This window comes from Argentina silus (genome assembly GCF_951799395.1).
Source record: "Argentina silus genome assembly, chromosome: 2".
Lineage (NCBI taxonomy): Eukaryota > Metazoa > Chordata > Actinopteri > Argentiniformes > Argentinidae > Argentina > Argentina silus.
The window spans coordinates 15,758,623-15,901,989 of record NC_139656.1 but is presented as its reverse complement, the minus strand read 5'-3'; the positions used below and the strand labels follow the sequence as shown (position 1 = coordinate 15,901,989).

Sequence of the window (143,367 nt, the reverse complement as noted above, 5' to 3'; positions counted from 1 at the left end):
AGGGAACCATGAATTCTGAGGTATACCAGGAGATTCTTGAACAGAACGTCAAGCCATCAGTCAAGGAGCTAAAGCTGGGCATTCCAACAAGACACCGACCCAAAGCATTCTAGCAAAGAAAAAAATCTATAATTGCACAAGGAGTTCACACACACACACACACACACACACATATATATATATATATATATATATATATATATATATATATATATATATATATATATGTATATATATATGTGTGTGTGTAACAAATGGGTTATATGTTATAAATATATATACGAAGTAAACATAACTGTTTCAAAGACTATCAATAGGTTAATAGTTGTCTTACTAATTCAAAATTTCTGATAAACCCACAAAAGTATACCTTAATGTAGTGTGTTACCACCAGCTAGCCTTTGACACATGAATAAGGGCATTTACTGCAATGGTTTAGGCTGAAGAAGCATGTTCACCCTACTTTTTTGTCAAATCTTTTCCACCTTTGTAGGTGCTGCTGGTCGGTGGAGAAGAATTCACACTTATTGGGAGGCCCCTTCTTGGGTAATTTTTCTAGTCCTAAAAACCCACCATAACAATACAATTCTGACTATTAATAATCGAGATTATGTCTACTCTCAAAGTTTTATTGTATGCAATTTGGATAATATATATTAATATTTTTAAATGTTTTTGAAAGGAAAGCCGTGTACACTAACAGCCTATTTCCCCCTTTTCTTTTTTTTTTCTTCTTTTTTTAACATGTAGTCGGGATTTGGTCAGAGTTGAAGCAACTGTCATTGAGAAGACAGACTCCTGGCCAAAAGTTCATATGCGCTTCTGGAAAAGACACAGATTCCAGAGGAAAAGAAGTAGGCTCTTTTTAACATTGCAGATTTCATCTCAGAACATCATGGTTACATAAACATTTAGTTTTTGTAACTAAATGTTTGTAACTAAACTAAAGTGTAGAGGACTTAAAGTTGTCATTGTGAAACTGAAGTAGGAGCCTATACAAATGCAAGAGGACCACAATAATCCTTTATACTTTTTTATAATCTTAAAACAATTAATTGACACATCAACAACAATATTGAATAATATTCTCAAGTAGACATGAACATAACTCAGTATGAGCAAGGGAATGATTTCTGTATGAGGTTTTTGTATGAGAAACTGACACATGCCAAGGTGGTGAAGATGACTGGGTACACTGTTTTAATTAAGGGATACAAAGTTGGGTGATCACTGTATTATTATTTGTAAGACACATTTTAGACTCAATGAATGACCTAAATTCCTCTGTCCACACATGCCAATTACTGGTCAAGTATAATTTGATATTGTTGTCTTGGAGTAAACAGGAACAGTAACTTTGCTCAGAGAGCGGAAATTCCCTTCAATACAACAACAGAAAAGAGGCACATGTTAACATACTGTTGGCTATACATTATAATGGCTGTTTCCACTTGAATATTTTTTTATTGTAATTATTATATATTTGTGTATTTTGCACAAAAAGCTGTCAAAAACTCAAAAAAACAAATATCCAATATACAGTATACAGGTAATATCAAGTGGTGCACATACATTTCCCACCCCCCTTTTTTCTCCTCCCCACGTGTTAGAAGTCCTCATTGTATTTCATTTGGATATACTATGAAAATAGTAAGAAAACATTTTTTTTTCTTACAAAGTAAGGACAAGACAATGCCATTTCACTTTCATAATGACACATTCCCATATATTCAACTAAATGTAGTAAACTCTCCTGTGTTGTGACGCTGATGTTCAGTCACAAATCCCTGAATGAGCTCTTGGAGGCTCAACCAATAAGTGGTCACACCTGATTGAATGTTAAGACATATACTTTGGCTCGGTGGCTTCTACAAAACTAACTATTGTTATTTTTCTTTTTCAGTTGTTGTACAACCACAGACAGTGCTTCGGATAAACATCATCGAAGTAGCACCCAGATTGTCATGATATTATGGGTATTACATTGACCAACAGTTTATTTACAGTACAATGTATTTGGAGTATGAAAATAAAAACAAATTACCTGATTCTGTTCATAATTTTTGTCTTTGTAACAATTATTTGTGATCATAGGTGTTAGAGGTACACCAGATAATTAAGCAATAGTTGATGTGTTTACATTGATATTTCTGAAGCTGTGGAAATGACTCATTTTGTACTGATAGCTCGATAATAATACATTTCATACCAGATGGCGTCATTCGAGGAGAGTATTTTTACATAAAATGACACCAATATCATGTTTCTGCAGTCATTATATGATACTGACTAGTGGAGAAATGCCCCTGTAGCCAGCGAAGAAGAAATGAACTTGAGGTATGCTGACAAACGCTGGAGCTGGCACAAACGCTGGAATTGTCCGGGGACTGAACTTCGGGACGTCAAATATGAGAAGGAAACTTTTTGTTTCAAAATATAGAGTTCTATTAATTATTTGATCAGTTACATCCAATGGACAAAGAAACTATGTCCTCGAATTTCGGAATATCAAGAACTTTGAGAAGGACTGGCAGCCTGCCTTCGAAAACGGTCAGGATTGTAATAATGGGCCAAGCGGCTGTTGGCAAAACTGGTAAGCGCAGTTTACTCCTGTCATGTCTTTTAAACATGTAGAGAAGATAATAACTCGTATAATGTGCACATATCAATTTAAATAACATGTTTTAATCACATTGAAATTATGTCATGTCTTGCAGCACTGGCAGTGCGATTTATCACAAAAAGATTCATTGGCGAGTATGACCCGACGCTCGGTAGGTGACCAGGGAGAGGGTCGACTTTTGAATTGTGCCGAATGTTTACTTATTAATAATTAACAAACGAATAGATTTGCACCAATCCAACACATTGCAATCACTGTCATTTGTAATGTAAGGCTATGGCTTATACTTCTGCAGAGACCATATACAGACATGAGATGTCAATTGGTGGAGACATGGTGCACTTTGAAATACTTGATACCGCAGGACAGGTGAGACGTTTTTTGTACATGAACTGCAGGAATAAAAGTGCTCAGAGCCATTGGTTTGAAAAAGCACAATGTAAAAGCATTTTGTTTCTTTTATTTGATGCTTATACTAATTCGAAACAAGTTATGCAGTCATACTGTGAAACATCCTAAATGGTTATGACAAAGTCTATCTCATAACTCTGGCCATGCAAGCTCTGCACATTTGTCCAGATTGACAGTTGAATCAACTATCAATTGGTCGCCAAGTCCATTGGAAAAATTACCTGTCAAATAGCTTATTTCTATTATTGTAAATGCATTCTGACAGCATATCATTATAGGTTATTATTGACCCACAAACATTTTTGCTGTTCTGTTATAACTAAACCATTTATGAATAGGAGGAAGATGCCCTGCTGATCGAGGAGAAGATAAAGTGGGGTGATGGATTTGTCATTGTGTACTCTGTGACAGACAGGTGCAGCTTTGATGAGGTCATGCGCCTCTGTTTCCTGGTCAATCATATTCACTCCTCAAACACTCGCAAGTGCAGCCCTGAACCACCGCCCATAGTCATTGTGGCCAACAAGAAAGACCTGGAGTTTGACCGAATGGTGAGCACTGAGGATGGAGAGGGCTTGTCACGGGGCCTAAAGTTGCCTTTCCATGAGATTTCAGCGCGTGACGGGTGGGAAGAGACAGCAGGTGTATTTCATGCTCTTTATGGGGACGTGATCCAGCAACTTGACTCCTCTCCAGCCTCATTCCGCAAGAGAGGGGTCTCCAAGCTGATGGAGAAGATCCCAAAGATCAACTCCAGCTCCTCTGGCACCCCTGGCCGTAGCTTCAGCTTCAGCTCCTTCAGGGACTTCCTGCCTGACTGAGCCGGATGGGTGGGGACTCTGAACGAGGGCTGTGATTTGGGGATTCACAGGGGAAATGTGAAACAAGTTGTTTTGGAAGCATGGTGCTTCTCCAGAAAGGCAATACTAGTGCTCTTTTGAAAGTTAATATGAGATGTGAAAGACTTGGACCTATGTGAAAATTGATTTAGCAATAGATATCATTCTTACATCTGAGATATTTTAGTTTGGTAATAAGATCTAAATGAAGTAGTCATGAAGGTATTTTTATTTTTAGACTTGTACATTGTAGGCAGTAGAAATCATTTTTTACACATGGATTTTGTTTAAGTAAATTCTCTGACAGCCACAAACTACTTACTAGAATATATGAACAAATACTATTGAGCTCTAATTGGCCACATGAAATATATTGCTGTTGTACACTTCTGAAGTATAGGAGGTTTCTTGATGAGGAAGATTTAAGGGCTTTTGAGTAGAAGGGCCCTTTAATAGGATCCTGCAGAAAATATTAATTTATTTCTGAAACCTGATATGACCCTTTACAATTAGGGGCACCCTCAACAGAAAAGGTTTCTTGTATAGTGGCGTTTGATGTAGGGGGTGCAAGGAATGTATCATATGTTGGCTATTCTGATTTGATGTTAAGGGATGCATATTGTGCCCTGCGTAGTAATTGGACAGTGAAGCATTTTTTCTTCTTTTGGCTCTATACAATGTAGATTGTCAGCTTTTATGTAAGGGTATTTTTGTTTATCCATTCCGAAATTACAGCACTTTTTATACATAATACCCCTATTCAGGACACCAAAAGTAATGGGACAGATTAATATAAGGTACAAGCACTCATTAGGTATTTGGTCGACAATCCTTTGCAAGCAATAACCTGAAGTCTGCGGTCACCCTGTATGGTGAGGCGTCATCCAACGAATTTGGAGCCATTTGGTTGTATTTGAGCAGACAAGATGTGTCTGTACACTTCAGAATACATTCTGCTGCTGCCACCAGCAGTTACATCATCAATTAAGACAAGTTTGACAGTTCTAGTGGCAGCAAACTATACATGCCCAAACCATAACACTATGTACAGTATGCTGTAAATCTTGGGAAGATCCTATTTACTCCAAACTTTACTCAATCACTCTGGTACATATTGTTTTATCTGTCCACAAGACCCTTTTCCAGACTTCAGTTACTTTTTAACAAACTAACCTGACTATCCTTTTTGAGGATAAGTAGTGGTTTTCACCTTGCAGTGAAGCCTCTGTAGTTCAGCTGTTGACGTATTCTGCGGATGGTAGTCTCTGACACTACCTCCTGGACAGGGCTGATGATCTATGAGACAGATGTTTGGGGGTTTTCTTAATTATGGTGAGCATTCTTCGGTCATCCACTGTAGAAGTCTTCTTTGGCCTACCAGCCCGTTTGTGATTGCTGAGCTCACCAGTGCTTTCTTTTCATGTTCCAAACTGTTGATTTTGGCAAGTCTTAGCTTTTGGCTATGTTTCGGGGGATTTTCTAGCCTAATAATGGCTTCCTTGACTTTCATTGACACCTTTTTCGTCCTCATATTGACAGACATCATTAGTAGACTCCAAAGGCAAACGCAATTGTCCCATTACTAGGCGGACTATATATAAAAATTGTTGTCATTTACAAATAGTGAAACCAATATGTACACAAACACCATCAAATAAAATCTGAGAATCTCTATTTTAACTTCATAGTAATTGTTTGATTTCAAATCCAAACTTTTGGAGTATAGAGCCAAAAGAAGAGCAACTGCTTCACTGTCCCCGTACTTACGCAGGGCACTGTACTTCTGGAAAGTAGGGTAGTTGTTAAAACTAAGGTTAAGATGACCAAACAAAGTATTTTGTGGTAGTTGAATGATAAATCTATCATGTAAAGTGATCCAAAGGTGGTTGAGGGTAACTTAAAATGAAAAAAAAAATAAAGAACCATTAAAGTTGCAACTTGGGGTCTTGAATGAGTCTAATGAGTCTCATTCTCTAAGGACTTTGTGCTGAGCCCAAGATAACGTTGTTGGAGGAAGAAATGCAAGGCCAATTGATATAGGGCAAGGCCCTAACATTTGCATTTGGTTTAGAAATGTGTGTTAGTGGTTGACATTTTGCAAACCCCCAGTTTATTTTCCATGTTGATGCTATGTAATCAACCTGACATGTTTTGTTTGCTTTCTGTTGCTGAAATGCATTGTTGGTCCAACCCGTTTTTTGACAGAGGCTTGAGTTACACAACTAGTTTTAGGGAATGATAGGTGCTTTAAATTATCAATTAAATTATACACTCACCGGCCACTTTATTAGGTACACCTTGCTAGTACTGGGTTGGACCCCCTTTTGTAGCCCATCTGCTTCAAGGTTTGACGTGTTGTGCGTTCAGAGATGGTCTTCTGCATACCTTGGTTGTAACGCGTGGTTATTTGAGTTACTGTTGCCTTTCTATCATCTCGAACCAGTCTGGCTATTCTCCTCTGACCATTGGCATCAACAAGGCATTTTCGCCCAGAGAACTGCCGCTCACTGGATATTTTCTCTTTTTCGGACCATTCTCTGTAAACCCTAGAGATGGTTGTGCGTGAAAATCCCAGTAGATCAGCAGTTTCTGAAATACTCAGACCAGCCCGTCTGGCACCAACAACCATGCCACGTTCAAAGTCACTTAATTCACCTTTCTTCTCCATTCTGATTTTCGGTTTGAACTTCAGCAGGTCATCTTGACCATGTCTACATGCCTAAATGCATTGAGTTGCTGCCATGTGATTGGCTGAGGTGTACCTAATAAAGTGGCCAGTGAGTGTACATTATGTATTAAATAATGAAAAGCCTTACAAACCCCAAAACAGATATCTTTATGTAAATTGTTACCAATGATATTATAAAGAAGCCAGATCTGAATAGGATTCAGAATAAATAATCAGACAATTACTCTTTGTTGTAAGTCATATTCTTCAAAATAAAGAAAAAGGCTATATGCCATTGGTTGAAATGACAGAAAATCTTTCAGTCTACCCTAAAATATATGTTATATATGGCCATGACAACTTTCATTAATTAGGTTGGAATTGAAGGAGCAGGTGGGAGAGGTGCTTACATGACTATGGACTTTGGGGAAGAGGGACAGAGAAGGAAGGTTAATTAACACAAATTACCTCTAGTAGCTTGTCAGAAGAAGTTTTCTGCATGAGATGAAATGGTAAGGGGCCCGGTTTTACTCAGCAGGCACAAAATATGGATTCATGCAAGTCCAACTGCAATTGTCCATTCTTCTTTTTCTTTTTTTAATTATATCATTCAGAATTTAAGAATTTAAATTAAACATTTTTCCCAAAAGAACTTGCACCCTCCTCATAGCCTTTTTTGTATGGAATATTCTTTAATGTATTTTTTTAATGTATTTTTTTACTATGGATAGGAACATTGAATTGTGCCCACTGTCTATCTACACTCACTGAACACTTTATTAGGAACACTATACTAATATTGGGTAGGGCCTCCCTTTGCTCTCACAACAGCCTCAATTCTTTGTGTTATTGATTCCACAAGATCTTTGAGACTCTGGTCCATGATGACATGATTGCATTACGCAATTCCTGCAGATTTTTCAGGTGCACTTTCAAGCTGTGAATCTCCCGTTCTACCACATCCCAAAGGTGTTCTATTGGATTCAGATCCGGTGACTGGGAAGGCCACTGAAGAACACTGAACTCATTGTCATGTTCATGAAACCAATTTGAGACGATTTTTGCTTTGTGACATGGTGCATTATCATGCTGGAAGTAACCATTAGAAAATGGTTAAATTGTGGCCATGAAGGGATGCATATGGTCAGCAACAATACTCAAATAGGCTGTGGCATTCAAGCGATGATTGATTGGTATTAACGGGCCCAAAGTATGCCAAGAAAACATTCCCCACACCATTACACCACCTCCACCATGAGAAGGTGTACAGGTGTTCCGGTGAGTGTATGTGTTGAGTAGTAATAAACACGTTTATTGATTTGATCACAAGTAGCGCACATCGCTGCTTCAAGCAACCTCATAAATAGACGCCCTGGAACGCACCCCAAAGCGGAGACAATTGTCAGATATGTGTTCTTTGAGCTCGAATAGGCTCCATTTAGCAACATTAAGACTTCCGGTTTCGCTTTTCTCCGGTTCCGTTTTTCGCCCTTTTCGCGGCTTCAAAATAAAGGCGCGAGTTGATATGAATAGAAAGTTAAGAGATCACAATATGTTATCTTATTTTTGATAAGCGCAAATTAGCCAACAGAAAGTATATACATTTTTGATGTATATCAAGATATTTTGATCTTTAAAATGTACATATTTGTCCAATTACATGTGATTTTACACATGCCTATTATATTTGTATAAATTGGATTGTACAAAGACTTCAATTAATCTCGAGTACCACTCTACTCAGGACACTTCTAGAATGCATATCAGGTGAGTTTGAATCTAAAGCTATGTCTTAGCAAATGTTGTTGGCTATTTACTTGCGCCATACAGTGCCCTATCTGCACTGTGTAGGACACATATAATGGACTGTACAGAACTATTTTTCATAGATTTCAATTAATCTCTGGTACCACTCTACTCAGGAACACTTCTAGAATGCATATCAGGTGGTCTGTGGTTCCTTAATACCTATTTACCATGTTTAAATGCAAAATAAAGTTTAACTTGAGAGCACTTATTTTGAAGAAATACTCATTTAGATATATTTACATTGACCGGAAGTAGGTGGGCGGAGTTCCATTTGAGCTCAGAGAACACAGATAAGTGTCAGCTGATCTTTGAAGCCAGCCAGGATTGTTGGCGTAACACTATTGGATAATATCTTGCCTGTACCAGCTGCTTGCTTGCCAGTTCAGTTGTTTACATTTTTATCAGTTCAATTTTTAATTGCATTTGATTCAAACAGTAAACAATTAAAGTAGGCGTTCTGGTGACATTTAGACAAAGAAATGGCAACTACCATTAGCACCCAACGGGGACAGGTATAACAGTTCACTACTATCTAACGCTAGCTAGCTATCTAACAAGTAAACACGAGTAGCTAGCTAGCCACTTCCAGTTTGCACATATTTGCACGCATTGCGATCTATTTGGCTAGCTAGCTAACATTTCGAACAATAACTTAATGGTACAGCATTTGATTTGATTCATTGTGGTTTTGAAGCCATGCTAGAGTCAGAAAATGGGTAGCTACCTGGCTAACGTTAGCTAACTTGGGCGGATTATTAGCGAGTCCAAATTTAGTAGGCAGTGATGAAGTTGCTGGACGTCCTAAGGCTAGTGTATTAGTCCTGACAATTTTTCGAGATGGCTAAACGATTACTCTTAATGTCAGTGGGAAGACTTCACGTCACTTTCTCACATCATTTCATCATAGCCAATGCATTTGAGGATGCTTGATCATATTACGGCCTCGACTTGAGACCTCTTCATTTCTAGCCTGGCACCAGACAAAGTTTTGCTCCATTTCACTTTGTTTAATTTCACCGAAAATAATACATTACAGAATGTAATTGTGTTTAGTTCAAGGCTACCTAGTAAGTGACTAAGAAGGGTAAATGCGTACCCTTACTCATTTGGCTAGCTGGAGACCTATCTCCTCTGTGGTCTGCAAGCTAAGCTGTAGTGATGAAAATCACTATGCCAGTGATAGATGTGGCCTAAGCGAGCCAGATACATGTTTGTGTTTGAGTCCTTGGGCTTGACCAAAGCCAGATCGGGTGAAGACCCAGAGATGCTGGTCACATGATTACTGCTCCCTTCAGTAGTTAATTATCCTGTCACATCTAAGCTTCACTGTGTTCTGTACTCATCCCGTGGGCTTCTTGTGTGTCTGTCCAGGTATACATTGGAGAGTTGCCTCAGGACTTCTTGCGTATTACTCCCACCCAACAGCAGCAGCAGGTTCAGTTGGATGCCCAAGCAGCTCAGCAGTTGCAGTATGGGGGATCACTGGGCACTGTGGGACGGCTTAGCATCACTGTGGTTCAGGTAGGGTGTTTCTAACTGTCTGTACATATGCTTGATCTTTGTCCACTGTCTAAGTTGTTGGATCAACATTTCCATGTCTTAGTGAATCACAGGTTACAGTAGGCACAGCTACATGCACATTTTCAGAAATCTCCATATTGCCTTTAGCACAGTAGCTTGATTTGTCTAGCAAGATGAACTGCTCAGATGTAGCGAATTGAGTGGAATAAACCAATTACATTTCGGTGGTAGATTCCCCCTGCTGTTGCTAGGCTACTTTTGAGCAATTGTTATACCAGACACTTTAAGCAAGGAGTGAGATATCAATGTAAGAAAGGAAGATCATGGCTGTAAATTACATTTTCTGAAACCACCCTTATATATCTTTCCACAGGCCAAGCTTGCAAAAAACTATGGAATGACACGCATGGACCCTTACTGCAGGATCAGACTAGGGTATGCTGTTTATGAAACACCGACAGCGCATAATGGTGCCAAGAACCCCCGATGGAACAAAGTTATCCAATGCACTATCCCACCTGGAGTGGACTCCTTCTACCTGGAGATCTTTGATGAGGTAAGTCGGAACAGACTAGATGATGATGGGCAAAGAAGAGATCTCAACAATTATTATTATTATAAAAAAAAAATATATATATATATTGGCCTAAAATGCTGGATCAGGAATCGAAGATAGTTATTATCCGATCTGATACCATGACACAAACAAATCTTGCCAAACTAAGCGTTGCATTTATTTGTCAGTATGTCAATCCCAACTCATCCTATCATGCGCTACAATCTACAGTAGCAGGCGCCTACTGTATGTCACCGCGCACCACCTCGCATTTTGGCTATTTGTCCCGATTCCACTACCCCACAGCGCTTACAAAGCAAAGACCGTTTAACACTAACGTTAACACTTACTCATTCCCACTCTGCTCAAATACTTGGCCCCCATTTTGTTGTCCCAGTTCGTCCGTGTCTGTAATAGAAATAACACCATGCTCACAAAAAATAAATAATCGTCCTCCCTAATCTTGAACAGCACCAGCTGTCAATAACCATCCTCCATAATATGCATATTCCATTCAACCATTCTCCTATCAAAGGTCAGAAGAATTGCTTGTTTAACATGTGATATGCAACCCCACCTTCACCCCCTCGCAACATTTCAGGCTTCCCATAAATTCATCGGATATGCAATCCTATCTACTCTCATACCGTCTTCAAGCATTCTCTCAGCTCAGAGAAGCGGGGGGAAATGTTTAGCGCAGTCTGACATGAATAAGTTGACTTTAATAATGCAGCAAATTTTCATGCGAGACAGGAGTAAGGATTTTGGGTTTCAGTGGGATGATAATAATGCATTTACTTTGTATAGCACTTTTCGTTGGATCGTTTGAAGGGGGAGAGCGTGCTAGATAAATTGTCAAGCCTTTGTTTGTTAATCAGAAAGAGAAAGATTACCCTCCCCCGTCAACTATACAGTATATCACTATAAACGTTCAACTCCTGGCTGGCTTGGGAACATCTTGCTCCAGTCACACTGGATTTTAGGTTTTAATCTGTGAAGAGAAACGTGCCAAAAGCCAAATTTGCTACAGTTGTCATACAGAACAACTACTAGTCGGCTAAATCTTGATTTTCGTTAAAACGTAGAACAAATAAAATAATGTAATCTTGAGTTGAATCTTGTTTTGTTCACACATTATTTATCATAATGCCATTGCCTATTTGGGAGGAGCGCACCGGCATACAAAAAAATGGTTTTGGACATGCTCTGCTGTATCTCTCTCTCCTGCTCTCTTGCTTGATCTTGACTCTGTGAGCGAGTCCTCTCTTCCTCCCCCTCCCATTATAACTATACCTCAACTGCTCTGCTTTGATTGTTAATCTGAAACGATCAAGCAAGCGATTGTGAAAGGCTATCTTATTATGGTGAGTACTACCTTCAAAAAAGTATTTTACACACATCATGTGTCCAATACAATGTATGCATGAATCGGAAAAAATGTTTGTCGTAAATAAAAAAAAAAAATGTATCACCACACCAACCTGTCAGTTTATTGATGCAAGTGGTGACTGCTGGTGTCTTGGGCTGAATACATATGTCAGATATCCAATACAGGCAATATTGAAGATAAAGTTAAGCTATACAAGCTACACTAAATATGTCTCAAAATGCAGTGCACAGTGCATACGCATATGGCGCAACAACCATTCTCTTTTCAAACATCCTTCACAGGTCTTATCACCACCTTAAAGTTAAGCTACTGTACACAAGCTAGACCAACCTTTTTAGCCTACCGAGGCTATGATACTGTACAAAACGCAGTGCATCTAAAACAACTCGTACAGCAGGCTACAGTACTCTTGCAATGTAAACATATCCATTATGCTCAACAATGCCTCCTGGTGGTTGTTTTGTGAGGTGAACAACCTGAAAAAAAACCCTCATGTGGGACTCCTGCGCCATCGTTACACCAGTGGGGACTTTCTAAACTTCTACCTACTTTATACCTCCCCTCTATGATGTATCCATCCCCTCTTCCTTCTAACCAACCATTCACCCATCCATCTATCCAACCAACCCACCCACCAATCTTTAAATTGTATCCGCTACCATAAGACTCTCACTAACTTCCAACTACCCAACATATCCATCTATCGTCCAAATCTTTTTCCAATACCAAAATAAGACTTTGCAAGACCACAAAGTTTCTTCTGGAAACTTCTTTACTAGTTATAATTTTTATTCTGCCAATCCAACTTTACAACATACTAATGCATGTCTAACTTGAGTTCCTTGTATTCAACTTTTTGAAACTATTTTTTAAATATTCTGCTTTTTGTAACTTAAAAACATGAACTTCAAATCAACTTTTAAATGCCCATACTTGTGCACAAGCTTCAGTTGCATGAAAAAATATTGTTCATACCACTTATACTTTATACTTATACTTTTTGAGTTGTACTCGAATTTGCCTGAAATCTTTGTCCATTCCTATGGCCCTTCGCTCTGAATGGGGACATTTCAAAATGTATCTACTTCTTCATATTTTAAGCTTGACACCTCAATTCAACTTTAAAATGTCTAGACTGACTCCACTTAAATAAGTTGCATGAATTAACATGGGGGACCATGCGGGTTCCTATGATGCATTTTAAAAGGTAAAAATCTTTCATTAACTCAATCCAACTTTTAAAATGTGTTCTGACTGACCCTACTTAAATAACTTCTATCCAGATGGTTGATACTATTTAGACCTTTTAAACAATAAGCACATTTACACTATCTGTCTATTAATCTATCCATCTGTCAGAGTAACTATAGTCCAAACCATCTTTTAACTTCAACTACCAAAATATATAAGTCCACAAAGTTTCTTCAGGAACTTCCTCTTCTAGTTCAGTCATGTATGGATTTTTTCTTATACAAAGTTATAAAATGGGGTCTTTAATCAAAAGTTAACATTTCCAGCTTGAGCATGGTGTTAACTGTTTTTAGATGGACAAGAATGATGCTAAGCATAGCACCTCCACTCACAGCTGTTTAAAAAAAGAGAGCCTTTTATTGGATCGGTGCTCTGTATCGGCAGGTGCTCAGAATCCACAATGAAAAAGTGGTGTTGGTGCATCCCTAACTTGGAGTATATCTTCTTGATGAAGAGTCATGGTTTATGGAAGATTTGATCTTACTGATTGTAGGTGTTTTAAAATTACATTTTCTGTTCCTTCCAGAGAGCATTCTCCATGGATGACAGGATTGCATGGACACATGTTACCATCCCTGAAGGCCTGAGGGAGGGCAGTGTGGTTGATGAGTGGTACAGCCTGAGTGGCAGACAAGGCGACGACAAGGAGGGCATGATCAACCTTGTCATGTCCTTTGCAGTGAGTTCACAAAGCACACGTACACATTGTACAGGGGTGAGTTTCTCGATGGCTTTGAAGCGCAGAACACCGTATGGATGATGATCTTGGTGCTAAAAGGCTTTTTTGGAAACTCACCCTAGAACAGTAATGGTCTTTGTTAGACTGTTCACAGATTAAACAGGTTAGGATTTTTTTGTGTTTGGTATATTTGCTTTAGTAGCAGTTTTCTGTTGAGTAATGAATGCCTTGATCCATTTGGACTAAAATGTAATGAGATCCTCTAGAACCTCTCAGTTTTGACACTCACCTGAGCAAAATATATTTTGAAGGTTAACAACTTACACCTTCTCTCCATCTCTTGCTCTTATGCCTTCAGTCAATGCCAGCGGGTATGATGTCTCAGCCAGTTGTCCTCATGCCCACAGTCTACCAGCAAGGGGTGGGATATGTACCAATCGCAGGTGAGTGGAACCATATAGCCCACACACTCCACTATGACAAAGGCAGTATGACTGAACAGACACCAATGCAAACTTAGACACTGACATTGCAGCCATGGCCCATTGACCTGTACAAGAAATTACCAATGAAAAGGTAAATTGCTTGCCTCTTTCTCTTCTCAGGAGTACCCACCGTGTACAACCAGGGAATGGTGCCCATGGGACTGCCTGCTGCACCCTCAGCTTCCCCTCAGGGGGCTCCCTGTAGTGAGGAAGATCTGAAAGCACTGCAGGACATGTTCCCCAATCTGGACAGGGAAGTCATCCGCACAGTGATGGAAGCTCAGCAAGGCAACAAGGATGCTGCCATCAACTCTCTACTGCAGATGACTGAGGAGCTGTAACGGCCAAGCCACATTAATGGCGGCCAGAACATTGCCCACTTCACAGCTACCGCACCCTGCACAGTTTGTAAATATGCACTCAGGCCTGCAAGCTCTCAACTGTCATTTCACACAAAAGAAAATACAATAGTATATATTTTTTTTTTTAATCATAAACATGTTCATATCTGAGCTGTCATACATCTGGTTAAAGTACATTACCATCCATATTATACATAGCTTCGTTCTTGGTACACACCTGGGATTGGAACATTTTGATCTACCTACTGATAAGTGTTGTGATGGCTGGTTGACTTTTCAGTTTCACATTCCAGTTAACCCAGAATGGGTTAATGTACAATTGATGTTGATGCAATGCTTTGTCAGGCATTTGAAAGGAATTTAATTTGCAGATCTCCACTGATATTTGATTCTAAGTAGTTGGTGTGAAAGACATTTGTTGAGAGCTTCCTAGCCAGTCTTCTCTGTATATGTGTATTGACAAGTTTTTTCGCTTCTCTGTGTTTGATTTATATATATCTGTATAAATATAGTTCTATATATTCAAAAGATTATAAATTATGAAGAAAGGAGATTTAGGTATGCAGCGATATGGAGTGTAAAGAGAATTTTCCACAATGTCACAAACACATGATTTGGGACAGTTTCAAATCACCTCATAGCCACACAGCCACTGCCTAAAGGAGGTTGAGCAGCCTCACTCAAATATGTTAAGATTTATTTAGCTATTATACCACTCTACTTTTATGGATAATGCCATGTGATTTTGCACGACTTCAACCAAAAATGCCCCTTGGAATGTTAGTGTTTAGATAATTGTGAACTAGGGGTGGAACAAAGTAGTGATATAATGCAATATCAAATAATGTTATGGTAATAGCATTATCTTAACTGTATATAATTATGCTGATGACTTGACAACATAGCCTTGTTATGTCAGAAAGGTATAGTGCTGTAACAGAGAAATGATATTCAAAGCAGCAGAGGTGAACATATAAGCCTAGTTATAACACCATCCTTTCCCATGCACCTCTGTGAATTCAGGGTTTTCAACTTGTGACCTGTCCCAGCTGGATTTATATATTCAGAAATACATTTTGGTACTGCATAATGATAGTTGTGGCATGATTTTCATTCAGAGGAAATGTTATACTGCCCTTACCATGAACGCATTAAGAAGAGACTTATGTAGAGATCCATTGATATGAGATATTGAATGTTGCCGTCCGCCAAAGGTCTGATTTTAACATAATAATTAATTAATTATTATAATGACTTAATCTGCAAAGATGTGCATATATTTTTCCAAGGAAAGATCCTGTGCTGTTTTTGGTGTGATTCATCAAAATGTGAGTTCCATTTCTCTCTGCTTAGGCCATACTCCACAAGTGTCATGTGCATAAAATGTGTACGTTTAAATTCTTCATTGCTGTACTGTGACTTGCACCCACTTGATGTAAAATATTTCACCTAGCAAATGCGTGTTAGAACCCCACTTCTCCCAAGACAGCAAGCACATTGACTGGAAATTGGCATCTTATCTGTTTTCAACAGATGTGACATTTCACATTCTTTTTCACACTCTTTCAACATGTATACTCTTGAGTCATGTTTAGCCTGGCATGTCCATTAAACAATGTTAAATGTGGTAATAAACCAGATTGGACAGAGTAGAACCCTTTCTCTGTAATGTTTAGCCATTTGGCTTTCTTGGTTGCTTTTCCTGTAATGGGTTCCCGATTATATTACAGCCTCTGAATGAGAAGGTGTTCACTTGGGTTCATATGATCCTGATTCTCATGACATATACAGTAGCTAGATGTTGAAAGACCATAAATAAAGCTACCTACCTACTTAAGGTGAGGGCATAACATTTCTCTAATTTGTTAAGTTCTTTAATATCAATAAGGATGAGGAAGTAGGATGTTTTAAAAGGTTTGTTGAGTTAATATTAACCCATCAAGAGAAACATTGAGTTTTTTTTTTTTTTTTTTGTGATTGCTGTCAATGGAATGGCAAATGCTATGTGCTAAATCAGTCGGATGGGTTATTTGGTTTGAATGTACACAAATTCTTTGATGTTGACCTATGTTTGCATTATGACCTCTGCTTTTGTTTCCTTTACTAATGACAGTTTGTGGAAATAAAATGGTTATCTGTGTTTGTTTGGTCTTTTATACAAATGTACACCTCAACCTGCTGGTTTGTTTGTCATTTCTTAAACTCCACCACCCTGGGAGAGTACCACACTACATATTTTATGTATCATAGAAATGAATACAAAGCAAAAGGAAGATGCAGAAGCACATGGTAGTAAAGTTGCTGTTGTTTAATAAACTACAGGGAAGAAAGGGGATTCTCTAGACTAAATTTACACAAAAATATCTCCAATGTACTTCCACAATAACAGTATATGAGATGTTATACTTATACCACGAAGAAAGTGGTGAGATTGTTGAAATACGCAGGAATTATTAATTTAAATACATTTAAACAAGAGTACACATTTTAGACTAAGACATTACCTAATGTGAATAATTACAATTTAAATCTTTGTCAGTCCAGATTGTGTGTCATGCCGTCAAATCGCATCTTTAACGCCTCCTCCTGCGTTGCACTGATGTCTTTTGGGTGGGGGTGACACCTGCATCACAGTCTGTGACATGACAAGCACATGTCTCAATGTGGATGTAAGAGTGTTTGACCTTGGTGCCATCTGGGCAGGACAGCTCCAGCTCTCTCTTGCTAGTGAGTGCCTCCTGACAGCAGGAGCAGTAGTGCATCACGCTGTTGGCCTCAACTGAGTAGCTGCTCACACACACACACACACAAGAGAAGAGGAAATAGTATATGTTACAGCTTGAATCAATCATGATGACACAAGATAACATTTTTAAATACATGTTAATGGTCCTTAAATGAGCATTTACAATGAAAAAAATAAGACCACAGCACTCTACATGAACACTAGGTAGCCAATGGGTTCTCATTGACTGTGAGCTGAGATCAAGCTGGGGGACATACATGGAGGAGGTTCCACAGGAGCCTGCACAGGAGGTGAGCTCCACAGGTTGGGAGGTGGAACAGCCATTGATGACAATGTTGCTGCTGTTCTTCTGGATGTTACACACACTACGGACTGTGCCTGATCAGGGAAGATGTGTCAAGAGTTAGGTCACTGTTACTACATGTATGACACAACTAGCAGATTAATCAGAAACATGCAGCATACTGTACAGGCATATCACTTTTAACTTTTGATCCAATACTTTTGTTTATGAGGCATTGCAGAGAGCACGTTATTGACTATTGAGGCAAGACTGTGATATATTAAACTAGTAATGAGGTGATTATCAAGAATGCTTTGACTGGGCTTGCTACTTACAGGTTCTGCAGCATCCATCAGAGTCAGTCGTTTCTGTGCCCTGTGATGAAAAAGCAGATTAAGTAATGTACATAAAATACAATGTGACCTCACATTCTAGATGTTGCTAAAATATGGGCATGCAGTTGAAATCAAATATATCTATTGCTATGACCCAATGGTGCTAGTATGTAAATGTAGTAAATGTATGTTCCCATGAGGGATGTGAGAGAGAACAGAAACTCACTGGGACACAGTTCTCCGGGAGGAAAGTAGGGCACACTTTCTTTGTCTCCACAGGTACATGTTGGCCATTAATTCTCTCACAAGTGTACTTCACACATTTGTCGGCCGGTGGTGACCATGTCTGGTTCACCTGTTCGACAAGGAGACAATGATGAAGACATCTGGAGGAGGCTCAGATCATTTATAGTACACACTCATGTACTCACCTGAATAGTTTGTGTGGTGTTATCTGGCAGCATAACCACACAGCTTGTCTGTACGCACTTCCCGCAGCACTGACCAGGTATGGCCTGATACTCATAGCCCTGTGACCAGGATGGAGTGTACATAAATGAATCATTCCTTGCCAGACCGCTAACAGTTTTCAAAATAACAGAAAAGGTTTTAAGGAGGACTGTCTCCTGAGTTCGGCTTAACTCATTCTCTATAGATACTGTACAGACATTATTACCTGTGAACATGTAGTGTCACATGACATTGGTTTACACTCGATGGTGTGTAGTTTGCTGACAGGGTCCACGGTTGAGCTGCACTGGCAATCTTCACATGTACCTTTGGGAACTTCAGAGCCAGGCTGGAGTGGAAGAGAAAACTGTTAGAATCCACTATGAAAGAGGGTTGGAATAGAGCAAGATTCCAAGGGGGCTGTTTTATTACAGCATTATAGTCAAATGTGACCAAATATGATGAAACTTGCATTTTAGTGCAGAAAATGCACAATTGCTATTATGTTTACTGTTTTACTATCCATCTTTCAGTCTTGAATAAGACTCCTTGAATTATATATATGTCTACAATTCTTTATTCTTACCTGGTACTCATTGTTGTTGTAGACACAGACACCTTTAGGAACTGTAATGACAGTGTTGAGGAAGAATCTGTTTCAAAGCTTTACTTACACAATATCAATGGTACAATGCTTTTGTAATATCAAAGGGGCTCACCACACTGATAAGTGGGACAGCAGCTCCCGTTGGCCATGGAAATCATCGGTTTGAACCCTGCAGGGCAGCTTAGCTTGGGAAGGGGACACAGCTTCACATCACACTCTGTTAGGAAGGTAACCAATGGTAAGCAATTAAAACATAAGCTTTTAGAAGGCTAAATAATCTCACTGTCCCCCCTACAGGGCACTCTTTTAATAATCTCAACCGAGTGCATTATGAGCAGCTATAACAGAGTTGATGAGTCACTGTTCTATCACTCACCACATGAATAGGTCTGACAGCAGCCATCTGTCTTATTCACCACTTTCTCATACTCATTGCAGGTGGTGTTGACTGGTGGGGGGGGGCAGGTGATGGGCTGGCACTGGACTCCCATGGAGTCCTTGTCACATATGCACTGCTGGCACCCACTCTTCCATGTATCGCCAGGCTTAACGGAAAAAACAAAGTCAGGCTAAGGTCAGGTTGTGCTCTACACTGTACATGGTGGTTCAGGTTTATTATTCAAGGCAGTTAGTTGTATAGACAGTCAACTGACAATCAGATGATTTGATCAGCACTAATTTGTATTGGCACTGAGTTATATTGCTTTGTTTCATAGAAATGTGTTCAGACTCTGTTGTTTGGAAGTTGATGTGATTCATAAATCAGATGATCGTTGCAGTGCCTAACTAAGGTAACCAGTTGGTTCCTGCGAGTAACCAGTTGGTTCCTGCCTATTAGCTACATGTTGCTCAATTATGTCTAATTGTCCCTCTTGGTGTAGGCTATGTCAATGGAAGTGAGTTCCCCTGACTGAAATAATATGTGTCTCATTACTTAGTATTTGAGACAATGAATATCTGGGTGTTTAAGGAATTTCTAACCATTTTGGGTTTGCCATCAGGTCCAGCACAGTCTGAAAAACAAACAGAGGGTGTACTGTGTTTAAGTTTTGTCTTAAATGGTTGTAATTACAAATATATCCAGAAAACCATTCAATTGAAGTTGAATAAAAAATGAAAACCCAATTCCAACTTAATGTTATGCACAATAAATTCAAATTGCAATTTACTAGGGCAATTTACTACAAATTACTAGAACTGACTGAGAACATACTCTAATATTGATTATACTCCCTGCCATACTCCCAACAGTAAATTGTCCAAAATCAATTCTTACCACAAGAGATAACACAAGTATCAGAGTAGGTGCTGAATAAAATAGTTCCAGCTTGACAGAAGCAACCCTCCTTAGTCTTTGTGTTGTTGGTCACATCCATAAACTTCTCATTATATCTGCATGAGAATGCAGAGTGAGGATTGGCAATATGCAACATTTTATGAAACATGACTCAAAACATTGACGAAAAGTGTAGATGCTAAATGAGAAATTATGTAAATTGTTTCTCAAAAAGGATCCTAGGATAGGAATGTATAGGAAATGCAAGTAGATTCATTTTTACCGGGCATTGCATGTTGGTTCAGTGACTGGACCGCATGGCATGTACACTTTAGTTTTGGGGCATATATGGTCTGTAGGATTGAAAGAAGATGTAATGTTAACACAAACCAATTGCATGCTAATACATTACCTGATAGATTTGTGACATGACATTTACGCCTATTGTGAGATTACCGCATTGTCCATTAGTGGAATTCCTCCAGTCAATACAGATCCCTGCACTAGAACATTCAGATGCGTACGCCTCCAGACTAGAGCAGCTGGAATTCCCATTGTTGCAGACATCTGATTTACAGGCCTCAATGAAGGCATCAGGAGAAACTGTTGAATGGCACCCCTCAAAGACCCTTTGACAGAAAAACAAAGGCTGTTTTAAAGATGAGATGTTGTGTACTTCACATTTTGTGCATTTCAAACATTACTTATGCATACCAGTCAAACTGAGTGTCACCTTTGTTTTAACACATTTTGGCATTTGAATGGTTTACTTGCAAGTACTTTCCAAGTTCAAATAGAAGCCAGTAGCACACAGTACACATCATAAAAACTCAAGATTTACAATAAAGCATTCATTTGCAGCTGCTCACATTCTAACCATATTATTTCAGACACATTTGTAATCCTTACTTGCTGTTCATGATTTCACAAATGGTTGGCTTGCAGGGGACAGGGGTTGAGGTTGGGGCCACTGTGGTGACACTGGGTGGGGATGTTGGGGGAGTTGCACAGCCCTTGTTTGGGACCAGCCACTGGCCAGCTGTATCAGAGCAGGCCTGTACCTGACCATTGGGTAACCGGCAGTCATTCGTCTTGGAATTATCACAGGTACCTTGACAATTGAGGAGGTGAGGGTAAAACCAAGTTAGCAACGCCAGCCCACACACACTATAACAAACAAACAACTTGTGGAAGCGGTTGATTTTGCTATTCTATAATAGCACTGGGAACATCCATACCATTTCCCTTTTTTGCAAATATTTGTGCTGATGTTCAGCCCTTTTGTTGTACACACTTATTATAGGGTACACTGTATAGGGGCATGTTCCTATTCCTACCGTGAAATGTCACTGTTGATTCCCTTGAATATAACAAATACTCACCGCATTGGCCCTCTGTGTTGTCATGGAAAAGGGAATAGGGAAGGTTGATGCTAAAAGATGAGCCCTTGTAGATCACCTGAGCCTTAATCGCAGGGATGTCCAGCATGATCTCAATACCAGTACTAGTTAGAATGAGGCCACCCTGGGTGAAGGCTGGGTAGATTCGTTTTTGGTTGACATATACCTGAATTTTGGAAGAAAGTAGTAACAATGGATGAGTCATGGTACATCTTACAAGTGGTTATATGTCTATGTCAATACCATTATTGTGTTCATTTATAAATTATACATATATGTAAAAACAATGTTATGTTTATCTAACAATCAAATTGATGAATAACATGTTATAATACAACATACAACAATTTGAATATGAATATAAATCAATCTTTATATGTTGTTAAAATAGTTACCACATTAGTTGCTACTTCTGTAGTTTTCAGCTGGGTAAGAACAATTTGATAGGATTCATACAGAATGATAAGGGACTGTGGACAGAAAACACTGCCAGTTGTCCCACAGTAGTGATTATCAACAATAATGGTCAAGTTGTTTTTAGGGTTGATTTCTTTGACTAAATAGTATGAGCAGTTCTCCTGGAAACTGTAAGATTTGCCATCAAATGTCAGGTAGTGAGCTCCTCCCCATCCATTGCATAAACCTGTATAAGAATAATAGATATGTTAACAGCACCATCTGAAGACAGATGCAATAATAGAAACGGAAGGAATTTAGGAATACCTCGAACTTAAAATTGCTGGACTGTCAATATTGGAAGCTATAATTTGACTTACATTCACATTGATATTGAAAGCAGCATCCGGTTGAATCATAGACCTTGACAGGCAAACGTCCATTCTCACAACGCAATGGCTCCACAGGTTTGCACCAAAGCGTTTTTTCGATAACTTCACCATTGCTGCATGATGCTGTGGTGCACGGATTCATTTGCCAAGATTCTCCATTCTATCATTGAATTCATGAAGGAGAGTAATTACTGGATATCACACATGCAATTATAGAGACTTGCAAATACACCTGCAGAGAAATACTTGAATTTTGCAAATAATTGATATCAAATAAAATATATATATTTTTTCAGCATTGATTACCTTTCTTGGTGGCTGAAGGCGAGTGCAGTCTGGACTAGATGTTGATGTAGGATTGGAAGTCAATACTGTAGACTTCTTTGTGCTAGATGGTGTTGTGGTCTTGACAATGGTAGTGGACGATGAAGTGGGTTGTGGGGTGGTAGGACATGGCTTTGATTGCTTTTCGACTTGGCATGTTGCTTTGCAGTAGGCAGTGAAACACCACCCTTCATCATCAGTCACATTATAAACCAAGTCCCCTGATTGTTGAAAGGGCAATCATTAAAAACTGTCAGTTTGCAGAGAATGGATTTTTTTTTAATGAAAAATACAATAAATTGTATGAAGAAAATTCAATGACTTTTACCTGGTAAATAATTTCTACCATTAACAGTGCAAAAGCACTGGCTAGTGGTTGGAATTGAAGATGAAGTAGTTGAGCCAGTTGAGGAAATTGTAGGAGCTGCAGTCGTTGATGACTGGGTTGATTTAGTTAAGAAAGTTGGACTGGTCGTGGCTTCTTTGGGGGGCTTTGTTGTAGAACCAGTGGTCTCTGGTGTTGTTTCTTCTTTTGTTGACGTTTCAGCTGTTGATGATTTCACAGTTGTTGAGGGTACCTGTGTTGTTGTAGTTAGTGTTGTTGGTTTGGAGGTTTTTACGACTTGCTCCGTTGTTAATGTGCTTGCTGTTGAGGGTTGTGCTGTTGAGGTTGGTGTTTCAACAATTACAGTGGTAGATGATGTTGTTGGGCCTGTGGTGGCTTCTTTTGGAGGCTTGGTTGTTGTTGAACCAATGGTCGCTGTTGTTGTTTCTTCCTTTGTTGAAGTTTCAGCAGTAGTTGCCTTTGCAGTTGTTGAGGGTACCTGTGTTATTGTGGTTACTGTAGTGGGTTTGGATGTTTTGACTGCTTGCTCTGTTGTTACAGTACTTGCTGTTGAGGGTTGTGCTGTTGAGGTTGGTGTTTCAACAATTACAGTGGTAGATGATGTTGTTGGGCGTGTGGTGGCTTCTTTTGGAGGCTTGGTTGTTGTTGAACCAATGGTCGCTGTTGTTGTTTCTTCCTTTGTTGAAGTTTCAGCTGTTGTTGCTTTCACAGTTGTTGAGGGTACCTGTGTTATTGTGGTTACTGTAGTGGGTTTGGATGTTTTGACTGCTTGCTCTGTTGTTACAGTACTTGCTGATGAGGGTTGTGCTGTTGAGGTTGGTGTTTCAACAATTACAGTGGTAGATGATGTTGTTGGACCTGTGGTGGCTTCTTTTGGAGGCTTGGTTGTTGTAGATCCAATGGTCGTGGTTGTTTCTTCCTTTGTTGAAGTTTCAGCAGTAGTTGCCTTTGCAGTTGTTGAGGGTACCTGTGTTGTTGTGGTTACTGTAGTGGGTTTGGATGTTTTGACTACTTGCTCTGTTGTTACAGTACTTGCTGTTGAGGGTTGTGCTGTTGAGGTTGGTGTTTCAACAATTACAGTGGTAGATGATGTTGTTGGGCCTGTGGTGGCTTCTTTTGGAGGCTTGGTTGTTGTTGAACCAATGGTCGCTGTTGTTGTTTCTTCCTTTGTTGAAGTTTCAGCAGTAGTTGCCTTTGCAGTTGTTGAGGGTACCTGTGTTGTTGTGGTTACTGTAGTGGGTTTGGATGTTTTGACTGCTTGCTCTGTTGTTACAGTACTTGCTGTTGAGGGTTGTGCTGTTGAGGTTGATGTTTCAACAATTACAGTGGTAGATGATGTTGTTGGGCCTGTGGTGGCTTCTTTTGGAGGCTTGGTTGTTGTAGATCCAATGGTCGTGGTTGTTTCTTCCTTTGTTGAAGTTTCAGCAGTAGTTGCCTTTGCAGTTGTTGAGGGTACCTGTGTTGTTGTAGTTAGTGTCGTTGGTTTGGAAGTTTTTACGAATTGCTCCGTTGTTAATGTGCTTGCTGTTGAGGGTTGTGCTGTTGAGGTTGGTGTTTCAACAATTACAGTGGTAGATGATGTTGTTGGGCCTGTGGTGGCTTCTTTTGGAGGCTTGGTTGTTGTTGAACCAATGGTCGCTGTTGTTGTTTCTTCCTTTGTTGAAGTTTCAGCTGTTGTTGCTTTCACAGTTGTTGAGGGTACCTGTGTTATTGTGGTTACTGTAGTGGGTTTGGATGTTTTGACTGCTTGCTCTGTTGTTACAGTACTTGCTGTTGAGGGTTGTGCTGTTGAGGTTGGTGTTTCAACAATTACAGTGGTAGATGATGTTGTTGGACCTGTGGTGGCTTCTTTTGGAGGCTTGGTTGTTGTAGATCCAATGGTCGTGGTTGTTTCTTCCTTTGTTGAAGTTTCAGCAGTAGTTGCCTTTGCAGTTGTTGAGGGTACCTGTGTTGTTGTGGTTACTGTAGTGGGTTTGGATGTTTTGACTACTTGCTCTGTTGTTACAGTACTTGCTGTTGAGGGTTGTGCTGTTGAGGTTGGTGTTTCAACAATTACAGTGGTAGATGATGTTGTTGGGCCTGTGGTGGCTTCTTTTGGAGGCTTGGTTGTTGTAGATCCAATGGTCGTGGTTGTTTCTTCCTTTGTTGAAGTTTCAGCAGTAGTTGCCTTTGCAGTTGTTGATGGTACCTGTGTTGTTGTAGTTAGTGTCGTTGGTTTGGAGGTTTTTACGACTTGCTCCGTTGTTAATGTGCTTGCTGTTGAGGGTTGTGCTGTTGAGGTTGGTGTTTCAACAATTACAGTGGTAGATGATGTTGTTGGGCCTGTGGTGGCTTCTTTTGGAGGCTTGGTTGTTGTTGAACCAATGGTCGCTGTTGTTGTTTCTTCCTTTGTTGAAGTTTCAGCAGTAGTTGCCTTTGCAGTTGTTGAGGGTACCTGTGTTGTTGTAGTTAGTGTCGTTGGTTTGGAGGTTTTTACGACTTGCTCCGTTGTTAATGTGCTTGCTGATGAGGGTTGTGCTGTTGAGGTTGGTGTTTCAACAATTACAGTGGTAGATGATGTTGTTGGGCCTGTGGTGGCTTCTTTTGGAGGCTTGGTTGTTGTAGATCCAATGGTCGTGGTTGTTTCTTCCTTTGTTGAAGTTTCAGCAGTAGTTGCCTTTGCAGTTGTTGAGGGTCCCTGTGTTGTTGTAGTTAGTGTCGTTGGTTTGGAAGTTTTTACGACTTGCTCCGTTGTTAATGTGCTTGCTGTTGAGGGTTGTGCTGTTGAGGTTGGTGTTTCAACAATTACAGTGGTAGATGATGTTGTTGGGCCTGTGGTGGCTTCTTTTGGAGGCTTGGTTGTTGTTGAACCAATGGTCGCTGTAGTTGTTTCTTCCTTTGTTGAAGTTTCAGCTGTTGTTGCTGTCACAGTTGTTGAGGGTACCTGTGTTGTTGTAATTAGTGTCGTTGGTTTGGAGGTTTTTACGACTTGCTCCGTTGTTAATGTGCTTGCTGTTGAGGGTTGTGCTGTTGAGGTTGGTGTTTCAACAATTACAGTGGTAGATGATGTTGTTGGGCCTGTGGTGGCTTCTTTTGGAGGCTTGGTTGTTGTTGAACCAATGGTCGCTGTTGTTGTTTCTTCCTTTGTTGAAGTTTCAGCAGTAGTTGCCTTTGCAGTTGTTGAGGGTACCTGTGTTGTTGTAGTTAGTGTCGTTGGTTTGGAGGTTATTACGACTTGCTCCGTTGTTAATGTGCTTGCTGATGAGGGTTGTGCTGTTGAGGTTGGTGTTTCAACAATTACAGTGGTAGATGATGTTGTTGGGCCTGTGGTGGCTTCTTTTGGAGGCTTGGTTGTTGTTGAACCAATGGTCGCTGTAGTTGTTTCTTCCTTTGTTGAAGTTTCAGCTGTTGTTGCTTTCACAGTTGTTGAGGGTACCTGTGTTGTTGTGGTTACTGTAGTGGGTTTGGATGTTTTGACTGCTTGCTCTGTTGTTACAGTACTTGCTGTTGAGGGTTGTGCTGTTGAGGTTGATGTTTCAACAATTACAGTGGTAGATGATGTTGTTGGGCCTGTGGTGGCTTCTTTTGGAGGCTTGGTTGTTGTAGATCCAATGGTCGTGGTTGTTTCTTCCTTTGTTGAAGTTTCAGCAGTAGTTGCCTTTGCAGTTGTTGAGGGTTCCTGTGTTGTTGTAGTTAGTGTTGTTGGTTTGGAGGTTTTTACGACTTGCTCCGTTGTTAATGTGCTTGCTGTTGAGGGTTGTGCTTTTGAGGTTGGTGTTTCAACAATTACAGTGGTAGATGATGTTGTTGGGCCTGTGGTGGCTTCTTTTGAAGGCCTGGTTGTTGTTGAACCAATGGTCGCTGTAGTTGTTTCTTCCTTTGTTGAAGTTTCAGCAGTAGTTGCCTTTGCAGTTGTTGAGGGTACCTGTGTTGTTGTAGTTAGTGTCGTTGGTTTGGAGGTTTTTACGACTTGCTCCGTTGTTAATGTGCTTGCTGATGAGGGTTGTGCTGTTATGGTTGGTGTTTCAACAACTATAGTGGTAGATGATGTTTGTGGACCGGTTGTGACCGATAGTGATGTAGTTACAACTTGGGGCAATGTTGAAGACTTTGTCGTTGTTGGTAATGTTCCTGTTATGACAGGTACCGTCTTTGTAATTGCTGCAATGGCGGTAGTTATTTTGGAAGTTGTGACCTCTGGCCCTGTTGTCACTGTGCTTGTTGAGGGTTGTGCTGTTGAGGTTGGTGTTTCAACAATTACAGTGGTAGATGATGTTGTTGGGCCTGTGGTGGCTTCTTTTGGAGGCTTGGTTGTTGTTGAACCTATGGTCGCTGTAGTTGTTTCTTCCTTTGTTGAAGTTTCAGCTGTTGTTGCTTTCACAGTTGTTGAGGGTACCTGTGTTGTGGTAGTTAGTGTCGTTGGTTTGGAAGTTTTTACGACTTGCTCCGTTGTTAATGTGCTTGCTGTTGAGGGTTGTGCTGTTGAGGTTGGTGTTTCAACAATTACAGTGGTCGATGATGTTGTTGGGCCTGTGGTGGCTTCTTTTGGAGGCTTGGTTGTTGTTGAACCAATGGTCGCTGTTGATGTTTCTTCCTTTGTTGAAGTTTCAGCTGTTGTTGCTTTCACAGTTGTTGAGGGTACCTGTGTTGTTGTGGTTACTGTAGTGGGTTTGGATGTTTTGACTGCTTGCTCTGTGGTTACAGCACTTGCTGTTGAGGGTTGTGCTGTTGAGGTTGGTGTTTCAACAATTACAGTGGTAGATGATGTTGTTGGGCCTGTGGTGGCTTCTTTTGGAGGCTTGGTTGTTGTAGATCCAATGGTCGTGGTTGTTTCTTCCTTTGTTGAAGTTTCAGCAGTAGTTGCCTTTGCAGTTGTTGAGGGTTCCTGTGTTGTTGTAGTTAGTGTCGTTGGTTTGGAAGTTTTTACGACTTGCTCCGTTGTTAATGTGCTTGCTGATGAGGGTTGTGCTGTTGAGGTTGGTGTTTCAACAATTACAGTGGTAGATGATGTTGTTGGGCCTGTGGTGGCTTCTTTTGAAGGCCTGGTTGTTGTTGAACCAATGGTCGCTGTAGTTGTTTCTTCCTTTGTTGAAGTTTCAGCTGTTGTTGCTTTCACAGTTGTTGATGGTACCTGTGTTGTTGTAGTTAGTGTCGTTGGTTTGGAAGTTTTTACGACTTGCTCCGTTGTTAATGTGCTTGCTGTTGAGGGTTGTGCTGTTGAGGTTGGTGTTTCAACAATTACAGTGGTAGATGATGTTGTTGGGCCTGTGGTGGCTTCTTTTGGAGGCTTGGTTGTTGTTGAACCAATGGTCGCTGTTGATGTTTCTTCCTTTGTTGAAGTTTCAGCTGTTGTTGCTTTCACAGTTGTTGAGGGTACCTGTGTTGTTGTGGTTACTGTAGTGGGTTTGGATGTTTTGACTGCTTGCTCTGTGGTTACAGTACTTGCTGTTGAGGGTTGTGCTGTTGAGGTTGGTGTTTCAACAATTACAGTGGTAGATGATGTTGTTGGGCCTGTGGTGGCTTCTTTTGGAGGCTTGGTTGTTGTAGATCCAATGGTCGTGGTTGTTTCTTCCTTTGTTGAAGTTTCAGCAGTAGTTGCCTTTGCAGTTGTTGAGGGTTCCTGTGTTGTTGTAGTTAGTGTCGTTGGTTTGGAAGTTTTTACGACTTGCTCCGTTGTTAATGTGCTTGCTGATGAGGGTTGTGCTGTTGAGGTTGGTGTTTCAACAATTACAGTGGTAGATGATGTTGTTGGGCCTGTGGTGGCTTCTTTTGGAGGCTTGGTTGTTGTTGAACCAATGGTTGCTGTTGTTGTTTCTTCCTTTGTTGAAGTTTCAGCAGTAGTTGCCTTTGCAGTTGTTGAGGGTACCTGTGTTGTTGTAGTTAGTGTTGTTGGTTTGGAGGTTTTTACGACTTGCTCCGTTGTTAATGTGCTTGCTGATGAGGGTTGTGCTGTTGAGGTTGGTGTTTCAACAATTACAGTGGTAGATGATGTTGTTGGGCCTGTGGTGGCTTCTTTTGAAGGCCTGGTTGTTGTTGAACCAATGGTCGCTGTAGTTGTTTCTTCCTTTGTTGAAGTTTCAGCTGTTGTTGCTTTCACAGTTGTTGATGGTACCTGTGTTGTTGTGGTTACTGTAGTGGGTTTGGATGTTTTGACTGCTTGCTCTGTTGTTACAGTACTTGCTGTTGAGGGTTGTGCTGTTGAGGTTGATGTTTCAACAATTACAGTGGTAGATGATGTTGTTGGGCCTGTGGTGGCTTCTTTTGGAGGCTTGGTTGTTGTTGAACCAATGGTCGCTGTAGTTGTTTCTTCCTTTGTTGAAGTTTCAGCTGTTGTTGCTTTCACAGTTGTTGAGGGTACCTGTGTTGTTGTAGTTAGTGTCGTTGGTTTGGAAGTTTTTATGACTTGCTCTGTTGTTAATGTGCTTGCTGATGAGGGTTGTGCTGTTGAGGTTGGTGTTTCAACAATTACAGTGGTAGACGATGTTGTTGGGCCTGTGGTGGCTTCTTTTGGAGGCTTGGTTGTTGTTGAACCAATGGTCGCTGTTGTTGTTTCTTCCTTTGTTGAAGTTTCAGCAGTAGTTGCCTTTGCAGTTGTTGAGGGTACCTGTGTTGTTGTAGTTAGTGTTGTTGGTTTGGAGGTTTTTACAACTTGCTCCGTTGTTAATGTGCTTGCTGATGAGGGTTGTGCTGTTGAGGTTGGTGTTTCAACAATTACAGTGGTAGATGATGTTGTTGGGCCTGTGGTGGCTTCTTTTGGAGGCTTGGTTGTTGTAGATCCAATGGTCGTGGTTGTTTCTTCCTTTGTTGAAGTTTCAGCAGTAGTTGCCTTTGCAGTTGTTGAGGGTACCTGTGTTGTTGTAGTTAGTGTCGTTGGTTTGGAAGTTTTTACGACTTGCTCCGTTGTTAATGTGCTTGCTGTTGAGGGTTGTGCTGTTGAGGTTGGTGTTTCAACAATTACAGTGGTCGATGATGTTGTTGGGCCTGTGGTGGCTTCTTTTGGAGGCTTGGTTGTTGTTGAACCAATGGTCGCTGTTGATGTTTCTTCCTTTGTTGAAGTTTCAGCTGTTGTTGCTTTCACAGTTGTTGAGGGTACCTGTGTTGTTGTGGTTACTGTAGTGGGTTTGGATGTTTTGACTGCTTGCTCTGTGGTTACAGTACTTGCTGTTGAGGGTTGTGCTGTTGAGGTTGGTGTTTCAACAATTACAGTGGTAGATGATGTTGTTGGGCCTGTGGTGGCTTCTTTTGGAGGCTTGGTTGTTGTAGATCCAATGGTCGTGGTTGTTTCTTCCTTTGTTGAAGTTTCAGCAGTAGTTGCCTTTGCAGTTGTTGAGGGTTCCTGTGTTGTTGTAGTTAGTGTCGTTGGTTTGGAAGTTTTTACGACTTGCTCCGTTGTTAATGTGCTTGCTGATGAGGGTTGTGCTGTTGAGGTTGGTGTTTCAACAATTACAGTGGTAGATGATGTTGTTGGGCCTGTGGTGGCTTCTTTTGAAGGCCTGGTTGTTGTTGAACCAATGGTCGCTGTAGTTGTTTCTTCCTTTGTTGAAGTTTCAGCAGTAGTTGCCTTTGCAGTTGTTGAGGGTACCTGTGTTGTTGTGGTTACTGTAGTGGTTTTGGATGTTTTGACTGCTTGCTCTGTTGTTACAGTACTTGCTGTTGAGGGTTGTGCTGTTGAGGTTGATGTTTCAACAATTACAGTGGTAGATGATGTTGTTGGGCCTGTGGTGGCTTCTTTTGGAGGCTTGGTTGTTGTTGAACCAATGGTCGCTGTAGTTGTTTCTTCCTTTGTTGAAGTTTCAGCTGTTGTTGCTTTCACAGTTGTTGAGGGTACCTGTGTTGTTGTAGTTAGTGTCGTTGGTTTGGAAGTTTTTACGACTTGCTCTGTTGTTAATGTGCTTGCTGATGAGGGTTGTGCTGTTGAGGTTGGTGTTTCAACAATTACAGTGGTAGACGATGTTGTTGGGCCTGTGGTGGCTTCTTTTGGAGGCTTGGTTGTTGTTGAACCAATGGTCGCTGTTGTTGTTTCTTCCTTTGTTGAAGTTTCAGCAGTAGTTGCCTTTGCAGTTGTTGAGGGTACCTGTGTTGTTGTAGTTAGTGTTGTTGGTTTGGAGGTTTTTACGACTTGCTCCGTTGTTAATGTGCTTGCTGATGAGGGTTGTGCTGTTGAGGTTGGTGTTTCAACAATTACAGTGGTAGATGATGTTGTTGGGCCTGTGGTGGCTTCTTTTGGAGGCTTGGTTGTTGTAGATCCAATGGTCGTGGTTGTTTCTTCCTTTGTTGAAGTTTCAGCAGTAGTTGCCTTTGCAGTTGTTGAGGGTACCTGTGTTGTTGCGGTTACTGTAGTGGGTTTGGATGTTTTGACTGCTTGCTCTGTGGTTACAGTACTTGCTGTTGAGGGTTGTGCTGTTGAGGTTGGTGTTTCAACAATTACAGTGGTAGATGATGTTGTTGGGCCTGTGGTGGCTTCTTTTGGAGGCTTGGTTGTTGTAGATCCAATGGTCGTGGTTGTTTCTTCCTTTGTTGAAGTTTCAGCAGTAGTTGCCTTTGCAGTTGTTGAGGGTTCCTGTGTTGTTGTAGTTAGTGTCGTTGGTTTGGAAGTTTTTACGACTTGCTCCGTTGTTAATGTGCTTGCTGATGAGGGTTGTGCTGTTGAGGTTGGTGTTTCAACAATTACAGTGGTAGATGATGTTGTTGGGCCTGTGGTGGCTTCTTTTGGAGGCTTGGTTGTTGTTGAACCAATGGTCGCTGTTGTTGTTTCTTCCTTTGTTGAAGTTTCAGCAGTAGTTGCCTTTGCAGTTGTTGAGGGTACCTGTGTTGTTGTAGTTAGTGTTGTTGGTTTGGAGGTTTTTACGACTTGCTCCGTTGTTAATGTGCTTGCTGATGAGGGTTGTGCTGTTGAGGTTGGTGTTTCAACAATTACAGTGGTAGATGATGTTGTTGGGCCTGTGGTGGCTTCTTTTGAAGGCCTGGTTGTTGTTGAACCAATGGTCGCTGTAGTTGTTTCTTCCTTTGTTGAAGTTTCAGCTGTTGTTGCTTTCACAGTTGTTGATGGTACCTGTGTTGTTGTAGTTAGTGTCGTTGGTTTGGAAGTTTTTACGACTTGCTCCGTTGTTAATGTGCTTGCTGTTGAGGGTTGTGCTGTTGAGGTTGGTGTTTCAACAATTACAGTGGTCGATGATGTTGTTGGGCCTGTGGTGGCTTCTTTTGGAGGCTTGGTTGTTGTTGAACCAATGGTCGCTGTTGATGTTTCTTCCTTTGTTGAAGTTTCAGCTGTTGTTGCTTTCACAGTTGTTGAGGGTACCTGTGTTGTTGTGGTTACTGTAGTGGGTTTGGATGTTTTGACTGCTTGCTCTGTGGTTACAGTACTTGCTGTTGAGGGTTGTGCTGTTGAGGTTGGTGTTTCAACAATTACAGTGGTAGATGATGTTGTTGGGCCTGTGGTGGCTTCTTTTGGAGGCTTGGTTGTTGTAGATCCAATGGTCGTGGTTGTTTCTTCCTTTGTTGAAGTTTCAGCAGTAGTTGCCTTTGCAGTTGTTGAGGGTTCCTGTGTTGTTGTAGTTAGTGTCGTTGGTTTCGAAGTTTTTACGACTTGCTCCGTTGTTAATGTGCTTGCTGATGAGGGTTGTGCTGTTGAGGTTGGTGTTTCAACAATTACAGTGGTAGATGATGTTGTTGGGCCTGTGGTGGCTTCTTTTGGAGGCTTGGTTGTTGTTGAACCAATGGTTGCTGTTGTTGTTTCTTCCTTTGTTGAAGTTTCAGCAGTAGTTGCCTTTGCAGTTGTTGAGGGTACCTGTGTTGTTGTAGTTAGTGTTGTTGGTTTGGAGGTTTTTACGAATTGCTCCGTTGTTAATGTGCTTGCTGATGAGGGTTGTGCTGTTGAGGTTGGTGTTTCAACAATTACAGTGGTAGATGATGTTGTTGGGCCTGTGGTGGCTTCTTTTGAAGGCCTGGTTGTTGTTGAACCAATGGTCGCTGTAGTTGTTTCTTCCTTTGTTGAAGTTTCAGCTGTTGTTGCTTTCACAGTTGTTGATGGTACCTGTGTTGTTGTAGTTAGTGTCGTTGGTTTGGAAGTTTTTACGACTTGCTCCGTTGTTAATGTGCTTGCTGTTGAGGGTTGTGCTGTTGAGGTTGGTGTTTCAACAATTACAGTGGTAGATGATGTTGTTGGGCCTGTGGTGGCTTCTTTTGGAGGCTTGGTTGTTGTTGAACCAATGGTCGCTGTAGTTGTTTCTTCCTTTGTTGAAGTTTCAGCAGTAGTTGCCTTTGCAGTTGTTGAGGGTACCTGTGTTGTTGTGGTTACTGTAGTGGGTTTGGATGTTTTGACTGCTTGCTCTGTTGTTACAGTACTTGCTGTTGATGGTTGTGCTGTTGAGGTTGATGTTTCAACAATTACAGTGGTAGATGATGTTGTTGGGCCTGTGGTGGCTTCTTTTGGAGGCTTGGTTGTTGTTGAACCAATGGTCGCTGTAGTTGTTTCTTCCTTTGTTGAAGTTTCAGCTGTTGTTGCTTTCACAGTTGTTGAGGGTACCTGTGTTGTTGTGTTTACTGTAGTGGGTTTGGAAGTTTTTACGACTTGCTCCGTTGTTAATGTGCTTGCTGATGAGGGTTGTGCTGTTGAGGTTGGTGTTTCAACAATTACAGTGGTAGATGATGTTGTTGGGCCTGTGGTGGCTTCTTTTGGAGGCTTGGTTGTTGTTGAACCAATGGTCGCTGTTGTTGTTTCTTCCTTTGTTGAAGTTTCAGCAGTAGTTGCCTTTGCAGTTGTTGAGGGTACCTGTGTTGTTGTAGTTAGTGTTGTTGGTTTGGAGGTTTTTACGACTTGCTCCGTTGTTAATGTGCTTGCTGATGAGGGTTGTGCTGTTGAGGTTGGTGTTTCAACAATTACAGTGGTAGATGATGTTGTTGGGCCTGTGGTGGCTTCTTTTGAAGGCCTGGTTGTTGTTGAACCAATGGTCGCTGTAGTTGTTTCTTCCTTTGTTGAAGTTTCAGCTGTTGTTGCTTTCACAGTTGTTGATGGTACCTGTGTTGTTGTAGTTAGTGTCGTTGGTTTGGAAGTTTTTACGACTTGCTCCGTTGTTAATGTGCTTGCTGTTGAGGGTTGTGCTGTTGAGGTTGGTGTTTCAACAATTACAGTGGTAGATGATGTTGTTGGGCCTGTGGTGGCTTCTTTTGGAGGCTTGGTTGTTGTTGAACCAATGGTCGCTGTAGTTGTTTCTTCCTTTGTTGAAGTTTCAGCAGTAGTTGCCTTTGCAGTTGTTGAGGGTACCTGTGTTGTTGTGGTTACTGTAGTGGGTTTGGATGTTTTGACTGCTTGCTCTGTTGTTACAGTACTTGCTGTTGAGGGTTGTGCTGTTGAGGTTGATGTTTCAACAATTACAGTGGTAGATGATGTTGTTGGGCCTGTGGTGGCTTCTTTTGGAGGCTTGGTTGTTGTTGAACCAATGGTCGCTGTAGTTGTTTCTTCCTTTGTTGAAGTTTCAGCTGTTGTTGCTTTCACAGTTGTTGAGGGTACCTGTGTTGTTGTAGTTAGTGTCGTTGGTTTGGAAGTTTTTACGACTTGCTCCGTTGTTAATGTGCTTGCTGTTGAGGGTTGTGCTGTTGAGGTTGGTGTTTCAACAATTACAGTGGTAGATGATGTTGTGGGGCCTGTGGTGGCTTCTTTTGGAGGCTTGGTTGTTGTTGAACCAATGGTCGCTGTTGTTGTTTCTTCCTTTGTTGAAGTTTCAGCTGTTGTTGCTTTCACAGTTGTTGAGGGTACCTGTGTTATTGTGGTTACTGTAGTGGGTTTGGATGTTTTGACTGCTTGCTCTGTTGTTACAGTACTTGCTGTTGAGGGTTGTGCTGTTGAGGTTGGTGTTTCAACAATTACAGTGGTAGATGATGTTGTTGGGCCTGTGGTGGCTTCTTTTGGAGGCTTGGTGGTTGTAGATCCAATGGTCGTGGTTGTTTCTTCCTTTGTTGAAGTTTCAGCAGTAGTTGCCTTTGCAGTTGTTGAGGGTTCCTGTGTTGTTGTAGTTAGTGTCGTTGGTTTGGAAGTTTTTACGACTTGCTCCGTTGTTAATGTGCTTGCTGATGAGGGTTGTGCTGTTGAGGTTGGTGTTTCAACAATTACAGTGGTAGATGATGTTGTTGGGCCTGTGGTGGCTTCTTTTGGAGGCTTGGTTGTTGTTGAACCAATGGTCGCTGTTGTTGTTTCTTCCTTTGTTGAAGTTTCAGCAGTAGTTGCCTTTGCAGTTGTTGAGGGTACCTGTGTTGTTGTAGTTAGTGTTGTTGGTTTGGAGGTTTTTACGACTTGCTCCGTTGTTAATGTGCTTGCTGATGAGGGTTGTGCTGTTGAGGTTGGTGTTTCAACAATTACAGTGGTAGATGATGTTGTTGGGCCTGTGGTGGCTTCTTTTGAAGGCCTGGTTGTTGTTGAACCAATGGTCGCTGTAGTTGTTTCTTCCTTTGTTGAAGTTTCAGCTGTTGTTGCTTTCACAGTTGTTGAGGGTACCTGTGTTGTTGTAGTTAGTGTCGTTGGTTTGGAAGTTTTTACGACTTGCTCCGTTGTTAATGTGCTTGCTGTTGAGGGTTGTGCTGTTGAGGTTGGTGTTTCAACAATTACAGTGGTAGATGATGTTGTGGGGCCTGTGGTGGCTTCTTTTGGAGGCTTGGTTGTTGTTGAACCAATGGTCGCTGTTGTTGTTTCTTCCTTTGTTGAAGTTTCAGCAGTAGTTGCCTTTGCAGTTGTTGATGGTACCTGTGTTGTTGTGGTTACTGCAGTAGGTTTTGTTGTTTTGAACACTTGCTCCGTTGTTGCAATACTTGTTGTTGCGGTCTGTGCTGATGTTTTTCCTTCTGTAGGAGTTGTAACACTGTGTCCTGGTGTTGCAGTACTTGTAATTGTTGTATGTGTTGCTGACGTTGTTGATTCTGTATTCAATTAAATTAGTTCTCCTTTAGTTATTTAAGCTTGACAATTGAACTGTTGAAAATCATAATTTCACTGTGCCAATACATTTTTTATCGAATTCTTGCGCGTATTTCTTGAAATTGTATTAAGCTATTTAAAACAGTTGACACATTCCCCTTAACAGTTAACATGTTTGCCAAAACACCATATTTCTTTTGCAATTTGCAGAATAACTCAGAACATTTTAATACATCAAATCAGGAAATCAGTGCATCTAAACAGTATAATTTGTCTATCTAATGAAAGATTCATTCCACCATTTATTCCATAATGACACACTAAATAGTAACCATAACCATTAATATGTATGTTGTCGGTTGGACCAAATTTCAATTTCAATCAAAGGTGAAAAAAATCACAGCAAGTATTTCACTCAACAGAAAAACTCTTTTTTTTTTGCTTCAGTTACAAATAATATTCTTCCCATAAATATAAATCTAATTAATCTAAAATATTCAGAAAGAAGCAGATATTTACAACAACAATAATTGCATTACTGATTGTCAGTTGAACTGTTGAGCAATGAGTGTGTATGACATGTATGAGGTAGAGATTCACTATAATGGGAGAAATAGCTACAGTATATGATGCAAGCAAATAATACTGTTTTGTTTGTCAACATTTGCTCAATTGATTTTTGTGTCTTATGTAGAGAGTTGTTAACTGTAAAAGGTGCTCAACCTTATCTTTCTTGTGTGAAAGAAATTACTAACTGTTTTTCTAAAAATGCTACTGTTGTGCTCATGTATGTTATTGTGGTGGGTATGTGAACTCCAGTTTCATACAAATGGTTTAAAAGGTGCAATATGTTGCTTTTTTCTCTTTAAGATTTCACTAAATAACCATGCTGAATCATTCATTATTTATGATGCATTGGCACCTGCCATGACCTTGCCCTTCTGACTGAATTTGCTTTTCCAAAATGTTTGGGACGTTTTGGGCGTCTACCACTTACTGTGGGCGTGTAACCTATGATTTGCGCGCGTGTGTTTCATTGGGTACCTACTGCCTGGGAGCCGTAAGCATTTCTCAGTGCTGGAAGCCGACCTAACCAACGGAATCCTTCGCGTGAAAATAAGTTTGTAACATGTATTCTGATGATTTTCCCTAGTAAACGTAATTTGGTGAATAGGGGGTTTGTTTGAAACTTTGGGTTTTGCGAATGTGAGTGTCTCCACTGGTTCATTTCCATATTCATTGTTCTGTGTTAATTCTACTTCAGGATGTCTACTTCTTTTTGTCTTGCTGCAGAATCCTTTGAATCAAATGTTTTCTTTTGCTTTTATATTCTGTACACATTTCTTAAATCGTAAGTTTCTCCACAAATAGAAGTATGTTACATTCTTTATATCAGCAAAATATCTCATTCGATTTTTTACTGAAAATCCTCTCAATATGGATGTTTTTGTAAACATGTGCAAACTACAGGTATAACTCAGAATATGGGCATTACTCAGATTAAGTGTTTACCTTTTACATGCCCCAATAATCTGAAAATGAATGACATGCTCCACATGTTTTACTGGGAGTATGCTTCATCTGGTTAAGACCTTAATCTGAGTAACATAATCTTACAAATAAGCTATACACATACAGTATCTTAAACAGAGTATTGCCATATTCAGAGAAAGATCTGTCTGTGCATGTTGACAGTCATTCATAGGAGCATAGCTGGTTACCCTTCTTTTATTGTCAGTCAAGAGAGTCTCTGCTTACCAGGTGTTGAGAAGATGAAGACAGTTGTGGGCGTTAGTGTTGTAGATCCCACTGCTGTGGTTGCTCTGCCAGTTGTTGTGATTAGAGGGGATGTTGTTGTTTGTAATGGACTTGTGGTCGTTTGACAAGGGTATATTTTCCTAAGAATGGTTCCGTTCTCACCACAAACTGCAGTTATGCAGCTACCAAGCCCATCTGTTGTATTGTATATGGTAGCTCCATAGGGGTAGTTTTTACCATTGTACAGGCATGTGCAAGCTGCAAAGAAAGTGTTTCTTAATTCAAGGTTCATTGTTTAATGCGTATTATGTTACTTTTTATTTGTGGAAGTCATCCTTACCATTCACTTCATAGCTGCAGCTCACCCCAGTCAACGTACAGTAGCTTTAAAAATAAATATAATGATTATAATATTTACAATTCCCAAGTTGTTCGTATAGAACAACACAGTTTTGTTGAATGTTAGGGAAATGGTGTGGAAGCATCTTATTGTGGAAACTTTAGAAAAAGCCTTATACAGTAGTAGTGCAGACAGTGGATCAAATTATTTTAAACTTACCATATCTGACAGTTTTCTGTAGATGGAACTTTGTCTCCTGTGTTGTGATGGTTTCCTGAATTATCATAGCAGCCACATTCATCCCTCTCCACACATTTCATTGTGGCCTCATTTAAGTAGGGTTGAGCAGGAGGACATTGAGGATAGCAACCTGTATGTAATACGCACAATAGTCAATAGAGTACGCAAGGTCAGGTCTTGTTGAAGATTGCAAAAAGGACATTTGATCATATGATCAATTGGATTTGAAATGATTAGGCTCTGATGAGAAAGGTTGGGGTCAGTTTCAATTGAAATTCAGAAGTGTTTTCGACAAAAATTACATTATTTATGAAAGAGAAAGGGTTTGGAAGTAGAGTTGAAATTACATTGGAATAAAAAGCTTTTCAATCATAATTTTCACATTAGAAATTAAATCTGTCTTTATATTCATATAGAGATTAACATTTTACATATATTTTCAATAAATAGGTTGAGTAAAGGTTAGATAGAATATATATAAAGTTATATAATCTAAAAACAAGTCATTAATTTCATGTGTACTTCCACTAAAGTAGCTTTGCCTGTGTTAGCAAACTGTCATTATTTAACAAAACTTTTTTCAGATGGCTATTTCACTACCTTCCAATGCTGGAATTAAACTAGAGCAGTTCCCAGACGGGTTCCTGCAGGTCTTCATACAGGGAGCTCCACAGGGCTTGTAGTGCCACTCACATCCTCCAGGGGGGTTGTAGTAATCACAGAACAGTGCTGAAAGTGATGCACAAATAAGCTCAATAAGCAATTATTTGAAAGACAATGCCATATGTAAACATTTTCACTGTTATCTGTCTGTTCCTGAATTCCCATTCAAATAAACCAGAAGTGATGTCACCATAATGACTGATTGTCATTACTCATGTCTCATTGGCGCGACAAGCATCAAACATTTATATTTTCAAGTCAACATTTTTGGGATTGTATTCAGCTACCGTGAATCTTTGACAGTAAGGAAACTTACGGCATATCCGAGGTGTTCTCCAGGCTATGCAGGCCCCAGCTTCGTTACAAGCCTTCGAATAAGCTGCCACAGCAGTGCAGAAACACTCACAGTCTCCACCACTGTCACAAGCACATGAGTCTCTCACACAGGCTTCGTAGTAAGGAGAGGGGTCCACCTTGAAAGCACAATGATGTGTGTATGATAAGTGTTATACACTTGACCAAAAGAAGCCTGGTCCTTGCAAACTGAATATTTGGTTGTTTTCATAGGCCTGTTCTACCAGTAATTTTTCCATTGCAAAATGTAATGTTCATTTACACTTCTTGATGTGGATGTTTTTCCATAACAAAAGTAGTATATTCCACTGATTGGGTATTCATACCTGAGAATGGCAGGCTGTGAAAACGTTGCTGTTTATGATGCTGCACTGTTTCTGGGACCAGGATGCCCTGTAAGGGTTGGCGACACATGGGTGTTTCCCAACCACTGTGGCAGGGCAGCTTGCAGAGCCACTCCAGCTGTTTCCAAAGGCCACTGGGTCTACAACTATCTCTTGATTTCTGGTGGTGAAGTCATTTTTTGCGTTGCCATCATAGTTTCCACACAGACCACACACCTTCCCCTGAAGGAAAGAGAGCATCAAGTAGAATCAAAATGAGTGACTTGACTGGGTTCTACAGTACAGTTTTGGTCAAATCAGTGGATGCGATACTGAATACAGTTCTGCAGTGAGTAATTTCAGCAGAATACAGTATCGTAGCAGCCAGGCAGCATTTGCATATTCTTATTTACCTGGAATGATGGGCTAAGCTTGATGAACAGACTGGTCTTCTTGTCCCACATAAGAATCAGACCCTTTTTGACTTCAATGACAAGATAAATTCCCATTGTACGGATCTGGTTAGGAAACGTCCCTCCTGTATTTCTGATTACTTGATAGCCATCATCTGTCAACAGCAGCTCATTGGTCTGAAATAGAGACACTGATTTAAAGCTTGGACTGAAAACTAAATCTTTTCATTAGGTTTGCTTGATTTTTGGTACTGTCCATTGCATGAGTGTTGGAATGTAATGTGTGATATATTATTGTCTAAAGTGTATGAGAGGCAGCAGAGAGGTTTTTACCCCTAGGAAGAGCTTGATAGCCTTGGAGCAGGTGGTTCCTGTGTTTCCACAAGCTATGTTCACAGTGATGACTCTGAAGCTGCCATTATCTTTATTGGCGCCACAGTAGTCCTGTACAAAGTAACACATTCTCATTATAGTTAGAAATAGTAGAGTGACATTTTACTCCTCTAAACTCACATGCGCAGTGTGTTAAAATAAAGTCATTCTCACTAAACTTTAGTCATATATTTTAACGAATGAATTAGAATTTGCAATTGTGACCTGTACTATACCAAACTTGTTTTGAACTAATTGCAGCATCCCTATATTTCAAATATTATGGTTACTTTGCACATGTGAATAAGGAATAGGAAATTAGGGGCCATAAAAGCTTTCAATGCTGATACAAATAAAAAAGACTAACCTGAATGAGAGTATATTCACAGACTCCATTAAAAAGGAACCATTTATCATCAAAAGTGATGTAATGGCCATCTCCATAGACTGCACAAACTCCATCGCAAAGCATTTTGGTGCACTGCCATTTACTGCCTTTGCAAACACTGTTGACATTAATGACACCGTCATTTGCAAAATGTCTGTTATTTTCTTCTTACAATCTGTAACAGTCTATACATTTCCTCAGATATCTAGACACAAGACAGACATACCAGGTATTGCAGCCCACTTTGAGACTATCTCCAGGCTGGTAAATCACTCCATTGTGAGTACAAGGACAAAGTTCCTCATTGATACAGCCACCTTTCCCATCAGACACCAGTGTGCTTGGACACATGCATCCTGATGTGCACTCTGTGCTGATCTACAGTGGTTTAACAAAGTAGTCAAATGAGTTATGGCACAGTAAAGAGATATGCAATATGTTTTTATGCATGATGGGATGTTGTTATGCCATGAGTTTGTCTAGTCCCATTTATTGAGTATGAGGAACTCACACAGGCCATATTCAGAGTACTGCAGCTCTTCTGACACTCTGTTCCTGTGGCTCCCATGGCTGCACTGGAGCAATTGAAGTAAACCATTGGTGCAATGCATGATGTCGGGGCTGTAAACAAACATATAATAAATGTTAAAGGAGGGAGTGGCCAAAGCTGATGACAGTCACAAATCTGGAATAATTCTGAGGGAAATATGAGAATGCCTCCAGTTATTAAATTAATTTCAAGGATGGCATAATTTCCACCTAAGATTTCTGTTGAAGTTTAAATCTTTTTATGTTAATTAAATATCAAAAATCACAGAAAAAAAATATTTAAATATCTATTGACTGCTATTCATTAACTTGAAAAAACGCTCTGGACACCACTGAATTGGAAGCTCATCCAAATTATGTCTATACTGAACAGAAAATGTACCTTGTAGTAGCCTTCTTGGCCCAATGCAACTCAGTCGCCCTTCTCTACAAGTGCTGTAAAACAATATATGAAAGAACAGCAAACATTGTGACATAATTTAATGACACTTATTGAATAAGCATTTCCAGCTAGTCAAGTACTGACTACCCATTTTTATCCTATATGTCCGCTCCTATTGTGTTGGGCTTTTTCTTTCCTCTTTTTTCTGAGGTCCTTCAAGTAACTAACGCACAAAAAGAGGCTTTTGGTCTCCTTGCTTTTGGAAAGGATGTTCTTACCATGTGGCACCATCTATGTTGACAACCTGCCCAGCAAGGACCACTGAGTCCTTGTCATAGCAGGGGCAGCTGGGGGCCAGAACACATTTTTCATCCTCGTTCATGTAGGTGCCCTCTGCACAGCCACAGCCGTCCAGTGGCGTAAACTGGACCGTACAAGTGTAATCTGTTTGGCTGAGGGAGCGGCACCTGCGTCCACAGCTGGTCATGCTGTAGTCATACACTGTGTCACTGGGGCAGTTGTTGCTGAATTTGGCTGAGGAAAATCATAGGATGAATTGTATGAGCAGTAAATTAAATGTTTGCATCTGATTTACATAATTTTCCTTCTTTGCGACTTAGTATGTTGTGTCAGTAATGTTTATCATTTGTAGTGCTCATTGAGTAAGATTAAGATGTCTCAAAAGTGCTATGTTACTTACTGCAGATCGTGTCTCTCCAGCCTTTGAGCTGGATGCCTGCAGCAGCACAAGCGTGGACATATGAGGAGACGGCAGCACACATGCAGTCCTCACTGTTCTCACAGTTACAGCTGTCATACCTGCAGTTCTGTTGGGAGGAGAGCCAAGCTGTTTGAGGACTACGACCACATTCACTCATACTTCTCCACTGTCCTCTAAGAAGCTCCTATGTTTTCACTGCATACAAAAAATGACAACAATGTATTTTGATAACAAGTGTTTTCTGATTGTTTTGGTATTTATGAATGAACATACATCTTGGTATATGTCCGGACTGATCCTAGAGTGGCAAGCGGCGAATTCTCCTTTTGCATCTGTCAGCTTTGCGCACCAGAAATTGCCAAATTTCGCTGTCAAGTAGACATGCATTATTTGTTACAAACATTGATTTTTTGTATGGATTCCAATACACATTTTTACCCTTGTTTTAACCTTGTCTTAATGAAACTGTACCATTTTCAACGCCTAAATTGCAGGGGTGTATAAGTCTAGCTTTGACATCAGGGCAGCTGGCCATGGTCTTCCATGTGTTGGCGAAAGCTACCGCTGTGCCTTCCACCAATCCAGTCGTGACTCTGAAGTCATCTGCCATAACATTGTTAAAGTTCCCGCAAAGGCCTGTGGATAGAATATTCAAGCAGGGTGTCATAACTCGTTAGAGAGGTTGAATGTAATTTGCTTTTTCAATATCTAGCAGCTTGAAACTGGAGGGAAAGGTACGTAAAGTTAAAGGATATAAAGGAATGTTGAGCATACCACAGGTGCTTCCTTTGTGGGCTGTGGTGGCTGATATGACGACCTGCATCAGTGGTGATAGTTGGATCTCCAGTCGAATTCCAAAGGAGGTTTGGACAACAATGTAGAATAAGGAGGGCTTGAAGATGCTCACTTCGGCTGCAATACAATTGATTGGGAGAGTTATAAGTAAAGTTGCAATAATTTTTTTTACATTTTTTAAGTTTATGAACTGTACTATTTTACATGGCTGTGACAGACACTGTTATTTTAATAAACTGCCCACATAGCAGGTATAAAGGCTCTATGTTCTGTATTCAATCCACATGCATGTTACAGATGCATGTCAACATAACAAGTAGCCTGTCCCACAAACGCCAAAAAGTTGATCTTTGGCAATTCAGCTCATATATTAGTGTATAATGTAACATCATACTGGAGATTAACAATAATAATATTGGCTATATATTGGAGTTTAAAACACTAATCAGAACTGAAGCTGAATTTGGCAATACAATGGATGGTCTCACCTGTGAAAAGTGGTAGCTGAGAGACAATGCTATTCACCAAAACATTTCCACTTGAACGGACTTTAATCACCTGTGAATTATATTAGATAATGTGCAAGATTCAAATTAATATGTGGTCCTATATTTAGTTTTGACAAAAAAGCCAATACTACCATTTTAGTACTGTAGCCATCATGATCATTCTGCAAATACTAGAATACTTACTAGCCAGTAATGCCTATTCAGACAAAATCTATAATTCTGTTATTGTTTGTATAAACAAACAAGTTGAGGGACAAACCAGTGTTGATCACCCCACATAAGTGATTGTGCTCCTTACAAAATAATTAACAGAATTCTGAGCTGCCTTACAGATTGGTTGGGAAGGGCTAGGGTGACAGTCTTCATACAGGTCTCAGTGTCAGATATCCCACACTTCATAAGTTCTCCCAGGATAGTGAATTGGGTTCCATTGCATTGCTGAAAGATAAAAAGCAAACATTGACTAATTGTTTTAAGAATGAGACATGAATATCCTATGGGCTGAGGGCATATTGTCAACGTTGAGTCTGGTGACAGATGTCAAATAGGTAGAGGTACAACTGCAGCTTACTGAAAGGTTAGTTTCCATACCTGAATAGCACCATTTACATACTGTACATGCAACCTGTTTGCATGCAACTATAGCCTATTCCAAATCATCAAAAGGCCAAGTCATCCACTTATTACAATTGTATTCAATCATTACAATTTTGTTAACTTGAATCTCAGGGAGGAGTGCTCCCATCTGGCCATATCTGGCCACGTCTTGAGGAAAGGAATTCAACTTAGCAAAGTGTCCATAACAGCGTTTACACAATTCTTTGATACAGTATACTGTATGTCTGTGGTCCTCTGTGGCTCAGTTGGTAGAGCATGGTGCTAACAACGCTTAGGTTGTGGATTTGATTCCTACCGGGACCATATATACTGAAATGTATGCACTCACTGCAATGTAAGTCGCTTTGGATAAAAGCGTCAGCTAAATGGCATATATTATTATTATATTATATGTCTGCTGACTGCCCCAAATGCACTTACCTTGGCAAGAACATAAGAGCAGTCCCCATGGAAAGTGTATACTTTCCCATCAAACGTGTTGATGTGGGATCCTCCCTCCACCGAGCAGATCCCAGGACAGTTTTTATCTCTACAGCTCCATTGACCACCAGCACAGGTGCTAAATAGGACATTGCAAGCTTATCTCAAACTACGGCACTCTTATATTCTTTAGAAATTGTTTACCTGAAGGTAGTGTGTACATTTGGCATCATCCATAAAAAAGAGGCTACAAAAAGAAAGATAAAAAGAGGATACAAATGAGATAATATACTGGGCTTACCATTCTTTACAGTTGGTTGAGTACGATTCTCCAGAATGGTAGAGTTTTCCCTCATGGACGCAAGGGCATTCAGCAAGTTGAAAGCAGCCAGTCTTGTTCATATCATCAAAAACAGTACCTTATGGTGAGAGATGAGACCGGAGAGTAAGAGATTTGGTAGACTGACATTCCAGGAACTTCTAGCTAGAAATGATGAGTAATAAACTTCACTCAAATATGGTTCTCCTGGCTATAAAAGAGAGAGCTCATTCTTTCACTAAAACAGAGAACTGCATTAAATCCAGGAAGTAATTCAATCAGTGTTTTTTTGCTCCTTTTGTTTAATTAATCCAACTTTGTACACAGTTGAAAGGCATAATAAGTAAAGGAGTGGTGTTTTCATTGTGCAGATTCCAGCATCACAATGCGTCACAGCGCCACAATGGGAAATTCATGCTATTGTAGGACTGTAGATTGAACTTGAGAACAAGTGAAAACTAATGGCTGGTAATTTTATACTAATGCCTCACTGTCACGTGAACTGATTGAGATTATGTGCGACTTCTGACAATAAAGCAGGTCACACTCTGGTGTTTCTGTATGTTGTACCCATCCTTGAGTCCAATAGTAGATGTTTTATCACCTGAGCCCCCAACATGAACCATTACCGTACCTGGAGGGCAAAAGCAACCATCTGTGCAGTGACTGTCACACATCAGGCTGGTCTCAGGATTGGAGCAGGTGTTCGGACAGGGGCTTCCACACTCTTGGAACTCCATGTTGTTGGGGCATGACTTAGCTGTAAAAAGAAACCTTGTAACCCTTGTTTCCAAGAGGACTTTTGAAGAATCTCAAATGATTTGATATGAATCTTAAGACCTCAAGCAATGTACCACACTGACAATTGATCTCAATGGGAATGTAACGTTAGCTCAATATACTAACATTTCAAATAATCAAATGGGGGGGGGGGGGGGGTAAATTGTGTGGGCATGCTTACAGCAAAACTCATCAGTCCTCCACTTTTTAGGAATCCCGCCTGCATGAACACACTGGCGGGAGTACTCTGAGATGGTGTTGCACAGACAGAAGGAGTTGGTGCTGTTATCACAGTGACACAGGTCAGCCATGCAGGCCTTGATGAAGGAGCTGATGTCCAGTCGACTAGTGCAGTCACTGAAAGGTGGACTGGAGAACACCGTCTCACAAAAGCTCTACAAATGAAATTGAACCATAAGAAGAGTACAATAATAGTTAGTATTTGTTGCACAACATTCTGAAACAGCTGGATTGCCATTTCTGAGTTATTTTAACATGGTTTAATCTCATTCCTCTTAAATTTGAATTGGATACCTTATCTCCGCAGCTCTCAACAACCTGTTGCGCAGGCTCTACACACTCCTCTGTAGGGCCATCCACTTTCCAGTGCTCCTCATACTGAAGGAGAGACCATTCTACACCTGTAACACCACACACATTGACAATGTGCTTTTCACATTAACAATATGTCAACTCAATATATGTTTGCAGCAATTATTTTACCAGAGTTGTAGAACTCATCATATTTTTGAACTCCATTGAAGTCACCGCATAGCCCGCAAGTTTGATTTCTGTACTTCTCGCCTATTTCAATCTGTGAAAAAAATCAGAAGCAAGGTGTATGATCAGACAAGTTAAGGTCTATTTATGTATTCAAAGTGTTATCTAATATCAAATCTCTCTTTGATTTAACCTGTCTTCATACAAGGATGTATGCAGTCACAAAAAGTTTATCTTTTGAAAAGCTTTGTTTCAAAGCTTATGCTGCAAACATTCATTGTTTGCTTATCTCTGACATGCTTGGTAAATGGTGTTTACTTAGGTGACAGGTAATGAATTTGAACTAAGCAAATATTTGCAAGATTTCAACCAATAAACTCTTAACTATTTGATCTTCTCTTGTCTACATATCTTCAGAGATCCTATTTCACTGTATCCAGGTCCTTCAGTTAGTTTTGCATTTAAGGGCCTATTTTTAACAATTGGCCTATGTTTAACAATTCGGCATCAACAACAGAAAAGGATTAATGTTTTACCAAGAAGGAATCCTTCATCCATATGGCGATGACTCCCAGTTTGGATACAACCTTGATATTGTCAAATGTCTTCTCAATAGAGATTCCATTGAAGATGATTGGCAGGGTTACCCTACAGGACAGAGAAGATGCTAAATGGCCATCCTGTACATTAAGACTGTATTTTTTTAATCCTACACAGCATACAGACAAGTGCTTCCAGAACTGTGTTACTGTCATATGATGAGGAAACTCACGTTTTATCATTTAGAATAATGGAGTCCTTGGATAGCTCCACCACGGACCCATCCAGCTTCATGATGATCTTGCTGATGGTGGTTACATTGTTCACCACCTGTCGCCTCATCTGGATGTTAAAGTCCTCAAAGTTGCCCTTGCATAATGAGGTCAGAACATGATTGCAGGTAGAGGGCAGTTGGAAAAAGTCCCCATCGAAGGTCTTGAAGTGGTGGTTACCCCATGTGCTGCAGACCCGGTCATTATGTGGAGCTATCATTCCTAGGGACAAGAAATACACATTTGTTGTTAGCTTTCAAGTTTCTTCTTACAGTAGCATTCTAAGGAATATCCAGTATTGTTTTATCTTGTATTCTGTCAGATATTTACCTGAAACCATGGTGGGTATCGTGGTCATTGAAGGAATGATCGTTATACCTGTTGAGGTCACTGAAATAAATAGTACAATATCATAGGGTAGAATGAACATACAGATCAACTCTTCATTTTAGTATTCTGGAATCAGATTTTTCTTCCTGGGACTTTTGTCTGAGCAACCTTTTTTATCAACATAACAACATGCCACTGCTACAGAAAACAGGCAAAATTAAAATAGCTTACTGATGACTCAGTAAAAACAGTAAATATGTACTTTCACATCAGTTTGCATTATATTGATACATTTCTTGGCCCCCATATCAGTTTTGAATCTATTATTAAATTAGATTAGATTATGTTTCCAATATTTGTTAAAATAGTTATCATAAGTCACTCTTTCTTTTAAAGTGAACTTACATTCTTACATATATTTTAATGATGGATACCATCTTAATGATATCCTGGATACCCAACAACTCTATTGGGGATAAGGTTATATTCAGATTTATGACACAATGTATAATAATCCATCAGATGAATATGTTATTCATACCCTGGAATTCTACCAACCTGTTTGCGCTGCAGCTGATTTAATTAATAGTGCAGTGCATATAAGCATCCATGTCGGTACTTCCTTTGTTGTACCCATGGTGATCCTGTGGGCTGTTCTCCACAGGTGATATGAGAGAGGTGTTAAGCAAGGCTCAGGGCTTTATAGCACCTGTCTTTGAGGAGGGACCTTAAATCTGTCTAGTCTAACCCCAAGGTGGGGCTATGGGTTAAACATGAGTTAATTAAGGATCTAAGCCTTGACTGTTTTGTTGTATCTCCTCTGTTCATTTACACAAATATTTGTGTGTATTTTCAGTAATCATGGTATTATTCATATATCACTTATTTTATTATCATTTTAGTTATTTCATGACCTAATACAAATGAATGTGTAATATCCCTTTCTTGGTTTCTACTGTGTATTGCACAAGAAAAGTTAGTTATGATCATATGTGGTTGTTCTACATACAAATGATGACAAGCAAAATACACAACAAATATACATTTGTGAATATGAATAATGATTTAATGTACTGTATCATTATTGTTGATTAACTTATATGGAGAGTGATCCTCCTGTCCACATCTTTTTTTAGGCATCACCTTTACTGAAGTTGTTTTAGCAGAGGCAACTAGTCTCTATAGCGATTTTATGTGAATACAGATAAATAACATGTATACGTGGTGCGAGGAACATTTGATTGAACAAAACCATGTATTTCCATGTCCTACACTCTGACTAAGTATAAAGGACATATAATACATCAATCACCTCTAGGCTCAGTATGTTCGACACACATTGTGCAGACGCAAACATTAGCGTCTGTTGCTCGAAGGAGGGAGCAGGTTCATGGTAATTCATAGTTGGAGGCTGTGAATTATAGTGTGACTCATCAAGATGATCCAGGATCTGCATCCTGATCTTTATTAAAAGAGACAAATTTGACCATTATTGTTTTGAAATCTTTAAGCAACGTATTCATTAAGAAGACAATATCAAGTGAATTGGATAAATGATAATTAGTAAAGAAATCAATGAAGAGCTCATGTACATTCTTACACACAACCAGCTCACAGTATATAGTGGTAATCTCTTTGGCTTTCCCATATGCCCAGTATATATCCACCAATTTATTTATTTTGAGTTGAACATTTTTCAATTAAACAATGAAAACTAATTGTGGACCTTGCATAGAACATGCACTCTACCCCAGCAATAGTACCTAGCCTGACATTGTGTAGGGAAAGAATTTTCATCCACCACCAATGTGTTGACAAGTAATCTTGCCTTCTCTCTGTAGTCTAATCAAGCCAAGAACTGTGTAGTGTAAATTGAGTGTGAAATTCCCACCTTTGCATTGTAAATAATGTATACATTCCAATGCTACTTAGGAATGATCTGTTTCAGGAATGAAAAATCCTAAAAATTGGACAACAGTGGAAAATTCATTGTGGTACTGGGATTTCAGTTGATAGACAAGCAAAATGATTAAGATGCTCTTCTTAAATGCTATCCCTAATTTTCACCTAAGTTGTCTCAAAGGTGGTCCAGTCTCTCCAATTCCCACATATATATTTGACATCACCTCAAGTTATTTCTCTTCAAACAAAGCAGTTCGTGACTGAATAGCCTCTCCATCCTCCCCCGCCCTAAAAGGCTATGCCAGAGGCTGTGTGCGGTATCACCTTGCCCAAAGGCTAACACTATGAATGTTTGTCACTTTCAGCAGTTCCGGGTTACGTATTTGGCTTCTCTATCGTCATAGCTATAGTAGCTTTTTGTATAGAGCTTTCATTACACAAGCTCTGGGTAAACAGACTGAGCTTGGGAGTAAACTCAATTCAGGATACAGAAATAATATCATGCAGTTCGAGTCAATGAGTGTGTCTGTATAACTCAAACAAACTGTGATGATTGATGTGCTGCAGCAAAATGTTAAGTGTTACTAAAGGTTACATTGAGGTTGATTGGTACAGAGTGCCTTTATGTAAAATTCTGTTTAATTATTATTGAAATAATTTCAATGTAAACAATAGTGGGAAAAGTGACTCAGTTTTATATTTAAAAAAAAAAACAATACAGGGACGTATGTTTTCTATGTATTTGGCCATTTCAGCTAATAAACAATAATTTCCCGCATTGGAAAAATACATAAGATAAATCTGATTGAAATATTATTATAGCAGTATTTTACAACTGAAAACATCTAAATAACTGATCCTAGTTAAATGTAAGTAATGTACTGGTATGACTGTGCCCTGTGTAATTGTGGTATGTGTGTTGTTAAAGGGGCCATCTGGGATTGGTACATCAATTTGTGGACTTTTAAATTAATGATGTATGGCCATTGATTCTTGAAGAATATAACTTAAAAATTCCTCATCAGCTTAGTTCAACTGTTTTACCCCAACATATTCCAAAATATAAGCTTGTTCATTCCATTAATTACGTTTTTTACATTATTTGTAAACAACATAATTGTAAACAAACACTGTAAAGCTTCAAAACATGCCCAAGGGGCAATCTGGGATTAAAACATCAACAATGCGGTCTCCCCATCCAATGCGGTCTCCCCATCCATTCCACGCCAGGGGAACCTTTTGGTGGCGGATTACATGGTGGAATTCCGTACCCTTGCTGCGGAGAGCGGCTGGGGGGATAGGGCGCTCCACAGCGCATTCAAGCGGGGTCTAAGTGAGGACATAAAGGACTAGCTCCTCAAGAACCGCCCCTCGTCGTACCAGGAGCTGGTTACCCTCGCCTTGGAGATGGACGACTGTCTGCGTGAGAGGCGCTACGAATGCAGGCAGGACAGGACTCCATCTCCAAGGCTGACGACCACCCTCGGCCATGCACCCCCCAGCTTCCTTCCCGGACCTCCCCCAGCTCCAACCAACCCTAACCCCATAATGCCTTTCATGATCACCTCGACCCCCAGAGCTGAGGAGGAACCCATGCAGGTGGGCAGGTCCTGTCTGTCCGCAACTGAGCGCAAGCAGCGTTTCTGGGACCATCCCCACCACCCTCGCCTGGAACCAGGAGTCCTACAATCTTGGCGCCCTCCTGGATTCCGCGGCCGACGACAGCCTCATTGACGCCATGCTGGGTAAGGAGGCTAGGATTCCCTTGGTTGTCCTGGACACCCCTATTCATGCCCAGGCCTTGGATGGCCGATCCCTCGGGACTATTACTCATCAGACCACCTCCCTCACCCTCACCCTGTCAGGAAACCACCATGAGACTCTTCGGCTCCTCGTCATCCCCGCGTCCACGGTTCTGCTGGTACTAGGTAGACCTTGGCTGTAGAGGCACAACATTTACATTTACATTTATGGCATTTAGCAGACGCCTTTATCCAAAGCAACTTTGGATAACTACTATTACAAATACATTTGTTTAAGTCAGTGAATCATCTATCCAACAGTCATCGTAAGACAAAGTAATCAATGATCACACCAGGGGCCATTGGCAGTCGTAAGAAGGCATATATATATATATATATATATTTTTTTTTTTTTTTTTTTTTTTTTTTTTGTATTATTTGTATTATTTATTAACAGGAGAGAACTTGTACAGGGGGGAAGTGGGAGTGAAGAGGTCTCAAGGGTTGGGGTTAGGGTTAGTACAGGGAGGGTAGTGGGGGTGAAGAGGTCTTAGGAAGGACTGTCAAGATGTAGCCTGAAGAGATGAGTTTTCAATCTACGGCGGAAGATCGGTAGTGACTCTGCAGTCCTGACAGTGGGGGGAAGCTCATTCCACCAGCGGGGCGCCAGGACAGTGAAAAGCCGTGACCGAGTGGCGCGGCTGCTGCATCCACGTAGAGGTGGCAGTGCCAGGCGGGCAGCCGAGGTGGAAGAGCGGAGTGATCGTGCAGGGGTTTGGGGGCTAACCATTGCTTGCAAGTAGGGTGGGGTTGTTCCCTTTGCCGCCCAATAGGCGAGCACCAGGGTCTTGAATCTGATACGAGCTGCTACTGGGAGCCAGTGGAGGGTGCAGAGGAGGGGTGTGACATTTGGGGTGGTTGAACACCAGACGAGCGGCAGCGTTCTGGATGAGCTGCTGAGGTCTGATGGCGGAGGCGGGGAGTCCGGCCAAGAGTGTGTTGCAGTAGTCAAGGCGGGAGATTACAAGTGTTTGGACCAAAAGTTGTGCTGCTTCTCTGGTGAGGAATGGGCGTATCCTTTTGATGTTGTAGAGGAAGAATCTACAGGAGCGTGCTGTTGCTGTGATGTTCGCCGCATAAGATAAGTGGTTGTCAAGGATCACCCCAAGGTTCTTGGCTGTATGGGAGGAGGTCACAGTAGAGAAATCTTGGAGAAATCTTGGAGAGGGCAGGCTTTCCCTGGGAGGAAGAGCAGCTCAGTCTTGTCAAGGTTGAGCTTGAGGTGGTGGGCTGACATCCAAGCAGAAATGTCAGCAAGACATGCCGAGACACGTGTTACCACCTGTGAGTCAGAAGGGGGGAAAGAGAGAAAACGTTGAGTGTTATCAGCGTAGGTGTGGTAGCAGAAACCATGTGAAGAAATTACAGAGCCGAGAGATTTGGTATAGAGAGAGAACAGTAAAGGCCCAAGAACAGAGCCCTGGGGGACTCCAGCGGTTAGGGCTCTGGTAGGGTCACCTGGTAGGAGCGACCGGCCAGGTAGGATGCAAACCAGGAGAGTGCAGAGCCAGAGATGCCCAATTCTGAGAGGGTGGAGAGAAGGATCGGGTGGTTTACTGTGTCGAAAGCAGCGGACAGGTCCAGAAGAATGAGAACAGAGGAGAGGGAGGAAGCTCGAGTGGAGTGGAGGGCCTCCGTGACAGCGAGGAGAGCAGTTTCATGTGTGCTGGACCTCTGGGAGGATCCTGGGATGGAACGTGGGGTGTCCTCCGTTCCGTCCCCTCTCCACCCGGACCTCCTAGACAGGTCGCCCTGCCTCCAGACCTATCCGGCGTGCCTCCCCTCTACCACAACCTGGCCGAGGTGTTCAGTCAGGAACATGTCTATCCCTTCCCCCTCACCGCCCCTACGACTGTCCGTCTTCACCAAGCTAGACCTCCGGAGTTCGAACACCAACGCCACGGGTATGTCCCCTTTTGAGTGTTCTCTGGGTTACCAACCCCCCATGTTCCCCAGCCAGGAGGTAGAGGTTGCGATCCCGTCCACCAGGGCCCACCTCCGTCGGTGTCGGCGGGTATGGAGGACCGCTCGGGCCACTTTGGAGAGAGCCACCGAGCGGTCCAGACGCACCGCCAGACGCAGACCCGCCCCCACCTACCGTCCCGGTCAATGGGTTTGGCTATGGGCCAAGGACCTCAACCTCCCCTCCACCTCCCGGAAGCTCACCCCACGCTACGTGGGCCCCTTCACTATCGACCGGATCATCAACCCCACCGCGGTACGTCTCACCCTCCCAACCTCCATGTCCATTCACCCTGTTTTTCATGTGTCCCAGCTAAAACCCGCAGTTTCCAGCCCTCTGTCTTCCCCTGTTCAAGCCCCTCCACCGGCCCGGGTACTGGACGACGGCGACCCCGTGTGGACCGTGAAGGCGATCCTGACGGTCCGCTGTAGGGGCCCCGGGTTCCACTACCTGGTCGACTGGGAGGGCTATGGGACCGAGGATCGGGACTGGGTCCCGGCCTCTTACTTCGCCAACCCTTCCCTGTTGGACGAATTCGGATCCATCCCGACGCTCCAGGACGGTTGCCCGGTGTCTCCCGTAAGGGGGGGGGGGGGGGGGGGGGGGGGGGGTACTGTTACGGTCCCTCTCCCTGACCGGCCCTCTGGCACCACCTTGAGGCCCAGGTGATCATCGCTGGAGCATCACCCTCCCAGTCAACAGCGCACCTGTTCCCTGTCTCCACTCAGCACACCTGCGAACCATCAGCAATCACCTCCCTATAAGAACCCTGCCTGAACGCCACTCCGGTGCCAGAATGTACTGTGTCAAGGGTAATCTTCCACGTAACCTGCAGATGCTTCAGCCCACGCAAGTATCCCTACGTGTTCCCAGTGTTTTGCTAACCTTGTTCTCCTGTGCCCCTCCAGAACTCTCGTCTCCCTCAGACTCTCTTGTTATCCCCTTCCACGGACCCTACCTTTACCCCTCTCTGCTACTGGATTTCCCTGTGACCGAACCTTGGACCGGACCCCAACGACTACCCCTACGGATTATCCCACGGCTTTCTCCCCCTCCCCGGAACACTGGACCTCCCGCTATCGACCCCCGGACCGGACCCGACGACCCCCTTGGATTAATCTTCTCTCCCCAACCCCTCTCAGCTACTGGATCTCCTATTACCAAACCCTGGACTGAACCCCGACGACCCCCTCAGATTCTCCTTCTCTCCGCTACCCCTCTCTATATTATTATTATTATTATTATTATTATTAAATACGCCTTTGGGCTAAACCCTACCCTCTCTGTGTGCCGTCATTTGGTTCCTCAGACGTTCTTGTGTAACAGTTTCACCATATAAGGTGATGCTTTTGTGTCAACATAGCCTATTTGAGGTCCATAAGAAAAAATAATACCATTGACAAAATAGAATGGTCATTTGTGAACCTTCATCATCGTTGGTAATTGGAATCAGGTGTAATGTTAGACTATAATAATCAAGTTGCCCAGATCAGATTACTACCCCTGGCAATATGGAAGTTCTAAATGACTGTGTGATCACTGATCTATATACCATATACAGTATATACCAGGATTAAGTTGTTGCTAATTGGTAAAGTGAGTTTCATGTGACTTCAATCATATCAAGCATATTTTGTGCTGTGAGACAATAACCATTATACTGTGCTGTCTATGAGGCTAAATTAGTGAGAAATTGATAGGATAATTACTCAAATGGAAACAAGCGTGTGGCCACCTGTCAAGTCTATAAAAATATTGAATATATAAAAATATTGAAAGTGAATTACAGTAGGTGAATTATGGCGAGAGTGGCAAACTTGACAGACTATGAGGCTATACCCATAATTAGTCAATGATCTATTTTAAGAATCAATTCCTCCTTCCTCCACTTGCATCCACCTCAAAAAGCATTGGAGGAAAATATGTAAAGGGAGGAACCTAGATCTCTTCCAATATCGGCTGTTAATACACATCCTGGAGTGCATTAATGCGATCATAAAATGGATCCCATTGTTTTTTTTTGCAAGGTTGGTATTTTAACCTTTAAAAGTTGACTGCTCATACGACCTGATGAGTACAGATATCCTTGTTAATGCACACCTCCAGTGTTCTAAACACCCTCATTGTTGTACCACAGATAGTGTAGTTCAGGTGAAGAGGCGTCACGCTAGAATGACGATACCAGACCTAAGGCAATGCCAGTCAACCATTATACCGGTCAACATCACACAAACGCTGACAGGTGTGGTTGAAAGATGAAAGGGCTTTGATTATAAAGGTTTATCATGAAATAGGTACTCACGCCGTAAGTGTTCAAATCCTGGAAATCTGAAGCCATGCCCCTTTACTGGGGTATGGAAGTCAAGTTTCCCCATTAAGCTATTTGTAGTGACCTCACTACAAATAGCTTACTGTTGGCCACTTTCGACATTCACTGTTGTTATTTTTTATATTTCAATAAACTTGTTCATGAGTTTGGGGTGTCATTATCTAAATAGTTAGCAGTCATCACCATCAATCACCTGCATCATCGTTAAAAAACGATGCATTGGAAACTTCCGTACCCCAGTAGAGAGCTGTGAAACGTCACGCCGTGAGTATCTATACAGCTAGGTAGTTCAGGCGAAGCGGCGTCGCGCTAGAATGACTACACCCTACTACTACACCTTGGAATTCTGCTGTAGTCTTAATACCCCACGTAATTATAGTTCCTTCAAATTGCTCACGCACAGCCTGTAGTGTAACACATAACTTTGGAACAGACACATTCGGCTATTGTCACAACTAGTTAGCCAGCTGCATTCTCTTGTAAGGAAGTAATCTTTCGTTAAAGAAAGCTATCTACAGCACTGGTGGTCATAGCTTGAAGATTAGTGAGCGAACTAGTGCGTTAGGTTCTTGGCATTTCTCCGATGTTATCTGTGCAGTTTGTTAAGCTGGTACGACATCCACCGGCGTAGTGTTATTACAGTGTTGTCATGTTAGATATGTATTTATTTTAGGTTTGAGATATTCACGTCGTTGTTTTGTGGTAAACAGGGGTAACATAATTCAATGGGAGAGAGATATCGGCCACGTTTTTTTATTTGAAAAACCATCGGGTTAGAGCATTTATATATTAAGCCTTAACCGCCCGGCACCTTTCTCGGCTGTGTGATTAGTCAGAGATTAATGGATGACTTGGAACGCAGTTTTAGCCAATCAGATCACAGATTTAGGTAGGTCTGGGTTATTTTAATGAATATAGAACACACTGTATCAAATATGTTTGCCACATAGAGGAACTGTGTTTAATTGCTAGGAAACGGTTGGGCCATTGAGATATTGCGTTGTAATAAAAATATTTTTGAACAGGCAAGATCACAATGTACGTAGAAATGAATAAAAAACATGACATGTAAATATGCATAGCCTTTTGCCAGGTTTATTGATGTATTTTGAATGACTGAAACAAAAGAACATTTGAGAAAAAAGCAGAAACTACTACTCTATACTATTGCAGATGATTGTGCAAGAAAGTGGATGAGTTAAACATAAATATAGGGGACAAATCTAAGTAGACTCGGGACGATAATGGCTGCTAATTCATCGTCTCCCCCGTCGCAGCCTTGTGGAAGGGGTCACTTCCTGTACTGTGCACTCCGTCTTCAGGCAGCCACATTTCTCAATGTAGATGTAGGAGTGGTTAATCTTTGACCCATCTGGGCAGATCATCTCAACTTCCTTCTTACTGGTGGATATTTCCTGACAGCAGGAACAGGAGCGCTCCATCATTTTGGCCTCAGCTGAATACCTGAAAACAGACAGCAGCATGCAGGTGTTTTTTTTTTTTTTTTTTTGAGGAAGCAGTGGCAGTAGGAGTTGCATTTATGATCCATAAGGTAAAATGTAATGTGATACCCATGATCCTGTCAATAATTCAATGCACAGACCTATTTTCAGCAAAGTTTTGGCCACTACCACAAATCCATGCAGCGTTATGATTTTCTCAATGGTTAAGGATACACTGTATTAGTGCTCCTGAAACATTTCGGAACTGATCTAAATACTCACAAGGAAAAGGTTCCACAGGATCCCCCACATGTTGCCATCTCCACCAGTTTTGCAGACTGGCAGCCTTTGCTTTCCAGATACACAGAAGTCTTTGAGACGTTGCATCGCTTGGGAATTACTTCACCTGGACAAAAGAAGTGGAAAGAAGTGGAATTGGCAGTTTAAATTGCAAATTATTTTGAGGACTATAGGAGTAGCTAAAGCACCTTGTTCAACAAATGATTCAGGATACAAATAACTTACAGATGAAGTGCTACAGTATGAATAGCCAAAGTAAAAAAAACACTCACATTTACGGCAGCAACCATCTGGGATGACTTCAGTTCCCTTTAAACAAGAAATAAATTTAAGAGAGGTCAACATCATTAAAGTCACTTGTTTAGCTTTTCATATAGTATGCTGCTCTTCAGCACAGTACTCTTGCACTGTTCACTTTAAGCTGTAGGTGCCATCATAACAATACAGGAGGTACTCAGCAACAGCCTTAGCAAAAAAAAACACGAGTGGCTAGTCATGTATTTAACTATTGTACACATTTCCGCCCACATTTGTTTTCAATTAGTCATTAAGCTAATGATTTTGTAGTGTTGAAATTGTGCTTGACTTACAGGTATGCAGTCTTCTGGATGGAATTCAGGGCAGACAGTCTTGGCCTCCATTGTAATGAATTGGTTCTGAATCTTTACACACTCATACTTCACACACTTGTCTTCATGTGGTGTCCAGATTGTACCAGGCTGTGGAGGTCAAGTCAGAAAATGTTAGGAAAATCAATAGGAGAGGATGATTTTCCTTGAGTGCCACTGTAAATCTACATTTCGGTGTATTCATATTTTTAATGATATTGTACAGGTGCAACAGTAATAAGTCCTACTGATAGCTTAGCTATGTGTATGTAAAATCACATTGTTTTGGGACTGGGTCTGTGTGAAAATCATTGAGAATTTATGTCAGAGGTATTGTTTCCACTATTCTCACCTGAATAGTGTGTGTGGTGTTATCTGGCAGCATAACCACACAACTTGTCTGTACACACTTCCCACAGCACTGACCAGGTATGGCCTGATGCTCATGGCCCTGTAAGGATGGGGTGGACACAGAGGAATCAGGGTTTTAGTTTACAATAGGTAATCATTTGACATGGATGAAAACAGTTCAAATATGACTGTTGGCCTAGGGAGAGCACTTACCAGCTGGCAGTAGGTGTCACACTCCACAGGCTGACACTCAATGACATGCAGATGGTTTTGGGCATCCACCTTGGCACCACAAATGCAATTCTGACACTTGTCTTTAGGAATATTGGTCCCTGGCTGGAATTAGAAAACAGGACATTTCAATAGTAAATGAACAGACTAGGACCCTTTTCATCTGTGTTTCAAACAATATTAAGAATGCATTCTCACCTGATATTCAGTGTTGTTAAATACACAGACGTCATGTGGCACTGTAAGTTGAAGCATAGGGATAATCATTTAATATGGCAACGCACATTTACGTTACATTCTCTAATATGCATATCCAACATTCACACAAATGAACATATGCAAGCCTGCACACTAGTGGAGGCTGGTGGAGGTTGAAATCGGGCTCATTGTAATGCATGGAATGTAATGAGGAACACACATGTTTGATACTATTCCTCATTCCATTCCACGCATTACTATGAGCCCGTCCTCCGATTTTTGCCTCACCAGCCTCCACTGTTACACACTCACTCACTCACTCACTAAATATGGCTTTGCTAAATGTCAGATCTCTAACAAATATGAGTTTTTTGTATGAATGATTTTATATTTGAGAAAAAGTTGCATTTTATGTTTTTAACTGAGACCTGGCTTACCAACGATGGTGTAGCAACTTTAATTGAGACATACCCTCCAAATAACAATTTCTTTCAGTTAGTTAGACATGACAAAAGAGGAGGTGGAATTACTGTCTTATACTCAAACCAGTTCACTTGTACTGATCAATTTAGGCAATTTCTCTTCCTTTGAATATCTGGCTTTTGAACTCAAGGCTGAAATTACAGTACTTATCATTACTCTATATAGGCCACCAAAATCACATTTTTTTTTTGATAGGCCACTATCACTATTTTTTATCAGATTTCACTGAACTAGTATCTATTGCTGTCACTGAACATTACAGGATCATTTTAAATGGAGATTTTGACATTCATTTAAACAAAAAAAGAGACCAAAACTATTGAATTCTTAGGCTTACTTGACAGCTTTGAGCTAATTCAACATGTCACTCAACCTACTCACCAACATGGTAACTCGCTAGATTTGGTGCTGTCACTAGGGCTGCACATCGTAAATCTTTTAGTATCTTAACATCCCTATCTCTGACCATTTCTGCGTGTTTTTTGATACTACTTTGACTCTGCCAAAGGAAAGGAAATTATAGTGCAAAAGCAATTTCTAGATGATTTGGCAAAACATAAATTCACAGTAGTTCTTTTGATCCCTGTATTCAAACCTATTTGCTTAATGAAATGGTGGACGCCTTTAACAATATCATGTCTAGTGCTCTAAACAGTGTGGGTAAATTCATGTACATTTCTGCAGCAGAACTTTACAAAACATGTCCACCTCTCAACCCTGTCCCCACTGCATTCTTTAAACAAGTCTTTGATGGTGTTGTAATGAGACTCTAACTAATTATAGACCAATATCCTATCTCCCTTTTATTAGCAAGATACTTGAAAAGGTGATTTCGCATTCGACACAATTGATCACAAGATCCTCATCAACTGTCTTCAAAACTGGGTTGGCCTCTCTGATTGCATCCTAAGCTGGTTCCGTACATATATTACAGGGAGAAAATTCTTGGTCAGTCTTGGAGATCATGTATCGGATGAGTATGATATACGTTTTGGTTTTGCACAAGGAAGTTGCCTTGGTCCCTTACTATTCTCACTGTATATGCTACCGCTTGGCGACATTATCAGAGCAAACAATGTAAACTTCTATAGCTATGTGGATGATACTCAATTATACATCTCTGTTGAACCAAGTTATACTAATGCTATTTGCCCCCTCACTAACTGTCTATCAGCTGTCAATAAATGGATGAACAATAACTTTTTAAAGCTAAATGAGGACAAAACTGAAATCCTCTTACTTGGCCCCAAAGACAAACGGGCTATGCTTTAAAACAGCCTTGGGATTCTAACTCCCTTGATTAAGTCAGAAGTTACAAGTCTTGGTGTTATCTTAGACTCTGATCTGAGTTTTAATTCTCACATTAGCAAGGGTTAATCTCCATTTTTAACTCAGCGGGATGCTGAAAAACTGATTCATTCTTTTATTTCAAGTAGACTTGACTACTGTAATGCACTTTTTACTGGCCTCCCAAGAAGTCTATAGACAGGCTCCAACTAATTCAAAACTCTGCTGCTAGGCTACTGACAAAAAATAAGAGGAGAGAGCAGTCTTAACTCCTATGAACTGGCTCCCTGTATTGTCTAGAATTGACTTCAAAGTCCTTCTACTCGTATTTAAAGCACAAAATGGTCTGGGACCATCCTACCTTACTGATTCGCTATATATATACACCCTCAAGAGCACTCAGGTCCTCTGCTGCTGGCTTATTGAAGGTTACTATCAAAACCCAAAAGAAAGTTGGTGATGCAGCATTTATTAACTATGCCCCTAAACTGTGGAATACAGTACCTCAAGAAATCAGGGAAGCAAGCTCAGTAAACATCTTTAATTAAAAACCTTAATTAATCTCTTTAATTAGCTTTCAATTAGCATTTATCTATGCTGCTATCTCTGCTGATTTTATTGTATTGATCAACTATCTATGCAACTAGATTGAGTGATGCTGCTTTTATTGTATTGATTCATTGTGTTATAGTTGTTTTTGATTGTTTTTAATCTGCTATTGCAGTTGCTATTTAATCTGCTATTGCAGTTGCTATTGCAACTGTATTCTAAAGCACTTTGCTGATGTTTTGGTTGTTCTCGTTTTTTAATCTGTTCCTTTTTCTTTCTTTTGCGCAGTATTGTACAGCACTCTGTGGTCCTCTGTGGCTCAGTTGGTAGAGCATGGCGCTAACAACTCTTAGGTTGGAGGTTTGATTCCCACTGGGACCATATATACTGCACAATGTATGCACTCACTGCAATGTAAGTCGCTTTGGATAGAAGTGTCAGCTAAATGGCATATATATATATATATATTACTTTGAGCTGCATTCTTATGTATGAAAGGTATTCTTATGTATGAAAGCTATATAAAAAAGCTTACTCACCACAAGTGGAGCAGCAGTTTCCCATAATATGCTCTGTCTTGAATCCAACTGGGCAAGTTTGATTGGTAGAGGAGCATTGCTTGACATCACACTCTGTAAGGAAAGAAACAACTATTGTCCTCTGTTGCCATGGGACAAAAACTATGCAAAATGATCACCTTGGTTGGAAGTACAGGGTAATGGCAAATAAATGTATATTTGAAAAACAATGTTCCAAACCACACTTACAGTGATTATCTAAGTTACTATATTTGCAATCAGCCATTTTTACCAGGTTGTTAAGTCACTCACCACATTTGTACTTTTGACAGCAGCCCACTGTTTCAGTGACCTTAACTTGGCCCTCCTGATCACAGGTGAGGGAAGGCTGATGTGGACATTCCACATGCTTGCATTGGACACTCAGATTGAGCGGGTCACACAGGCACTCATTGCAATCGCTCACCCAGGTCTCATTAGCCTGCAATGAGTAACAATTTAAGAACTCTCATGCTTTATCATATTGACACTCTTACACCAAAGCCACAAGGGAAGGCTAATAGTGTCAACACATAAAACATTTCTAGACCCACACCAAAGGTTAAGCCTCTCAATTGTAGACCATCCACCTTATGAGTCACACTTTACACAAAGTGGCCTGATACCTCTGTAATTACATACGTTGCAACATCGCGTTAACATGCTGTGAAAAAGTACATTAGTAATTGCTGTGGAATTGCATACTGTAGTAATGGAGTTGAGCTGTTTGTGTTATTACATGAATAAGGAGTGTTCCTGATTCCACTTCTGTAATAACACAAACCACTGAACTCCATAAACCATGTAATGTATGTAATTCCAATTATTATGTAACAACAGGTTAATACAATGTTGTTACTACATTAATTACAGCATTACTACACAGGTATAGTATTGACATGGACTTGTCACTGTTATCAACCAATACATTTTGTTCTCTGCTCAAACTCAAAAATGCATATAGAAGGAAACATAGATATTTACCTGTTTCCATTCTCCATTTGGTAATTGGCAAATATCTGGTCAACCCCGACAAGGAGAGATAAAAACAAGATCATTAAATTGCTTTGACTAATTTGGTTACAATCATGTATGTGCAGTACAGGTATCTGACTAGCGCTTTAAACCAAACTCAGACCATTGAAGTGTATGTGACGCATAGCCAATAGTTAAAAAAAAACACTCAACAAACCTTATGTTTGTTACATACAAAAGTATAATCAACCAGATTTAAGAGGACACACTATGGACAATTTATGAGTGGCCTGTCATTTCCAAAGTGAAGATCTGAAGGATGTTGCCATTACACCATTACAACACAGCTAGCACCATTCTGTACATCTCCACATTCTCATTCCATTATCTGACCAATCCTTACCACAACTAGGGAGGCAGATGTTTGAGTTAGGACTCATCAGAGTGGTACCAGGGGGACAGTAGCATCCCTCCAACTTCACATCTCCCATGGCACTAAATTCATTGATAGTCTGGATAAATCTGAAATTGTATCTGCAGAGATAATCCAAAGTGTGTCAATACTTTTCCTTCACCACTGAACCCATCCATAAACAAACACATTATTAAGCATACCTGGCATTACACGTTGGCTCAACTTGTGGACCGCAGGCCTCATAAACTTTAGGTTTCTTGCACTTGTAGTCTGTAGATGGAGACAAAAGATTAATTAACATCAGTGAGAAGCTGTCTGTGCTTTATGGCCTTAAGGAGTGATCAACTTACCACATTGTTGATTTGTCGAATTTCTCCACTCAATACAAATTCCTGCCTGTGCACATGCATCGGCATATGTCTGCAAGCTGGTGCAGCCAATGGTGACGGCATCAACATGGCAGACATCAAAGATGCACGCCACGAGGAATGGCTCATAGGGGATGACCTTGTGGCATGCCTTAAAGACCCTTCAAATGATTAAAGGTTTCAATTAGTGTAGCCACGTACACTCCACTCAAGACGGCATTCTAAAAAGTGATGATTTAATGCATACTGTCTCCCACTTTGTTTAATTGTTGACCTGTGTTTGTATATAATGTCTCTGATGACAGTAAAATGATGAGGCTTGAAAGCTTCTGTATTCATAGAGGTATTGCGTTCATCGTAGATGTCTCTTGATCCTTGAATAACATTTTCTAAAATTCTACTTCTTTGGATTTCATTTTGTATACAACATGCCATATCCATATAATTCTGCTATGTGTTTACTTACTCGCTTTTAATGAAATCACAAATTGGTGGTGTGCAGGGTGAAGGTGGAGTTGGTTTTGGTGTTGGATCTGGTGGCATGCAGTGACTGTTGTTGTGGTCAGGAACATGCCATTGATGTGCCATGTTTGGGCAAGATGAATCAATTTTCCCATTTGGCAAGAGGCAGTCATCTGTCCGGTTATTGTCACAGGTACCTACAAAAGATTCAAAGCCATTCTAGACCATGTAACACCATATAGTAATCATAGTTACAGGGTGACATTAAAGCATCTGTACTCACCACACTGTCCCTCAGTGTTGCCACTGAACTTGTCATAGGGCAGATATATGCTAAACATTAGACCAGTGAAAGACACCTTGGCATTAATTTCGGGTATGACCAAAAGTGTTTCAATTCCATTGTCCGTTATGCGGAAGTCATGGTTCTGATACGCTGGGCTGATGGCTTTGTGGTTGACGGAAATCTAAGACAAATAAGAATGAGAAAAAAATGTTTACAATCATTCCAAGTGTTTTGTTCATTGCTTATTGTACTCAGTACAGTACATGGAAACTGTCTCAAACATTGGTTACACAAAGGAAGTACATTGCACTCTTAAATTAAAATGTAATCGGAATCTCATGTTAAACTACAAAACTGATTTAGTTACCAAGTTTCTGAAAATTCCATCAATGTCCTTCTGCGTCATGAATATCTCATAAGATTGGTAATACACTGTTAGAGACTGAGGACAGGAAAGTCCATCTGGAGCATCACAATAATAATTGTCGATAATAACACTGAAGTTGTATTTCGGCAGGATTTCTTTAACCAAGACATAAGAACAATTTCCTTGGAAGCCATAGTATGTTCCATCAAATGTGACATAATGGGGATCTCCCCATCCATAGCAGATACCTGTGTAAGATAAAACAAGCATTAAAAATGACACAGTTTACTAAATATCTAAATTAGTCAATGGGTTCTATTCTTTTCAGATCTGAACAAAGATCAGTGAGCAGACTAGTGAGCATTATATCATCATCGTATGAAATGTTATAATTAAAATAACACAACAAATTTTTGTTTGATTTGTTCAACTTACATTGACACTGATACTGGAAACAGCATCCGGACTCATCATAAACTTTGATTGCAGGAAAGTTATTTTCACATACAACGTGCTTCACCGGCTCACAGTTCACATGATCATAAATAACTTTTCTATTGATGCATGTTCCGTTGGAGCACTGGTCATATTTCCAACTTTCACCATTCTACAAAACAGAAACAAATGATTACAGAAAATTACCTAGAATCACTATCATTTACATATTGGAAACACTAATTCAAGGATTTCCCTCTGTGCTGCTACTTCTCAACAGTATGTAAAGAACTACTTCTGAAATGTTTGTCATTTCTTCAGCTTCCACATAACTATTGATATGTAACAAAAAGTAAGTACCTTTCGTGGGGGATGAGTAAAGTCACAGTCTACTGGATATGGTGGTTTAGTGGTAGAGGGTGATGGTGTTGTTGAGAATTTCGTGGAGGTCATTGTAGCTGGAGTAACTGTTGTGGATGGTGTACCACATTTGCTAGAACTTGTTTCTATTTGACAAGTCTTGTTGCAGTATCCTATGTAGCACCATCCATCATTGTCAGAAACATTGTAGACAAGTGATTCTAAAAGGAGAATGGATAGATGTTTAAACATGTGATGGATCATTAAAATAACAGGTAAACAAATTGAATTTGTTGAACTCAGTACAATTGCAATTCATTTCCAATAGTTTGTCAAATAATACTGTATAAAATTTATCATATTAGAAAATAATACCAACTTACCAAATGGGAAAGAGGTGTGATTGAAAAAACAAAAGCAAGGAGAAACTTGTGAGATGGGTGGAATTGGTGAACCAGTAATAACAGTTACAATTGGGGAGGTTGGCTCAGATGTCATTGTAGGTATTTCAGTCGTTGTGGTGGTAGTTGTAGTAGAAGTTGTAGGAGTTGTGGTGGGAGGTGTAGTAGTGGTTATAGGAGTTGTAGTAGTAGTTGTAGGAGTAGTGGTGGGAGTTGTAGTTGTGGTTACAGGAGTTGTGGTTGTAGTAGGTGTGGGAGGCTGAGTAGTTGTTGGGATTGTTGTTGTGGTTGGTGTTGTGGTTCCACATCGACAACATTTCACTCGAATCTCATAATCAAAACACTTCAGCTGAAGACCTTGGTTTTTGTTCTGACAAATGAGTCCCACAGTTGGTTTGCATATCACATCTTGGCCCAGCTGGGACATCGGAAGACCGGGGTATTGCTTTGCCCTACATTCAACTGCCTCTGGAGCTCCACAAATGTGATAACCAGCAGCGATGATCTTCTGTATGGATTCATTGTCTCCACCATCAGGGCTGGAGGTAGGCTCTCCGAGATTGATCCAGCCTGACCATTCACAAGTTGTTTGACCACTGCAAGTTGTTGGTGGAGTCGTGGTTGTTGAGGTTGTGGGAGGTTCAGTTGTCGTTGTTGGTGTTCCAGGTGATGTTGAGGTGGAAGTGGTGGTTGTAGGAGGAGTTGTAAGAGGAGTTGTCTTAGTAGTTGTAGGGGTTGTGGTTGTCGGAGTTGTGGTGGGAGTTGTAGTTGTTGTTGTAGGAGTTGTGGTGGGAGTTGTAGTTGTGGTTGTAGGAGTTGTGGTTGTAGTAGGTGTGGGAGGCTGAGTAGTTGTTGGGATTGTTGTTGAGGTGGGTGTCGTGGTTCCACATCGACAACATTTCACTCGAATCTCATAATCAAAGCACTTCTGCTGAATACCTTGGTTTTTGTTCTGACAAATGAGTCCCACAGTTGGATTGCATGTCACATCTTGGCCCAGCTGGGAGATCTGAAGACCGGGGTATTGCTTTGCCCTACATTCAACTGCCTCTGGAGCTCCACAAATGTGATAACCAGCAGCAATGATCTTCTGTATGGATTCATTGTCTCCACCATCAGGGCTGGAGGTAGGCTCTCCGAGATTGATCCAGCTTGACCATTCACAAGTTGTTTGACCACTGCAAGTTGTTGGTGGAGTCGTGGTTGTTGAGGTTATGGGAGGCTCAGTTGTCATTGTTGGTGTTCCAGGTGAGGTTGAGGTGGAAGTGGTGGTTGTAGGAGGAGTTGTAATAGGAGTTGTGTTAGTAGTTGTAGGGGTTGTGGTTGTCGGAGTTGTGGTGGAAGTTGTAGTTGTGGTTGTAGGAGTTGTGGTTGTAGTAGGTGTGGGAGGCTGAGTAGTTGTTGGGATTGTTGTTGAGGTGGGTGTCGTGGTTCCACATCGACAACATTTCACTCGAATCTCATAATCAAAGCACTTCTGCTGAACACCTTGGTTTTTGTTCTGACAAATGAGTCCCACAGTTGGATTGCATGTCACATCTTGGCCCAGCTGGGAGATCTGAAGACCGGGGTATTGCTTTGCCCTACATTCAACTGCCTCTGGAGCTCCACAAATGTGATAACCAGCAGCGATGATCTTCTGTATGGATTCATTGTCTCCACCATCAGGGCTGGAGGTAGGCTCTCCGAGATTGATCCAGCCTGACCATTCACAAGTTGTTTGACCACTGCAAGTTGTTGGTGGAGTCGTGGTTGTTGAGGTTGTGGGAGGTTCAGTTGTCGTTGTTGGTGTTCCAGGTGATGTTGAGGTGGAAGTGGTGGTTGTAGGAGGAGTTGTAAGAGGAGTTGTCTTAGTAGTTGTAGGGGTTGTGGTTGTCGGAGTTGTGGTGGGAGTTGTAGTTGTTGTTGTAGGAGTTGTGGTGGGAGTTGTAGTTGTGGTTGTAGGAGTTGTGGTTGTAGTAGGTGTGGGAGGCTGAGTAGTTGTTGGGATTGTTGTTGAGGTGGGTGTCGTGGTTCCACATCGACAACATTTCACTCGAATCTCATAATCAAAGCACTTCTGCTGAATACCTTGGTTTTTGTTCTGACAAATGAGTCCCACAGTTGGATTGCATGTCACATCTTGGCCCAGCTGGGAGATCTGAAGACCGGGGTATTGCTTTGCCCTACATTCAACTGCCTCTGGAGCTCCACAAATGTGATAACCAGCAGCAATGATCTTCTGTATGGATTCATTGTCTCCACCATCAGGGCTGGAGGTAGGCTCTCCGAGATTGATCCAGCTTGACCATTCACAAGTTGTTTGACCACTGCAAGTTGTTGGTGGAGTCGTGGTTGTTGAGGTTATGGGAGGCTCAGTTGTCATTGTTGGTGTTCCAGGTGAGGTTGAGGTGGAAGTGGTGGTTGTAGGAGGAGTTGTAATAGGAGTTGTGTTAGTAGTTGTAGGGGTTGTGGTTGTCGGAGTTGTGGTGGAAGTTGTAGTTGTGGTTGTAGGAGTTGTGGTTGTAGTAGGTGTGGGAGGCTGAGTAGTTGTTGGGATTGTTGTTGAGGTGGGTGTCGTGGTTCCACATCGACAACATTTCACTCGAATCTCATAATCAAAGCACTTCTGCTGAACACCTTGGTTTTTGTTCTGACAAATGAGTCCCACAGTTGGATTGCATGTCACATCTTGGCCCAGCTGGGAGACCTGAAGACCGGGGTATTGCTTTGCCCTACATTCAACTGCCTCTGGAGCTCCACAAATGTGATAACCAGCAGCGATGATCTTCTGTATGGATTCATTGTCTCCACCATCAGGGCTGGAGGTAGGCTCTCCGAGATTGATCCAGCCTGACCATTCACAAGTTGTTTGACCACTGCAAGTTGTTGGTGGAGTCGTGGTTGTTGAGGTTGTGGGAGGTTCAGTTGTCGTTGTTGGTGTTCCAGGTGATGTTGAGGTGGAAGTGGTGGTTGTAGGAGGAGTTGTAATAGGAGTTGTGTTAGTAGTTGTAGGGGTTGTGGTTGTCGGAGTTGTGGTGGAAGTTGTAGTTGTGGTTGTAGGAGTTGTGGTTGTAGTAGGTGTGGGAGGCTGAGTAGTTGTTGGGATTGTTGTTGAGGTGGGTGTCGTGGTTCCACATCGACAACATTTCACTCGAATCTCATAATCAAAGCACTTCTGCTGAACACCTTGGTTTTTGTTCTGACAAATGAGTCCCACAGTTGGATTGCATGTCACATCTTGGCCCAGCTGGGAGATCTGAAGACCGGGGTATTGCTTTGCCCTACATTCAACTGCCTCTGGAGCTCCACAAATGTGATAACCAGCAGCGATGATCTTCTGTATGGATTCATTGTCTCCACCATCAGGGCTGGAGGTAGGCTCTCCGAGATTGATCCAGCCTGACCATTCACAAGTTGTTTGACCACTGCAAGTTGTTGGTGGAGTCGTGGTTGTTGAGGTTGTGGGAGGTTCAGTTGTCGTTGTTGGTGTTCCAGGTGATGTTGAGGTGGAAGTGGTGGTTGTAGGAGGAGTTGTAAGAGGAGTTGTCTTAGTAGTTGTAGGGGTTGTGGTTGTCGGAGTTGTGGTGGGAGTTGTAGTTGTTGTTGTAGGAGTTGTGGTGGGAGTTGTAGTTGTGGTTGTAGGAGTTGTGGTTGTAGTAGGTGTGGGAGGCTGAGTAGTTGTTGGGATTGTTGTTGAGGTGGGTGTCGTGGTTCCACATCGACAACATTTCACTCGAATCTCATAATCAAAGCACTTCTGCTGAATACCTTCGTTTTTGTTCTGACAAATGAGTCCCACAGTTGGATTGCATGTCACATCTTGGCCCAGCTGGGAGATCTGAAGACCGGGGTATTGCTTTGCCCTACATTCAACTGCCTCTGGAGCTCCACAAATGTGATAACCAGCAGCAATGATCTTCTGTATGGATTCATTGTCTCCACCATCAGGGCTGGAGGTAGGCTCTCCGAGATTGATCCAGCTTGACCATTCACAAGTTGTTTGACCACTGCAAGTTGTTGGTGGAGTCGTGGTTGTTGAGGTTGTGGGAGGCTCAGTTGTCGTTGTTGGTGTTCCAGGTGAGGTTGAGGTGGAAGTGGTGGTTGTAGGAGGAGTTGTAATAGGAGTTGTGTTAGTAGTTGTAGGGGTTGTGGTTGTCGGAGTTGTGGTGGAAGTTGTAGTTGTGGTTGTAGGAGTTGTGGTTGTAGTAGGTGTGGGAGGCTGAGTAGTTGTTGGGATTGTTGTTGAGGTGGGTGTCGTGGTTCCACATCGACAACATTTCACTCGAATCTCATAATCAAAGCACTTCTGCTGAACACCTTGGTTTTTGTTCTGACAAATGAGTCCCACAGTTGGATTGCATGTCACATCTTGGCCCAGCTGGGAGATCTGAAGACCGGGGTATTGCTTTGCCCTACATTCAACTGCCTCTGGAGCTCCACAAATGTGATAACCAGCAGCGATGATCTTCTGTATGGATTCATTGTCTCCACCATCAGGGCTGGAGGTAGGCTCTCCGAGATTGATCCAGCCTGACCATTCACAAGTTGTTTGACCACTGCAAGTTGTTGGTGGAGTTGTGGTTGTTGAGGTTGTGGGAGGTTCAGTTGTCGTTGTTGGTGTTCCAGGTGATGTTGAGGTGGAAGTGGTGGTTGTAGGAGGAGTTGTAAGAGGAGTTGTCTTAGTAGTTGTCGGAGTTGTGGTGGGAGTTGTAGGGGTTGTGGTTGTCGGAGTTGTGGTGGAAGTTGTAGTTGTGGTTGTAGGAGTTGTGGTTGTAGTAGGTGTGGGAGGCTGAGTAGTTGTTGGGATTGTTGTTGAGGTGGGTGTCGTGGTTCCACATCGACAACATTTCACTCGAATCTCATAATCAAAGCACTTCTGCTGAACACCTTGGTTTTTGTTCTGACAAATGAGTCCCACAGTTGGATTGCATGTCACATCTTGGCCCAGCTGGGAGATCTGAAGACCGGGGTATTGCTTTGCCCTACATTCAACTGCCTCTGGAGCTCCACAAATGTGATAACCAGCAGCGATGATCTTCTGTATGGATTCATTGTCTCCACCATCAGGGCTGGAGGTAGGCTCTCCGAGATTGATCCAGCCTGACCATTCACAAGTTGTTTGACCACTGCAAGTTGTTGGTGGAGTTGTGGTTGTTGAGGTTGTGGGAGGTTCAGTTGTCGTTGTTGGTGTTCCAGGTGATGTTGAGGTGGAAGTGGTGGTTGTAGGAGGAGTTGTAAGAGGAGTTGTCTTAGTAGTTGTCGGAGTTGTGGTGGGAGTTGTAGTTGTTGTTGTAGGAGTTGTGGTGGGAGTTGTAGTTGTGGTTGTAGGAGTTGTGGTTGTAGTAGGTGTGGGAGGCTGAGTAGTTGTTGGGATTGTTGTTGTGGTGGGTGTTGTGGTTCCACATCGACAACATTTCACTCGAATCTCATAATCAAAACACTTCAGCTGAAGACCTTGGTTTTTGTTCTGACAAATGAGTCCCACAGTTGGATTGCATATCACATCTTGGCCCAGCTGGGACATCGGAAGACCGGGGTATTGCTTTGCCCTACATTCAACTGCCTCTGGAGCTCCACAAATGTGATAACCAGCAGCGATGATCTTCTGTATGGATTCATTGTCTCCACCATCAGGGCTGGAGGTAGGCTCTCCGAGATTGATCCAGCCTGACCATTCACAAGTTGTTTGACCACTGCAAGTTGTTGGTGGAGTCGTGGTTGTTGAGGTTGTGGGAGGTTCAGTTGTCGTTGTTGGTGTTCCAGGTGATGTTGAGGTGGAAGTGGTGGTTGTAGGAGGAGTTGTAAGAGGAGTTGTCTTAGTAGTTGTAGGGGTTGTGGTTGTCGGAGTTGTGGTGGGAGTTGTAGTTGTTGTTGTAGGAGTTGTGGTGGGAGTTGTAGTTGTGGTTGTAGGAGTTGTGGTTGTAGTAGGTGTGGGAGGCTGAGTAGTTGTTGGGATTGTTGTTGAGGTGGGTGTCGTGGTTCCACATCGACAACATTTCACTCGAATCTCATAATCAAAGCACTTCTGCTGAACACCTTGGTTTTTGTTCTGACAAATGAGTCCCACAGTTGGATTGCATGTCACATCTTGGCCCAGCTGGGAGATCTGAAGACCGGGGTATTGCTTTGCCCTACATTCAACTGCCTCTGGAGCTCCACAAATGTGATAACCAGCAGCAATGATCTTCTGTATGGATTCATTGTCTCCACCATCAGGGCTAGAGGTAGGCTCTCCGAGATTGATCCAGCCTGACCATTCACAAGTTGTTTGACCATTGCAAGTTGTTGGTGGAGTCGTGGTTATTGAGGTTGTGGGAGGTTCAGTTGTCGTTGTTGGTGTTCCAGGTGATGTTGAGGTGGAAGTGGTGGTTGTAGGAGGAGTTGTAAGAGGAGTTGTCTTAGTAGTTGTAGGGGTTGTGGTTGTCGGAGTTGTGGTGGGAGTTGTAGTTGTTGTTGTAGGAGTTGTGGTGGGAGTTGTAGTTGTGGTTGTAGGAGTTGTGGTTGTAGTAGGTGTGGGAGGCTGAGTAGTTGTTGGGATTGTTGTTGAGGTGGGTGTCGTGGTTCCACATCGACAACATTTCACTCGAATCTCATAATCAAAGCACTTCTGCTGAATACCTTGGTTTTTGTTCTGACAAATGAGTCCCACAGTTGGATTGCATGTCACATCTTGGCCCAGCTGGGAGATCTGAAGACCGGGGTATTGCTTTGCCCTACATTCAACTGCCTCTGGAGCTCCACAAATGTGATAACCAGCAGCAATGATCTTCTGTATGGATTCATTGTCTCCACCATCAGGGCTGGAGGTAGGCTCTCCGAGATTGATCCAGCTTGACCATTCACAAGTTGTTTGACCACTGCAAGTTGTTGGTGGAGTCGTGGTTGTTGAGGTTGTGGGAGGCTCAGTTGTCGTTGTTGGTGTTCCAGGTGAGGTTGAGGTGGAAGTGGTGGTTGTAGGAGGAGTTGTAATAGGAGTTGTGTTAGTAGTTGTAGGGGTTGTGGTTGTCGGAGTTGTGGTGGAAGTTGTAGTTGTGGTTGTAGGAGTTGTGGTTGTAGTAGGTGTGGGAGGCTGAGTAGTTGTTGGGATTGTTGTTGAGGTGGGTGTCGTGGTTCCACATCGACAACATTTCACTCGAATCTCATAATCAAAGCACTTCTGCTGAACACCTTGGTTTTTGTTCTGACAAATGAGTCCCACAGTTGGATTGCATGTCACATCTTGGCCCAGCTGGGAGATCTGAAGACCGGGGTATTGCTTTGCCCTACATTCAACTGCCTCTGGAGCTCCACAAATGTGATAACCAGCAGCGATGATCTTCTGTATGGATTCATTGTCTCCACCATCAGGGCTGGAGGTAGGCTCTCCGAGATTGATCCAGCCTGACCATTCACAAGTTGTTTGACCACTGCAAGTTGTTGGTGGAGTCGTGGTTGTTGAGGTTGTGGGAGGTTCAGTTGTCGTTGTTGGTGTTCCAGGTGATGTTGAGGTGGAAGTGGTGGTTGTAGGAGGAGTTGTAAGAGGAGTTGTCTTAGTAGTTGTAGGGGTTGTGGTTGTCGGAGTTGTGGTGGGAGTTGTAGTTGTTGTTGTAGGAGTTGTGGTGGGAGTTGTAGTTGTGGTTGTAGGAGTTGTGGTTGTAGTAGGTGTGGGAGGCTGAGTAGTTGTTGGGATTGTTGTTGTGGTGGGTGTTGTGGTTCCACATCGACAACATTTCACTCGAATCTCATAATCAAAACACTTCAGCTGAAGACCTTGGTTTTTGTTCTGACAAATGAGTCCCACAGTTGGATTGCATGTCACATCTTGGCCCAGCTGGGAGATCTGAAGACCGGGGTATTGCTTTGCCCTACATTCAACTGCCTCTGGAGCTCCACAAATGTGATAACCAGCAGCAATGATCTTCTGTATGGATTCATTGTCTCCACCATCAGGGCTGGAGGTAGGCTCTCCGAGATTGATCCAGCTTGACCATTCACACGTTGTTTGACCACTGCAAGTTGTTGGTGGAGTCGTGGTTGTTGAGGTTGTGGGAGGTTCAGTTGTGGTTGTTGGTGTTCCAGGTGATGTTGAGGTGGAAGTGGTGGTTGTAGGAGGAGTTGTAAGAGGAGTTGTCTTAGTAGTTGTAGGGGTTGTGGTTGTCGGAGTTGTGGTGGGAGTTGTAGTTGTTGTTGTAGGAGTTGTGGTGGGAGTTGTAGTTGTGGTTGTAGGAGTTGTGGTTGTAGTAGGTGTGGGAGGCTGAGTAGTTGTTGGGATTGTTGTTGAGGTGGGTGTCGTGGTTCCACATCGACAACATTTCACTCGAATCTCATAATCAAAGCACTTCTGCTGAACACCATGGTTTTTGTTCTGACAAATGAGTCCCACAGTTGGATTGCATGTCACATCTTGGCCCAGCTGGGAGATCTGAAGACCGGGGTATTGCTTTGCCCTACATTCAACTGCCTCTGGAGCTCCACAAATGTGATAACCAGCAGCAATGATCTTCTGTATGGATTCATTGTCTCCACCATCAGGGCTGGAGGTAGGCTCTCCAAGATTGATCCAGCCTGACCATTCACAAGTTGTTTGACCACTGCAAGTTGTTGGTGGAGTCGTGGTTGTTGAGGTTGTGGGTGGCTCAGTTGTCGTTGTTGGTGTTCCAGGTGATGTTGAGGTGGAAGTGGTGGTTGTAGGAGGAGTTGTAATAGGAGTTGTGTTAGTAGTTGTAGGGGTTGTGGTTGTCGGAGTTGTGGTGGAAGTTGTAGTTGTGGTTGTAGGAGTTGTGGTTGTAGTAGGTGTGGGAGGCTGAGTAGTTGTTGGGATTGTTGTTGAGGTGGGTGTCGTGGTTCCACATCGACAACATTTCACTCGAATCTCATAATCAAAGCACTTCTGCTGAACACCTTGGTTTTTGTTCTGACAAATGAGTCCCACAGTTGGATTGCATGTCACATCTTGGCCCAGCTGGGAGATCTGAAGACCGGGGTATTGCTTTGCCCTACATTCAACTGCCTCTGGAGCTCCACAAATGTGATAACCAGCAGCAATGATCTTCTGTATGGATTCATTGTCTCCACCATCAGGGCTGGAGGTAGGCTCTCCGAGATTGATCCAGCTTGACCATTCACAAGTTGTTTGACCACTGCAAGTTGTTGGTGGAGTCGTGGTTGTTGAGGTTGTGGGAGGCTCAGTTGTCGTTGTTGGTGTTCCAGGTGATGTTGAGGTGGAAGTGGTGGTTGTAGGAGGAGTTGTAATAGGAGTTGTCTTAGTAGTTGTAGGGGTTGTAGTTGTGGATGTAGGAGTTGTGGTGGGAGTTGTAGTTGTGGTTGTAGGAGTTGTGGTTGTAGTAGGTGTGGGAGGCTGAGTAGTTGTTGGGATTGTTGTTGAGGTGGGTGTCGTGGTTCCACATCGACAACATTTCACTCGAATCTCATAATCAAAGCACTTCTGCTGAAGACCTTGGTTTTTGTTCTGACAAATGAGTCCCACAGTTGGATTGCATGTCACATCTTGGCCCAGCTGGGAGATCTGAAGACCGGGGTATTGCTTTGCCCTACATTCAACTGCCTCTGGAGCTCCACAAATGTGATAACCAGCAGCAATGATCTTCTGTATGGATTCATTGTCTCCACCATCAGGGCTGGAGGTAGGCTCTCCGAGATTGATCCAGCCTGACCATTCACAAGTTGTTTGACCACTGCAAGTTGTTAGTGGAATTTCAGTGGATGTCAAGGTTGTGGTCGGCTCAGTTGTCGTTGTGGGTTTTGCAGTCGACGTTGCTGCTGTTGTTGTTGTGGTTGTTGTAGGTCGTTCTGGTGTTGTTGTGTTGCATTTTACAGTCTTACAACATTTCACCTTTATTTCGTAGTCAAGGCATATAGGTGGAATACCTTGATCTTTGTTCTGGCATATCAATCCAACCTTAGCATCACATTCTACTTTTTGTCCCAACTGAGACAATGGGACCCCTGGATATCGCACTGCTTGACACTTGACCTCCTGTGGTTTTTCACAAATGTCATGTCCAGATTGCCTGATTTTTTTAATTGATTCATTGTCACCACCTTGAGGACCATACTGAGGATAGTCCACATTAAACCAAGGCGACCAGTTACAAACTTGGCAGTGTGATGGTGAGGTCAAGCCGGTTGTTGATATAGTGGTGGTGGTCTCAGTTGTTGTTGTGGTGGTTGGTCTTGTAGATGAAGCTGTGGTGACTATAGGAGTCGTGGTTGGCTCTGTAGATACAAGGATGAAAAAAAATGAATTTCTGCAACTAATGGTTGGTAATATGACACAATCTTGACAATATATGATACATAGCTAAGCCTTTTCATGACGAGTTGCTGCTGTAGTTTTTACACTGGGCATATACCACTTGCTCGCACTTGCCACCTTACATACAGTGCGTACCAGTTGAGAACGTGAAGACAGTTGGAGTCACTGTGGGTGAAGAGGGGGATGGTGGGGTAGGAGCAGGCGTAGTTGGATTCACACATGAGTATATGTCCCTGTCAATGGTTCCGTTCTTCCCACAGACTGCAGTGAGGCAGTTGCCATGCCCATCTGTTGTGTTGTAGATGGTATGTCCGTAGGGGTATTTATTTCCACTATACGTACAAGTGCAAGCTGCAATGGAGAGTGATATTTTAGAGAACTGGAATAGTAAAAAAAAAACATTTGTGTATTTAGGTCTTTCTTGAAAGATATACTGTATCCATACCTTGGACATCGTATTTGCAGCTGACTGTTAAGGAATCACAATAACTTTGGAAAAAGAGACATTTAAATTGCTTAGTTTTCACTTTCGAAGTTATTATGCATTTCACATTTATTATCCACCACAGTATAGTACAGTACAGTAGAATCTCTGTATTAAGGTTGACCTACCATGTTTGACAGTTTTCTGTGGTAGGCACTTTTTCTCCATTATTGTAGTGTGTTCCATCCCTGTTATAGCAACCACAGTGCTCTCTCTCTACACATTTCATTGTGGCCTCATCTAAGTAGGGTTTTTTCAAAGTAGGACATTTTGGATAGCAACCTAAAGCAAAGAAAACATTTTCTGCTTTTACAGTGCTGTTGATTGATAGAAAGGTATGGTGAAGAACACATACTGCTTACTTAACGGTGACACCAATATACAGCTTGTGAAATGACATAATATTTGCAAATAAACAAATCATTTAGATGACTTTTTTTTAACCAGAATCTGGTGGTAAAGTTGCCACATCTGTTCATTTAGTGAATAACCTTTGACGCATTGTACCTTCAAGTGGTGGTATCTGAGTAGAACAGATCCCAGACGGGTTCCTGCAGGTCTTCATACAGGGAGCTCCACAGGGCTTGTAGTGCCACTCACATTCCCCAGGGGGGTTGTAGTAATCACAGAACAGTGCTGCAAGTGATGAACAAAAAAGTATTTTTGTCAATGTTATCCTAACTTCATGTATTGATGTCAATGGGGGATAAAGTACACACAGATCTTATATTACAATGGGTCCCTTAGAGACTTACGGCAGATCCGTGGGGTTCTCCAGGCTATGCAGGCTCCAGCCTCATTACATGCCTCTGCATAAGCTGCCACAGCAGTGCAAAAACACTCACAGTCTCCACCACTGTCACAAGCACATGAGTCTCTCACACAGGCATCGTAGTAAGGAGAGGGGTCCACCTAGTTGTAAAGGACTTGATTATTTAATTGATTAATTAACTCTGACATACTAACTCTGACATACATTTTGAATTAACAAGAGCCTGTGAACACCATTGACGTCCTTGAAAATGGTTTGTGTGACCAAATTCTAAACCTACTTTAGAATGGCAGGTGGTGAAAACAGCACTCTTTATTATGCTGCACTGCTTCTGGGACCAAGACTGCCTATAAGGGTTAGCGGTACAGGGGCTCCTTTTGCCCTGGGCATCGGGGCAGCTTGCAGAGACTTTCCAACTGTTTCCAAAGTCTACAGGGTTAACGACAACTGCCTGGCTCCTGGTAGTGAAGTCATTGTTTGCGTTGCCATCATAGTTTCCACAAAGACCACAGACATGTCCCTAAAGAAGATAACAAACGATTTAAGTTAAGGACAATCAGGGATCACGTAACAGACTTGGTGAATAGACAGAACAGATAAAATGTAAAAAAATAAATCTACCTTAAACCGTGGGCTAAGCTTGATGAACATGCTTGTCTTCTTGTCCCACATGAGAATCAAACCATTATTGGCTTCAATCACAAGATAGATCCCAATAGTGTAAATCTGGTAAGGAACCTCTTCCCCAGTATTTCTCTGGATGACTTGGTAGTTCCCCTCTGTCAGAATTAATTCAGTGCTCTGGAAAAGACAAATAGTTAAGTGTGATAATTGATCTCACTATGTTACAATGATTATGTAATGTGTTTTGTAGCCTCATAAAGCATTTATCTATTTGTAGAATACGTTTTCAGCATATGAATGTATGCATCATTTGTAGAAGTCTATTTTAAAGAGGTTTTTACCCCTAGGAATAGCTTGATAGCCTTGGAGCAGGTGGTTCCTGTCGTCCCACAAGGGATGTTCTCAGTGATGACTCTGAAGCTGCCATTGGCATTACTGTTGCCACAGTAGTCCTGTTCAGGCAGATAGTGGAGCATCGTAAGGAAGATCTGATTTTACGAATCACACTGTGCTGGCTTGGATATTTTATTTTCACATTGTCCTTTCCTGCACAGTTCCAGCAACTATGGTGGATGTATAACCAGGCCAATGTAGAACAGTTTGGCTTGGCTCAGCTCAGTAGTGTGAAAATGTTATTAGTCAATTGATGAAACATCAATTACCTAAATTGTTTTCATTCCCTGAAACCATACCTTAGTAAGAGTGTATTCACAGCTTCCATCAAAAGTGAATCGTTTCCCATCAAAAGTTATGTAGTGCCCATCTCCATAGATGGCACAAGTTCCATGACACAGGTTTGTTGTGCACTGCCATTTTCTCTCTTTGCAAGTGCTAAGAGTGAAATAAATAGGTAGTATTATATTTCTATAAGACGAAATTGACCCTGGTGCTGGTTAGATATCTCAACCAAAGCCAGATTAACATACCAAGTATTGCAGTCAACCTTGATGCTGTCTCCGGGTTGGTAAGGAGCCCCATTGTGGAAACAAGGACAAAGGTCCGGCTTAATGCAGCCACCTTTTCCATCAGATACCAGTCTAGAGGGACACACACAGCCTGATATGCACTCTGTGCTGATCTGTTGAGTGAAATTATTGATGTGAGCCACAACAATGCACAAGTGGTGCTTGATACAGAATATTGTAGTAAGCTACTGTATGACATTAGCTAATTACCATTCGATTTGTGATTTCATAGAGTCCCTAACTGTAAACAAGAACCATCTTTTCTATAAGGAACGTCAAGATAAGTTCTGTTTCAATTGTATGGTTTCCACCTTCCATTAAGTGAATAGGGGACTCACACAGGCCATATCCAGAGTATTGCAGCTTTTTTGACACTCTGACCCTCTAACTCCTGGGACTGCTGCACTGGAGCAGTTGAAGTAAACCATCGGTGCATCACATGCTGTGGAAATAATAATGAAATCATGCATGTCAGTGATTTCTGCATGCAGGGCTACCAACAAAACAAACTAGGGACCAAATGCATTTTAACATGAAAATAGCCATTGATTTCTATGACATCTGTTGACATTACAGCATTACCTTTACAAAACATGGTTTGAAGCTATATATATATATATATATATATATATATATATATATATACAGTACCAGTCAAAAGTTTGGACACACCTTCTCATTCAATGGTTTTTCTTTATTTTTATTACTTTTTACATTGTCGATTAATATTGAAGACATCAAAACTATGAAGGAACACATATGGAATTATGTAGTAAACAAAAAAGTGTTAAACAAACCAGAATATGGTTTATATTTTAGATTCTTAGTAGCCACCTTTTGCTTTGATGACAGTTTTGCACACTCTTTGCAAGGTGTGTCCAAACTTTTGACTGGTACTGTATATACATGTCATCAAAGCAAAAGGTGGCTACTTTGAAGAATCTAAAATATAAACCATATTTTGGTTTGTTTAACACTTTTTTGTTTACTACATAATTCCATATATGTTCCTTCATAGTTTTGATGTCTTCAATATTAATCTACAATGTAGAAAATAATAAAGAAAAACCATTGAATGAGAAGGTGTGTCCAAACTTTTGACTGGTACTGTATATATATATATATATATATATATATATATATATATATATACAGTACCAGTCAAAAGTTATATGGTAATGCCTTTTATATTATATATATATATAATTTGTTTAGTTCCTATAAGTGTCCTATGACAACCAAAACATTAACAATGGAGTAATAGGTCCTTATTGCTTTGGTTATGATGAGGTTAAACAGTTGTTCAACTTTCATTCTTTAAGGTATTTAGTTATATCAATCATAGTCAATGGGTATGTCATTCATCAATATATCATTATTTGTAAATACTGAAACAATTACAGTGACAGTGGCTTTGGCATAATGCCAGTAAGATAACTGAATACAATACATATTCAGGATTTCCAGCCACAGTACAATAACTAATAATGGCAGAAAGGTATTTTATATATAATCTCAACTCACATGGGTGGTGTTCACGATCTCCAATACAACTGAGTTTGCCCTCCTTGCAGGTGCTGAAATAAAAAGAAAAACAAAACAGATAATGTTAATTTAATGTACCAGTCCTCAAAATTCTGGAATAAGCAAAGTCATAGGCAAAATATCAGGCAATGTTAGTACTGTATTGCGTAGTGAATCACATAATAACCGCATTCTTACCACATGGTTCCATCCTTGCTGATGGCCTCCCCAGGGGGCACCACTGAGCCCTTGTAATAACAAGGGCAGCTGGTTGGTGGTACACACTTGCCCGCATCATTCAGGTAGGTGCCCTCAGAACAGATGCACCCATCCACAGGCTCGAAGGTGATTGAGCAGGTGAAGTCAGAGTTGCTGTAGCAGCGACAGGAACGGCCGGTGTTCTTTATGCTGTAAGCGTAGACCATTGTGCTGGGGCAGGAGGTGGAGTATTTTGCTGGGGATATCAACATTTAGTTTTAGTGCCCAAATGTAGACAACTTCATCTTACCTGAAGGTCTGTGCAAAGATCTTAAATATAATTATTGTAGTTACTTACTGCAGATCGTGTCTCTCCAGCCTTTGAGCTGGATGCCTGCAGCAGCACAAGCGTGGACATATGAGGAGACGGCAGCACACATGCAGTCCTCACTCTTCTCACAGTTACAGCTGTCATACATGCAGTTCTGGATGGAGGATCAAAGTCAGAACTGTATTTATAATAATAAAACATGTAAACAACAAACAGCTCTCCACCAGCTGGCATGCCGTGCCTTACATACTGTATGTTGGCTACACGAGCACCATCACATACAGTATACCTCAGAAAAGAAACTAACCTCTTTGTAAGTGTCTGGGCTTATTGCTGTGTGGCACAGGGCAAACACTCCTTTAGGATCTGACAGCAGAGAGCACCAGTGCAGGGCATATTTTTCTGAAATAGATGAAAAATAAACAAATAATTGTATCTAGGCTGACATTTATGAGCACTTGAGGCATTACCTACAACATTGAAAACAAAAATGGAAAAGTGTTAAACTATTTAATGTGTAGCTACCATTGTCAAAACTCAGACTGCAGGGGCTTTGAAAGCTACTTATGATGTCTGGGCAGCTGGCTCGCGTTTTGAAGGTGTTCGCAAAACCTATGGCTGTGCCCTCCGTTACTCCACTCATGGTCTTGAAATCATCCCCTTGGTTGTCATTGAAGTTTCCACAAAGACCTTTTAGGTGAACATAAAACATTTTAATAAAAGTAAAGAAAAGACTTCACAGAACCTTGGAAATGTCAGCGGGATGTAAAGTGAAGTCGTGTAAAGAGACGTACCGCATGTTCTCTGCTTGAAAGTGGTGCTTGCAGTGATGTAAATCTGCATGACTGGTATGAGTTGAATTTCTAACTGGAGGCCAAAAGAGGTCTGGACAATGATGTAAAATGTGGATGCTCTGAAAATGGTTGATCCCGCTATAAAGAACAAAGTAGAAAAATGATTGGACAATTAGAGAAAATCATTCAAATGTGAATTTTGTTGGCAACTGCACAAAGGTATGACATCTTCAGTAATATGTGTAATTATCTGTTCAATATAATGGTGTGCCTTAAGCTGTGGGTAATGGGTTTTGTGCATGGTTAGACTCAAGAACTTACTGATGTAAGGTACTGTATATTTGCAATTATAGCTTACCAGCAGAAAATGGCAACTGAGAATAGATTCCGTTGACAAAGACTTTTCCACTGGGTTTTATGTTAATCACCTGCATAATACAAGGGGGGCAAAGTGGGTCCAAACATTTAGTCAAGATATGAATTCACTTTTATTCACTGCAAATACAGCGTAAAGAAATACTTTAAATATAAATTAAATGTATATAATCACATTTTTGTAGGTGCAACATTTGTCCCTAATGCAAATTATAAAAGCAATGTTTATAGTTATTACAGTTTACAATTTATGCAAAAACATAACATTGAAAAGCAACATTTATAGCAGTCAAAATATGTCAGTGAGATTACTCACAGTAGCTCCTTTTGAGAGGCCCAGGGTAACGGCCTTTAGACAAGTCTCACTGTCGGAGAGCCCACACTGGACCAGATCTCCCAGTACAGTAAACTCCTCCCCATTGCATTCCTGAAAAAACATATGGAGACACATTGACTAGCTGGCACAAACAAGTGCATTGATGGCAGTAAAATCATGAAGTCTTGCCTTGTGGATCTTATTGAAAAATTATTAAAATACATTATCTCAGATGAGAGCAAAAGAGAACAAACTTTATTATGAAATGTAGAGGCACATAAGATTAATTGTTAATGTCCCAATGTTGTTTGGACCTTTTGGAATATAGAGGACAGAGTACCATGGAAAAATCCTTGTTGAATAAACTAACATAAACTAACATAAATAACAGCTAGTGGGGTTTGAATATACAAACTCAATCTGCCTCTCGAAACAAAAGTGTTGGAAATGCTGTAATCCAGGCTACATACATTAGACATACAAATACACCATACAATACTACAACATTTGAAGATGGCTGTGAATGTGAATGAGACTACACAATATTGTTGAGGAAACTGCATACTGACCTTGGCCAGAACATAAGAGCAGTCCCCGTGGAAGGTGTATGCTTTCCCATCAAAGGTGTTGATGTGGGATCCTCCCTCCACAGAACAAGTCGCAGGGCAGTTCTTCTCCTTGCAACCCCACTGACCACCAGCACAAGTGCTAAACGAGAAATATCAAATATGTTATGGAAGTAAAAAAATGTCACCCCTTGTTATGAGTCATAAAAGTCAGATTGTGTTGCCCCTATATCTTACCATTCTTTACAAGTGCTTGAATAAGACTCTCCAGGTTTGTAGGTTTTTCCATTTTGGCTGCAGGAGCATTCATTCAAGGCTATACAACCATTCTTGTTGATGTCATCCAAAACAGTGCCTTTGGGTGAGAGCATATTTGTTTATTTGTCTCCATTCCACCAAGGTCCACATAATGGGAGTCCGCTATTTTAAATTCAGTCAATTTTCGATGCCAAGGAAATTTTCCATGATTCATACTTGTTCAGTCAGAGTTCAAAGTTGTCTCCCTACAGTACCTGGAGGACAGAAGCATCCATCTGTGCAATGTTCCTCACAAAGGTGGCCTCTCTCAGGGTTGGAGCAGGAGTCTGTACATGGGTTTCCACACTCCTGGTATTCCATGTTGTATGGACATGACTTATCTGCACAAACAAGGATGGTTCAATGTTTTGATGCAAGGTTTTGTTGACAAAACATATGCATAACTTGACTGAATGTTGCTATGTAAATACAGAATGGTCATGCTTACAGCAGAACTGTTCAGTCCGCCACTGCTTAGGCGTCCCGCCTGCATGAACACACTGGCGGGAGTACTCTGAGATGGTGTTGCACAGGCAAAAGGAGTTGGTACTGTTATCACAGTGGCACAAGTCAGCCATGCAGGCCCCAACAAATGAATCAATGGACAGCAAGTCCTTACAGCTGCTAAAGGCAGGATCTGAGAGCAGCTGCTCACAAATTGGCTTCTACCAAACATAAACAGAAAAAAAGATGACACTTAGGAGGGGATGAGAGAGGAAGTCTTATATAAACAGTAACATAAGCACTTACAGTGACATAGTAAACACTATGATTGAACACTATGATGTCCACTCTTTCTTTATTCTTATCTTATAGAGATTACCAGATGGGAGCATTTCTGATTTGAAGGCAGGGAGTGTTCAGTGCAGCTTTCAGTTGGGCCGTCCATTTTCCAGATGTTTCCGAAGTCAACAGGAGATATTTTCACACCTTCATAAAATTAAAGGGAAGAATATATCCAGCAATTGTTCAATTCCATTGATATTCCGAACAATAGGGTTTACATTTTGCAACTTTTGCTCTAGTAAAAATTTACCATTGATAAAGAACTCATCATGGAGTTGAAACCCATTAAAATCTCCACATAACCCGCAGGTCTTGTTTCTGTATTTGATATCCATCTCCACCTATAAAAAGGACATCATCAGGGAAATCATCAGTGTAGATCCTGTTTAAAGCCCTTCAGTTCACATAAACATCAATCCATCTGCAATTAAGACTGACCTGAAAGTAAACCTCAAAGCCTGATGCAAACAGTAATGGTACTTGTATGAGATTTGAAGTAGATAATAAATATACGATAAACTTTAAATGGTCTTACTCCACAGACATTTCCAATGCCCATATGGGTTCAAATAAAGACATCAACAGTGCAAGTATTACAGTGTGGTAGGTTGTCTATAAGATTAGGTGGAGGATTGACTGTTTTAATGATTACAATATTCAACATTGTTCCTGGTCAGTCATGTAAGTCCTCTTACGTGCTCTTGTGTAAACCTCTATTGCATGGTCAGGAAGAGCTAACTATTATGAGTGTTGGAGTTCCCTGACCACTTAATGTAGTTTCTCCCATCCATTTTTTACTTAAAGTACATGGACTACAATATAAGGTATCTACATGGAAATTATTTATGTGTAATATTCCTACCAGAAGGGAGTCATCCTCATTCCATATGGCCACCAAACCCAGTTTTGCTTTGATCTTAATGTAGGAAGGAGTCTTCTCAATTACTACACCGGATTGGCTGAATGGTAGGGTCACTCTGAGGAAAACAAAGGATTAGAGAAGACTGTTATTTCATGCAATTTCTTTTTGTGATGATGTATTCTCTGCTCTGTCACTGGAGATGCGTGCTTGGACAAACATAACGATCACAGTAACAGTACAGAATGTTGTGTGTCATCATCTATATCCAAGCCACTGGGGGACCATCGTGATATCCAACTACTTAGCCAGGCATTGATTGAGAACAGCAGCAACCTGAGGAATCCTGGAGGAACTCACGTTTTATCATTGACAACAATGGAGCCCTTGGAAAGCTCCACCACAATCCCTTCCAGCTTCATGATGATTTCACTGATGGTGGTTACATTGTTCACCACCTGTCGCCTCATCTGGATGTTGAAGTCCTCATAGCTGCCTTTGCACAATGAGGTCAAGATATAGTTGCAGGTAGACGGCAGCTGGAAGACGTCCCCATCAAAGGTCTTGAAGTGGTAGTTACCCCACGTACTGCAGACTTGGCCATTATGTGCAGGACTCACGCCTGGGGACAAAGCAATGATCACCAAACTATCAGCTATGACAACATGTGATTCAGAGATTTTTGTCTTTGAATGCAGAGAAAAAAAGTGAGAAGGCTACTTTACAAGACACAGACATCTTCCCCATATACTGTACAGATTGTTTTTCTTCTGAAGAGTGGACAAGCTGGGTTGGTGGATGCGGTGTAGGATATTGAGGACTGACAAACCACTCTTTTTCCATCAGCACTTTTTTTTACTTGAACTGCACAAAATCTCCATCACATCAATGACAACAGAACACACATCCTAAAGTGTTTCTTGTATTGCATTGTTTCATGCATCCACAAACCCTAGCACCACTTGGTTTGACTGTTCTCATCTGGTTTATTGTCCTTAAGGCTAAGGACAATAAAGGGACATCCATTCATATCTGTTGCAAAACGTACCCGCAATTTCAGGTATCCTTGTCATAGAGGGGATGATGTTAATCTTAGTCTTAGAAGTGTCGGCTGAAAAGTAAAGGTCAATCAATAAAGTGCAGAAAACATTTGCTGTAAATTGTGCAATTCTGTGTCGACCATGCTATGTTGCTTGCTATTGCCATTCCTATGTTGACCTATTCATGAATCATGTCTAATGCTATAACAAAGACACATAAAGGCAGGACTGAACTTAGCCACATATCCTTTCATTGTTGTCCCATTAATTATACATAGAACTACAGTATTATGAAAGCACTGTAACAGTACAAATACTCAGACAACTCGAAAGTATGAGGTTTCCTGTAGAGCAAAATCATGAATTCTACCTACCATTTTGAGACGCAGTTAACCCAATTGACACTGCCATCCATACTGACACCCATGTGGGTGTCTCTGCTGTCCACATGGTGATCCTGTGGCTAGTGAACAGGTTCTCCACAGGTGGTTTGAGAAAGGTACTAAAGTTGGATCTGGCCTTTATACCACCTCTTTAGGGAGGATCTGATGTGTTGCTGGAAGTGAAGGTGTGGCTGAAGGTTTAACTTTGATCCCTCCCAGGGATGTAATGGTCCTCACATACCCATGTGAGGCTCCATTCTCATATTCTCATTGCATTGAATAAGACAGACAAGTGGCTCGACCCACCATTTAGTGAACATGGTTTATACCACTGTTAATGACACAACAGTAACCTAATGGATTTATTTTATGCATGAGGAAAACTAAATGGACTAAATAAACACAAAACACATGCTTTGGCTTACTTTTCCATTAGTATTAGTGTGTGTATTTGATTTGTTTATCATCTTTTGACTCATTCCAAAGATGATAAACACTCACGTAACACATTGTAGGTGTGTTCCTATCACAGGAGTGATTAGTAATTCCATCTATTGTGGTTGCCATTTCCTATTGTTTCTCTTATCAGAAATAGTCTTCATACACAATGGCAATAATGGTCTGTGACTCAATGTGAATGAAAACCCTTGTTTACTTAATCCAGTGTTATAAACACAGCACTCTTTCAAAATGCCATTAGCTTTGTTCTAATTTGGGCTCTCCTGGCCTTAAAGTAAAGTAAAGTATATGCCAATCAATAAATATGACGTACTTAAACTGTGCTCTTATGTCAAAGCACCACCTGACTCATGATAATAAACTCCATGAAAAGAATATAGATATTTTATTTCCTATACCATATTATCAGAATAATGGGAATTAATAAGACCTGAGTTCATATCCCATCCGTCACGGTGACACTCCTATGGGTCTGTGCATTGAGGAGGGAGAGGTCAAAGGGAGGGGGAATGGAGGTGCTTTGTCTGAGACCTGAACACATGTGTTAGTGTAGCAGGCTAAGGCAGTTTTGTGGCACACAAGAGACCCAAGTTTAATCCACGTTGGTCACAAAAATTCACTCAAAATTAATTCTTCAGACACTTTTCTATCAGAGAGTGGTCTCCACTCTCATGTGCTTGGTGGTTTGACTATGGTAAATTGTTGTACAAGTGCTCCTTATATTTGATGTCTATGTTTCCCTGTTTTGACCTTGCACTTTAGTAGTGAGAGATCTCTGAAGGGCCCTTCTCATGATCTGCATTATTGCACCAGACAAGCCATTGTTTTCCAACAGAGGAAGTGGCTGCTCTTTCCTAAATGGCTGCACCCTACTAGGCATCACTTATAAGGACATTTGGGGTAACTTTGACCAATGGCTGCCTTTAAAGTAAAAGGCCTCTGATGGAAACCTGCTCTCACCTCTAAGGTGTGTTTATGAGCCTTTTACTAGACAACGTGGTGTGTCTGTGGTGGGTGCAGAAGGTGTGGTTTTACACTGTTTCTTTTCTGCCTAGCTTCCCATAACTAGACATCTGTGTCAGCATGTTACAACAGTTGGCAATGATTTTGGTGGCAGTGTGTGCACCTCTAACTCAAGCTCTGTGCTAAATAGTAGTCGCAAAACTTGGCTCTGAAATAGATCAGTTATTGCATCTTTAAAAAACAACAACTGTATGCCAATTCTTATTTAGTTCTTAGTTCTTTAGATCTGACCAAAGCTTTTGAAGATCGGAAAGAGCTCATCATCATTCTTGATGGTCCAGATTACTGTCATTGTTGGAAAACTCTCGACACTGTGGGACCTGAAGTGCTGCACTCTCTCAGCTAGGAACCCCCTCTGCCTCGGTCACCAGCAGCCAACTGGTAGTTGCACACTCGTAGCCCTCATTACCTCCACCAGCCAGCCGTTATGCCATCATGCCATTATGCCTGCCTGGAAACAGATAACCAGCAATTAAGTGGCAAGAGAATGGAAAATGGAGTAAAAAGCTTCTCTTCAAAGATCATGTCAATCATCCATTTGAAATGTCAGATAAAGCCTGCTTTTCAACTTGGGCTAGGCTAGGCCCTGAGCTATACTGATTATTGAGTCGGGAACACATTTTTTGTAATGTTTTTTTTTATTTTTCACTTAGGCTAGCTAGCTAGTTATCTTTCTCTATATAATTGAATTGACACTGGATCTTAATGCAGATCAAATGTAGCAGTAGCCAATGGAGCTCAGCTCCGTTCACTGTAAATACTAAAATTGGGATCACCATCATATTATTCACACCACCAGACATGGTAACCAGGGCAATTACAGCCACTCTTTCACCAATGGCCATTCACCCTTGGACACTTGATAATGGATTATTCATACATTCCCAGAAATAAGTCATTAGTCTTTTGTTAAAGATGCAATCCTTCATTTGTTTTTTCAGCCATAGGTGGCCCACTGTTTTGCTATGAGGTTAAAAGATGGGGCAGGGAAAATGTGATCACTCTCAAATTCATAGACAGAGCTCTGGATGCAAAGACAGTCCATGAAACATATTTTAAAGCTATGTTTTATTTTATTTTATTTTTTTTAAATTTATTTTTGTAATAAAACAACCTTACGTTTAGGGTTATGTTCTAAGATAACTATTTAAGAATAGTCATATTAGAGAGTCATATTCCCTCGAGAATTGATGGGTATAGTATATATGAATTGAAAATACCGTCCTCCGATTTCTACCTCCACCAGCCTCCACTGATACAGATGTCCATATGCTGTGTGTTAATGGAGATCTTACTTCACTGTATGTTATTGTTATTAAGGGGACAGGCGGCTGCAGCTTGGTCTGGTCCTGAGGGCTTGTAGATGATCCACACACAATTCTTAGCTCTGAAGGGAGTCTCTAATTTGTTCAGTTAAAGATAGTCCCTTTGCTCAGTAAACAGATGCACAAATCCCAGATTGTGCCTTTAAGATATGGAAAGTGCATCTTTTAGAGAACAACCTATCAACCAATCTTCAAACCCTGAGTCCTAACCACGATGTCAGAAAAAAACTCCTGTTTATAAACTCCTGTTCCTACTCTCGTTAGGACCATTGAATTAGGTTATAACCTGGAGTTTTTTTCCTGATCAGATCATGTGGTCAGGAAAAAACTCAGGGTCCCTCATAATCATACATCCAAGGCAGTTGTGTCAGAGCCCGTGTTGACCTACACAGTAGGTATGTAGTATGATAATGTTCTAAAATACATGACAACCTTCTGAAAATATATAAACCATTTGCACAACAAACAGGAAGACTTATCAGACCATATAAGACCAAAGGAGTGTTTGGACTCTGCCAAGGTGTGGTGGTGGCCTAATCATGTTTGTATTCATCATTCACACATCATGGATGGCTTTTGGTGTTCCTTTTGAATGATTGCCACTTAATTGGCAACTCACTGCCACTCCTTAGTGTGCAACTCCACTCCCAGGTGAACATGTAGGCTAGCCATAGTATTAGTTGCATTGCCAAAATTAGTCAGCATTACGCCTTTAAGAGCAGGATCTGAGTTATGATATTTGCCATTTAAAAAGTGATACAGTTGTATTTGACTGTCATTGATAAGATCAAAATTATAATTTGAAAGAAAATTATTTGACTGAGATAAACTGAAATGTGGGTCTGGAGGCATGTAGCCAGCTAAAAATTACATGGATACGTCTTTAGGTCCCAACTAGAAGCCTGAAAATGTCATGAAATTATGAGCCTTGGAGACTTGGAGTGAGACTTCTAATTAAATGTTCTTTTGGTAAAAACATGTGTACTGCTGATTACAGTATAACTCCGGCAATGTTATATGTAAAATGTTATGTATGAAATGTTATATTTGAGTGGTCATACAAATACAATAGATCCTGTAGATTCTAAACATTGTGCAGAGTGCTTCAAACAGAACAATGTTTCAAACAAAATAGAAGAGAAAAAGGAGAACAACACTGGGAGAGAGAGTGTACATCACCAAGACCACTATTCAGTCCAACCAGGTTTTAGATGAATAAAAACATAAAAGATAAGTTACACTACTAACCTGTCTTAAAATAATGCCTATTTAGATTAATGTAATCAAGAAAACAATGTTTACAATAAGAAAGAGAAAAAAGTTAACTAGCTTCCTCTAAAAATCCTCTCACTTCTCTGGAATATGTTTTATAATAATAATAATAATAATGCATTTTATTTGGAGGCGCCTTTCAGGTCACCCAAGGTCACCTTACAGAAAAGAAGTAAAAGCAAAAGCATGACATCAATCATTAAAAACAAAACAAACAACACATCAAGATAAAAACAAGTGAAGTGCAGAGTGTCCAATTTATAGATAGTATGCCAGTTTGAACAGGTGGGTTTTGAGTTGGGACTTGAATGTTGTGATGGAGTCTGACTGTCTTATGTGTTATAACAGCATTTTTTTTTCTTTTTTTTTTTTCCTACATAAATCCTACCATGATATGTCATCTCACATTAGTGGCATAGTGTGATGGCTAAAGCAAAATCAAAAGTGCATTGGGGCCTTTTACAGTGTCAGAGCTAGCACTCCTGGAACACCGTTCTTATTTAGAGCCACAGTTTTGTCAAGAATTTTTCCAGAATAAAAAACAAACAAATGTAAAGCATGAAGGCAAAACAAAAAAATAGACACAGATAAAAAAAGACACAGCACGGTATAAAAACAAACAAACAACAAACATTTAATTTGAGTTGCTTTGAAGGGGGTTATACACATATATTCAATGACCAAATTACTATCATATACACCTCCTTTGGAAATGTTTAACTCTATATCTGCTTCAGGTCTAAGTAGTCCAAAGGCAAAAAGCAAGACCAGGTCTATCAGCTAAACACCAGCTTATCCCCTACTGACACTAACACAACATGTGTTCAAAGTAAATACTGTTCAGCTATTTACCACTCTCTCCACAGTGTGTCACTGCCCTGCAGACAGTGCTTTTCATTGTATAGGGAGAACTTTTGTAACATAATGGGAGTTCTTTACATTATTTTTTTCTGGGTGCAGAGCCTCAGGAAGAAGACTGTCAGTCAGAGTACATGGCGCAACAGCGTTTGTCCTTCAGATAGTGTGACTACTCTATTGTCACCGGGGCGTGACCTTTATTGTAACCAAGCGGACAAAACAATATGTTGCCAGACATAAACAAAGCAGGGTATGTACGGTACATACTCTAAAAACTTGAGAGTGATGTTATGATGCTGACAACAATAAAATGTCTATATGAGTGTATTAGTGTATTATATGTATTATTTAGCAATTGATGCTCTTTTATTGTTGCAAGCCCCTAGACTTTACCATTCCCTTGTAGACTGTATATGCATATTGTTGCATAATACATAGAAATATAATTAGTATGTCTTGTGTCTGTGTGAAAGCAATGAATGACAATTACATTTCTTTCTTTATGCATAATGATAATACAATATAATATTCAGATTTCACCTAGTACAGTATAATTTGCCACCACTGATTACTCAAGCAAATGGCAAGACCAGTTTTAAAAAAACATCTTAATAAACATATTGTGTCACAGCACCTTTCCTCCAGTCTGTTAGTAATTCTCTGCCTTTTATTGTTTCTTGGTCTCTGACAATGTTTGATTATTTTATTTTAATGTAGTATTGTCTTTGTGTTAGTCTGTGTTATTCTTCTCAGTAATATAACTGTTCTGTACTTTGTCATGTGTTTTAAGTTATGTGTGGACCCCGGGGAACAGCTAATGGGGATCCCAATAAACTAAACCAAACTGAACTAAACTAAACTATATTTCCGACTACTTTGATGCTAATATCAAATGTGTGTGCTCAACTTTCAAAACTCTTAACACAAAACTCAATAACACAAAACTGATAATACTTGTAAACCCAGTATTACTTCTAAAATTCAAAACCCTCCACTACACTCATTTAATTGAGGACATCTGTCAAATTGGGATCATTGAACCAAAATGGAAATGTATTGTGAAATATCACCAGAACATTTGCTTCAATCATCAACTCAAAAGATAATCATAGATTCACTGTAAGTCATTCTATCAATCAATTCATAACATCACAAAAAGACATGATACATATTTTTGGAGTGCAGAAGAGGAGTAATAGTATTCAATGTTTGACTATTTTTCCAAGTTGACAAGCAGTCAACTACAATTATACACTTTTTCTGCAATGTGAGGGTGTGCCAAAGCTTAGAAAGATGTTAGTCTTCCAGTTACAGTATCGTTACATATACTACTGAAGAACTACTGAGATTGTGACAAGAAGTTTACAGCACTAGTCACATAAATACTGTAGTATTGGTAATTTTTGATCCCTACCATATTTAGCAAGGCCACCTATTGCAATATATGATCACAGTACTTTAAGTACAGCAGATCCATACACACTATATAATAAAATCCAGACAACCCAAGTATTGTAACACTGCATTGTTTCAGGTGGTTTCACAAATAATCATTCTTTTTGCACTTTGACCTGGGCTGCTATGGCTGATGGACAGTGTAAGATGCTGTAGTATTACAACTGAAACAGACATCAAGTTCTTGCAAACAGTCCTCGAATTCCGAGTTGCTCCCGAACATGCGACCTCTGAATTGCCAGCATACGTGACTGTCTCCGCAAATTTCCAATGTTAACCAGCTGCGCCACCGAAAAGCTGGCAATGGGAGGCGGGGATATTTGAATTTGAGGGGTGAGTTTACCATCTCAACTTGGTCACACAACTACGATCATACAATGTGTGATTTGGTGTAGTTGTTTTACCTTTTAAATATGTAAATGAATGTCTTACACTATGTAATATATTTACTTGCATGATCAAAAAGTCTAGAATTGTAGCCTATACTAGCCAGTATTCAGTATTATCAGAGCAGTTGGATTAAATCATAGTTAAATATATTGTGGCCAATGACAAAACAGTCAACGGTAACCATATGTGAGTATTTGGTGTGAAAGAGTGGTTTAGTTAGGTATGTATTGTATTCAATCAATTGAAAACTTTAAATTGTTTATGATTGTGTTAAGAACTTTGAATGTTGAGCACATCTGGTATTAGCAACAGAGGAGTCAGTAAAAAGATCCAAGAAACACCCTATGTGTCCCACCTCTAGATACATAGGTGTAACAGTTATGAGCACTGACTCAGATTTGTGACACAAGTTTATGGAAAGAAGCCAGCAGACCTTATATGTACAGTATGTGCCGGAACTCACATAGCGCAACGACTAAAAATATGTGCCTATTTGCGTATGCAATTACACAATGCAATTACACCAGTGGGTGTTAATGCATTAAGATAAACCTTTTCTTCTGCAAATATTTGCATCTCGCTGGAATCCTCCAAGTTAAACAACAGTTACGTTTGGAAACCAAAGTGTACAAGCACTGTCAAATGTACATTAGCCTAAAAACATTTGCTTAAAAAGTTTCATATGTATGTTGTAGGGCAGCAAATGGACGAGTGGTAAACAGACAGACAGTGTCAAACAAGACGATAGATAGATAGATAGAGAGAGAGAGAAATTCCCTCCTCCGATGTATCCCACTGCTACTCTTTCCCCCCCATATTGTTTGTGCTTTATTGAGATTAGACATAGGGGTGGACACTTAGTTGGAAAGCTGATGCTGGGATCAAACTCCAGTTAGAAGGGGCAATTGTGGTCTGCAGTTGGAAGCATTTACCACTGGACCAGACTCCAGTTGATCCCAAGAGGACCTCAAGATAGGACACCCTTCTCATTGGTTAGCTGAGAGAGGTATGGCTAGAGAGTGCATCGCTCCATTTCGGCAGTCAGATGGCTCTCATTTACAATGAAATAAAACCAATCTCAGACAAATCTACTTCCCTGTGCTCCGGTTTCTCAGATGCTCTTTACATGATCCCTCCTTTGTATTGAACAAAACATTTTGATATTATCCACAAGCTTTATTATTTTTTATTTATTTTCAAGAATCAGACAAATTGTTCAACTTACACAGACGGCCAAAAGATGCACAATGAACTGGCTTCACTTTTTAGTTGAATACTAAATCTACTATAGGCCTACCTGTTGTCTATGCATGCTTGAAGGACCATGTGCTTGCAAAACCTGAACACAATGAAGATTTTTTTGTTTTGTAGATATATCTGAGATTTAGACACATTCACTCTCAAGATAAACACTGCAGGTACACTGGATCAAAGTGCTCTCAACCAACCCCTATGTATTATAGGGTGCAACATTCTAACTGCTGCTGATATGAATGTTATATACAGGCTATACTGTAGAGTTGACAGGGGGGCATGTCCGTTCTACAGAATACAGTTGTTTTACTCTGTAAACTCTCCTCAATTAGTCCCTGTTGTGGCACCCAGGATGTACATTTCTGTAAAAAAACATCAGACAATTTCCAGGTAGATCTGGATGGCCACTCCCATTTGACTTCACAACTAAGATAAGCCAGAATTTATCAAAGTATATGAGAAGTAGCTGATTACTCTCTGATTCTGAGCATTGTGCTATTGGGTGAGCAGTGTTTGACAAACAGGAGTGGTGCAGAGTAAATGGAGGCCAGGGAGTAACCAACCCACAGGTGGATGTGTCTAGATGCCTAGGTCCGGCTGGGGAGGAGCTTTATAAAATGTTGACTGTAACTCTGATGTGCTATTAAATAAGCAAAATCACTTAGCTCGACATTGTGAAATACAGTGGTAATATACAGTATGTGAACATGCGAACAATGTGCCTGCTGCATCCATATTGCAGGTCAGGAAACAAATTAAAAACATACTTTACAGTTTCACTCAACAATCTATTGAAGTAAAAGAAGAAAAGCAGACAATGCACTTGACTTGAACACTCTGAAATTCTAGTCCTTTCTTGAATCATCCATCATTCAACAGCTGTGTGATGAATGAGCGCTATCTAGAGGCCAGGATTAGGTCAACTACTCCTTGGAGGGGGGGGGGCAATTTCTCAGACTTACTGAAACAAATAAATCCAAAGTCATGCATGGACTGCTAATCAAAAAGGAATGAATCAAAATAAACCGTTCATTCTGATAACCATCAACATGTCAAGACCAGTGGCTTATATAGGTTAAGCACTTGTGTCAGATATATCTATCTATCTGATATGCATAAAGGTGCAGGTGGTGCCGTTAGCATATACTGCAGGAGGCGAGTAGCTACTGTTATATATGCATTATAAAATGGAATTACATTACACAATTGAAATTGTAAGATATCTGACAACTAATACATGCCCAACTACCGTAGGTAGTCATAATGTATGTTACTATGATCAATCAAAACACATTTAGGAGACAAACAACTTAAAAGGGTTACGTGGTGGTGCTGGGTGTTTGGTATGAATTAGACCAGGACACAGAGGAAAATGTGACACAATCAACTTTAATTGGCAACACCCGTAATATGTCTGGGAGCAGGGCAGGCTTTGCAGTTTCTCTCATATATATATCTATATATATATATCTATATATATATATATCTATATATATATATATAAAAAACCAATAGGTTGAAGGCACAGAAAGGACAGGCAGTGATGTAGTAGGTATAGTACCTATTGTAACAGACTGGTGACACTGCAGTTACCCAGGAGTTATATGCCTGTGATGACTCAGATGGCAACAGTGTCAGAAAAACAATAAAGCACTTTGTAAGTCAGGATTCTTCTCTTTGTTTCTAGTTATTGTAAATTGTATGTTCCAAAACAGTCTGATTTCCATGGGTACAAAACATCCAGACACATTTACCTATGTGTGACCCTGATTTGGGACAATGAACAACTTTGGTTTAGGCAGGCATATAGACCAAGAGGACTAGAGACTATGGCCTCTGGGTTTTGCCCCTGTCCCATGTTGGTATCTTTATGAGCTGGACACACTTTTCTGTATATTTGAATATAATGGAGGCACTTGATTCCGTATTAGTTTGCTGACAGATATTTCATCCCAGTCCCTTTACAAGACGCATAGGACAGTAAAACACATTGCTACAGGGTCATGAGGTGTTCAGGGACAGACCTGCTATCAAGACAACAGCATGAGAAACATTCTGCATTCCGCAGAACAAAGTAGAACTCTCCACATGTATGCTCAGGTAACACCAGGCTGTCCCCTGGATCTGACACAAAATAGGCACATCTGTGGACACAGTCATTGCACAGTTGGAGAAGAGGGTCACAGCTGAGGCATTTCCTGCTAGTCCCCCCTGAAATCCAGTCCTTCCAGTTAATCTATTTTAACGTACAGGGAGATGGCTGAGCCTTCCCACAACAAAAGCACAGCTGTAAATGTGTGCACATGGACATACAAAGCAGATCAGTGAAATATTAGTAAAGCTGAGTGAAAAAAAGACATTTGATATACATTTATAATAAGTAAAATATAAAAAAGAATTTACACTGTACATTGCATCAATTCCAAATTTAAATGTGACAGGTGGGAAGGATGTTTGATTTGTTTGTTATCCAACATGTTGTGTCTTCACAAGTGGGAGGGCTTCTGCAGTCTCCTGGTATACCAGGTTAGAGGAGCAGTGGACCTGAACCAAGAGCAGTCTAGAACTGTTCTGAGAGCAGATCACACAGACGCTGTGACACAGTATCTCTGCTGGTCCTTAGTGTTAGGCGGTACATCTGCAAAAGTAAAAGAGACAGCAGGGGGTCAAAAAGCTTGAGTCATGGACAATAGCAAAATACAATATGGACCAAGAGTTAGGCACGAGGTGGTGGTGAAGGAGTCAGGAAAGATAGTTAGAAGTTAGAAGACAAAATACTGTCCTAACATTCTCTTGAAATTTCAAGAGAATGACTTTGCTAGCTGGAAGAAAGAGGAGCTTGGTAAACTGAGTTGGGGACGAGGGGGAAAAGGCTAATATAAGTGGTGGGTGAGGAGGAGAGTACCATACCTGTGCTTGAGTATTAGGTTCCAGTCTCAGAAGGCAGCCCACCTGGGTGGTCTTCGTATGAATGACACCAGCACCAACAAAGTTAGAAGGGTTTGGGTCTACCCCATCCAGCAAAGCAGCACCAAACCCGATGATCTGGAATACATAATACAGACACCAGGTCCAGGATAAGAATAGTGAAACCTAATCCTCACAGACAGTATTGCTAGCCATGTCAGGGTGCTCCTTTATGCAGATTTCAGCTATAACCGGTCATTCCATTTTCCATAGTAAATCTCCTCTAACTCTATGAAAGATCTCACCTTAGCTTTGGTGACCTCCGTGTCCATGGAATGCTTTGCTTTGAATATCTTTTGTACCTCTTGCTGAGGGCTGTAGGCAGAGGCAGAGGCAGACAAGGTTACAGTACATACAGTATAACACTAGCAGCTTCGTCATCAGCTGTTGTCAAAGTGTAAGTACTGTACAATAGGTTATACAATTTGTTAATTATAGCTGAGTGACCAAAATGTGAGTGCAAAACTGTATTTATTTATACTGTTAACACCATCATATTTAATATTTCAATGTGCACTACTACATTTAGTTAAATATTATCATATAAACCACAATATTGTTCATTTACTGAGTACATTGCACGCTATGTATTCTGTCATGTTTGCTCATTGGAATACATGTGTGCATAACTCCATCTCTCTGTGACAGTACAAACTCTTATGCTAATATTGACATATGTGTAGGCCTATCTCAGTCAATCAAGCCTTTTGTATGCATGGGATACAAGGGAAAGTATGGTGCACTTGTAGTGAGATTATTATGGTTTTCTTTAGCGCTAGGTTTGTTTAAGGTTTATTGTATCACATTTGGATAAATAAATTCTAGTGTCGTATTCTAGTGTGGGGTAATGGTTGGTTTTGTAAATGTACAAGTCTGTAAAAAATTATTTTCTCCTCAGAGGACAACTAAAAGTTCTATTGTATTTCATTATATTCCTAAATAAAATAAAGAGCAGAATATTCTGGTGGAGGATACATACAAAGAGGCTAATCTTGTGCCAGGTTAATTGGTGGATGTGATTGGGTCTAAAGGAGGATGGATTAGTATGATAGTATGATAGGAGAACATATAAATGAGGGGAGAGAAGAATGTTAAAAGGACAGGAATGTTATATATGCCCTGGGCCTGGCACTGTACATTATGCTTGTACAGAGTTCTGGTCTCTTACGCTCCAAGCTGTTTCCAGCGCTGGAAGAAGTCCTGTGATTGCATCTCTGTAGGCTGGAAGAACTTGTTCAGTGTAATAGGCAGTTTAACAGCGATGTTTTGGAGGGTTCCCCCATACCTGTGGGGAGAAACATGTTGAATAATGATCAAAAAGTAGGACACAAATACAAGTGTTTCTATGAATGTGCAATAGTTCACACACACACACACACACACACACACACACACACACACACACACACACACACACACAGCAAATTTTAGCACCTTCAAATACACACTTCAACACCAATCATTTTATAAGCATATTTCCAAAACAATAAAAACACAATTTGCAATCTATAAAATGTGTCTATATTTCAATGCCTCAGAATTCGATCCAGTTATGCTCCTTTTGCTCTCTCTGTATGCCCAAAAGTGTATGGGATGGAGGCTTTCCTAGCTCCATTGGTCAGTCCGATCTGACGTGATGTTGTAATTGTTTACAATGTAATGATCCTAATAAAGGCAGTCAATTCACTTGTGATTCCTCCAGTGTAATATAGGCTTCTGCACACTGATTCCCTGTTTGATTTGTATGTAGCTTGGCACATAGTCTTGTCTTGAACATTATTTTAAAAAATGTGGGCCTGTTAGCTGCCCCACACCTAAGTATGTGTTCTGAAGCGTTGTCTGAAAATGCTTTGAATTCGTCCGCATCTTAACGTTGTCCCTTTCAGAACCATGGATAGCCGGGCTTCATTGGGTAAGGCAAGGCCCAATGAAGGCAGCTACGTTAAGTTTGGTGATTATAGGTATACGAATATAGTTTGGGAAAACCCCTATTGGTTCTGTAGTCCATTAGGCCGAGGCTACACATGTTTTTATAAATCCTTACAGAGAATAGACTATGCAGCCCTCACTAAAGCAATTCATAGGTAGGTTCGGACCATGTGTAGCAAAACTAATCAAAAAGGTAGGTTACATTGGGGAAAATTATACAATTTAAAACAACATTTACTACGTTAATTTCATGTGCATAGTAGTGCCTATACTTGCTCAATGAAGCACATTGAAACAATTAAAAACTTGTTCGATCTAAGTCTTGTGCCTGACTCAGCTCTCTCAAAGTGAAATATAAGCCCATGATATGGCACTAAATTGACTCAGGATTGCGGATTTTTCTCCGTTGTGACTTGGTATCAAATGAAATACAAGCCTAAAAATCTTGCTGTTGAATTGCATGAAATGTTCCAAAATACAACATTTTCCTGGGAAAGGACTCCCAGACCCTTCACCCAAATTAGGATTATGAATTTTTGCACCAATGATTCTGTAATACCCTCATTTTAGCTGAAATGATGCCACTATGGATAGCACTATTTTCTTTTTAGGCCAAGTTTAGTTTTTTTTCCTTTGAGCCACTCAGGTCAACACCTCTCTTGCGCTCACTTTGTGTTCTGGCACCTCCTAATTTACGCACCGACCCAAAATGAGTAAACTCCGCCCAACCAGGAGCCTGCGTGCAAAACAAATTAGATGCATTTTAAAAAATTAAAAAACGGTTTTAATGCCACTGGTGTTGGGTCGGCATTGATCTGTCTGTGTGTGTGTGTGTGTGTGTGTGTATTGTTGATCAGCAGGAGACTGGACTTGCAACTGTAACAGCCCCGCCCCCTCCCCATCATAAATAATGATCAGTCCCTAACCTGAACTGGATGTTGAGCACTGGCGCATCCACAAAGTCAGTCACACATTCAATGTTGAGGATCTGCTGGAGCTGAGCACCCCCGTCCACAGTGGGGTCTGCAGGCTTGGTGTGGACATTGAGTTGTAGAGGAGCAGTTAAGAAAAGGCCACAAGAGGGAGCAATAAACAGGCCAACACAATTCTTAGAAACAAAGAGTCAATACCAATGAAACATCCTTCAGGGAATGGCATATACATATACTATTGATGGATTAAACACATTTATGTAATATTTCCTGTAGTCTATATGGTAATCTGGAGACTGAGCATTGTGGGTAAATATCAAAACATAATTCTGTTGAACAAGGTGGTCATGTAAACAACAGCCTCTAGTGAAAGGATATGAGCCTTCAGGGCATCTTGGCAAACCACAGAAGCGGAGAAATTCATGAACTGGGTAGACGTCTTGTTGCCAAAGAAAATGTACATCCGACCTGGATGTTGGAAAGCAAGACAATTAAGGAGCAGAAACTTTTTTTGAATAATTTGTTTGCTTGACATATGAGCAATTCCACGGTAACAGAATGATGCTGCCTAAATAGCTGACACATAGGCCTGTCATGTGCAGATGCACACAGAGACACCCAATCTGCTCATAGTTTGCCTCAGTAATGCAACCGGTGTGGGAAGGATCCTAAGAATCTGTCTTAGGGACACCACACCATATGTGTCAGTGCGCTCTTTAATGATGAAGACAAATCCCTTGCTGTCCTTTTTGGAGAAGTGTGCAACATGTATGTCATCATGCTCTAAGGAACTTGCGCTACATGTGTGTGATTCGCTGGCTTTGCTTTTTCCACTGTAATCAACAACAATGAAGTCTCCATTTATTGGAGAATGAGATGAGGATGTTAATGCGGTGCTTGGTGAGGATGTTGATGCAGTGGTTTGTAACTACTACTGTATGATTTCCCACTGTTCTTTCGTTTGTCCCTGTGGAAGAACATTTTTGGAACCCTTTTAAAGTTCCATGTATAACCCTTTTGGGTTCCATGTATTTGTAAGGAGACCAATAAAATCTTCAGGGTTGAAGCGTATTTTTTGTAATCAAACATGTGCAGTGAGTCTTCCTTTACCTACTCACCCAGATTCTGTCTGTATTCAGACTTCAGGCCGATCTGGAGGAGATGGTTCTCATAGAGGACCCCATTGTTCTTACACACAAACCTGTAAGGGAGACAGTATATGGGGTAAGCCTTTCATATCAAAGACTCCAAAAGACTCCATAGTATTTTCCACCTGTGAACTTGCTTGAGTGGAGATAATCCCTTGTGTGTGTAAATGTAAATATATCAGGATTATATTCCAAATCAAGCGTTCCCCAAGTTCATTGTAGGGGAAATGTCCCTTCCACCAGCGCAATCTGCTGTGAGCATGCAAGTGTATATAATCAGACTGACAGATTCTGCTAATGTGTCTTACTTGTCTTCGGGTTCCTCTGCAGTGGGCAGAGTGGCGGTCGCATATGTTACTTGTGAAGAATTCAGCAGGGAACTGAGGCCAAGAGTGAGTGAGAGGTAAGGGGGCGAGAGCATTCACTATTTTTTAGTATGCTCCATGTCATGAGGGATCATTACAATACAAAGCCCTTCCCTCCCCCACCCTGATATCTGACCGACTGACACACACTCTCTCACCTGGGGAAGTTGTCGTCTGCTACCGGCCCCACGGGTGTCTCTGTGGGAGCGGAGGCTATGTTGTCAGAGAAGACGTCCACCAGCAGGCTGGCCCCCATGGAGGCAAGAGGGGCAGCGGCGGCTAAGGTGGTTGGGCTACCCAGGCCCAGTAAGTCTGTGGAGGGAGCGGGGGCCGCCACCTGCGGAGGGGTACCACATGGTCATTATTACTTCACTTGAAAGAGTCAAGAGTGAAACAATCTCCACCTCTGAGGGTCTTTCTTTGATAAAAATCTCTAATTAGAGAACAGACTTGACCAAACGTCACCTCCTGTATTGAGGGAACAAAGCGTATGTTTCTAGCCTCGACTCCCCATTATGCATTTTATATTGAACAGCGTCACACTGGTCTAACAGTATACAAACTTCACACACCATGCATCACAAACTTAACCTCTGTTTGACTTACTGACACTCAGCAATAAACAGAAGTGTCATTATTTTCACAGAAATGTGTGTGAAAACCTAAGGGCGATTTCCTGGAAACACTACGCAATCAAGGCAGCAAAAAAACATTCCCATTTAGCCAGGACTCGAGTAAACACTACTCAGTAATCAAGGTCACACAAAAAGAATGTAGTATCCTAGGCGTTAGGAATTCTCTTTATTCAGACAGCAGGTCTGATTAGATGATGCTGTTAAGGGATGGGTTATGTGGTTAGGGGAAAGTGAGAAGTGAACAACACACGGCAGGAGCATGCATCCCACACAGAACCTGAAAGAGGGCCCCAGCAGCAGGGGGCAGCATGGGGGCAGCAGAGGCCTGTGGGGGCAAGGGGGTGAGGGGGCTTTGCAGGAGGGAGGAGGAGGAGACCGGGCGCGGCCGATTGGTGGGGAGTGGGGCCGGGGCCAGGAGGTCCCCCACAAATGAGGGAGCAGAAGTCTGATGAGCAGAGGAGGCAGATGTGAGGACAGGATGAAACGAGACAGGTGAGGACAGTTAGAGAAAAGACAGCAGAGAAGAGAAACAGGAGAAATGTATGGACCAAATAACAAAAAAATATTACTCATCTACTCATCCCAGCTATTTCTCCCTAAGGTGCAGAAACCTGTGAACGATACAAGCCTACTATATGGGATCGGTACCTAATTTAAAAACAACAGGAATACCTTGGCATTTGTGCTATTGCTGCTGTGGTCTGTGCCCCCGTTGATGTTGCGTTCTTTGCGGTTCTCCTCCATATCGGGAATATTACCCGGTCCCTTCTTCCTCTTCAGTTTGGCCAGTATAGAGGACTCTCGCTCAGGGAAGGGAGGCATCTCCTCTAGCACTGTGGCCTTGATGGTAACAGAGAGATAATTGTGAATAATGGGAGAGAAATGTGAGGGAGGAGACCGAAGTTCTAAAGATATCAAATTACAGAATGTACAATCTTTTTGATTTAAAAAAAAAGAAAGAAATCTGTTTGCATCACTTTATTCTGACAACCAAAACAAGAAGAGAAACAACAAAAAGAACTGTGGAAGTCAGAGTGGCTTTAGCCCATTTAGACAGGGTCGGTATATCACTGACCAGTATGTCAGTGCTAGCAATGCAGCTGAGTCGCAGATACTCCACGGCGCGCTGCTGCAGCTCCACATCTGCGTTGCGCAGCTGGCTGTCGGAGCGCAGCACCTCCTGGATGATCCCCTTTACCTCTGGGAACAGGTTGATGAACTTAATGTAGGCGGAGAGCAGCAGGGCTCGCGTGGGAACCGAGCACAAGTGGAACTTGGAGTGGAGCAGGTCAAACTGGATAAGTGGGCTGAGGAGGTAGAGAGCAAAAGGGACAGTCTATAAATAACATAAAACACTCTGGTCTCAGCCATATAGGGTGGTAGTTTACCACTAAATTCACATTTCTATAACCAATCAGGCACCAAGTAAGAGTGCTTATCAGTACTGACACTGACTGTTTTTTAACAGAGACAATGGATCATTTAAATACCAGTTAGTTGCTCACCTTGATCTTGAATCTCCTGCAATCAAGTTTCCAAACTCGCCTAGGATGTACCCTCCAACCTTCACCAAATTTTCATGGCAGGCTGGTGCCTGAAGTGCCTGTGGAGAGAGGAATGGTTGGTTAGATACTTGTATAAGGGATTTTAGGAGGGTCCAGAGGAGCCAGAAGGTTAAACAAAACATTGTTTAACTTTCAAATCTTGAAAGAATTTGAGTTGATATTCCTCTGTAAGCTTGTTTTATGTTTATCATACCAAGACTGAAAGAGAGCCTAAATAGAAAACATATAACTTGGATATGCAGATGTTGCATGCAACTCTACAACACAGGAAACAGATCCTGCTGTGAATTATAGTTCATTCCCCAATGCTCAGTTAAGAGAAAAATCTACAAAAACAAGATAACCACCTCAAACACTGTCTTGGCGGCATAGCCTTGTACGTCATCTCTGTTGATGACAATCTGGATGACCCGGTACCAGACCTCCTCACTGACATAGTCCCCAGCGAAGCGGATCAGGTTGAGGATGGTGTCAACATACCAGGTGTAGTCTACTGCATACTTCTCTGCTAGGATAGCCACCTTTAGCACCTGTGGAGGGAGGTAGTCTTTATCAGATCAAAAAACACTGAAAAACAATGGCAAACTATTTTTGATAACAGACATTTATTGTTATTTAAGCTATATCAATTAGGAATGTTTGGTTAGTGTAGGGTTATTGTTACATGCTGGGTGAGAGGCTAGAACTCACAATCTCCTCTCTGATGGAGTAGTCAGCTGTCTCCAGGTAGCTGAGCATCTCTGCTACTATCTGCTTGGAGTTGCTACGGTCACACATGGCATAGAGCAGGTCCACGGCGCGCTGCCGAACACTGACATCTCTCTCTGTCTGCAGGATTCAACCAGGACCAACACAAAGACATCAGCACTAAGGTCTAAACACACCTAAGCAATGACACAATGGATAGATATACAGATGTACCTAATGTTGCATGATGTGTACTGGTTCTACAAAAGTATCACAATGCCCTGCTTTGAAAATGGTTCTATACTAAGAACATTTAGAAAGGTTTTATTTTTTTACATTTGACCATAAATGCCTCACGCAGTATTTACTTGGATTTGTGCGGAATATTATCTTATAAGTGTAATTTGTCTATAAGCTCACAGGGGGGGGGGGCAGTGGGTTCTGGTAGTGGGCATGTGTGGCTGGGAAAGACAACTCCTAACAATCGCACACGCGGCATTGACAAGAAGGAGGAAAGAGAAGGATGGAAGCCGCAAGTGTCAATGCTGGCTGTCCCCAGCTTGTTGATAAAAAGGATGCCAGAAGTGACATCTGACATTACTTTGCTTATAGTGCCAATGGTGACGGCAAGCCAACTGAAATCACAAAGCCTATTTGTAAAAGATGTTACAAGGACATGCAGTCAAAGGGAGGCAACATGTCAAATTTAGCCAAGCATTCCAACCTCTTCAAGGAGTCCAAATTAAGACAGGTCAGCAAATAGATCTGATAGCTAAGGATATGCTTAGATACATGATTCGAAAACATAACACATTCAGGGTTGGAAATCAGCATGTCCTAAAATATTCAGTCAAGCAAGCGAGTGAGTTTAAAATATGTTATTGTCTCCTCCTCTCCTGGTGAACTGTGATCATGTGCCTTTGCCTGATGTTCCATTCCTGTACATGTTAATCTATTATTCTTCTTGTGAATTGAGTTAGATTTAAAAATGAAATCAAATTAGGTTAAAATCTACATACCATATCTTAGAGAATTCATCGAGATAAAACCTGGGCATTTGCTTTGAGCAAAGTTCAAAGCTTTGTAACAAAGTACTTTATTATTATATTAATATTATTTAATTTTAATATTCAAGATGTTCTTCTGTTTTATTAATAATGTTATCTTTGAAAGAATTTCCATGTTCTGTCATAAAACAGGATATTTTTTTACTTTGCCTGATGTTTTTTTGGTTGCCGTGGTATTGTTTAAGAATCTAAATCATGATAATTAGGCTGGTATCGGTATCAAAGTCAAAATGTTGGTATTGTGACAGCACTAGATGTACCCATGAAGATTCACAGAGTCGTGTGTTTGGGAGATGTAGCTTGTGAATGCAGGTAGAGTACAGGTGTTTAAGCGTACCTTGAGTGCATTTATGACTGTCTCAATGTGTGTCTTGACAGCCTCGTGAGAGAACTCAGAGCTGGCCAGCGTACACATGCTTTCCAGCGCCAGGTAGCGCAGGTTAGTCTCCCGGTGCTGGAGGAATTGGCCCAGCTGGTTACAAGCCCGCACCAGCAGAGTGGGCTCACTGGTGGGGGGGATTGATATAATGCTTTTAACCAATTGAAAGCTTTTCAATACATACTGTGGAAGAGGTCAAATAATTGCTACAAACCATATTGGCAACAAATGATAACAGCACTGCCTATTTTTGTCTGTGCCAATGAGAAAGGAGCTGACCTGTCATGGTGGATGATCAGACTGATGGCTTCAAACAGAACAGCATTCTTGGCATTGGAGTGCTGCACCTTCTTTGATTTTGGCGGCTCCTGGGCCTTATTCAGGATCGTCTCTAAGCACTCTGTCAGACGTCCTCGGATGGCAGCATCCTCTGGCGGGGTTGGAGGGGACACAGCAGAAGGTGAGGAAAAGTATTTAGACCCCTTCACTTTTTTCACATTTTGTTCTGTTATAAACTCAATTTAAAATGGATTAAATTAAAAGAATTTGCCATCAATCCACACACAATACCCCAGAACGACAAAGCGAAAACAAGTTTTTTGAAATTTCAGTAAATTCATTAAAATTGAAATACAAAAATTACCTCATGTACATAAGTATTCAGACCCTTTGCTATGACACTCTTAAAATTAAATTAGCTAAAATGCAAAAATGTCATCAATAAATCACTCAATAAGTTGAATTGAGTCCATCTTAATGCAAGGATAATAGTTATGGAATAATATCTTTTTTTATAGGGTCTCCGATTTGTATAGGAATCAATTACACACTGTGTAGATTAGGATGTCACTACCAGCTCAGCAAATTTCATAATTTTCTCTTGATCCTGACAAACTCCCCAGTCCCTGCCAGTGACAAACATACCCATAACTTGATGCAGCTACCACTATTCTTCACACGAGAGATGGTGCGGAAACTGCATTGCATGTTCTGGATTTGCACCAAACTTAATGCTTTGTAGTAAAACCAAATAAACACATCTCCAGCCACTTTCTTTGCTGTATCACTTGAATTAATTATGGAATTATGGATTATTATGGATATGAGATCCCATTAAGGGATTCTTTTTGGCCACTTGGTTATAGACCAATTTTGTAGAGCGACTGAGTTGATGTTGTCCCATCGACTGTGCTTTTTCCGTTTATTATTCCAAAATTACATGAACTATTATCCTTGCATTAAGATGGACTCAATTCAACTTATTGAGTGATTTGTTGATGACATTTTTGCATTTGAGCTAATTTTAAGAGTGTCATAGCAAAGGGTCTGAATACGTATGTACATGAGGTATTTCTGTATTTCAATTTCAATACATTTACTGACATTTCTAAAAACCTGTTTTCGCCTTGTCGTTCTGGGGTATTGTGTGTGGATTCATGGCAAATTCTTTTAATATAATCCATAAATTGAGTCTATAACACAACAAAATGTGGAAAAAGTGAAGGGGTCTGAATACTTTCCGAAGGCCATTCGTCCATATGTCCATTCCCCACAATTAACGCCCTTTTTCTGACTAACACTGTGTGTCTAAAGTCAAACACACACTGTGACTGTTTGGGAGTTGTTGTTTTATTACCAGGTGGTGGGTAACACTGTAGTAGTCGCAGGAGCTTGACAGAAAGCCAGGGGGCTGCAACAAAATAGTAGGTGTAGTCCTGCAGGTCAGTGGAGGCCGAGGTGACAATCTGGAGGGGGGGGATGAGACATGACTAATATGCTTACGGTCTGAGGTTAGGTACAATTACATATCCCAGACAACAGACTAATATATAGAGCTTGGAATGATATTCATTTTGTAGTCAATGGCAGACATTTGGGCAAATCTTTGACTATAACTTCACAAAATGAAAGACGAAAGAAAGAGACAAAAAACATAGGTTTATTCTGATAACACACAAGACATCCCTACCCTGCTGAGTCTGGCCACAGACAAGGAGACAGAGGTCTTGAAGTCTTCTGGACTTTTCTGTGCCAATGTGGTGATCAGACTGGTGGCAGCTGTTACCACACCCTGTGGAACAGCCCAGTAATGCCATTACCACTACAGGCAACCAACCATTGACATCTCTACCATGACATTTGCTCATGCTGTTTTCCACCATTACACCCACATACAGTATATCTAACAGCCCCAATACAGCCCTAGCAATGTGGACAGCAAGTGTGAGTCATTGTGAAAGAATCCTCCTCTCATCCAAAACCCGCCTGTCCAAATCTCCCACACCAACACCAAAAATGTACAAGCCCAATCACAACAAGCCCTGACCCTGCGGCAAGCCTTACCAGGTGCTGATCATTGAGGAGGTGAACCACGCGGGCCGTCCACTCCCCCATGGGCACCAGGTCTGGAGAGGTCCTGTTGAGACGCAGCAGGCACAGGGCGGCGCTCTGCTTAACGCTGTCCATGGTGTCCCTGCAGCACATAACCAGAGAAATTATCACAGCATATCAATTGTCTGGGCAAACGTTAGGAATAAAGACAGGAAGGGTCTGACAAGAAAGATAAACACACCTAATTTACACATGACCTGATGTGTTTAAAAAAACTAACATAACTCAACTGAGCATGGACAGAGATAGTACCTCCATCATAACTCTTAGTCCTGTCTACCCCTCTATCCTCTCTTACCCAGCCACCAGGATGCGGGGCACCTCAGCAGCAAAGGCCTCAGCCATCTCCCTGCTGCCCACGTTGGCGATGCAATGTAGAGCCAGGTTCATGAAGGTGGGGTTTCTGCTGGACAGGTCATTCTTAATGGCGTTGTTGATAAGGCGGATGAGGTCACTGTTGGAGTTGACCAACACCGAGATGAACAAGTAACCCTGTAGAGCGAGATGGGATAGGGAGTTTGTCAAAAGGAAAGTCTGAGAGGAATTAAGTGGAAGTTATGATCATAGCTGACAAACAAGTTTAAGACCAGATCTGACAAAACCACTGTGTCTCTTATGAATACATAATTATATAAGCCTAGGCTACTTACTTCACTATTCACTCCACACGCCCACAGTCAAACAAACAGATTTCATAGAGAGCCCTCCCTACTCACAATTTGTTTCTCTGTGTACTTGTTGGAGCTGAGTAGGTTGACAGCCTCCATGTGGCCAAAGTCGATGTCATGACCAAGAAGGAAGATGAAAAGAAGCTTGCACACATATTTCTTCTTACTGTATCCATCCAGCGCTTTGTCTCCTGCAGCAAAAGAGAAATGTTGTCATAAATAAAATAAATTAAGAACTGAACTGGAACAAAATATGTCCATTGTCCAGGCACTAAAGACTGTAAGCCTACATATGCCTACTCAAGGCTATTGTCTCGTAACATCATAAAAACAGACATATGTTGGGGATAAACAAATGCAAGAGTGCAGGCACAGGGAAAACATCTGTAATGCAACACAAGCATTTGCAATGTTCCAATGGGTGGTCCAACGCATGTGTGCAGGATTATGAAAGGAAACACGCAGTGTGTTGCTTAGTGACATCAGCAAGTGTTCTCACAACACAGGTATTTTGCATTAAATGTTCTGGCTGGGCTGAATACAACAGTCATTATGGTTCAAGGAGGACAAAAATGCAAAGATAAGCCACCTTGACTGATCTCTCATATATTGGGTAGAAGAACAGAGCTTTAGAGTTCCACTCTGTTAAAATGAATATGTAAGACATTCCTATCCTGGGAAGTAAACATAAAAATGTGAAGCCGCCCGTAGGAATAATTAGCTACACTAGAGCAGGACATACTGTGTTGCTAAGTAGGAGACAAATCCCACAACAGACTCAACAGTGGAGAGGGTGAGTCAGCACCACAAGACAGGAAGCGGAGTGCAGCACTTTTTTTCACCTTGGTGAGAGGCCAAATAAGTTAAGCTATGCCATAAAAATAATAACTGTTGCCTGAATAAGTATAGAGTAGCCTACGTGCTAGTCCCCTTAGAGAAAACATGGAAGTGCACTGCTACCAAATGCAGACTACGTGTTATAGCTTGAAGGGCAAAGACATTCTAGGGGTTGGGGTGGGGGTAGGTTAATAGAGCCCTGTTTGGAATCCCACCTCTGCTCTGTGTGAGACGATATCCCGTGAGATGGATTAGGAGGGGCTCTACATTAAGGATTAGTTGGCCACAGCATGAGGAGTTTTTCTCCAGTTAAAGATGTGTGTGTGAGAACTGCATGCATAAAAGGACAGACATACGAAACAAACATTTAAAATGTTGGCTAGGATATAAAATCTGAGAGCCTACATTTCTACCTCCAGTCACCAGGACTCACATCTGCTCTGGGAGAAACTTCACAGGGCATTGTTAATGGGTTCAAAGTAAGCGCAATGTAGGCTGTATAGAATACAATGGCAGCAAAGCCTAAAACCTTTAGTGTGGCTGTATAAAAAAGGGGGTGGAAACATTTGCTACTCTTTATAGAGACATTGTCATTTAAAAAAACACACAAAACCACAGATCACCAACAGCACGAGAGAGAGAGAGAGAGAAGCTCCACAGGAAGTTCCTCTGATAAACAAGAGAAAGGATTCCAGCCTGCTGACATGCTGTGCGCCCCTCGGTTTCCTGCCAGAACAGTTGACTCAACAGCTCTCCCTGTCCTGCTATGCCCTTTAACTTATCCCTGCCTCACTGACCGTCTACTCCCCCAAGGTTAGCTGGTGGAATCTTAAAAGACACTTCTGTAACGCCAAGTGTAATTACGTTGTCACCTTCAACATGAGTAACTCACCACATCCATGGTGACTACTTCACCAGGTATTGCACATTAATCCTTCCATAAAAATCTGCCACAGTGAAAAAAAAAGCAGTGGATCAAGTTACCGAAATAAGCCCTTAAAGGTATGTTTGCGGGTGCTTTCTTCCCACCTCAGTGACTGCCACTTGATTTTACAGAGGCCACTATGGGCAATTCCACGGCAGCAGAATGATGCTGGGAATAGATTTTTCACTTTCAAATGTTTGCCAAGCATAAACCCTGATAGCAAAGTTTAACAAACCATACAACTCTATGCACAAGGACTACTTTCAACAATTCAACAAAAAAAAATTAAAAACAAAAACATTTACTTTAAGAACTGTGCAGATTCAAAGTTTGGTAACGGAATGACCATGAAATCTCCCTGGGGTTTTTATGTAACCACGTTTCCACAAAACTGTTAAATATCTGTAAATTAAGATTAAAATGTGTCAGAAAAGAGTGTGGTGTTAGCTATGAGTTGATATATGATATATTGAGTTTGAAAAAATCTCTTTTGGCTGTTGAGCTACAGTAAGTGATGTGGATTTACACCTGGAAACAGAATGATGGTAACAGAATTACTGCATGGGCCCCCTACAGAAATGCATAATTTCTGGATTGTACATGATGATGTTGGTAAAACAGGGAAACAAAGGTAGAAATATGCAATACACACAATCTCATTAAGATAATGTCTTATTTTATAAACATATATACATAACATTAAAAAGGGAAATTGATAACAACTCACAAACATAAATCTGCCTTTGAAACACTTCATTGAATATGATTTAAATCAATAACATTTGTGGTTCAGTTTTCTTCATTATTATACTTCAATATTTTTATTTTTATATATAAAATAGCCTACACTTTTGGTGATTTTGAAAGAATAAAATACAAGTAGGCCTATGTCATGTGCAGACACACAGAGAAACCCAATCTGCTCCTAGTTTTCCTCAGAGATAGCCTCTGCAAAATGAAAACTTTCTTTACTGTCTACAACTGGTGTGGGAAGGATCCTAAGAACCTTACCATATGTGTCAGTGCGCTCTTTAATTATGAAGATAAATCCATAGATTTTTGTAGAAGTGTGCAACATGTATGTCATCATTCTCAATGTAAGTTACCTGCATTTCATATGTGTGTGATTAGCTGGCTTTGTACTGTACTCAACAACAATGGAGTCTTCATTTATTGGAGCATGAGATGAGGATGTTGTTGCTTGGTGAGGATGTTGATGCAGTGGTTTGTAACTACTACTGTATGATTTCACGCTGTTTTTCGTTTGTCCTTGTGGAAGAACCCTTTTGGAACCATTTAAAGTTCCATGTAGAACCCCATGTGAAAAGTGTAGTAAAGCCTTAAATGGTTTTTCTCACAGGGACAGCCGAAGAACCATTTTAGGTTCTGTACAACCTGTACAATAAGTGAATGTAGCCAATTCAATCAGTAATTCTTTTACCAATTTGATCATTCAGTTTTAATCACTTATTAATTCATAAACTAAATCGATATCCGTAAAAACACTACAAGTATTTGGTAGGCCTACCTATAGTTTTTAGTTCTGTTAACTTTCATTATCCTCACACCTCATGAGGCAGAGAAATTAGAAAATATCATACACTTATGTGGGTTTTTGGTAACAGAATGATTCTTCATTTCTCAAAAATATAGCTATCATTTGACACCCAATTTGATATGCTCTAATGAATTTCACATTTTTGTCCTCACGGGTCCTACATGGAACTACACCTATCGATTTTCATTTTGGAGCATGGACACATTTTAGGCAACATGAAACATGTGGTAGAGAAAAACCCTTCTGACATTCAGGCTAGCTGCATATCTGCCAAGAGATTGCCCCTGTGAGGGACACAGTAAGGCTAAATGACTACAGTGTCAGTGAGCACACTTTATCTGATGCCTTCAGACAAAGAAGAGTTTACACACCATGAGTGAATAGTCTTGGCTACAGAAGCTGACTACAACACAGGCTACTCATATCAGCTGGGACGATACTTTTCCAAAATTAACCACCCCAGAAAAACAGTGTTGAAGACAGTGTCCAAACTTACCTTTAAATTTTGAGCGGATATTGGCAAGCTCTTTGTTTATCCTCTTGATCTCAGCCTCTTTACTTTTACCTGAAAGTGGAAAGTAAAAGAGTGTTACAGTAGGCCTGAGCACTGCGGTTGCTGCACTGTTTACTACCAACAAGTTATGTACATGACTGAACACTGACAGGGCTTGATTGTTGTGCACAGATAATTATATGTTCATTATTGAGTGGTTGTGTTGCTATTATTTTTTGCAAAACATCAGTTTTGTCAGTGCTTTCACCATCAACTTGTGGTGAAGATGTTAAGTGGCCCTTGCCTCAGAAGCTCCCGATACTTGCATTTGGATAAGAAGGGCAGATTCAGACCTGGAGAGCTGGATCATTGCTTTTATGAAACTGTGTATGCTGATTAGATAGATAGATAGATAGATAGATAGATAGATAGATAGAGCTAGCTTACATTAGATTACATGTGAAGTTGATATTACTATCACCTTCACTTTCTTCGCTATGGTGGATTGTGGCAGGGAAACGAGGGCTGTAAATAGACTCATTTGCACACGGAGCACATTCAGATTTCCATGGCTTTATAGGTGAAAGGTTCCAACCACAGTGTCACTGCAGTAATGCTTTGACAGGCTACTTGCTGTACATTAAATGATTTAATGACCGCGTTGTTATAACAACTCAGTGTCATGCCATGGTTTATTTCCTGACTGCGCGATGTGATCCACGCCCATTGGCGATGGCTTAATATAGCTAGAATGAGGATGACATTAGCTAACTAGCTAATTGGCTATGTTAGGATTAATCATTTCATGAGGAGAAAAAATGTCCTTTAGCTAGCTAGAAAACGAACAGCATATCTTGGGAAACTGACAGGCAATGTCTTTTCGGGCTTTTTTGCATCTGTGCAATGACAATCTGACTACTAATGACTATATTTAGTTTAAGTTAGCACAGCTGAGCTAGCTGGCTAGCTACCTATCTTTCACTCCTAGTTAGAAAGCTGGTTTAAGTAGCTACTTGAGTTGGGCTTTTACTTCGACTTAAGTAGGATAGCTGCTAGCTACACCAGACAGCTGTTCTTCATTACTAAGATTCATAGTAACGAAGAATTCTTAGTTAGAACTTGTGCTAACTAGTTGCTAGCAGGGATAGTTTGCAGCTAGCTAGCTAGCTAGCTAGGCTAGCTTATCTGATAAACAAGTTACTCACAGTTCCTTATGTCAGAGATGAAAACAGCGAGGCCACGCATTCCATCTCCTTTAGAGACTGCAGGCATTTTGTTTCACCTGATATTTTTAGCCTTTCTTCTGCAGTCAGACAGTAAAAGACAATTCAGCTAACTTTATTTCACAATCGTAGAGTTGAAACGAGGGTAGAGCTAAAGAGGCGGAGACATACCCAGACTCAGAGGGCCTTGAGGTGTAAACGTCAGGGAACAGGAATTCACAAATGAGCCAACCCACGTTACTTAGGGAAGATGCACAGCACAGTCGCATTCAAAGTGGAGCAGTAGGCGACTCGAAGCCACATTCTGCTATTTGTGCATACCGTTAAAGACTGGGTTACCAACACAAATGGAAACATGATGGAGTAATGCATCCCAAGCATAGATAATTTATCCCATGACATCCTCACATGCAAAGCACTTGATTTATAGTGACTGTTCAAGGAATGTCAATCCATGCCTCGCAACATTATCTTCATTCATTCATTTATTGACTAAATTGTTCAAGTCTCAAATGACAACAAAAAAGGCATAAACACAAAACATAAAATGGACCCCTCTGCATAAGACCCCTCCCCATACAGTAGCATGCCATGAGTGTGTGAAATGTGTGGGCATGCCATGAGTGTGTGAAATGTGAAAATGTATGAACAAAATGGTGGCATCTATATGTGTGCAAGTTACTTTTTGCATCTTGTATTCAGTCAAGTAATATTAACCAAGAGCCAATCTATTTCAACACTGTAATTCTGCTGAATTCTTCAACATGTGATCTCATAGTTTTGAATGTAGCATTGTAAAAAAAAAAAAAAAATATGAAGAAAAAAAAACGGTGATGGAATAGTTTATTGTCATTTTCCAAAACACAAGGTGCTGTATGAATTCTGCTAATCCTGATGTTTCTTGGGTCCTTCACAGGGTGGTGCTGCTGTCACCACTTTTGGAACCAACAAAGACCAGATGATAGCGTTTGTCTACATTTGTTGAGCACAGATCCTGCGTTTGGATATATTCAATATACTGCTCTTTACTGCCTGGAGAAATTAGTTAAAAGCATATGCAAACCCCTTGTTTACAGACCATAGTGATATGCAGAGAGCTCACTGAAAATGTGTTTGGAGTAAGTACACAATGCAATAAATCTAGCAGAAAAATGTATTCCGTTTTTTTTTGTTCATGTGGGTCTATATTAATAGTTGTCTGACACTGCACATTTTTTTTTTCTTCTAAAAGAGAGTAATAAAAAGAAGCTCTGCATGCCTCCTGTCAGATAGAATCAATGATTGGCCCTTTGACTTTTGAAAGGTAAACTATTGCCCAATGAGATTACATGCCCACCTTCAGGTCCACAGCCATGCAGCTAATCTGATGAGAGGCTAATCAAATTTGACTTCCCATTCACTGTTGCCCCAGAGCTTCCCTGCAGCTATCACTCATCTCCTGGCTCCATCACTTCAACAAACTGGACCTGACAGCCTGAATCTCCATGAAACCATGCACTCCTATTTGCTCATCACATCCACTCTCTTGACTGCACATTTTTGCCCGGCTTACGTCAATCCTCTCTTACGACTTTTTTGTTGACCAGCCTTTATAGTGTTTTTTTGTTTTTTTAAAGTATCCAATACTGTTGTCATGGAGGTTATAGCGAGGCAATGATGTAGCTGTCTTAGATACAGAGCAATATTGTCCAGGTGAACTGTGGACAAGATTGGCCTTGGCTCATAGTTCCTCACCACAGTTCCGTCTGCCAGGATATATTGAATTTCAGAATTTATGGACCACACTATTATAGGTTTAAGAGGTATTTCAACACCTATGTTACTGCTCACGTAGAATGTTACAGTCCAATGTATACATCTTAAATACAGGTGAGAGACATTTTACAGGTGTCTAGTGTTTGTTGGATATGTTCCAGTGGATACAGGGGGATGCTAGGAGTAGAGAATAGATGGTATGTCCTCATTATTACATGGTTGATAGATGGTGAAGGACCGAATACAAAGCAGATTTTCTCATAATCAGATGGGTGAGCAAGACCTATTCTCCCCATAGCAGAGTGCTCTTCAAAAAGCCTCTTACAAAGGACACTCTCTTGCTGAAAGAGAGGTGTGCACAGGCTGAGTCTTCTTAATTAACATCTCTTAGCCAACAAAAAACATCTCCTAGTCCTAGACTACACGTGAATCATAGTCCTAGTAGATAATTCTAGAATAAATGATCTGATATTCCAACCGATGTAATATTCCTCTTCAAATATATTGTACAGTATGTACTGTAGTGTACAGAAATCATATTTTGAAAACATATGTAGGCTCCTCTTATATTTTATCATCACATGAAGCAGTAGCCTACCTCCTAAGCTGTTTATTAATTCTTTAACTCCAAATTCCATCTTGAGGGAAATTTTGCAATGCATAAAAGTGACTGAATTTACAATGCTAAATGCTACATTGATTGAAATTACAATGCTAAAACATAATAAATGAATTACTAATTGAGTTTAAGAATGTAAATATGTCTACTAGAGTAAATTATTCAATTACAGCTACTTACCTAAATTTATCTTGTCTATCTATCCATAACAACATATGTATTGCTCTACTTTCAAGTCTTGCTAATTAATTAATTAATTAATGTGATTGTAAAGGGATGTTTTTTCCAAATAGATGGGGTGTGAAGGGCAGAGGGTCAATCAACATGCAGTGATGAGAAGGATGAAAGCCCAGTAATCCCAACCCCTCTTAAACAGAAACACTCTCAGTCCAACTGGCTCTCATCCTGGCCACCTAGGACAGTCACATCGGGTCAGGTCTCAGACAAGCCTTGCATCTAATCATCTCCCACTCCCCAGGCTCAAAGCTAGCCTAATAGGATGAGCATCATGGTCAAATGTTTTCTTACAACAAATCATAAGACAGCTGTATTGAGCATGAAAAAATAATCAATGGTTAACATACAAGTGGATTACAGTACATATTTTGGTAGAGGTGGTGAAAAACATAGTTAAAAACGAATTAAACTGCTGATTGTGAGAAACACAGATCAGTACAGTCAACAATGTTATGTGGTGACATTATGTTAAATACTTACTTTTGGAGAGTCAAACAATGTCTCAGATTGGTTAGAGCGGAATTTGGAATGTATGATGGTATTTGCGATGGTTGTTGTTACAAACTGTCTCTGGTTGTGACATAACTTGGCTGTCAGATAGAACAAGTCCCTCCTCCACATCCCCATAGAATCACTGAATCATCTTTGAGTAAAATTCTGCTTTAATAATTTTTAAGAGCACACATAGAATAACTATATAAAACAATTATTTCTATTGCATCTACAGTGCTTGTGTGTGAAATGACAACTGGAAACCAACTGGGAAAAACATTGATGGGGTATAAGGGAAAGTGTGTCTTGAATTATTATTATTACGGTATGGTGCTGCTGGAGAAAATGTCCTGTAATTTGGGTGATGTCTATTCAAAAGACCATAAGCTTTGGGAGAAATATGCATACCTTATTACAAACATGCCATGTTTAACAATTGATATGCTGTCATATCAAATTGTTCCTGTCTATTCTCTCAGAAAATTACTATTTTCTTCTCTTTTTTCTATTTATCATCTTAATCATGTTTTATTCATCATCTATTTATATCCATAATATAGCAACTTTTTATACAGTACAATTGTTTTTATTGAGCCAATTGTACTGTGAATGTGCCTGAATAATGAACATATACTTACTTTGGAATCATGTTGAGCGGAAAAAATTGTATATTTGAAAAATGTCAATGCACCATTCCTTGTCACCCCCTCAGTGTGAAGGTCACAGTAGTCATACAAGCTTCACTGCTATGAGTGACTCACAGCTCAGACCGGTTGTTGCCCAAGTGGAGGAGATGACGGGGGACAGATTAAGTAAATCTCATGCAATGCAATAATCCTGCTTTCCAATCTCAGTGCATCTCAAAAGGAGCACTCCTACAAGGTGCTAAAACAGAGTTTCATCGATGCCTGCAATCTCGCTCGACTGTCACACCGTCAACCCACAATGTCGCTGTGTATTTATCACAGGTGTGTGTTATCTGTATGTAACGTTGCCTGGATTATGTTTATTCAGTGTGCCTTGTGGTGCAGCATTTGTGTGTATTTGGGGATTATTTTGGTTCACTAATTCACAGTTTAATTTGATACATTCTGTGTTTAGTTTTGAGACTATTAATTCCATACAGTAAAAAAAGCATTGTCTAAGTACTGTATATCTAAAACTCTCCACAACATAGGGACTTCATAACCTGCACCCCCATCATTGCATTGTTGATAAAGAAGCTCCATTCAAGCGTAGGGTGTCTTCGATTGTCTGAGGTTTGACTTAATTGCTTCAGAAACAAATCAACTTACTTCTATGTGTATTGACGTATTACAGTAGATAAAAGATCTTGACAAAGGAAAGTACGGTGTGATGAATATGCTGCCTTGCATTACATCAGATACTGGTAGAGGTGAACCTCTATAGCTCATTAGAATTTTTGAAGATTTTGAAGGTCCAGACTCCATGGCTAAATTAGACAGTATGAATATACACAAGGCTTTATAACTTGGTCTATGAGTGTTGAGGGACTGAGCTCCATAACAACATGAGACAGCATGTTGATGGATCTAAATCTAAATTGTAATTATATTTGAATGGGCTAGGTCTCATATTGAGTTTACAACAGACAGGATGTTGCGGATGCTATTTCCAAATGATGATTGACAGAAAATCGGAACTGTCTCTGTACATTACAATGTACTTGGCAGGCTATTAGCTACAAAATTAAAACTACCGAAAACCTAGTGTTCGAGCTGCCAGTAGTCTTTTACAGTATGAACATTACTGTAAAAGCTTGTTTTTACTGTTCAAACATTTAATTCTATTTCATCAGAATAATCACAATACATGGAACAAAGATTTCAAAAAAACATTTACATTTTTTTTAATGATTTGGACAATGTACAAAATATAAAAATACTAAGAGTTGGTAACAGCTTGTTAACATATTTTGGTAGAGTACAGTATGTCTATTACTATTTGACATTGTTGTCATTTTTATGGTTTTGGCAGTGAGGTGAGATGAGAATTTGAAATGTATCTACATAATCATCTTTAATCAAAGAAATTGGTTGTATCTATATCTTACTCTTGAAAACACAATATCTCTCATGACAAGATTTATAATAGCTGGATTTCTGTGATCATTATTGCATTTTTTTCCTTACCACAAACTTATGAGTGGTCAAACCATATCCGTCCTCTCAGACAAAACCTATCATTACATATCCTCAGACTTACAGTATGCACTCCTTCAGATCCCTTTATGGTTGAAACACACAGAGGGGTCCCAACCATGTCCGGTAGTAGACCTCCCAAATATCATCATCAACACACACACGCACACGCACACGCACACGCACGCACGCACACACACACACACACACACACACACACACACACACACACACACACACACTTCTTCTGCCATATAACATAAACTAGATAACTGTAATAACTACTGTAATGTAAGAAATACTCCACGTGTTGAAGTTTTAATGTCCGCACTAATCCGGTAAAAACTGTCTCTCTTTCAATTAAATCGGCTAACCTTCATGTGGCCTTCACTGGCTAATTGGATGCGTTTTTCTGTGGAGTCGCACAGAATTAGAGCGTGATCAGTCTTGTTTACGGGCAAACATGACGTCAGTCTTTTAGATAGGGTCTTAGAATTGGAGGTGGAGACAAAAGACCAATAAACCAGGAGAGGTTGCGTGAGAATGTCTGAATAATGGATTAGTCATGTGTTGCATTTATTTTCCAAAGGGAAAACCTCATTATTTGCACTTTTAATACAATTACTGATGGTGTGAGCTTGTAAACACTGGAATTGTTCATAACATCCACATCATTACTGATAGGACCAGTGTTCATTAACACATTTATGATGTTGTATCAAACCCCCAGAGGAACATAACGCCCCCGCTCTCTTCTGGTTCGTCATAGTGGGCTGTCATGTGCGGCGGGGTCTCTGATTCTTTCAGGAAGTATAGCCGCTATACGATGGCAAGCTGGGGCAGGAGTATTTAGTGTCTGTCACCACAATTTAATCTTCTCTTGTCGGTGACATTCATTTTTGGTCTTTTCTGTGGCCCTCTCTCAACAGGTGTCTTTCTAAACATTACCCGACACTCCAAAAGGTAGACAGAGGAAGTGCACTGTGACTAATTGTATATCAAATAATGTCAAGGTCCTCTACGGGAGAGATGGATAGATTGGCCTCTTGTTATTTTGGCAGCGGCGGACTCGGGGAGCTGTTCATACGCAAAGGTGCTGAAACGGACATGAGGATTAGTCGTAATGAGTTAGGCATACTGCTGTTGAAATATGTCTTATTACACATCCTTAAAGATATAAACCCCCTTCTTTCTTAGATATGTCCTGATGTTGTATTTCACTTGTCAATAGAGGATTTAGGCCCGATTAAAATGTCTGATCCTACTCCAAAAATAAACTTATGTGTCTGGAATCTCAAATACATTAGGCTACCATGTTACATTTACTGTTGTGGCGATACTTCTAATTTCCCCTATGTTCTTTATATTTGGTAGAATGGGTCACGCCGTATCAATCCTCCCCACACGACTGACGCCTGTGCGCACTCCTCCTCCTTCATCCACCTTCACCACTCTATCCTCCCCCTCCCATCCGGTGAGTCTTGATAAATACGGAGGCGCCTTGTACTTTGCCTGGGAGATTACTCTGGTTCTCTAGGCTATTATACCAATTACAGCAGTAGTGTTCTGAATTACCTATCCTCACATAAATACATAAATATAGGACTTTGACATGTATCCCAACAAGATTGACGGGCCGCGCAGAGGAAGGTCTTTTGACTCTATGAACACTTGTTATGAGGAAAAGCAACTGAATAATGAGGTGAGTGTGGCTTATATTGAAATGTTTTCAGATAACTATTGGAAAAAAAACGAATTGAGAGAAATAAGATAAACAAATATTAATTAATATTCTGACATTTCTTATTGCTATTCTTATTTAATTTACAATTAAATCAGGGTTTGATTCGACATTGAGCTTGAAGCGTTACCAGTACACTCTTAGAAAAACGTCCATGTAAGAGAACCCTTTGAAGAACCCTTTTTGGTGCCATGTAGAACCCTTTTTGATGCAAAGCAGAACCGGTCTACATGACACCAAAAAGGGTCCTAGCCTACATGGCACCAACATTTATTATTTAAAGAGTTCTTCGACAGGGACAGCTGAAGAACCATTTTTGGTTCTAGGCAGAAGCTTTTTTTCTAAGAGTCTAACAGTTTTATTTTACAGTTCCCATCAGAATCCCCCTTTCCATTATTACTCTTACCACTCTAGTGCCGTAGATAAGCCACCTAAATCTGAGGACAACCGAGATGCGTCAGACCATGAGAAGGTCAAGGCTGCAAGAGATATTGTATAGGCCTAAGTGAGATAAAACCACAATAACCATAGGTTTATTTTTAATCAGATACTGTACATGACTCCAGACCAATGTTGGGGGTAACGAGTTACAAAAGTAATGCATTACAGTACAATATATTATTTGTATGAGTAAAAGAGTAATATTCAAATATTGTAATATTGTTCCAGTGACCTTTTCAAGTAATGCCTTAGTTACTTTCAGAATCATCATATATTATATTATATTATTAGATATTTTTAAAAAGCCCCTGCTAACCAAATTCATGCTGTAACTTATTTCCTGTTGTTGTAAAGCCAAAAATCTAAGAAAAATGTCAGCTGTGTTGTAATAATGCATTCTTATCATCAAGGACATGTGTAAGTCAAACATTTTTACATTTACATTTTTGGCATTTAGCAGACACCTTTATCCAAAGCAACTTACAACAAATACATTTGTCTAAGTAAGTGAATCATCTATCCATCAATCATCATTAAGAAAAAGAAATCTATGCTAGGACCAGGGGCCATTGGCAGTCACAATGCTAGAAGAAGGAAGAATTACTGGGTTTTTTTATTATTAATTTATTTACAGTAGAGAACTGTACAGCGGGGTAGTGGGGATGAAGAGGTCTTTAGGAGGGACAGTTAAGATGTAGCCTGAAGAGATGGGTCTTCAATCTACGGCGGAAGATAGGTAGTGACTCTGCAGTCCTGACAGCAGTGGGGAGCTTGTTCCACCAGCAGGGTGCCAGGACAGTGAAAAACCGTGACCGAGTAGCGCGACTGCTGCATCCATGTAGAGGCAGTGGTGCCAGGCGGCCAGCTGAGGTGGAAGAGTGAAGTGATCGGGCAGGGGTTTGGGGGCTGACCATTGATTGCAAGTAGGGAGGGGCTGTTCCCTTTGCCGCCCGGTAGATGAGCACCAGCGTCTTGAATCTGATGTGAGCTGCTACCGGGAGCCAGTGAAAGGTGCGAAGGAGGGGGGTGACATGAGAGAACTTGGGGAGATTGAACACCAGACGGGCGGCAGCATTCTAGATGAGCTGCAGAGGTCTGAGGTTCTTGGCTGTCTGGGAGGAGGTCACAGTAGTTCTCTACTGTGATGGAGAAGTCTTGGAGAGGGCAGGCTTTCCCAGGGAGGAAGAGCAGCTCAGTCTTGTTAAGGTTGAGCTTGAGGTGGTGGGCTGACATCCAAGCAGAAATATCTGCAAGACATGTAGAGACACGTGTCGCCACCTGTCGCCGTTTTACACTGTTGCCATCTGTCGCCACCTGTGAGTCAGAGGGGGGGAAACAGTGAAAGAGTTGAGTGTCATCTGTGTAGCAGTGGTAGGAGAAACCATATGAGGAAATTACAGAGCCAAGAGATTTGGTATAGAGGGAGAACAGTAAGGGCCCTAGGATGGAGCCTAGGGGGACCCCAGTGGTGAGGGCTTGTGAAGAGGACAGCGATCCTCTCCACGTCACCTGGTAAGAGTGATCGGCCAGGTAGGATGCAAACCAGGAGAGTGCAGAGCCAAAGATGCCCGGTTCTGAGAGGGTGGAGAGAAGGATCGGGAACAAACTGACTGATCAAACAATGGTGAAAAGTACTATATAGGTAGTCTTATAGTGGTGCTCCGTGCTGAATGGACAGCGTAAAAAAGGGGAATTTAACAAGTAATATGTAAAATATGACTTTCTATGCAAAGTAACATTGTAATGTAACAACATTACTTTTGTTAAATGTAAGATTACATATGTTAAATGTAAAAGTAATATGTAGTAGATTACTTTTTCAAGTAAGTGATCCCAGCTCAAGACAGCAGTCATTAAATGTGTAAAACGTTTTACCAGCTAAATGCAATTTGTATTTCTTATCAGGCTAAAATGTATTTCAATAATTCAACCAATGCTGATTTTGTCTAATTATCGGTTTGAGGATATTTGTAGACTATTGCCGCAGTCATTAGGATGGGAGCCTGTCTTTGATAGACTAAACACAAGTAAAGGAAATTAAAATAAATGAAACAAAGTTTTGAAATAGTTTAAAGGCTAATCGTAGATAATAACAAGAGGCCTAGGTATAGGCTACCTTTATAATAGGCCTACCTCTTCAGACTATAGGCTATGTTAATGGGTTAATTGTTGCACTGAAAGTACCCATATAAAATAATTATTTAAAAGGGGGTTATCATTAGGTTTGTCATCTCTCCAAATGGTATTACTGCGATCGCTTTACAATGAGACGGGCATAGCAGCCTGGCCGGTGGCGGCATGTTCAAATACCAATAAAGCTCAATTGTTCTGTTTGACCATTGTGCATGCAATCCTAGGGGATGTATAGCATAAATGATTTAAGACTGTTTTCGACTATTATGTTGAATAGCGTTACAGTCAATTTGTCTGTAGGCCTACGTGCACTGAACAGTGTCGCTGTCCAGTGCTGAAGCCTCGTGGAATCCTAATTTGTGATCCGAGCGCATAACTCGAATCATCGCGCAAATTCCCATCAAAGCAGAATTTACTGGAATGTCGGAGTTACTCGCGCGGATCTCAAGTGGATTCCACCGAAAATGAAGAATGAGATCAACAGGCATAGGCCTTCCTTGAATCAATAGACGTAGTAGTTGGCACAAAGGCAACATTAATGGAGACCCAATGGATACATTGTGTTAAGTTGCGATGAGGTTGCTCGCTAAATGTTTTTTGATGCATTTATGTCTTTGTGCATATAGGTTTAAAAGCCTGACTCTGTCGTCCTTTCTTTGTGGGGCTAGCGACAAACCCCCTGGTTGAATAGCCTATACGCTAGCCTTCTGTATTTGAACACAGAGAATTGTCAGACCATTTAAAAAAAAAAAAACTCTTAGGCCTCTTATTAGGCCTATCCTAATTCTAGGCTACTTGATCCGCGCTGTATCATCAGACTGCCTATATTTACTTGCAACAGCTTCTCTGAAAGTAGGCTATTCAAATTTTGTTTTACTTAGCTGCGTTTGCTCCCTCTCCCCAACAGATGAACAAATGCACCTTCAGCAAGATAGAGGAGAATAAGGACAACAAGAATCAGTCGTCCGCGAAGGGTCGTTCGGCCATCGTCTTCTCCCTCAAGAATGAAGTTGGCGGGCTTGTTAAAGCACTAAAACTTTTTCAAGTAGGTTTCACTCTTCAGTATCGTTATCAACCTGATAATGATTTAACTGATCATCATAAACAAATGTATTACTAACATGACGTTTATAATCATTACCATCACCAGGAAAACCACGTCAACCTTGTCCATATTGAGTCCCGAAAATCAAGGCGGCGCAACTCAGATTTCGAGATCTTTGTTGACTGTGACAGTGGACATGAACAGCTCAAGGAGCTCACTCAGCTGCTACGAACGCATGCGAACATAGTGGAGATGGACCCACCAGACAATTCCAGCCTGCCTGAAGACGGTAAGCAGCTATTACCTCTTTAGGCCTAGATAATTTCAAATTCCCTAAAGATGTACAGTGGCAACCAAACATTACATAACAATGTCATCATTCTATGCTTTAAATCATATATTGTTAGATATGGCTGATACCCCCTGGTTCCCCAAGAAAATCTCGGATCTAGACATGTGTGCTAACCGTGTCCTGATGTATGGCTCCGACCTGGATGCTGATCACCCAGTATGTATCTACTCATGATGTTCTGATCTCTGGCACCCCCACTCACATGCAATACGTTAACTGATAGTGGTTATTGCAGCAGTGTAGGCACACCTCTGAGAGGATGATAAAACTACCAACAAATTAGAAGGCTTGAGCAATGCATGCCTTAATCAGAGTGCCAGATGGAGGATTAGACTAATACTTTTATTGCGTGCGATAAGTGGCTTCCTCAATGACTACCATCTTAATTTTGTGTCTGGCTGCAGGGCTTCAAGGACAACGTCTATCGCAAAAGAAGGAAACACTTTGCTGATCTTGCCATGAGCTATAAACAGTAGGTTAAATTGTCATATTATGTAAGAGTTGACTGGTAAAGGTAAAATGTTGTGTTGCCTGTTTTAATGCTATGAGGCACATGTGTGTTCAGAGTATTCGTAATGCACATACTGTACTGTATCTATAATTTACTGAAACAGCTCTCTCTCTCTCTCTCTCTCTCTCTCTCTCTCTCTCTCTCTCTCTCTCTCTCTCTCTCTCTCTCTCTAGTGGGGACCCTATCCCACGCATTGAGTTCACAGAGGAGGAGGTTCAGACATGGGGTGTGGTGTTTCGGGAGCTCAACAAGCTGTATCCGAGCCATGCTTGCCGAGAGTATCTGAGGAACCTGCCACTGCTCTCCAAGCACTGTGACTGCAGGGAGGACAACATCCCCCAGCTGGAGGACGTGTCGCGATTCCTCAGGGGTGAGCCATTGCACACATAATCACCCAGATTCTCCCTCAGTATAGTGCTCATCAGTATAGTGATGGCTATTGAAATAAAAATGTAATGACAGTGTGGTGTGGGATAAAAAGGTAAGGAAAATGTTTAGCATTTAGCATTAAACCTTATTGCATGTGTGAAAAACATGTGTATGTGTGTGTGTTGTCAGAGTGTTCAGGCTTCACCATTCGACCAGTAGCTGGTTACCTCTCCCCACGAGACTTTCTGGCTGGTCTGGCATTCCGGGTTTTCCACTGTACTCAATATGTTCGCCACAGCTCTGACCCCCTCTACACACCAGAGCCGTGAGTTCTCTCTGACATGGTCCCTTTATAAACAGATGTTGCCTGTATTGTCAGCAAATTTCAATTGGTTTTCATTGTTGAATACAAATACATCTTACATTGAATTAAATAGTTGGACATTCATGAAAGTCCTTTATACATGATCCACTGCAAATTAAACATGCATGTGCTATGTTGTGTATATTTCAGAGACACATGTCATGAGCTGCTGGGTCATGTCCCTCTGCTGGCTGAGCCTAGTTTTGCCCAGTTCTCTCAAGAGATAGGCCTGGCTTCTCTTGGGGCCTCAGATGATTCTGTCCAGAAGCTGGCCACAGTAAGTGCATTTGATGTGACTAGTACTCACACACTGTATTGATATTCTAGCACTGATATTGTACAAACAATGTGGATTTCTTTGTTTTGCAGTGTTATTTTTTCACAGTAGAGTTTGGGCTGTGCAAACAGGAAGGGAAGCTAAGAGCGTACGGTGCAGGTCTTCTCTCCTCCATAAGTGAGCTCAAGGTAAATACATTTCAGCATTTTAAATGCTATTCAACCACTGTTATTGAGGATAAATACACATTGATGGATCTATTTTCTACACACTGATGGATCTAGATCTACTTTTATGAAGTAGTATGCAAATACCAGGAAAAAATATTATAGATATTTCGTTCTCTCTCCCACAGCATGCACTCTCTGGAAGTGCAAAGATCATGCCCTTTGACCCCAAAGTCACATGCAATCAGGAGTGCATCATCACAACATTCCAAGACGTCTATTTTGTGTCCCAGAGCTTTGAAGAGGCCAAAGTCAAGATGAGGTGATCCTGCATCCTAGCTTCCTAGCTGTTCACTGGAAGTCATTAGTTACTTTAAACCATGACTTTGTTTTTTGTTTGTTCTTTTTTTCTTTTTTCTTTTTTATATCAAATTCTTTTGACATTTCAGTTCAAAACAATTTCAACTAAAAGTGAAAATGATGTGAAATTCTGGCTTTTAACTGCCATGCCCTACTTCCATCATCTGTTCTTGTTGTGCATACAGGGAGTTTGCCAAGACAATCAAGCGTCCGTTCTCAGTACGGTACAACCCTTACACCCAGAGTGTGGATGTGCTGAAAGACACTCCCAGCATCCAGAGTGCGGTGGAGGATCTGCGGCATGAACTGGACATCGTGGGCGACGCCCTCAACCGGCTCAACAAAAATATGTCTGTCTGATCTGTATTCCCCACATACAGCCCTGTCCTGCTCTGTGTAGTACCATCTTATTCTCAACACGCATCTCACTGCTGACTGTAGTACCATCCTACCCTCACCAATCATCTCACTACTGACTGTAGTACCATCCTTTTAAAGTAACTGTTAATTAATTAATTCCTATTAAGCTATTTACCAGTACAGTAGCTTATTTAGAAAATGAATATATTCTTGGGTTTGTCATTTAAATATGAATATTGACTAATGATGTCTAGATTATTAAAAACTAACCTTTCCTTATTCGTAATGATGATTCTCTTGGTTTTTGATATATTGCGTTCTTTTTCTATTGGAATTTGTGTTTTGAAAATTAATGCAACAGTAAGCATAGAGAGTTTGTATCAGCCAGAAGAGGCTTTACTCCAAACAAGCTTTAAACCGTATCAATGAATGTGTGAATATGCTAGCTTGGATGTTCAGCTGGTATGTGTAGTGAATGGAACATTCTACATTGTGCTTGTATTATTTAATTTTTAATTTTCAAAGCATGAATATGTGCAATGTGTCTGATTTTGGTACTAGTCACCTCTCATGGTATTTTACATACAGTAGTTTTGTGTGCGTAGGATATTTTGATGATGGGACCTTATTGAGGTGGGGGTGGGGGTGGGGCTCTCTGGGCAAGCAACTTTGTGTGAATGATGAAATGGGTGTACACTGAATGGAAATCTTTAATGTGTGTAAGTAGATCCCTGGTAAAATTATCTTTGTATTGGTACAGTATGTGTGTCTCTGTCATTGCACTATTATAATGACAATCTGGGCCTATAAGGTAGTGAAATTACGTACTTGTTATGTTATGTTTTACTCCTCATTAAATTGACTTCATGTTGACTTGTTATATTAACTCGCTTGTTATATTCATATGCATTCAAGTATATATGTATATTGATTATGTGTGTAGTGTAGACCAGGGGAGGCTGGTGGAGGTAGTAATCGGAGGACGAAGAAATCTGAGGTGCCCTGGTGTAGGCAATGTCATTTATTACATCCGCGCACAGAACAATGTATCTACTAGCTATACAGATTCAAAATATTTCAGATAATATTATATTCTTGTAATGACTGTAGTACGCAGGCAGAGAACTCAACTGCACGACTCAGAGACAAAAACTTAAATTCAAAAGAATAGTCTTTAATTTCCCAAAAATCAGGGTACAGTACACAGGTTGGCAGTCAAAGAGTATGCAGATAATCCAGTAAGAGGTAGGCAAAAAGGCAAAGCCAGAAAACCAATCGTAGATCAAAAACCAGGAATACTTAACACTAGGAAAATTGCTGGGATGTAAAACACGAAGGTAGAAAGACGAACTGGCACAGAGACAGGGGAACACACAGACTAAATACACAGGGAAGGATGATGAGGGACCCTAACCCTCACCCTAACCAATCAGGGCGGGGTAGACAATCACACAGGCAGGAAACACACAAGGGCAGTTAGCGAAGTGTCTGAAATGCGAGACAAGGTGAGTAACACAAAAATAAACAGGAAACAATAAATGAATAACATGAAACAAAGACAAACTTAAACTAAGGAACAGGACAAGACGTTACAATTCTCTATTTCAGAAGATGGGCAACATCTAGCAGTCCTCACACAGTAATCATTAATCTAGTTTTGTAAACCAGTGTGTGGGGGGACATGCAGCGTTCGGCCTGTAGAGGGAGCTACACAGTGTCAACATTTATTTCAAAGCAAGCAGGTAGACAGAGGTTCAGATGATTGGAATGCTCAAACTTGTTCCGCAAACACTGTGAAACCTATTTATGTTTAGGTGGCACACTTTGGGCCCCTTAGTACCAATTGAGCATCGTTTAAACGCCACAGCCTACCTGAGTATTGTTGCTGACCATGTCCATCCCTTTATGACCACAGTGTACCCATCTTCTGATGGCTACTTCCAGCAGGATAATGTGCCATGTCATAAAGCTTACATCATCTCAAACTGGTTTCTTGAACATGACAATGAGGTCACTGTACTCCAATGGCCTCCACAGTCACCAGATCTCAATCCAATAGAGCACCTTTTGGATGTGGAGGAAGGGAGATTCGCATCATGGATGTGCAGCCGACAAATCTACAGCAACTGCGTGATGCTGTCATGTCAATATGGACCAAAATCTCTGAGGAATGTTTCCAGCACCTTGTTGAATCTATGCCACAAAGAATTAAGGCAGTTCTGAAGGCAAAAAGTTTAAGGCTTACATTGTTTTCAAGTGATATATTTACTATTTATATACTATTTTCAGTATATGGTATGACCTACTATACAGTACCATCACCCTTCATTGTTGTGAGTCGTTAATCTTGACTTCAACTAATTATTATTATTATTATTTTTTTTTTTTACATGTTTAAAGTAAGACAGACTGCAATATACAGACATGGCCAGAAGGGGGAAGGATTGTATACATATTTGAAAATAAGTAGTACACCTACAGTAATCACTCACCGAACACTTTATTAGGAACACCTGTACACCTTCTCATGGTGGAGGTGGTGTAATGGTGTGGTGAATGTTTTCTTGGCATACTTTGGGGCTGTTAATACCAATCAATCATCACTTGAATGCCACAGCCTATTTGAGTATTGTTGCTGACCATGTGCATCCCTTCATGGCCACAATTTACCCAAATTCTAATGGCTACTTCCAGCATGATAATGCACCATGTCTCAAAGCAAAAGTAATCTCAAACTGGTTTCATGAACATGACAGTGAGTTCAGTGTTCTTCAATGGACTTCCCAGTCACCGCATTTGAATCCAATAGAACACCTTTGGGATGTGGTAAAACGGGAGATTCACAGCTTGAAAGTGCACTTGAAAAATCTGCAGGAATTGTGTGATGCAATCATGTCATCATGGACCAGAATCTAAAAGGAATGTTTCCAACATCTTGTGGAATCAATGCCACAAAGAATTGAGGCTGTTTTGAGAGCAAAGGGAGGCCCTACCAAGTATTAGTATAGTGTTCCTAATAAAGTGTTCGGTGAGTGTATCTGATGGAGGGGTCAAGCTTGGTATAGTAGCATGTGTGCAAAGGGTAAGCTTGTCATGGTTAGCCTACAATTTGCATCACACTAAATATGATAAATATGGTTTAATCTCAAGATACATCAAACTTCACATTACAAGTATACTTCGTTGAACCACCTTAAATGCATGAATGTTCCATTTTGAAAACTTATTTTACAGCTGTATGGATAAAGCTGTGTCTGTGGTTTTAACTAAGATGTTATTTGCTCCATTTTCACAAGCCACAGACCACACATTGTACTATCAGTCAGAGTAAGCATGCAGGATGGAGAGGAAGAGGTTAGGTTGTTACTGTAGATACAGCATCAGGGGAAAGACTGGAGTATTTGATCTGAACCTCTGGGTTGTCATCTATATCTCACTGATGTGGTGTTGGCAATCCCCTATGGTCCTGAGATACAGTATACTACAAGACAGAATGAGGAGGAAGTATCTAGTTACAAACACTGATGACATGTTTAGTGCAATACAGGGGATGAAGGAGAGTGGGGACAGGGGTAAAGAGGCTGACTAGGATCTCAGGAGCAGTGGATCCAGAGCAACTTTAGTTACTACAAATAAAGTAAAACTAAATATTTTCATTGATTGTTTAAGGAGAATGTTTGATTAATGTGTGCCAGTGTGTGTGTGTGTGTGTGTGTGTGTGTGTGTGTGTGTGTGTGTGTGTGTGTGTGTGTGTGTGTGTGTGTGTGTGTGTGTGTGTGTCTGGTGTCTGTGTGTGTCTATGTGTGTGTGTTCTTTCGTTTGAAGAGTGGAGACACATACTCCTCCACACTTTGTATTTATGGTATGTGTCTGACTTTACGAGGTCTCAGAGGGAGACAGATGAGATAAATAGAGGCAGCTCGCTGCTTGCAAGTCAATAACTTTGATTGATATGACAGGTGCACTTAGGAGCTGCATGTGTGCTCATATATATAGTATGTTACATGGAAATTAGAGAGAGCATAAAAGCTCTAAGGAATCACATACAATTCCCCCTTTTAATTATGTCCATTAACCATTTTTTTGGTTATGTGAGGAATGGACAAATATAATTTCATTCAGTCTTAGAACAGTCGGAACCCTGTAGATCTAGAAGTTTCAATTCTATGGGGAACTGCACTGCACAATATCTGTCTTATATCTCAATTATTCATTGTTGTGTGAAATTTCAGTGTTGTGTGAAACTCTAGAAAAACAGCAATCATCAAATATTGACTTACCAAACAGTCACAGATAGGGACAAGGGGGACAATACATGCATCGGCTATTTTTACTCTATGGTCCATGTTTGTTGTTCAGTTCCGGGATGAGGTCATATTTCCATCAACTTCCACCTCCCAGTGAGCCTCGCTTGCTCTAACCTCCTCTATCTCCATCGCCCTCACCTGCCAGCCATCCCGTGCCATCCTAAGTGGTTATGAAGGCTTAATGGCTGGCATTAAAATTTCAGAGGCCAAAGTTCCATCCTCCAGTATGGTGTGACAGTAGAGAAAGATGAAGTGACTTCTGAGAGTATGGGGCTCTGAAAGATAACTAAAACTATGTTTGCCCTTATTGCTGTACCATAAGTGCTTTGTGCGAAGTTTTGTTGGGAAAACATGGCAATTGCTGTCTAAATGGAATTTCAGTAACTACTTCATGTGTATTTCCATTGAATTAAAGTCTGGCTAAAAACAAACTCAAAAGAAAGAAAGAGAGCCACACACTCTTGCTCCGATGCTAATAATTCATTTAATCAATGTTTCGGCAGCATGCTGCCTTCATCAGGGTTTCAAGGAAGAACAAACTCAACCTAGTTCCTTTGTCATTCTCCCATCAGTACTTTATACTTCAGAGGCATTAGTATGTATCACAATAGCTGACATTCCCCTTTTCATCCCCGAATATTTCACATTGTACCTTGTCTTTTCTCGTTCCCCATTTTTCCTCTCTACCACCCTCCAATGGACACCTTAGTTCCCACAACCCTCTCTTATCTCCGGGGGAGCAGTGTGGTGATATATCAGTAGTAAAGGACGGGGAGCAGAGATCTGAGAGCCGTTATTTATAGTAAATAGGCCAAAGGGATGATAGAGTCTCTCCTCGATGAGACAACACAGCAGTCTCAGCTCCCTCTCTCCCCACCTTCCTCCCTGTCAGCCCACGACACTCACTCGACAGCCGTCATAGAGTTGTATCTTTAAAATGCAGTGAATACTTGTTGAAGTTGCAATATCGAGAGATATATACAGAAAGTGCTGCTAGAAAAGTACTTGTGAGTAAGTTGTGGGGGGTTAAGAATAAGGCTACTGTGTGTTTGTGCATCCGTCATGGTATGAGAAGGCAGAATGGGATAAACAGAGAGACCTATGGTAAGGGTTCAGGTTCATAAACCAAAAGAAGATCCAGATAAGAAAGCAATGGCAATCCTGATGCACCATTCAACCAGCTGTACATAAATGAAAAATTATGATAAAGCATATTCATGCTATTCAAGAAACACAGAGAGAGAGAGAGAGAGGGACACACACACACACACACACACACACACACACACACACACACACACAAAGAGACAGAGACAGAGACAGAGATATCTGTAAAGGACTTTCTGTAACCGATTTCAGGGCTTCCATGTAACCTGATTCCAGGTATTGTAACCAAAAGGGGTTGAATGTAATTACAATAGGGACTCTATGTAACTTCATAGGGCTTCTGTTTAACCTGTTAATGTTTTGTCAATTTATATACAAGCCACTTTTTCATAAACAACTGAACACATTCGCATTTTAGAACCCTGATAATGAACTTAAGACGTATAACTTAAAATATTCCAACATTTTTATTTAACCATTATTATTTTGGCATTGAGTCCCATTGAGACCAAAGTCTCTTTTATAAGGGAGCCCTGCATACACACAATTTACAAGCATACATCATACACAATTACAACATTATAAAACAGAAAAAAACATCACATTTTCCAACAAAGGTCATTGATCAAAATGTTAATTTGCCCGAGTGGCACAACAACCGAACAACCAACTGTAATGTACTCTGTAGATTGTTCCAGCAGTGCGGTGCACCAAAACTAAAAGCAGATTTACCCAATTCGGAGATCCAATGAACCTCAAGTATTAACCAACCCTTTAGCTATTAATGGAGCATCCCTCCCTTCATGTCCAATATGGAACAATCCCTTGTTTACCACAGGTGGTAACACACTGGCCAATGGTACCTGGCAACACCAAAACATCAAGCAGCTAGGGCAGATTGTAAGGGGCAGAGAGATCATACCATTCAAGGAACTGGTAGCAGACATTGGCCTGAAAGATACATCTATTTTACCTTATCTACAGCTGAAGTCAATATTGTGTGCATATCTGTGCAAGTGCATATCTTCAAAGGACATTGATGTAGGATCTAAAGACGTGTTAGACAACAAACTGAGGGATGCTGCTGTTGGGAGAGGAATGGTCTTGCCTTATATAAGCTGGTTGGCCTGTGAAACAGACCTCAAGTTGTTGCAAACAGTAGCCCCGCAATTCAAGTTGCTCCGACCTCAAACTTGCGACCTCCGACTTGCCAACACACGTGACCAGCTCTTCAAATACCTGATGTAAGCCAGCTACATAAACCTAGCAATTTGACAGCACGGGTGGTGGTATTTTAGCTTGAGAAGTGAGTTTTACCATCTCAACCCGGTTACACCTCTCCTTCCCAAACAGCAACATCCCTGCTCAATTACACTGGGAATAGGACTTGGGTGTATCTCCCACCGCAGCACAATGGAATACAATCTGGAAAAACACAAATTCAATATCACAATGTGTAAGGTATACAATTATTCAAAGGTCCTGCACTGGACCACACAGGCTGAAAAAGATAGACCAAAGCCTGTCAGATTTGTGTTGGCATGGCTGCGGTGAAGTTGGTATACTAATGCATGTGTTCCTCTGTGGCTCAGTTGGTAGAGCATGACACTAACAACACTTAGGGTGTGGGTTTGATTCCTGCTGGGACCATATATATTATTATATTATTTTTTTATATGGTAATTCATGTCCATTATAGTATATTTGGTATTTTACCTGTTGTACATGCTAAGATATAATTCATTCTAATTGGTGTAGTTCTTTAGATTTCCTTTTTAATTCCACCCTTCAGCTGCACCCAGCCCATCCCACCTTTCTTGATATACCACCCTCTCTTGGTTTCCAAGATTTAAGATTCAAGATTCTTTATTTGTCACGTGCATACAAGTATACAGTGAAATGCAAAAGTGACAGTGCCACAGAGTAGTGCAACAATAAGTTTTAAAATAGAATAAAATAAAATAAAAAAGAAGTAATAAAAAAATATAAACAGTATGAACAGTATAAACAGTATAAACAGTGTAGCAGTATAAACAGCGGTGAAGCAATGTACGTAATGGAATGGCAATATACAATGGCAATGACAGATTGACAGTACAGATAATTACAGTGGAGGATGGGTCTGCAATGGATAATTATGTGTGTGCATATGTGTTATGATGTCGGTGGGTGTGTGAGTGACTTGAGGGGGGCACTGGTGGGGTCATCGTTGATGATCCTGATGGCATGGGGGAAGAAACTCAGTCTTAGTCTCTCTGTTCTTGCTGCACGACAGCGAAGGCGTTTGCCTGACCGCAGCAGCTGGAACAGTCCGTTTTTCGGGTGGTGAGGGTCCTTCATTATCCTGTAGGCTCTGGTCCTACACCTCCTGGTGTACAGGACATGGGGAGGGGGGGTTGGAGCTCCCATGGTCTTTTCTGCCAGGCGTACCACCCTTTGCAGAGCTCGCCTGTCCTGGGCCGTGCTGTTACCGTACCAGACAGTGATGTTGCCAGCCAGGATGCTCTCCACAGCTCCAGAGTAGAAGGTCTGAAGGATCCTCCGGGAGACTTTAAATTTCCTCAGCTGCCTGAGATGGAACAGGCGTTGCCTTGCCTTTCCCACCAGTGTACTGATGTGGGTAGTCCAGGTCAGGTCTTCTGTGATGTGGACTCCCAGGTATTTAAAACTGCTCACCCTGTCCACAGCAGTCCCACCGATGTCCAGCGGCGTCTGTCCTTGGATGTTGTGCTCTCCTGAAGTCCAGAATCAGCTCCTTTGTCTTGGAGACATTCAGGATGAGGCTATTCTCCTGACACCAGAGTGACAGGTCCACCACCTCGTCCAGGTAGGCTTCCTCATTGTTATTGGAGATCAGCCCCACCACAACTGTGTCGTCCACAAACTTGATGATGGAGTTGTCGCTGGATTTAGCCACACAGTCGTGGGTGTACAGGGAGTAGAGGAGGGGGCGAAGGACGCAGCCCTGGGGGGACCCTGTGCTCAGGATAAGTATGCTGGAGGTGTGTCTACCCACCCTGACCACCTGTGGCCTGGCCGTCAGGAAGTCCAGGATCCAGGCACACAGGGGAATGTTCAGTCCTAATCCAATCATCTTTTCAGCCAGTCTGGTGGGGACTATGGTATTGAACGCTGAGTTGTAATCTATAAACAGCATTCTCGCATAGCCCCCCTTCTGACTGTCAAGGTGAGAGAGAGTGGTGTGGAGGACCTGGGAGACTGCATCGTCCGTGGATCTATTTGGTCTGTATGCGAACTGCAGTGGGTCCAAGGTCGGAGGGAGGGAGGAGCAGATGTATTGCTTAATCAGCCTCTCAAAGCACTTCATGACCACTGAGGTTAGAGCCAGGGTTAGAGTTAGGGTCTGTAGTCATTCAAGCAGGCTGGGGAGGTGATCTCAGGCATAGGGACGATCAAGGATCTTTTAAAACTTGCGCCATATACCTTTCAATTCTGCTGTGATGTCACCCATAGTTCCTGAAACTCTCAATTCTCAGAGCTTGTACAGATTCCAAGCCAAAAATTAATATTTTTGCTGAGAGTATGATTATGTTGATTGTCTGTCTGATACTAAGTCACCTAATAGTGCCTTTTGTAAGGTTATTTCTAGATGAATATTGTTTGCCAGCCATTCATGAACCCCAGACCAAAAGTCAGACACAATGGGGCAATACAAAAACAGATGTTCTATTGCTTCAATTTCTTCCCTACAAAATCTGCATAGTGGCGATTGTTCAATGCCCCATATGGTGAGCATTCTTTCGCTGGCAATCATTTCATACATTATTTTAAATTGAAAAAAGCATAGTGATGAGTCAGTTGTTGTTTTATATATTGATTCATAAACCAAATGCCATGGGATAGGAACGTCAAATATCCGTTCCTAGTATTCTTGCATCCTGTATGGAGCAGCGGTCAGTGCTTTCGACCTTAAATGAAACTGGTATACTGCTCTATTTATATTCATCTTTATCAGCCACTTGTGATTTCTAATGTGAGGCAGATAAACTAAACTGTCCAATTTTCCTCTTTCACTGTTGTGGCATGGCTGCAACCAGTTGGTTGTAATTTTGGATTGAGCATACAGTCCCATATTCTTTTAAAAGTTGTGACATAATGTTTCCATCCTTCATAATATCATTGATGAAAATGATTCTGTTTTTAAAAAATAATAAACTTAGGTCCTTTTCCAATAAGTATATTTTAATTTAACGAGATTATTTGCTGTAATATTTGATCTGACTGTTCTAGAGGATGCCATTTAAATTGTAACTAGCTTTGTATGGCTTGTTTTAAGAAGGGTGATACTTTATATAGTATTTAATTTGTATCAACATACAGAGAATAATATATTGTGATCTGTATGATGGAGAACAGGCCATTTTTAAATAGTGGGTGAGCTTCTCTTAGTAATCTGCTAAAGAACCAGTTTGGGTGTAAGTATAGTTTTTGAATGATTTAAGCTTTTAGGGAGAGGTTCAATGCTTTTCAATAGATTGTTATAAATATTCTCAAAGAAGTGTGGATCATCATTTGGACCATATAGATTAACAAGCCAAAATCTATTTATTGTCCAGCAGCATCTTCAAGAGGATCCACCTACCTAGCAGATCTATTTTGATAGTTTGAACAATGGAATCAAAGTTGTTTTTAAATAATATTGTCACCCTTTTGAGTTTTCTTGCCCATGGTAAAAGTAAATTTCTCCCCTGAGTCCCTTTTCCATGCAACTTCATCTAACACTGTGGAATGGGTTTCTTGTGAATAATAAATCTGATACTCTTTCTCCTGATCCATGTAAAAATTGCTCTTCTTTTCTTATGATATGCTAAACCACTAGCTATACTTATTTCACTAATTACCATAATAATACACAGGTTTCTATAATAATTACCATTAATCCTGCTAAATGTCCAGAAAGTACCATGATAATCATATTGCTAGATATTACTGTCCCTGAGAGGTACTAGGTACTTAACTGTCCTCTGTTGTGCCTCACCTACAAAAGTTTTTCTTTTCCCGAAAAGAGCCCTAAAACCTCCCATCCCGAGTTACCCCTCTTGCATCATCATCACTTTCTCACCACTAAGTGCGTAATACTCCAACTGTCCCCTATATAACCATGTTTGCACCTTTTCTATGGTCACTATCCTAAAAGGCATGATGTTATGCCATGTTACGAGATGATTTCACTTGTCAATAAAATAACAGCAATAGAAAAGGGCAATAAACAGAAAACAAACCAAAAATAACCAACAAGGGAAAACAAAACGTTATATACTGTATAAATAAGAAAACAAAAGAAAAAAATAATATAACTAGATTTTTATACAAACTATAGAATAACTAGTTATTTCACTGTATCTGTAAACATGCTCACAACCCTAATTTGGTTACATAGAGTCCTTAGGTAGAAGGTAAGGGCTATAGTCACGGATGCCCTATTTCTTTTTTTTTTTTTACTTTTATGTTGATATCGCATAGGGTTTCTGTGTAACTTTAGATCAATATAATATTGCAAAAACTTGACATGGTTAACTCTAGCATACATTTTTTTTCTGGTAGCTTTGAGAAAGTACTAATCATGTCAACAACAACTATACAATTGAGTAATTCATACATAAAAACAAAGCAGGTGACAGAGTCCCCACTTTACAGCTAAAGGGAGAGAGAGAGGGAGATGGAAATCTTGTAGAATAGAAGGGTGGGAAATGTGCTGCCCTTGAGAGATGATCGTGCTTTGTGTTGCCATGGTAACAGGCCCTGTTAGGTAACTAGGTTGCCATGGTGCCTATTTCTGCCAGTGATGGAGACCCTGGCATTCTGGTTCCAGTCCATGATCAAAGCTCACCAGCACAGAGAGCAGCTGACGACACTGGACTGCACAGTGCTGCTACAGACTTCACTACCATTCACTAGACTAAAATGCAATTAGAGCAGCTGGAAGATTTCCAACACCTGCACCTGGATGTCGATTGCTGCTTGGATATAGGCTACATGGCATGGCAAACATGAGCCTTTTTAGATAGATACGTGACACTAGTGTAGGTACACAAACATATACACTGTCAGACAACTACTTATTTTCTAGATATCCTCCAGTGAAGGAGTAAGAACTTTCATGATGTTCACTAACAATGATATATTATGTCCTACAATGCAGTATGCTGTATGCTGCAGTAGTTATTAGCAGTTTATAGGCTCTTGAGACTTGATAGGGAGTCCACTGGTTTCTGCAGCCACATTGTCAATTTGCCATGTCCACTGAACCACTAAATAGTTTGGGTAGGCTGAGGACTATGGCTGTGTGACAGTAGAGACTTTCTTGCCAAGTCCAGTTTAATACAAAGCACCTACAGTATACTGTTAAAATCTATTTGATGTTTTATTTGTATTTGTATAAATGTTGATAGTCAGTGGCTGTAATTTGATCTACTTCTATCTATCTATTTTAATGATATTTTTAGTTGTCCTTTTGGAAATATCTTACTAAGTTTGTTTTTGTAACTCAAACAGTGACTCAATGGTTGTACAGTAGGTGTATTTTGTGTGACAATGTGTGGGAGAGTTTCTCTGTTTGTTCTCAGGTACCTCTCAGGTCAACTTGATGCATGCTTTAATGTACATTATGATGCTGCCAATACTGTATGCTTAATAGATTACTCTGATTCTCCTCTCTTAGGGCTGTCTGTTCCAGAATTGTCTGATTGCACAGTGTAGGCCTATGTGCCAGTTGATGTGAATGTGATTTTTCCTCCCATGTTCTGGTGTCCTCCACTGTGCAGATGGTAACCATGGGAACAAGGGCAGAGCAGTGCGACGTGTGCCGAATGCAGAACGAACAGTGGGAACTTGGAGTTTTAAAAGAACACATCCAGAAGATGTAAGGTTCTGAGAGGAATTAGAGAGTGTAAACAACTCAAACATAACAACAACGCAAAAGAAACTTAGTTTTTATTCTAAAACATTCAATTTTTTTTTTATTATTTGTGCAGGACACTGTAAGAATCATCCAAAATGTCACAAAATGCAGTTAGTTCAAAAGCTTAGCTAGAATACAGTGATGAGATTCATCTCTTCAAAGGGAACATAAGAGCTGTGTACCTGTTGGTTGACAGAGGGGACAAGCATGACAAAATTGCGTTTGTGTAAATTATGCTCATAGTACTGTGTATTCACACATGCAGTCTATTTATGGTGACTTTTTTCATCTTAAAACATCTTGTTATAAACAAGCACTGCCTACTAAACGTAACCAACTTCAGCAAGTCAGGTTAGTTGCATTCCGTTATAAACATTTTTTTACCTCAGTCTACATATAGTATTACTAAAAATGTTTAATGTGTCTATACAGTGATCTGCTGCCAAAGAAACTGTGGAGAAAATATGAAATTCTTATAGCAAATGTTTAGTGGACACTTAATATCTCAAATATGGCACCATCAAAGAGAAACCTGTCTTGTTGCATAATTATGGCCATGCTTTAGACCACCCCTGGGCTATGTAGCTACGTGGGCATCAGGGGATCAGTGGCAATGTGTATTGTAGATAGAGGCTTATGTTATTGACCATCCACAATGAAAGAGGCAAGATCACCCCGGGTGTTTACAAAAGGAGAGACTAAAGGTCTTTATGCTTTCCTGGTTCTGTGGTTCCATGTGTGCTGATTGGAAGTAATTATGCCAAGAAGTCTGCTTCAAACTGATCATCTGAATATTCCGATTGAGTTTATAACAAAATAAACATAAATGCTTAATGATATGCTCATAGACCTCATAGCTTTCATAGCTTTAATATCATCAGTTTGTACCGAATAAGAAACATTGGCCTGTACAACCATTTGTGTTTGCGCACACTGTTCAGTTCATGAGACATTATCTATCAATCTATCTATTGACCCTATTGTCAACCTTTAAGATGGTTTGAATGTTTCACAGTACAAGCAATTGCTGGCAGCAGGCAATCTTTTCTCATCATCTTTTTATATGTAGAATATTTCTAAAACAGATTAAGAGGTTACACAATGTAGAGTTTATGGATGTTTCCGTCATTATCATCCTTCAACAACTATGCAGTTACTGTAATGCAGTACATACAGTATTTCAACAGCAGACGGTGTGATGCGGAATTCTATATTGGAAATAATGGGTTGAACAGCTCTTTCTCTCTGGAGTTGGTAAAAGGAATACAGACAACTTTGCAGCAAAGTGGGCTTTGCTGCTTAATCAGGGAATTCAGATGGAGGGAAAGTGGTAATTACTGGAGACAGTGAGCCTCTCTCCCATACATTGTCTCCATACCAGAAATGGTATCTAATACCACAGCTTCCTCATGCAATCCTGGTTATGAGTTATTGTCCATATTCAATAGCTAACTACAAAAGCTTATGCCAAAGCATTTTAAAACATTGCTCACTTGTGACAACATTGTGAAAATATCGCAGCTCAGAAATAAAATGTTTGAATATACAACATAGTGGTGGTGATAACTTTCACAGACCTTTTGCAACATTTGATTTTAGCCCATCATTAGTCACATAACGTAATTGATAACATGTTGATTTTTATGAGGTAATGTCTATTTCTGTTTCAAGATCTTTTTTGTTATTTTATCATTTTTTAACCTTTATTATCATCAAAAGTTCGATTGAGGTCAGGTCTTTTACAAGGGAGTCCCTAACCCTAACCCTAACCCTAACCCTAACCCTAACCCTAACCCTGGTTCATCATCATTTTAGAACTATATTCCTCCAAAACCAGGATTTATTTTACATGGCAAAAAATGATATAAAGAATTATTATTAAGACCTAAATTGGGTCATCCTTCTATGTGGTATGCATGTTATTATTCACTTTGCTGAATATGCTTATAAAACAACTCCATCAAAGTTTCAAAAAAGTGCAGTTATTACACAAACATTGCCATCAGTCTTTTACTCAATGGAATGTTGAAATTCAAAGGTGCAAATGTAGAAAAAAGTCAACTAAGATGCATGATAATGACAGTCAGACAACAAACATTTGGCAAGTTTTGACACCTCAGTAAACAACCTTGTTTTAGCGGTGAGATTACATTGTTAGGAGCTCAATATGACACTGTTGATTAGACATACTCCAAAATCGTTACATTTGACAGCACAAAAAAGCACACAAAGCAGATTTACAACACTGGAAAACAAAACATTAATGCGTGCACACACATACGCACACACAAATGCACGTCTGCACGCACACGCACACACACATGCATGCACACATGCACACACACATGCACACACACACACACACAGGCACACAAACACACACACACACACACACACACACACACACACACACACACACACACACACACACACACACACAGTCATGTTCATTCTCACACAGGTGTGTTATACCGTCAAGACAACCAATATTAGAAACAGCAGACACAAGAAAGGTGGAAGAGCAGATTCCTAAGGTAGGGCAGGGGCTGGCAGCATGGGCAGCTGTCCACATCAGCACCCCCCTGGCGCTGTTGATCATCTATGTACAACAAACAGACTAAGAGCATTATCAGGTGGGGGATGGGACGTTGTGGCCCATGCACAGTGTGGTTGGGACACCACGGTTCATGACACAGACTGACTCTGTGGCTCGTCTGGCCCGGCCCGGGTGCTGGGCTGTTACAGACATGTAAGAGAAGAGAGACACAAGTGTTATTATCCAGGGTCCTCTGGGCTGTCGGGGGAGGGGGTGAGTGTAATGGTGGATGATGCTCCAAGTGCAAAGGGAGGGGCAGAGGGGAGGGGGGGCAAGATGAGACACCTTTTAAAAGGTCAATGTTAATGTGTGCTTGTGGGCCTCCCATGGTAAACCAGATAGTTTGACCATGTTTCACCCATTTTTAGCCAATGCATCACACCTCTTTGTGTACAATATCTGTATACACAGGTAGTTTTAAAGGGAAGCCTTACGAGTATGTTCAAACCATGCTTTCATTGGAAGTCTCCTTTAGATGTTGATGAGGGTTTTAGTCAGTCAGTCAGTCATCACCATGCTGTGCATTCTGCCATGCTGCCATCTTTCTGGCCACTTTCCATTTGGTCTCGTTTTCACTCCTGTTAAACATTTTCCCATTGACCCCCTTTTGGTTCCCCAAAAAACAGGTCAAAGGGAAGCTCGGCACATCAGAGGAGAGAAAGGGGGAAAAATACATTCATACATTCCATTCAATGAAATACAGACCCCTCTGACAGATTTCATAGAAAATTTATTTCATGCTAGAGTTTCTTGAACTATTTTTTTTCTCTATTGATTTTAAT

The 143,367-nt window shown here is 40.9% G+C and overlaps 8 protein-coding genes across 10 annotated transcripts in view; 4 read left to right on the top strand and 4 right to left on the bottom strand.

Moving 5' to 3' along the window:
• Positions 1–2,060, top strand: part of mrpl21 (mitochondrial ribosomal protein L21) — a 5,774-nt gene extending 3,714 nt beyond the window's left edge. The window contains exons 5-7 of the mRNA XM_083689185.1: positions 494–546; positions 751–854; positions 1,904–2,060. Coding sequence (XP_083545311.1) covers positions 494–546; positions 751–854; positions 1,904–1,968 — 222 coding nt within the window. The 3' untranslated portion in view covers positions 1,969–2,060. The remainder of the gene's footprint in view (positions 1–493; positions 547–750; positions 855–1,903) is intronic.
• A 325-nt stretch (positions 2,061–2,385) lies between these two features.
• Positions 2,386–6,182, top strand: LOC310801503 (ras-related and estrogen-regulated growth inhibitor-like). Its single transcript, XM_083665558.1, has 4 exons — positions 2,386–2,593; positions 2,718–2,774; positions 2,919–2,992; positions 3,373–6,182. Exons 1-4 carry the CDS (start codon positions 2,473–2,475, stop codon positions 3,853–3,855), a joined length of 735 nt encoding a protein of 244 aa, XP_083521684.1. The 5' UTR covers positions 2,386–2,472; the 3' UTR covers positions 3,856–6,182.
• A 2,506-nt stretch (positions 6,183–8,688) lies between these two features.
• Positions 8,689–16,734, top strand: tollip (toll interacting protein). The gene is made up of 6 exons (XM_083665039.1): positions 8,689–8,862; positions 9,722–9,871; positions 10,245–10,427; positions 13,595–13,747; positions 14,106–14,190; positions 14,353–16,734. Exons 1-6 carry the CDS (start codon positions 8,830–8,832, stop codon positions 14,571–14,573), a joined length of 825 nt encoding a protein of 274 aa, XP_083521165.1. The 5' UTR covers positions 8,689–8,829; the 3' UTR covers positions 14,574–16,734.
• Positions 16,735–16,893: 159 nt separating this feature from the next.
• Positions 16,894–23,463, bottom strand: LOC310825051 (intestinal mucin-like protein). Its single transcript, XM_083697482.1, has 19 exons — positions 23,132–23,463; positions 22,786–23,024; positions 22,468–22,639; positions 22,087–22,334; positions 21,674–21,857; positions 21,201–21,402; positions 20,748–20,920; positions 20,575–20,644; positions 20,292–20,407; positions 19,997–20,028; positions 19,392–19,560; positions 19,128–19,232; positions 18,995–19,035; positions 18,635–18,757; positions 18,390–18,488; positions 18,185–18,313; positions 17,959–17,998; positions 17,598–17,718; positions 16,894–17,381 (listed from the first exon to the last, which is right to left on the bottom strand). Exons 3-19 carry the CDS (start codon positions 22,619–22,621, stop codon positions 17,168–17,170), a joined length of 2,220 nt encoding a protein of 739 aa, XP_083553608.1. The 5' UTR covers positions 22,622–22,639; positions 22,786–23,024; positions 23,132–23,463; the 3' UTR covers positions 16,894–17,167.
• Positions 23,464–35,583: 12,120 nt separating this feature from the next.
• LOC310801180 (mucin-5B) lies at positions 35,584–48,471 on the bottom strand (the record flags this gene model as incomplete). The annotated part of the gene is made up of 30 exons (XM_083665175.1): positions 48,400–48,471; positions 47,842–47,901; positions 47,472–47,733; positions 47,236–47,347; positions 46,703–46,793; positions 46,514–46,620; positions 46,161–46,374; positions 45,834–45,959; positions 45,182–45,299; positions 44,881–45,019; positions 44,173–44,280; positions 43,822–43,891; positions 43,313–43,450; positions 43,056–43,174; positions 42,518–42,644; positions 42,096–42,351; positions 41,818–41,870; positions 41,398–41,507; positions 41,113–41,264; positions 40,866–41,004; positions 40,460–40,570; positions 40,127–40,303; positions 39,717–39,956; positions 39,353–39,509; positions 38,974–39,102; positions 38,353–38,503; positions 38,134–38,177; positions 37,794–38,051; positions 35,914–36,037; positions 35,584–35,701 (listed from the first exon to the last, which is right to left on the bottom strand). The coding sequence occupies exons 1-30, from the start codon at positions 48,446–48,448 to the stop codon at positions 35,584–35,586; spliced, it is 4,059 nt and encodes a 1,352-aa protein (XP_083521301.1). The 5' UTR covers positions 48,449–48,471.
• Positions 48,472–56,976: 8,505 nt separating this feature from the next.
• On the bottom strand, positions 56,977–86,113 carry LOC310801179 (mucin-5B-like; the record flags this gene model as incomplete). The annotated part of the gene is made up of 49 exons (XM_083665174.1): positions 56,977–57,301; positions 57,562–57,685; positions 57,858–57,888; positions 58,170–58,298; positions 58,540–58,638; positions 58,752–58,874; positions 58,968–59,008; positions 61,826–61,918; positions 62,117–62,285; positions 62,828–62,862; positions 63,222–63,352; positions 63,434–63,503; positions 63,584–63,762; positions 64,068–64,260; positions 64,347–64,530; positions 64,717–64,964; positions 65,152–65,323; positions 69,694–71,020; positions 72,416–73,274; positions 73,743–74,067; positions 74,257–75,542; positions 76,285–76,500; positions 76,595–76,638; positions 76,762–76,915; positions 77,141–77,269; positions 77,389–77,545; positions 77,686–77,925; positions 78,027–78,206; positions 78,371–78,481; positions 78,722–78,860; positions 78,956–79,107; positions 79,333–79,436; positions 80,519–80,571; positions 80,717–80,972; positions 81,075–81,201; positions 81,355–81,449; positions 81,573–81,737; positions 81,842–81,979; positions 82,200–82,269; positions 82,533–82,643; positions 83,102–83,240; positions 83,336–83,453; positions 83,611–83,736; positions 83,844–84,060; positions 84,219–84,325; positions 84,432–84,522; positions 85,044–85,158; positions 85,401–85,662; positions 86,089–86,113. 49 exons carry the CDS (start codon positions 86,111–86,113, stop codon positions 57,094–57,096), a joined length of 9,867 nt encoding a protein of 3,288 aa, XP_083521300.1. The 3' UTR covers positions 56,977–57,093.
• Positions 86,114–95,867: 9,754 nt separating this feature from the next.
• On the bottom strand, positions 95,868–114,402 carry LOC310825036 (AP-2 complex subunit alpha-2). 3 transcript variants are annotated; one of them, XM_083697456.1, is made up of 23 exons: positions 114,251–114,402; positions 113,049–113,117; positions 109,281–109,423; positions 108,863–109,056; positions 108,517–108,646; positions 108,143–108,244; positions 107,810–107,918; positions 106,453–106,603; positions 106,132–106,300; positions 104,731–104,868; positions 104,388–104,570; positions 103,981–104,078; positions 103,551–103,782; positions 103,148–103,315; positions 101,999–102,177; positions 101,784–101,855; positions 101,446–101,528; positions 100,707–100,795; positions 100,322–100,446; positions 98,635–98,751; positions 97,712–97,781; positions 97,410–97,544; positions 95,868–97,137 (listed from the first exon to the last, which is right to left on the bottom strand). In XM_083697456.1, exons 1-23 carry the CDS (start codon positions 114,315–114,317, stop codon positions 97,060–97,062), a joined length of 2,901 nt encoding a protein of 966 aa, XP_083553582.1. In that variant the 5' UTR covers positions 114,318–114,402; the 3' UTR covers positions 95,868–97,059. The 3 variants fall into 3 exon arrangements, with proteins under 3 accessions (XP_083553582.1, XP_083553583.1, XP_083553584.1); XM_083697457.1 differs by lacking the exon at positions 101,784–101,855; XM_083697458.1 differs by lacking the exon at positions 108,143–108,244.
• A 6,743-nt stretch (positions 114,403–121,145) lies between these two features.
• On the top strand, positions 121,146–127,653 carry LOC310801368 (tryptophan 5-hydroxylase 1-like; the record flags this gene model as incomplete). The annotated part of the gene is made up of 11 exons (XM_083665362.1): positions 121,146–121,235; positions 124,756–124,893; positions 124,999–125,182; positions 125,301–125,401; positions 125,650–125,717; positions 125,930–126,126; positions 126,315–126,450; positions 126,640–126,766; positions 126,859–126,954; positions 127,122–127,255; positions 127,479–127,653. The coding sequence occupies 11 exons, from the start codon at positions 121,146–121,148 to the stop codon at positions 127,651–127,653; spliced, it is 1,446 nt and encodes a 481-aa protein (XP_083521488.1).
• Between the last annotated feature and the right edge of the window lie 15,714 nt (positions 127,654–143,367).

What these genes read in the sequence shown, in the direction of transcription:
- LOC310825051 (XM_083697482.1), bottom strand. Translation starts at nt 22,621, where the DNA reads ATGAATCCGTGCACCACAGCATCATGCAGCAATGGTGAAGTTATCGAA. An exon ending in TGATGGATGCTGCAGAACCT is followed by an intron (nt 17,719 to 17,958) that starts GTAAGTAGCAAG and finishes TTCCCTGATCAG; the next exon opens with GCACAGTCCGTAGTGTGTGT. An exon ending in TCCTGTGGAACCTCCTCCAT is followed by an intron (nt 17,382 to 17,597) that starts GTATGTCCCCCA and finishes GTGTGTGAGCAG; the next exon opens with CTACTCAGTTGAGGCCAACA.
- LOC310825036 (XM_083697456.1), bottom strand. Translation starts at nt 114,317, where the DNA reads ATGCCTGCAGTCTCTAAAGGAGATGGAATGCGTGGCCTCGCTGTTTTC. An exon ending in TCCTCAATGATCAGCACCTG is followed by an intron (nt 108,245 to 108,516) that starts GTAAGGCTTGCC and finishes GCTGTTCCACAG; the next exon opens with GGTGTGGTAACAGCTGCCAC. An exon ending in GCCAAGATGCCCTGAAGGCT is followed by an intron (nt 100,447 to 100,706) that starts CATATCCTTTCA and finishes ACTGCTCCTCTA; the next exon opens with CAACTCAATGTCCACACCAA.
- tollip (XM_083665039.1), top strand. Translation starts at nt 8,830, where the DNA reads ATGGCAACTACCATTAGCACCCAACGGGGACAG. An exon ending in ACCTTGTCATGTCCTTTGCA is followed by an intron (nt 13,748 to 14,105) that starts GTGAGTTCACAA and finishes TTATGCCTTCAG; the next exon opens with TCAATGCCAGCGGGTATGAT. An exon ending in GGGATATGTACCAATCGCAG is followed by an intron (nt 14,191 to 14,352) that starts GTGAGTGGAACC and finishes TTCTCTTCTCAG; the next exon opens with GAGTACCCACCGTGTACAAC.
- LOC310801503 (XM_083665558.1), top strand. Translation starts at nt 2,473, where the DNA reads ATGGACAAAGAAACTATGTCCTCGAATTTCGGAATATCAAGAACTTTG. An exon ending in AGCGGCTGTTGGCAAAACTG is followed by an intron (nt 2,594 to 2,717) that starts GTAAGCGCAGTT and finishes CATGTCTTGCAG; the next exon opens with CACTGGCAGTGCGATTTATC. An exon ending in TACTTGATACCGCAGGACAG is followed by an intron (nt 2,993 to 3,372) that starts GTGAGACGTTTT and finishes ATTTATGAATAG; the next exon opens with GAGGAAGATGCCCTGCTGAT.